At 42.4% G+C, this 144179-nt stretch overlaps 1 protein-coding gene across 4 annotated transcripts; it reads right to left on the bottom strand.

Moving 5' to 3' along the window:
• Positions 1-66685: 66685 nt before the first annotated feature.
• Positions 66686-127561, bottom strand: LOC121593256 (tyrosine-protein kinase Drl). Of its 4 annotated transcripts, none has more exons than XM_041915473.1 (13): positions 127476-127561; positions 125764-126418; positions 112376-112503; positions 105016-105253; positions 101719-101887; positions 99427-99575; positions 98828-98985; positions 88347-88548; positions 87432-87591; positions 85605-85754; positions 83791-84007; positions 81274-81353; positions 66686-69067 (listed from the first exon to the last, which is right to left on the bottom strand). In XM_041915473.1, the coding sequence occupies exons 2-13, from the start codon at positions 125909-125911 to the stop codon at positions 68956-68958; spliced, it is 1911 nt and encodes a 636-aa protein (XP_041771407.1). In that variant the 5' UTR covers positions 125912-126418; positions 127476-127561; the 3' UTR covers positions 66686-68955. The 4 variants fall into 4 exon arrangements, with proteins under 4 accessions (XP_041771407.1, XP_041771408.1, XP_041771409.1 ...); XM_041915474.1 differs by having other exon boundaries at positions 126729-127555; XM_041915475.1 differs by having other exon boundaries at positions 127495-127555.
• Positions 127562-144179: the final 16618 nt, after the last annotated feature.

The following is a 144179-nucleotide window of genomic DNA, read 5'->3' as shown; positions in this document are numbered from 1 at the left end:
GGTGGCCTAATAAATGTTAGGTACGGGCGCGAGTTGTGCGACAACAGCAAAAAAAAGAAACACCCCATGAAACCGATCGAACGTGCAAATGGGTTCGAATTCTCGTACTAATTAAGAGCGCGCACATGTGGTCGAGCAAATTGTGACAGGATGTAGGAAGATGGGAGTATGAGATGAGCCTGCTATTTTTTTTTCGGCGGTTTGGATTGTCGTGTTCTACCCAGTCTCATCAAACTGTTGCACAACTATTGCATAAACCAACCTGCACCACGATGTCGCTTGAACGTGACACCACCGTGCCAGAATAATCGACGTATTTGTATCCATCGGGGCTGGGCGACTGGTCGAAAACGGACCGAAAGCTAGGTAGGAACAGTTTTTCCAACGCCACACTGTGCCTGGTAGATAGAAAGTAATTTCAACCGTTTTTTTTTCGCATTTTTTTACCAGTATTGCCAGGTGAGGCCAGGAACAATCGAATAGTAATGCGACCAGGTGGATCGGGTTTCCGACATTCGAGCACGGGCGTTAGCGAGTATCCGGTTTTTAGTGCTGCCTAATTGGTGCTGGGTGTGTGTGTGTGTTTTTTTTTCTTCTTTCTCCCTTTTCACCCCCTTTCAAACCCTTTTTCCATCGATTCTTGTGTGCGTGTGCGCGATTGGTGGACTTGTTTTGTGAACAAATTTGATTTAACTATGCACAGCAAACAGCGTGCCGTATGACTCTCTCGGTGCTGTTTGTGTGTTGGGTGTGTGTCGTTCGCTCTTTATTGAATTTTAGTATGTAACAGGTTGGAATGGTTGTAAAATAGGAGCTGTTGCACATAGTTGCACGTTACTTCCCGGTGGCTGGGTGCAACTGTATATAACATATTGCATGATTTACCTTTTGTTGTGTGTACTTGATTGTAATGGGTGATAGTTCTGGATAAGGCAGAACTCGAGGAAATTCATCAAAAACCCTGCTATGTAACGGTGCCATTGAAAAAAGGTGGAGTTTCCGTACAATATTTAGTTTATTGTCTTTAAGAATCGTAGCAACAAACATATTGCTTCAAAAAAGTTTACCAAGCTAACAAATTTACTCTATTTTGGGATATCCAATGACAGCCACTTAATATATCAGTGCGTTGTTTTTTCACTTCACTCATACGATTGCAACACTGGGCACTATTCTTTAAAACAGTCGGTTCACAGACTAATTATCGTCCTTCAATGTGAAGATAGTAGAAATGTAGTTAAAAAGTACTACAAAATAAGCCTAGGAAAGATAGAGAGTACAGACCAGGAAACATCTTTTTTATACTTGGCGTAACGTCCTACGCGGGCATGACGGCCTAAACAGGCTTTCGAAACTTATTCAGGTAATACGCAGCCTGATAAGTCAGTCCATGTCTGTGATGTCCATGTCCAGTCCATGTCAGGCATGTTGTTAGATCCTTAGGAAACTCCCAAAAAGGGTAAAAAACAAAGCACAACCTAAACTATCAGCAATAAAACCAAGAATTGGGAAAATAAGATTTATGATTTCAATGTCTCAACAACATCTCGAGGCTTTCAAGGGTTAAATTAGGATTGCATTTGGTAGCTTCATAGTAAATTTCAAGAAAGCGAACATTAATGCTCCCATCAAGACAATAATGCGAATAAAGAATCCGACCCAGAGTCTCTATCAGTTAAATAAACCATAACTCAATAATTCACCCTTTAAGATCGTTTTGGGGACATTTAAATCCCAACTGATCGCCTCAACACCCTCTCAGGATATGTGGAAAGCACATATTAGCTATAGAGTCTATGTTGTCTGGTTACATTTTAATGACGAGGTCAACACATCGGAGTGCGTAAACTGGATATTTCAGCTCGGAGATCTTGTAATTATTGCCCTTCAATTATTTTGTGCTTTGACGTAAGAGACTCAAGTGACTGACGGTCTTGAATTGGCCTTCCATAGAAGGCAAGATGTCATCCAGCTCTCCATGGGCCATGAAAGTTCATGCTGTTGTGGAACCTATATGTTGACTTTAAATTGAAATAAATCCTCTGATTTGAATGTAAGCGGAGAGCTTATATTATAGATGTGATTCAAAAACCAAGAAGTCCTGTCCAACCTTTTTTTTGAACATTTTACCTCATTTGTCTGGCAAATAAGCAATGCTCTAAAACATAAAAATTTACCTAAAGATGCGTTTTTGTATTGTTTATTAGGATTCAAACACAGACTTGATGGCATCATCGGGAAGTGGGAGATAATCTCGGCAGCGCAAAAATGTTGTAATAAACCACGCAACATTTTTCAAGCTGTTCTTTCCGTTAAGGAGAGGGTGATTGATCTGCAGAGGAAACGAAAGTGTGGTAAGCTCATCTCCTTTGACCTTTCGCATGCTTTTGATCGCGTCAATAGGAATTTCCTTTTCAAAACCATGCTCTCTTTGGGATTCCATCCGAGGTTGGTAGGGCTTTTGAGAACTATTGGTGAGCGGTCCGCATCCCGCATCCTCATTAATGGTCACCTCTCTCCTTCCTTCCCGATCCAACGTTCTGTCCGACAAGGTGACCCTCTTTCCATGCACCTTTTCATCCTTTACCTTCAACCGCTCATCACAACACTAGAAGGCATTTGCTGCGGCCAGGATGACCTGGTCAACGCTTACGCTGACGACATCTCTGTGGTGACAACCTCTCCTGACAAAATCGAGCGTGTGCGAGAACTATTTGAGGCATTTGGAAGTGTCTCTGGTGCTCGTCTCAACGTGGACAAAACCAACGCACTCGACATAGGAATCGTTAGTGCTTCCACAATAGTATCTGTCCCATGGCTACACACTGTTCAACGGCTTCGACTACTTGGAATTCTATTTTCGAATAACATCCGAGATGACATGGGACAGAATTGGGACGTCGTAATCCAGCACTTTAGATCTCTTGTGTGGCTGCATCGCATGAGAGATTTAAATCTTGTGCAGAAGGTATACCTTCTCAACACCTTCCTGCTACCAAAGCTGTGGTACGTGGCGTCAGTTTGTGGCGCCAGAGCATTGGACATTGCGAAGGTCACTAGTGTCATTGGTTCCTTTCTGTGGCATGGCACTGGAGGAATCCGGATCCCACTTCATCAGCTGGCACTACCACGGAAGCGAGGTGGTCTGAATCTGCACATACCAGCAGTTACAGTTAATGTTCTCTTGACGAACAGGTATGTTGGAGAACGAGAGTGCCTAGCAATCGGTGAGCCACACATCATCAGGGCCGGTAATCCACCGGATCTCTCAACCATTCCAACTAAATATCCCTGCCTGAGAAATGTGATAAAGCAACTTGCGTACGTTCCACCAGAATACGGTCAAAGGCCATCGTCTCGGCTGTTGCGGCGTATGCTTACCAGCAGATTACCAGACGCTAAGATAGTTCGTGAGACACGACAACACAGCTGGAAAAGGATCTGGAGAAACGTCAATTGTCCAGCCTTGTCATCCCTTCAACGTTCCACACTTTTCCTGTTGGTCAATGGAAAAATTCCAACATGCGATCTCCTTTTCCGAAAGGGGCGAATTGTTACCAACTCGTGTTTGTTTTGTCCGTTCGTGGAAACACTGGAGCATAAATTTTCATGTTGCAGAAGAGTTTCTGCGGCATGGGAGCTATTGCAACAGAAAATTACTGTGTTAGCTCCAGGTTGTGCCGGTTCTTTTAACTGTTTGCGATTCCCAGTACTAGCCGGAGTTAGTACTGAACAGAGATTAGGTGTTTTGCGTTTGTTTGCAAACTATATCATCCACATCGTTGGTAACAACGATGTTATGATTGATCTATGCGTACTCAATTGTTATCTAACGATATAAAATATGTTATGTTTTTTTTCCTGCGTCATTCTGTTTTTGTATATAAAGTAGTTCATAAGCATTAGACTTTACTCGCAAATATATATATATGTTTTATAAAAAAAATTAGGCCACAACGAGAAACTTTTCTTTGCTGGATATTCGTCAAAGAAGTTCTGTACATCCTATCGCACAAATAAACAAATTATATTCAGTCCAAAAACTCTGCTCAAATTCTGATGCCGATTTGGCTCATCCACTCTTATGTCATCTACAGTGTAACAACACTCCACCAGCACCAAAGCCGCACACAACCCGCATGTTTGTCCCGTTCCGATACCGAGCCCGCCGGTTTGCAAACCGTGCGGTTAATGTTGCGGTTTCCGCGGATTGATTGTTTCGGTTCGAAACGATGGTGTACGGCAAGGTTTGTTCAAATGGCTTTTTTGTGTGTTGCTGCTGCTGCTGATGCCACGACTCTTGAGATGCCCCCATTCATTTGCCGAAGCTTTACGCGAGCTTAACGCACAGCCACCGAGAAGAGCCGGGCCGGGCTTACGCGTGCGTGACGTTTGCATGTTTGCTCGCTCGGTTGCTGTTTACGAATGCTAGTTTGAATACATTACTCGTTTTTTTTACACCCCGTTTGGCGTCAAGTCGGGGTCAACGAGTGAAACGAGTTGTGTTTCAGCCTGATGGGCCACCCAACGACGTGTTGTGTTTTTTTTTGCTGCGTCTGAACGCGTACGTCGTACCTCAAGTTCACACATTAACCTCGGAGCAATGCGTCACTTTTCGCTAAAAACTCGTGCGAAGTGTTTGTGTTACACCGGGCGTGGGATGGGAGGGGTTTCGCGTTACGTTTGCGTGCGTTATGCCCCGGAGCAAGATCACAATCCACCACCTCGCCTGGTCGAACTCTCCAGTTGAGCCGACTGGTCCGGCTGGCGTGGCGTGGGCTGCATGCTGATAAGCAGTGCGGGAGAAGGAGTGCGAACGGAGCGTGTTTATTCCATTAAAGCTCATCATTTATTAATTTATCATCCAATTCCGATCGGGCCTCTGGTGGTGGTGGTACCGAGTCCAGCCAGTGGACTCTCCGCTGCGCTCCGGCCCCCTTTACGCGCGCGCGTTTGTTTGTTTTGCCGCACCGGGGCCCGGCACGTCCGCGCACGGCGGTCGCGCTTACTCGCGCTTCCATCATTTCAGCAGGTTTCAGGCTCCAGCTTCTCACGGCCGATTGACTTCCCGCACCGCATGGGCCCACCGGCGGCTGTTCAGTTGCTTGTCCGCGGTCAATTCTGTGTCGCTTTTTTTGTTGTTGTTGTTCTGTGTCTCTATTGCTCTGCCCTTACCCAGGCCCCTAACCGGAATGTCCTATCGTTTGTTTTCCGGCGCAGGAAACTCGACACCCCGCCGTGCGACTCAAGGGTTGGGACGCGTTTGTGTGTGCCCGTGCCCTGGATGTGTGTGTGTGTGTGTGTATGCACACGTTGTCTGTTTTATGTTCTATGGGCTATCTCTTCCCTTCTCTCTCTATCTCTCTCTTTCTGCCTCTCTAACGCTTGCTGCTCATGCCTAATTCTCTAATTTCGACGGCGGCCCTTCTATTTCGTTATTCTAATTCAATCGAGATACGGGATCTTATGCAATATAAATTATCGACAACCGGAAGCCGGACCCGCGTCCGATTGTGTGTGTGTGTGTGTGTGTGTGTGTGTGTGTGTGTGTGTGTGTGTGTGTGTGTGTGTGTGTGTGTGAATGTGTGAGTGTTTTAGGAGAGGTTTTTTTACACACAAGCACAAACAAAGCGGGTCCCCGGCTAGTATTCTGGAAGGTTTTTTTTACCTCTTCTTCACGTGCTATCCGATCTGCACGTTTTTGAGGGTCGAGTACTCCCGAACTCCCCACAGGATTAGGCCAATGGCCAGTGGTGGTGGTGTTGGTGGAGATGGTGTGGAGTCTTCCTAACTGCCCCACACCGGTAGTGAGGCTTTAAATAATTTAATCCGCAACTAGAACCAATGCAAAATGCAAACGGAACTAGTGTGCCTCGTTTATCATACATTTTTGTATTGCGGAGCATAACATTTGTAGCCACCGTGTAGTAGAGCTGTATGGTGCTGTGCGAGTATGGTGCTGTGTACAAGCATGAACCACAATGCGCGTTACAATAGCCAACAAAAAAGGGGTAATAAAAAGGAACGACTACGGGATGATTACGTTCGCTAGCTGGTGCTGCTGCTGCTGCTGCTGCTGCTGCTCCTGCAGCAGCATGCTTATCCCTCAGTTCTAATCTCAGGTGAAGGTAAGTCCTCTACGTGGCTCTCAAGATTTATTGCTGTTTTCTCTTTGTGTGTTTTATGGCTGTGTTTGTGTGTGGCTTTTTGTTGGTGAGTGCAAATTTATGCAGTTAGGAACAAAAACACAGCACATAGAATAGGAATAGGAGGAGCATATGAGCTCATGGGTTTTTGGAATTATGTAAAATATATAGATGCCCCTGTGATGGTATGTGAAGGTATGTACGCTGTTTGGAAATAGATACACTTCAATTGAATTTCATTTGAATGATTTACATACAATATTTATTTTATTGTGCATTGGTTTGCATACCTGGTATTTTAAAGGAAGGCACCTACCTATATTGGGTTGTATCGTTTTTTTCATGACGATAAGATAAAACGTTAAGATTTTAGTATTTTTGGATGCATTCATTAACCTTTGTATGTTACTGACAATTGACAGACTGAAATTATGAAAATGTTTTTAAATTATTTATTATATCATTTTAAATTTGATAAGTTTTAGTTTGTAATAGTCGAAAAATGTGAAGAAGACAAGGACATACACAGATTTGTAATTTATGTACATGGTAATTTAGATGAACTGAACATATCTTTGACATTTCATAACAAAATTAGCTTCTCCTATAGCACAATATCCTTTTATTGTGCTATAGTTAGGCCTGTTCTAGAGTTTGCTTCAATAATATGGATACCAACTCAAAAATACAGAATTGAACGGATAGAATAAATCCAAAGAAAATTCACACGCGTCCTCTGGTACCGTCTGAATTGGTCTCGAGACGCTACTTATCCCTGCTACCGTACCAGGTGCCTACTTTTTGGACTGGAATCCCTCGAACACAGGCGAATGACGGCTCAGTGCGCTTTCTTACATAAGCTCATTAGCGGATTCATTGACGCCTCGTCCATTCCCAAAAAAAAAAAAATCATTTTCAGGCCCCTAGCAGGAGTTACAGGGCATGAGCTCTATTTAGCACGTACTTCAGGACGACGGAATTTGGCTCCAAAGACCCTTTACTTCTAATGTTTAATGCATATAGCTCTTTATACAATACTGTCGATCTTAACGTAATTGACGATCAGAAGCATTAAGTTATTTATTTATATACTTATTTACCGTATTCACTGTTTGTAATTCGTTATCTCCATGTTTTGTGTGATGTTACTTTCAGTTAGGTTCATTGTTAGCCAGTGTATTGAAAAATCGAGAATAGTTATGTAGGCCCGTCTAGGCTAGATGACGTAATTAAATGAATATAAATAAATTCAAATTACGATAAAAATAATTGAATTGAAGTTTTCTTGTTTCCGAATTTGTGAGTTCCTGAGCCTATGAATAACATTTTACGGAATACACTATTTAGATGTTCTCTAGAATAATACAGTATCTATTTTACTGAAGAATTTGAAAGACTTTACATTGTTAATTTGAGTGCAATGCATGGAAAGGTTTATAAGTTCTTTTTGCCAGTTTATCTTAATAGATTCTATCAAGGGCGTAGATATGGCAGTATGAGAAATAACGTTTCAAAACTCGAGACACTCAACGTTGCTTACTTTTGAAGTCTTTCGCTTTAATGCATTCTTCAAATGTAAAGACCTTCAAGATGAAAGAATAACGCAAAAATTAAAATAATCTAATTGACTATTTTACATCACAAGAAATGTTATTCTTCTGCAATATTCTTCTCGTGCTCAGCAGAAATCATTTCCAACCACAATCTCACCGTTCCCATGATTTACGTACACGCCTCATTATGCGATCATTTTTAAGCCATAAAAAAGGCGCAGCTTCACTTAAATCACGCAACAAGAAGCATCTCAGCAGTTGTACAATCCGAAGCGCGCAAAGATTCGCCAAATTTGGAGACTCGTTAATTGAATTTCCTGACAATTTCCGGCACGCTTTGCATCCAACACCGCTCAACCGTTGCGTTCTGTTTGGGGACTGGCTGTGAAGGACACTTGAAAGTGCCGTAATAAATTTCATAAATAGAACGAATGTCCCGAATTCTTTGCCGCATCAAAACTCTCTCCCTCTCTCTCTCTTCTTCTCTCCTTCTCCCACTCACACAATGTTATGCTACCTTTTTATTTATTCCAATGAAAAGTATTTTCTGCCGTAACGAGCATCTTTCCAACCAGCCAGCCAGCCATCCAGCCAGCCGACTGTGATGCTTGTCCGCCGTCCATCATCGTCAGCCGGGGATTGGGACGGATTTGGACGCTGAGCATACCCATCCCAACCGAACCACTGCCGAAAAGATGGGGTTGTGTGTTTTTTTTTTTGCAGGCATAACAAGATGGAAAAACGTGGCCGTGTACTGCCGTGGTTGTAGTAAGGTGGAGCAGCGGTAGAATTCAACAAACCCCAACCGGTAGGTTCGGCTGTAAACTGTGTTCTTCCCGCGCTTAATTGAGTTATGAAGGCTGCGAGCAGTAAATCTCCGACACCGCTCTCCCTGCACCAAATTCCCGCTTCTATTGCGGACGCTTCCGGGTTGGAGGGAGCTGCTGATGGGGTTTTCTCGGCTGGGAGCAAAACTTTTTCCCATCTACACACACACACACAAACCACCACCGAACACCGACGCGTTCCAATTTCACCTTGAATTGCCACGCTCCAGACGACCAGTGAGGATCATTCCAATGTCTGTGAACTCTCGGTGTGGACTCTCGGCGTGGAGCAGGATGAGACTAGCAAGTTTAAAGCCATCCTCTGTTAAACCGATGCCGTGGCGTAGAACGAGATGCAACGTGCCGGAGCTGCATTGGAAAGAGAGAAAGAAAAGCGTAAAGCACGGAGCCCGGGCATCCTTTGCAACTTTCTAACCTCGAACGACCTTTCTTCTTGGTGAAACCGTAATGGACGCTCACACATCGCCGAGCCACCGGGAAGGGAGTCGAAGCGTGAAACGAAGGCGGAAAAGTTCTGGTAGAAGAAATCTGCCATCTTTCCCACCGCCACCAACACCACCACCTACGAAGGCTGTATGGTTTAGGGGCTGCTGTCCAGAGCCCGGTGGTTCGGCCAGTCCAGTTGGAATGCTGGCAGCGTAGAAGGGATTAATTTTGCTGGTGTTCAAATCTTCCGACACGGTTCCACGATTTCTTCGGAGCGGTTTTTGGCTGGAATGCGCCAGCGCTGCCAGAAGGTGACAGAAGGCGTAAGAAATTATGTGCCAAAGTGTGCCCGAAGCAAACAGTCCAGATAAAGGTTTATTTTATTTGTGTTTCTTTAGCAGCTCTTTAACCCCGGGCAGGAGTGAAAAGACGGGATGGATGGAGCAGTGGGCTAGCAAACTTTTTTTTCTCTCCCACAGTTACTGCGCTGTGAGGGAGAACGAGCGTAAAAGTTTGGTTTTATATTGGCGGTGTAGCTTAAGCCGAAGCGATAGAATTTTTAACGAGCAAAAAGGGTAAATAGACGCCTACGATAGGGATTGAACGGTTCAAGGCAACATTGTAACAGTCGTTACGATGAATATTAACGCTGTTTTGGGTAATTAATTTACCGCGTCAAAACGAATTTCCAGCATTATGTGTCCAGTCTTGTATAAATTTGTTTTTAGTGTATTTTTTAATTGCTCGGGAAAGTAATTGCGATTAATAGATCAATAAATTAGCATTCATAGAAGTCTCCGGTTTGATGGTAAATATAATTCACTGATAATCTGTTGTCTAGTGGTTATAGTGCTACATTCACTTAGCAATCAAAAGTCAACTATAATTATGAGTTTAAATCAATCTCTTTACCTTTATTGGATATTTGATTGAATCCTATCATCATCATGGGTCCTTATTTCAAAGCTGTTTTATAATTGTTTTAAACATTTTTGTACATGTTTTTAGTTTATTGAGGCTTTAAGCTCTCCCTACGTACTATATATCATAATTGAAAGCTTTTTCTCTTTTTTTCAATAATTTCTCTGTTTTAAATATTTTCAGATAGAACCAACGTTCTATCGGGCTCGGTATTCAATGACTTATTTATTACCACAGCGGGATAATCAGTCATAGGTATGGGGACACGGTCCATTCGGGGCTCCAACTCATGACGGGCCTGTACGGCTCAAACGAGTTGACGATTGTACCACCAAACCGGCCTTAAAAATTGATATTCTGGTGCCCTTTTTTGAAGATGTTATTGAATTTAAATCACACAACAAAACCTCATCAATTTCCCAGAAAAAAGTACACAAAATGTTAATTTGTCATGCGTAACATTTCTTTTTGTGATTTTAGATTATGTTCTATAATACTTTGGTGCAAAAAACTAGTCTCTGATTTAATTGAAGACATGGAAAGACTTAACCAAATAGCGTTAGTTTGGAACAAGTTTCACATCGGTCGCTACAACTCACAACATCTTGTTGTCGTTTAACATTTTAGTCACACATAATCCCATCATTCGGTGGGAGATTCAAATCTAATCTTATCCAACTGCCTTAACTAATTTTACCAAAATGCTGACCTAAACCAGTTATCTAAGCTCATCAAAAATATGTCACATTTACCAAAAACCACTATGCTTATGCAATGATAATAATGTAAAAATCATTCAAAAAAAAAAAACAAGAGTCAATCTGATTTCAAACAAACAAATTCAACTCTACACTGCCATTTTGACTTACCACAACAAAAACTTAAATCCTACCCACATCATTCGTCAAATGCTAATCATTAGCGCTGCGGCATCAAAAAGCTTTCACTGTTAACTTAAGAAACTCTTTGCTCTTCTCAACGGCAAAGGATGCTAAATTTCATTAACTGACAAGGAATCCTTTGCCCACCACGAGGAGTTAGTTGCAGATAGAGGAAGAAAACCCGCAGAAATTCGTGCTTTGTACATCTTTCACCAAGAGGTAAACTCGATCAGCTTAAAACTTTTGTTTCCCGTGCACTGTTTCAATGCGATTCGTTTGTTTACTTGACTTGTTTTTTGTACATTGCATAGGAGAGAAGAAGAAAAAAAAATGCAAACTTTCCCTTCCGGTTGTACCTGTCATTGCTTTTCCTCCTCAGACGAGTAGTACAAAAGCCAGAAATAAATGTTCTCTGTAAGTAAGACTAAACAAATCGAACAAACTTGTACCTGCCATTTAATCCTTCCACGGGAAACATCGCGTCAAAATTAGCTTTCTTTGTGCTTTGGTTTGGCGTAAGTTCTCTCCCTTCTGGCAGCCGGAAGTTCAGACCACCCTGTGTCACCGTCCAACCAAAAAGGGCAGGAAAGCTTTACTCACACACCGAGCAAAAAAAAAAAAAAAACGACCAAACAATCAAACACTGCGCAGTGTGCAAACACAAAACCCTGTGTGTACACGGTTCTGGCACCGCTTTTCGCGGTGTACAGAATGTTGCCTGCCTCTGCCTGCCTGACGGGATAAAAGTTGCAAAACTGGCGCAAAAAGGGGCGCTTCTGTGGGTGAGCTCAGCTCACCGTCGTGCTTATCGTGCTGGTGCATTACCACCACACCACGGTGGAAGCATTTATCAGCGCACTTTATTTGCACCTGTAACGAGGAAAAAGCCACCGCGTTTGTACCGCGTTTCGTAAAAGGAAAAACCTCACCACTATGGCGCTGGGGATGAACTTTCCCACCCGACCGTGGGTGAAACCGACGAAATATCGAACGAAATAATGTGATTGAAAAGTTTCGCATCAGGTAATCGCGGGTCCGGGGACGGGTGAAAAAAGAAAGGATACATGGAGCATTCACCGCGCTGGGTGGCGTCAGTTCTGGTACTGGTACTTTAAACTTTTGCGTTGTTACGACACATTAGCCGAGCCGTGGTCTTTTTCCCCGTGACGCTGTAGCCATACAATTACGGCCAACGCTTCCCAACCCAGCTTTCCCCCGTTTGGTCGTGGTTTTATTCTATATCGCTAAAAAAAAACAAAAAACGCACACATTGAGAGTGATTATTTTGTGCACTCTGGAGAGAGACAGAGTTATGCTTTTTGTGCCCTTTTTCCATCATCCTTCACATTGACGCATCGCGTACATTTTCTAACGACAGGAGACGTGTTTTACCGACAAACTAGTTAATTAACTTCTGCACCCAGAGCATTATAGAATGTACGTGTGTGTGTGTGTGTCTATGTACCAGTATGAACTTTCCCATCGGGACGCTTTTTCTCCCGATTTGCCACGCCACATGTGTGCCGGCAGCCGGTGTATAAATTTCAATTTTCTATGCATTGCCTTTTTATTTGAATTATCTTGTTCTCTTTAACTGCTAACAAAAAACAACGATAAAGTCCCACTTTTATGCTCATTTTACACCCCTTTTTTTTGTTCTTGCAGCATTTTTTTTCTTCACATCCACTCACTTCATGCTCGCTTAGCTCGCTCGCGGGAGCGGGCGTTACGGATGACAACATTTTTGCCGAATGATTGCTGATGTGGTTTAATTTAATTTCGCCACGATTAAGCGGTAAACGGCTGGCCACGATGGGGCGTGTGAGGCGATGGAGAGGATGGAAAAGTAGTTTGATACCAAAACTGGGCTGGCTGGTTAATGTTTCAACGCACGATGCACGCAGGTACAATCGGATGTGTAACGTAAAGTGGAGAGTGGAAAATGATTAATTAGTTTCATTTACTTTTTTTCTCTGTATCGTTGAGGGGTTTGTTTGTTTGTTTGTTTATTTTTGTTTCTTTTATTTCGTATCCTACCAGCCTGACTTTAACCTCTACAATTTATCATATTGATATATTGTTGATAGATCTTTCACGAATTTACAAACAAATCATCCTGCGGTATGATTCCATTGCGGGATGAATGATTTATGGCTTTGGTGTGGCATTCTTTTCAAATGCACGTAAAGTGCTACAAATTTCATTCTATTAACAATACTGCGATGACCCAAAACTTAACGCATCTGCTACCAATGATTTATATTTGTTTTATGTAGTAATTAGTAACAATGGAACAAAGTCATCCTTTAATCAGTTTTTTTATTTAAATAGGTTTTATAGGAGAAGCAATAGCAAGTTATTAAGGTTAGCAACTCTAATGATGATCTTGGACCTAAAAATGTCTTCATGTACAAACCACTTCATTAAGGTAGTTAAGTGTATAAGAATCTTGTTAACATTTCATGTAAGGCCTTTAGAATTTCAGAGGAGAAGATCTTCTTCTTGGCTTGTAGAGACCAATAGAGATTTCCAACACTCATTCATAGCACGCTGCCGAAAAAGCAAGTTTTTCCTTGGATACGATGATCCGATTGGGTGACAATTCTGTTCTGACTTTTAAGAGCCATGCAATAGTCCACTGAACCCATGCTCAGGACCAGCAGCGGATCAACACGAGTCGAGGTCCAAAGCGCCACACTAATGTAAGTCCTGTTCAAGTGTCTAGGTTCATAAAAAGTTTCGCAACCTATAAGAATCAACATTAACAATTCCTGGTGACCACAGTGTGAATCTTACTTTCGAAGCCCTCAGACAACCACGGACCGCTTAGTTTTGGTATTGCTTGATCCACCACTGCTCAGGTCATTCTGTTAATGGTTAGTATCTTTTGAAAAGAATAGTCTGCTCAGAAGCTCTCTACGCATTCCTGGAGATGTATCATCAGTAAATCATTTCCTATTTTCCTGAAGATTCTGGAGCACTGAACGGGAGCACATACAAGATGGAACTTGTTTCACATGAATGACCTTTCCCTTTTGTAACAATGAAAGAGGTCAAGTTCCTGAATGTAGAATGAATTTAAAAACTCAAAAGCAAAAAAAGATAACAACCGTAATTTGTGTTTGAATTAACCTCATTTACCATTGACAAGCGACAGCGGGACGAAGAACCTTGTACGTCGTTACGGCAAGCGGACTTGAGGCTCTTGACAACTGCTTTGAAGTTCTTTATGTAAGACACTTTTTAAGCAAGTTTCGTAATACTTTCTTCAGTCCCTTTCCATAATCTATTATGATAGCATTTAAAGTTTCCCATCAACTCAACAGAAACCGCAACATCACTGCTACTCGTGGCCATTTTGACTAATCGTTCCCTTCCCCAACAATTAGCTTCCCCAAAAACATTCTTCCAAACCAGATTGCCTTCAATTTAAAAACACATTTATCTACAACATTAAACAGCAATAGCCTGTCGTAGTAGGGAGCGCGCCATAATTTCTTCAAAATTTCCGTTATTAATCACTCCGCAAACCGAGATCAATTGAAAGTATAAATGCATTACACTCCTTCTCCCGCTCGCTCGCTGCGGTGGGCACCAGAATCACTTAACACCATTGAAAATCCCCCCTCAGTGCAAAAGTGCCCCACCGATGATGTGATTAAGATGCTCTTAAATCTTCATCCCGCGGGAATCGTAAAAACAAAAATAGGAAACAACCACACTCGAACGATGATTGTTTGAATCGCGCTGCGCTGTGCCAAAAACCGTCTACCAACAAAGCGATCGATCTTTGCCCATCTTTCATCGCACCGGGTTTGATAGGGTGGCAAATCATTCCCGTGCAGGGCGCCACCCGAGTCGGCCGAGCAAACCTAATGGCAAATCGCGGATAAAGCAGGTATGTACCGGAGGAGAGGAAAAAAAACACAAAAACAACCTCCATCAAATGAAAAATCGCGATACAGCACACCCACGTAGAGTGGAAGATGAGGCAAAATAAATCTGCTTCCTAATGCAATAAATCTTCCCCCAATCCCTCTCTGCCCGCCGGAGGGACGAACACATATCGCCCAGCAGGCACTTTCCAGCAGCCGCAATGCCTCTCTCTACCTCGTTCGCTAGGCACGAAACAGCAACAAACAGATTCGAGATGCTCTTTCATGTCTTGATTTAATGATTTGTCTTAATTATTACCTTCCCTGCACAGGCGCCTGCCCTTTGGGTTGGTAGAAAAATGCCGTTCCATAGTTTTTCACTCCGGACGCTTCCATGGGAACGTTCGCTTCGATCGTTCGTTACCAATCATCGGCTTAGAGTGGAGTTGTGTTTTCCAATTTCCATACCATTCCGTGCCAGTATTTGCCACTTTGTATTGGCATGAAGCGAATGTGTGTTTTTATATCAAAAACGTTGAAGTAGGATCAAACTCGCGAACATCCACTCCAACGAAACGAAACTGATCAATTTCAATCAAACCGCGGGACATTCGGGCCACACCCGGGACACCGCCCGGTGCAGGAAGCGACGGCAAAACGGGAAGGGCAGGCAACACTCGTGCAACAACCGGAACGACCGGAAAAGTAATAGCTTCAACCGGAAGCTTTATCCGACCGGTTCCAACCGCTGCGGTGTATGTCCTTTACACACCGTGTTTCGATGAGTTCTTTGAAGATGGATGCCACCGGTGGATAGACCGGGGTTCGTTGCTGGCGCAATATCAAGCGCACCGGGTTCCATCAGGGTTCATATCGTCCGTGCCTGGCGGAGACGGAGACCATGTGAGAAAGAGGGTCATATAGTTCTGACGGTGGGTTTATTTTTTCGTTCCTTCTTGCTTTATTCATCCTGTACACTGATGGACTCGAGCCCGTACACTATCTGCGCGTGACTGTATAAAGAGAGACAGAGAGACAGAGAGAGTGAGTGAGTGAGTGAGTGAAGGATTCCGTGCAGCGTGCAGCTCACTTGGCCGTGTTGTCTGAGCTGCTGAATTTTCCAGGGGGTTTCGGCAAAAATGAAGGAGTTTTCTTTTCCCAACACGCAGACACCACGTGTGCACTTGTTTTCTTTCGGTCTCTTTAATGCATCTTGTTTCACACGCGGGAACATTTGGGAAGCCCGGGCAGAGGAAGCAAAATAACACCGTACGATGTTGCTGGCCGTGCTGCTGCCGTTGGTGCTTGTTTGGTGAAAGTTTTCCCACCCGATTCCCCTGCTGCTGGCTTCTGCCGACCCGAGTTCGATCGATCTATTGGAAAAAGGAACTTCGAAATTCAGACTTTGCTTTCCGCTTTCCAAATGGTGGCATTAGTTCCTTCCCTTTCCGCTCTCTCCGCTCTCCCCCACAGAAAAGTCCTATTTCTAGTTAGCACACACACACACACGAACGGAAAAGCAGCACAACGAAATCCCACTCGAAATCAAAAATTCCTCTTCCTTTTTACAACTTAATCTCCGTTACCGTACCGGCTCGTTCTGCTTGGTGTGTGAAGAAAACTTCTTCTTCTCTTTTCATGTGTAAGCTCTTTTTTTTTGCTCATCACGACCTGGACATACATACGTTCATGCTACGCCTTAACCGTAGCTTTTCCCCCCACATTCCAGCATTGAGTTCGGTGAAAATAACAGATTGGAAGCGAATTGGCAAAAGGCGTACATCTCCTTGGTGCGAATGCTCCACACCCGGGACCCACCCGGACGGGGCGAAGAGTTTGGTAAGGATTGCCACAGTCCTTTTTCCTGGCTCTTCCCGCGTTGGTGGCTTCTGGCTGTGTGTGTATGTGCTTTTTTTATTACACTCCTCGTTCGGGAAAAAGCATTTTCTCGGTGATAAATCTAACATGTCACTAGCCGTGATTGCCGTGAGCACGTCGCCGTCGTAGTACATCGCCACCTCCCTACCCGGCCGGCGGGTGGAACACGTCAAAAGGCCGGGGTTCGGGGGGATCTGTTTGGGGCCGAACTTTAGACGAATATCGGCCCAGTTAGGCGATGAAAATATATTGTGAAAGAGTGGAGCAAGTGTTGGGAAAAAAGGGAGAGAAAGTGGGGCGGGCAATGGAGGCGAATAAAAAAGAATTTGCCAACGCTGGAATTGCGGAGAAGCTGTAGGTGTGCAGGGGGCAAAATGGCTACGTAGGAACATTTTATGTGATTTTAAAGATGCGCTTCTTATTTAATGTTTTTGGTGCTTTTCGGTGTGAAAAAGCAATCATGAGATAGCAGATGTAGGATTTAATCGGTTTAAAAAATTTAGCAAATTTGATTTCTTAGAGTAAAAATTATAGTTTTTGGAAATAACTTCAACTTCCTCATTGGTTGTATGGTAACAATGTTTGTAATATTAAAGATATGCATCCTTCTGTGAGTAGAAATAAGGCATAGAGAACGAAAAGTTCAAATAAGGCATTATACAGGCCAAGGAAAGATGGAAAGATGATAGTTAAAATTAGTTTATTTTTAATATTTTCAACATATTATCTTTCTCTCTGTGAGATTTTGCTCACTTTGCTGAATAAATCAACAATCAAATTATCATTTTTAGGAGGAACTACAGTATCCTTGGCGCATGGCGTAGAATCTCGTGGTACAGCCGTCAACTCGTACGACTTAACAACATGGGTTCGCCCCCTAATGGACCGTACCAAGTAGTATACGTAGGATTGACCCCTAGAACAATGCTGAACAGCTTCGACTCCCATCTAAAAAGCCTCCTCTGTGGCATGATTGCCTTCAAGCATGACTGCATAGGTCGTTAAGTAAAGAAGAAAAAGATAAGGAAAAAAATACCATGTTCCATGTATCTTACTGTAAAAATACTTTTAATAATACTATATGGATGATCCATCTTCCTCTCTCGCAGAACTTTTATATCTAATTTAGTTTAATAGTTTAGTTTAGTAGTTTAGAATAAAAGTTTCCCAATTTACAGTTTATAACTCCATCATTGGCATCCATTTCACTACATCAGCTGACCATCTTGCCCTGCTATTCCTTTTTTTTTTGCTGCGAAATTGGAATTAGAAAATCCCCCATTTTAAATCCTCGATAGGCATGGCCGGGAAGGAACAAAAGGACGCTCCACCGGTGAGTGATTTCTGATGTCGTCTGTCTGCGAGAGGGTGTATGTGTGTGTAAGTGATGGCTATGTGTCCCTAAACACAAACACACACACACATACAGACACTGTGCGATCGCGTAGGACACGTGATGGACGTATCTTTCGTCGGTGAAATGACGTTGTTCGGTGCTGTCGGTTAAAGTTTGATTTTTAAAGCCACCGCCACCGGTCGATGTCGTTTCGGTGTCAGTCACTTTTTTGCTCGCCCGCGCCTCTAAACATCCATCCATCCAATCCCTTCATGTTCATTCGAAAAAAAAAAACATAAAATACAACAACCCTTCCCCGATGTGCATCCTCCCGTCCGCGGAGGCCGTGGATGGAGTTATTTTATTTTATAACGCTAACGCACGGCTGCACTCGACAAATATGACGATGCTCGGTGCTCGCTGCAGGCAAGCTCGGTATCGGAGCTTTTCCAAGCTGGAGATGTCAGCCTGCCTTTCCCCAGACGTGGGACGACATCCGATGCACTTTGATGGTGTGTCGGTCTCATCTCCATCGTCTCCAGCCAGTTGCCAGAACTGATCGACGTTTGCCAGCTGGTGGAAATCGATGGCACTGACACGCAAAGGACACGCGGACAAGACCATCGGCGGAAGTGCACGGGAAGCGCAATGGAATGTTATATCTTGTTATGTTACTTTAATCTCCGGCCAAATCCGAGTGTACGAGTGACATTTTGCTTGCGAGATTCGTTTTTTCGCTCCCTCTTTTTTTTCGTGGGGCGAGGAGTACTCTCCATCTTGCAAGCATTCTCAACACTCTGTGATGGGAAAGCGGTTCCGCATCGTTCGGAACCATGTGCCTGTAAAATGTATTTGCGTACCATTTCGGAGTCTTTCTTGCAGTTTCGGTGAGCATTTGCTTACCATCCTCTTGCGCACACTGTTCCCCACACGTCGGCGGCAATTGATCACGTCTTCAATAGGGCGTGGAAAATGTGGAAAAAAAGACGCCGATGTGAGAGCGTTCCCTTTCGTGCGATCGATTTTCTTCACGCGAATGCACCTTTCACCAAACGACGCGCCTTGATGTGAGCTTCACATACACAGAGACACACTTTTTGGCACAAGGCAGTGAGAAGGAGTGCCTGTTTCAACGGACGGCCTCTGTCGAGCGCAAGAGGGGAGACGTTTGGAAAAGTGCAATTATACGGTTGACAAATTGATACCGAGCGGCAGACGGCTGATGGATGCAAATATTTACCCATTCATGGCGCAATTGTTGCATGGTGTAGGGTAATTAGGGGAATCTTTTCTTCCCGTTCTATGTTTCCCGTGCGTACGTGTGGCCCAATCAAGCAGTGCAATTTGATTGCCTATAAGAAGCTAGGGTGATGTATCGATTATTTGTCTGGTAATGTGCGTTCGGGGTTTTTTTTTCCTTTACCCGCCAGACATTATTATGATTGATGATGTAAAAACAGTAATGATATCGTTATCATGGTTCCGTTTTTTCTTCTTCTTTTTCTCCAAGGAGTTTCTCTCGATGTGTGTTTGGGTGTGTTTCAGACATTTTAGCTTCAAGAAATAAGCACTTTATCAAACGCTGCCTTCACCATTAAACTGCGATTAAATTAGGGTAGAGCATAACGTTTTGCAAGGTATGGTACATCCTCAGAGATTGAATTTAGATTGCGCATTATTGTGCTTTGTTTGGTGTGTTGCCTATGAAAAGACACATCAACTGGCAAAGAGTGTTTATATATCATTTTTTAGGTTGACAAGTAGGGTAAATGTACCAATAGTGGTGCAATTTGTAGTGGTACCGATGTATTTTAATGGATTTAAAGTGTCCGGAGAGACAATTACTGTATATTTTAACACATAACAGTTGAAATATGTTTTATCTTCGCAATCACAACCATTTCTACCATAAAACTCATACCTCAAAACTCAAATTTACGAAAAAATACATATTTTTGTGACTGCTTCGTTGTACCTATAATGGTGGTATGGTTCCTATAGGCGTCGTATTGTGTTCCTATAGTGGTGGTAAACAAAGATGCATCAAAAACGGTGTATACTATCAATGAAACTTAGTTTCGAAGCTGTTTTCGTATGAATATCAAGGATTACTGCCATAATATAGGTTTCTTGTGTAATTTTATCGTAAAAAAATGTATAAATTTGATCAATGAAACTATTGACAAAAGTACTGCATCACACCTGTCGTCAACCTACACCCGGAAGAGTGTGCTTGATTTGAAGTTGATTTTCACTCAGCTAAATAAGCGAATTTTAGCCTTTGTTTGGTAAACTACTTACAGAAAACTCATTTTTGTTGCTTATTTCAATGAAAACAGTACGACATATCAAAAATGTCGTCGAAAAAAATCTAAAATGACCTGTTTTTTATTGATTTTAGAGCTAGGACCACTATAGGAACCCCCTGTATAGAACCCTGGAATGCCTGTTTGGTGTACCTTAAATGGCACTATCGTAAAAAACACTGAAAAATACGTAAATATGGTCAAACGCCAATGAATTTGAATAAAACATTTGCTAACAATGATGTTAAAAAACTAATAATTGCGTTGTTATGTGGTCATTTAGAACGTTAACAACAATATGAGTATCGTTATGAAATCCTAAGCATTTTGGAAAAATGTTGATACCTTTCACAAAATAATGGAATTTTCGGTCACTAAGAAACGGAATGGCTCCATTTCACTTTTTAAATCCTTTATGAAAGGCTAGAGAACATTTCACACTATCGTAGATAACTTAACTACCGTTAATTTATCGTATGAGACGCATTTTAGTGCAATACCATCACTGTTGGTACTAGCACCACTATAGGTACGTTTACCCTATGAAACATTTAAAGTCGCAATTTTTCATAAAATCTGTGTAGCAGTTGTCTGTTTGAACAGTTTGAAAATTAAAAAGAAAACACACATGCCACATGATTCCTGACTGTTTGGGATATGAATCTGTAATATTTCATTTAAAAAACAAGGCGCATAGGATCCAGAAATAACGTCAAAACTGTCATTGCGACGTTGTGTTATATGATGTGGTTAATCGAATTATCTTTTCATTTAAGATGTTAAATTACCTAAAATATAGTGTACAAGCATGTGTAACAAATATCGTATACAAACATGTATACCTTAGCATGTACATGTAAACGACCAAATATTGACATCACAAGTGTCAGAAGAGCCTAAGTGCAATAGATCTTACTCCCAGCTCACTTGTTCTTCTTTCAAAGTTTCTCATATTTTGTACCAATGACGTTTAATACACATTAAACAACATCACATTCTATTGCAAAGATAATAGCGCATCACGCATGCTTTCGTTCCGGCCGTTTGTTACAATTATTTGAATCAAAATTCAGCAGCACAATAATACTCCGAAAAGCCATCATCTCCACCTCCAAACGCTGTCGAGATTTAAATGATACCAATTTAAAATAGGGCCCCGGCGTGCACTCTTAAATCTTCAGCCGGAACGCTATCAGGCCGGTCCGATCATTGAATCGATTTTTCATTGCCCTTTCCATAAGGAGAGGGAAAGGCGTGCCAATACGCCATTTTTCCCCCTTTGGCAGCATTCAAATCAGTCCGGGGGCTTCAATTTTCTAGCCTGCAACTAATGATGGACTTCACTTCACATTTATCTTTTAATCGAATGCCCTCCCCCCACCCCCCCCCCCCCTACTCCGTTGGGCCAACACCGGGTATTTCACACCCGACTCACTCAGCTGCACTTTATCATTCGCAACCGAAGGGATGGTCGGATGCTCTGCCGGATTCGATTTCTGGTATGAATATTCAAGATTATTTTATTTAAATCAACCCATTTGCTGCTCGCTCACTGCTCCTGTTTTAGTGTGAATATATGAGCGGGAGTGTGTGTTTGTGTATGTGTGTGTGTGTTTGTGTGGAAGCTGAATTAGTAGCAGAGACGATATGTTGCTTTCAATTTAATGGTAGACAGCATTTCTTTTCCTTACCCCCTTAAGAGGAACGTCCCCGTCGGAAGCTCCTGGAGCGCTCCGGAAGAAAAATCCCGAACCGAAGCTTCAGAATGAACTGCACCAGAATCTTCTTCCTGTACGGTGTGGCGTGGCTGACCATTTGTTGGTTTGTTATCTATACCCGGTCATGCTTGAAGACGAGCTGGCTAAAAGTCAACAAGCAGAAAACATCGTACAATATGAATATAAATGAATATACATTTAAATCGGTAAACCTCATTCGGCCGTTGCGGTGATCGAGGGGAAGGTAGCAAAGGGCGTGTGGAATAAAAATAAGAAAAACCTCCCATCTTCCTCCCACTGTCCTGCAAAGAGAGAGACAGAGAGAGACTGAGACAGAAACTCATAAAGAGGTGGTGAACATTCCTGTCCGAGCTTGGGAGTCCCATCCACCGGTCGGAAATTACCCCGACGAAATAATTGCTTGAAATTGCTTAAAACACATTCAATCATTGGCAGTAACGATTGCGAAAGGTCCATCGTGTGTTACCACCCCCCAACGTGTGCTCGACCCCTTAAGCAAGAATGGGTTCATTTATGCTGTGTCCTCCAGCTCGTCCAGCGGCCCCGTCCAAGCTCTCGGCAACCCAGCGAGACGACGTTCGGCACAGACACACAAGCAGCACAGTTTGGCCGTGCCCCCCCCCCCTCCTCCCCCGAAACGTGCCGGATTCCATTATCACCGGGAAAATGGCATTGTTCCTTACATACAACATTTATGTATACAGTACGGTTTCGGTACGGTATCGTCGTGCCTCGTGCATCGGACCGGACTGGACCGGCAGACGGACGGCGAGGTACAACTACAACACCAGAAAACCGGTGTTGGTCATGTCTCCGGTCACATCTAGGGGCTGGGTCACATACACTCACACGGGTGCACTTGAGCGTGTGCCCCATCGTTGTCGTGCTTTTTTCTCCCCCCCCCCCATCTGCGGAGGAGCATTCCAGGGCCGGGAAGATGATGGTGGGAAGATTCGAGAGCGCACTTCAACTATTAGTTCTTGCACGTCTTCTATGCTGCCACTACCCAAATGTGCCGTGCGGTGGCTGGCGCTTGCACGAGACCGTTGCAAGCAAGCCCCGAACATGCTCCAGGATGTGCTCCGGTGGTACTTTCATTCTTTCTTTTATAACTCAACCCCATCCCTTCCTAAAACTGCACCACCCAAAACGGGATGGCTCTGGGTGAATGTGTCGAAGCAGAGAGTATGGAGCGGATTGAGGGGTTGCGAACTCCCGCTAAAGAACTCCGGAGCAAACCAGCTGGGAATGTATGAACGACTTTGCTTTCATCTCCGCGTGTGTGTGTGTGTGTGGGTACCGTCGGTTCCTCCTCCAACTGCACTTATTCCTGGGAGGAATCTGTCAACTGGCGTTTCAATCAAGCCAACCAGGAAGCAGCCCCGGCTCGAGCAGTGTTTCGAGATGCGGTCAAAAAGAAGCATGCGAAGGCGGGCGGGTCGAATAGCATTCATCTCGCCGAACAGAAGCACCGAACACAATTGGGAAATGAAAATGAGGGAATTGCCGCTCGCTCGCACTAATGATATGATAATGTGTGTTGTGGGGAGGGAGGAGACCGAAGAGAAGGAGTCTTTTTCTTTCGGTGTAAGGAAAAAACTCCCAACAGAGCGAAGCGGAAGAAGAGGCAGCAATATTAATGACATATAATAAGCACACCCCTCGGCGCTAAATCTCGGACTAAATTCATCACCAGTCGAAATTAAATACCAGAAACACGGGTGGGCAAAGTGTGCCGTGGTAACATCTGCCATATGCGGGGTAGAAGCTTGCGTTCGTATACGCAACCGTACACACAAGCGCAAGTGATTATTGAGGTTTGGGAGCAGCTTGGATCAGACGGTTTTATGTAAGGAAAGAACCGCGAAAACTAATCCTTTCGCTGGGGAAAAGCAATAAAGAACGGTTTATTTCGAGGAGTTTTCAAGCAAGTTCAATGGCGTATTGTGAGATCTCAATTTTTATTGCTCTTTGCTTATAGAACGTAAAATACTTAAACGAGAGAATTTAAAATGCCTGCAAACAAAATTGGCAGTTATTCAAAACACCAAGGACAGGGACCAAAATCACCTAAATCTATTTCTACAACAAACAACTGAAATGTTACAAGCTAAATTTTAAGTTAGCCTTATAGAAACGGAATAAGGAGGAAAGGTCTTACAAAGGAGAGTGTATTAGATATAAAGATCCAGATTAAAGACATGTTCAAGGGATAAATGAAGCCACTCGGTCTAATGTTGCTATAAAAATAGACACAGAGGAGCGATGTTGATGCAGGCTCAACGGGATTAGACATTACCCCGATTCTCAGATTACTTAGGTAATTGATCCAAGGGTTGTTTTATTGTAGGTCGTTTGGGGTTTTTTTTAGCTACATTAGCTTTTAGAATCCTTTTTTTTATTATATATATTTTAATGGAATATATCAACAAATTGTTGAGAATTTTATTGGTTTTCATCGTGACGTTATTGTGTGATAACAGTTTCGCCTTTCAAACCACTTCTTCAGTACAACATACTACTTTCCAATTGAATTGTTATTTAGAAATGATAAAGACAACTAGAAGCCACGATAAATGACATTTAACTGCAGAAATCAATAACCAAATTTTCTAAAGAGATTTTGAAATTCGAAGTGAGAATCGTTTGAAGAATCGGAGAATCGATTAATATGTGTTTAAAGTCTTCAAAGAGGCGTATTTTACAGGTAATTTTAAGTGTATTTTAGACTTTGGAATAGTTCTGGGCTCTGAAGATAAGTAACAGTATCTATTTTTAAGCCTTTTTTAAAGAGAATAAATTAAGTTATCATTAAGATGTCATAGAAACTTACATATTTAAATTGGTTTGTATATATTTTATCAGTCAATCAATCAGTAGTTTCTCCAGAAGATCTTAGTAGAGCGTCTAGCGCATGGCAAACATTTCCAGAAAATCATTAAATCAATGCATAATAACATTCTAAACGAACTGGAAGTTGTTGTTTATCGAATAATAGCATCTATTAAGCTATGGACCCTACTTTTTACATTGAACAACCTGTCTTTCAAGTGTAGAAACTAAAAACAAACCCCTACTGAAAGCCTCAAGCTACGAGTTTCTAGAACATAATCCCCTTTTTATATGATTAAGTATTTAGTTTCCCATCATTTAGCACTTAAATCAACTTCAACCAAAATTTTGATGCCCTTTTTTTGCATGCCATATCCATCAACCGTCTTTGGTGCTGACGGGTTGATGGGTCGCTTTTGCATACACGGGCGAGCGTATCAGGGCATAGCGAGCACACGCCACACAAAAGCCTGGCTGGCTGGCGAAGGCTATCCGAGATAAGGCACTCCACAAACTGAGTTGGCTGTTCGGTCTATCCGGTTTTTCGGAAGAGCCCATATATGTTTGCTTTGAAGTGATGCTGCGTGTGCCGTGCCGCTGTGGTGAGTACATAAAACAGATATCCTTTAATATAGTTTCAAATTTTGGAATGGGAGTCACGGGGTGAAGCGGGATGACTCGAAGGGAAATGGACAAGAGGTAGGGAAGCGATTCCAGTTTTTGCTGTGTACGGTCGGCTTTACCATCGACGAATTTGTTTAAATGATTTCAACTTCCAACCCTCCCACCAGCGTGCCTTTGCGCGAGTGTGTGAGTTACGGGTGAGAGGCGACTCACATAAAAGGACTCATCCCCCCGTTTTGGGTGAGTGTCCTGCTGGCGATGGAAAAAGGTTATGCTTGCTGCTGTTTCAGCTGTGTAAAGCAGTTTCTAACGCAGTTGAGCAAGGGCCGGTGGTGTGTACCGGGGGGGGGGTGGAAACCCAGCAGGCGAGGTGAGTGGTTGAGCGATGAAAGAAAAAGTAAATAGAAGGAGCAAAAAAACACGCCACCGAGCGCGCGCGCTCTCATTTTTTATGTTTCTTTTCTCTGCTTTGGAGTTGGGGTGAGTTCTCGCTACACCGCCCGGTTCGATTCCGGGGAACGTTCACCCGCATGGAAACGATAATGGGAGTAATCGGGAAAAGGGAATGAGGAGCACACACACACACACACACACACAATCGCAGCAGGGGAAAGAGAGAGGGCGTAAGGGGGTAGAAGTGAAAGAAGAAAAAAGAAACACAAGCGTAGCGAAATGAACTGTGAACTGAGGCTGAATGTTGCTGCGAGCTGCTTAGTTGATGCTTTCTATGTTGCACTCAGCGCCCCGTACAACATTACATGCTGCTGCTGCTGCTGCTGGCTTGCATACACTCTCACAAATACGCGCGCTCGTTCGTTCGCTCTCTTTCGCACTATCGCCGTTCCCATCGTAGCCGATCCTTGAGGAGCGCATCTACCGCTGGAGGGTGTTTGGGGCACGTTTTTGAATAAGAAATGCTAGGGAAACACGAAGACGGTGAGTGCCGGAGGGGGTGTTGTAGGCAGGGGGTAGCGCATTGGTACCGATATGGGTGAGAAAAAAAGACTGAAAACTGATGGTTGGCATGAGGGTTGCGGCAGCGAGAGAGAGAGAGAGAGAGAGAGAGAGAGAGAGAGAGAGAGAGAGAGAGAAAGGGACCCGAGGGTGCATGGCAATAGAGCTGGCGGCACGAACAGCTGAACAGCATTTGTAAGCTATTGTAGTGTGGATGTGTATACGGTACATCTAATGGTGTGTCTGTGTGTAAGCGGGAGAGAATGTGCACGGTTCGAGCGTTAGAGCAAGCGTGCGCAAGCGAGAGAGAGAACGAATGAATGAGATTTGTAAATTGTATGTGCAAGCGATGGAGGGTTGAAGACGGTTAAATGGGATTGTAGAAGAACGCACGGTGGTGTTGGTGCTGATGATGGTGGTGGTAGTGGAAGCACACTACTTGAAATAGCATAATATGACGATCACGAAGCGAGCTGCGAGTGAAAATATTTCAACAAATTCAAATGCTTGCCAGAGCGTCAGAGCGAACCCGAACCTCCCTAGCGGCGGCAGGGATGCCGACGAGTTTGAAGAATAGGCATATTATGTGTATTTTAAGCATTCTATTATGTTTCATAAACGCGATGAAGTATGTAGGAAAGGAAATAAATAAAAAGAGCGATACAAAAATGAACAATAATTATAAAATATGAGCTCTACAATGAATTTTACAGATACTAATAAGAGTTGTTTAACATTAGTTTCAAATTATTTCACAACAACTCAAACAACTGCATTAAGCTTATGCATTGATTGCCTTTATTATAAAAAAGGGATAAAAAGGAATTTGTGGCAAATTATAATTTTTTAACGTAGAGGTCCACACAACATTAGTAGTTGTTTTAACATTTGTTTACTATATTGGATATCACAGATTCCTTAAGCAAAATATGAAAATACGGTTTGAATAGACTTACGAATATTGAAATGATAAGTTGAAATTATAACTGATAAATAAGAAAAACCGAAAGAAAAGATACGATAAAGCAATATTTAATTACACTCCAAACTAGGACAATTGTTTCAAATATTTTTCATTATTTTTATTACGTTAATTTGAATGTAAATTAATAACATCTACTCATCACTCATACGTTGTACTATTATTACTTTATTTATTATCTATCTTCTTTAAACTGCTAATCGCTGGATTATTTAAAAAAAAAATACAAAACTCAAATGAGTTCCCAACACTTCTTACATGTTTCCCAAAGCAAATTTCCCATACAATTCTTAAATACACAGCTCAAAATTAAAGTTCAGATTCCAATACTTTTCCACAAATAGCCTGTTCTCATAAGCACGGTAAGAAGGCTTTGCTTCAATGTGCTGCTAAATCCCGCAGCTTTCAAACGGCAACTCTGGGTACGAAAACTGTAAGCAAACGCTGCCTACCACCGCTGCCCAAAAACCCGGTCACATCCACACTTATCCGCACGCACCCGTGAAACCCCTTACGCTCTGCACCCTGCTGCATGCTGCCCATGCTACCGCGCGGTTTTCTATGCGAGCCGCTCAGCAACGGTGCTCTGCAGTGTATGTATGTGTGTGCGTGCGTGTATGTAAAAGAGAGATGTAAAATGTAAAAGACAAGAAGGAGAAAGAGAGCGAGAGAGAGAGCGATACGGAGAGCCAAGCGAAGGCTCCGGAGGGCTCAATACTACTACACCGTCCGGTTTTATGGGCACAAGTGACCGCGCGGACGTTCGTTAGTTGCACGATCATCATCATCATCAACAGCAGCAGCAGCAGCAAGACTACGTCATGGGTATCGTCAGCGGCATCATCGTCATCATCTGGTTCGATGCTACTATGCAAACGTAGCATCATCCCGCCGTAACACAGAGAGCCGTAAATGTGTGCCGCTTATGTATCCCAGCACACCGCCGCGCTTCCTGGCATTGCGGAGAGCGCACACGGTGGCACACGGTGGCGTAAATACCAATTATATTTTGCTTCGGAATATGCGTTCCCCATTCCACGTCCCGTCCTTCTGGCATGAGAGGTACTCTGCCTCAAAAAGGAAGGAGGAGTACATAAGCGAAGGCACCCGATATTAATCGCTACGAGGCTTCGGACGCGCACATATGGGACCGGCTTTTCTGGCCGGCTTTGGCCGCTGGAGCTACTGGGGGAAGGGAACGAGGGGAAAGGGGAAACGCACGCAACCAAACGCAGCAGAACATAATAACGCACATTTTCTTCTCCAGTTCGCTTGTGGGGTTCTCCCCGGCTTCCTATTTCACCGCAAATAGCGAGGACGACCGCTCCTGTTGTTTTCGTTCGCCGGGAACCGAGCAAGGGTATGGCGGGTGTGCCACAGGAGAATGTGTACAACATTGTTCGCGAAGCTGAGCGAGGGGTTGAAAGGATTCGTCCCAGCCGGCAAATGACTCGCTGGCAGGCGCAGCGGCCTGCTTCCAAACGCTCGTACTCACGAAGCGTGTTTGGAAAGCAAATTGCTCACGGTGCTTGGCAAGGGGGAAAAGAGGCATTAAGATAATGAGGAAGCAAAGGGAGGGCGAGGCATTGGAAACCTCACAACTGCTGAGGAAAAATACATAATCAAAGAAATGGGTTTCGTGCAAGTAGTGTTGCTTTGCCCCGAGGGGTTGAGTTAAGGAAGTTAGTTAAAATAAGTGTTTTGATATAAGAGGAAAAATGAATTAGATTTGTTTTTAAATATATGTATGTTTAACAGTATCTCCCATAGAACTATCCTAATAGAGGCATTAAAAAGACGCGCCAAAAACCGTCCAACAAACGAGTTTTACTGGGTTCGGGCGTGTATGTGTTGCGGAAAAAGCTGTTGCGCGTCTGCGTTTTGCGTAGAGTGAGGCGAAACGGTCGCGACAACGTGGTGTCAATGGAGAAGCAGAGACAGAGAGAGAGTGAGAGAGCGGGTTGCAATGATGGAATGGGAAAAGAGGGTGAAAAACGGAAGGGATGGAAAAGGAAAACGACGGGAGAATGAAAGAACATAAAAGAAATAGAGTGGAAGCACATAAACACGCAGCGAGCGCAGGAGCTCACTGCTGCGTTCATGCTACGGCGGTGAGTGGTGAGTGCCAGTCCGGCGTATAGTGAGAGCCCGTTCACATCCAGCGGAGTATCCTGTAGCAACTGAGCTCCAGTGGAGTTGAAGTTTTTGGGGGAATTTAAAATCACTTCCCAATTCTAACCCGCGCTCAGGCGGGCAACGAAAACCCCGGAAGCCTGTAGAGACCGTGGGAGCATTATTTATGATTTCAAAAAGCCTTTAAACACACACACACACATGCACAAGGCTATAATATCACAAAACGCGTCTGGAAGAGCCCCGAGAAATGCCGGCGTTCGGGTCGGGTGTTGGAAATGAAGGTAATAAATAACAGATAAATTAAATCATGCGATCGAGGCATTGAAGTGGATTCTTTCCAGCCAACTGCCGCCACGGTCGTCTGCCAGAAAAACGATCAACAGGATCTGGAGTTACGGCTTGGGCTAGCTGGGGATCCAGGGGACAGTACACATGGGGTAAAGGATTATGATTATTGGTGCCATTATATGCTCTCGGCGGCCTGTACAGCGTTGGTGCGTTTTATGTTGGTGTGCCATTCCCATTCGACGGAACGGAATAAAATAAGCTTTTGTGTGCTGGTTTCCTTCATCGAGTTTGGAGGAGCCATGCCCGGGTGGCTTTTTAATTTATGTCTTGCGAAAAAATGACTGCATCCGTTCTTGTGGTTCGCCACAAACGTTCTCACACACGGGCCCCTGATATCCATCTGTTTACATACAGAAGGTACGGTAAATAAGCCCATTCCCTCTCTCTCCCTTGGAGCCCTGTGCATTCGCCAATCGATTCCCGGAACGAATCGTGACTGATCGTAGGCTATTTGGCTAAATTTTATTAGCTCACTTTGGTTGCAAATTTCGATTCGATTTTCTTCGAACGGCCTAGAGAGTGGCAGCATAACAACGGGAAGCAAAAAACGCACTCGAAGCAACATAAAACAGGATCGTCCGCTCCATTCGGCGCCCTGCAAAACAGGCCTCATTTGAACGAAAGCCATCAACCGACGGATCGATGCCCATCCGAAAGGTGGGCCACAGTGTGTGTGTTTGTGATATTAATCTTTTACTGTTACCGCACCAAGGTTCCCCCCTCTGATTTATGGGGGCCATAATTTGCGTTAGGCTGACAGTCGAATTGCTGATTGTCCGAACGGGATTGCTCCTCCGGCGGTGGGTGAGTTGGAAGGATTTCAACCCAAAACCCGAGTTTATGCTCGGGCGGGCGAGTCGTAAATATTAAGATTTGTGGTGCCAAGTGTTATCTCACTCACTGTGATCGGGGAACGATTGACAGTGGATGTCGTAGGGAGGTGTTGTGTTGCACTGGAGATACACTTCGACGTGTCGACAAAAGGCGTTCGATGGAAGATCGTTCATCAGATCGGATCACAAAGGGATCGATCTAAAAATGAACATTTACTACGGAATATCCAGTATTTTATTTGAAATTTCAGATTGAGTAGCTTTGAAATCTTCTCAAAATCGTTTCGTTGAAATGCCTTCCTTTTTTAAATAAATACCAGTTGCGCTTACTTATTCTTCTCCTCTTCCTACTCCAGTCCAGTTCACTCGGCGAAACCTTATCGTATGCTAGCTAGGCAGCCAGTTATGGAAATGACATCAACCAGCAGCTGCGAGCGATGGTTAATCATCATCGTCATCAGATTGTGTGTCGATGCCTCAGAATGCCCGTTCTCACGTCAGCATGACTCATACGACTGGGCTTTAAATTAGCAAAAGCATGCCAAGTGAAACGATTGCGGTGAGTCATGGGTTTGCAAATTGTGAGACCAGGCAGGAGCAGACTATACAACTGCTCTTTGTCCAACGCAGAATCACGTCTGAATGCAGCAATAACTTTGAGTTTGAGAAGAAATGCATGTTGCATACATGAATCATCTTATTCGATTGCCATTTCGAGTATTTTCGTTATATTTTGTAAATATTTCTCTTTTTTCAATCATTTACCCTCATACAGGCTTCATAGATATTTTGTACCATTTATATGTCGGTGGGAACCGATCCAGTTCCAATATTGTAAAAGCCAATATATCATTCCAGTGCCAAAAAAGCCACTCTTCGTATCATTAATTTATTTGTCTGCTTAGTATTATTTTATTTCATATCTACTGAAAGGCGTAAAATATACTACTCAATCTTGCATACTAAATTTTGCATTTATTAGAGTGTAATTAAGTCACAACAGATCATTATGATAAGGATTTAGTTGTGCACGTTAGAATTGCCAACGGTCATTGTTTGTGCAATTTACTTCGAAGGACGAAGTAACGAAGGAGAATATTTATTCAGGAGAGTCAGATACATACAATCTGTTCAAAGCGTTTAGGGCAAATTTCTTGTCACCAATATAACTAATAGACGAAAAATATAACTTTTCACATGCAAGACTATCTTTCTACGTCACACATCATACATCACTAAAAGCAGAAAGGTCAGTCGAGTCCATTTTAATAGAATTGAGGTAGAATCAGTTTCTCTAGACTCAATATTCGAACTATCATGCGTCATTTTCTTCGTCTTGCTCAAGTTGAACGCTAATGGGTATTATGTTTGTAATCTAATAACGTGTAAACGCCCAATACTTCATATTAGAGCAACTGACACAGCGTAAGATGATACGTACTATTTTGTATGAATGAACGATATTTTCGACAAAGATGACCATTACCATTCCCCCATTTTAGCTTGTTTGATGCCCAGTCATATTTATTTCTTCTGCCGGGAAGAAAATATTTGAGTCATGATCAGAAGCTGAAGCTATATCGATTTGGATTAAGGAGTCATTTCAGGAGAAATAACTAGCAATACCCGACAAATTTGAGTAACAGCTCAGTTTCATGACATATTCGTCTGTATGAAGATGTATTATTACAGAAGAATAATCTAGATCTTACCCAAGCTCTCAGATTGTACGCTCTCAGATGTAGAACTCTGTTATGAATCACCGATGAATGTAAGTATAATGATAAAAATATCGAAAATATCGAGCATCTAACCAAATATTACAGTTTATTAAAATATGTTAAAAATCTTCAAAGCGGACCATGTACATGTTTGCCAACAGTGCTAAACTCACGCTGCCAATTCATACCAATGTTTACGATTCGATAGTTTTCAATTACACTCATTCCGTGGCAAACTATTTGTTGAATTACTTATGCCTCGCGCAAAGCACCCGCGTCCCACCATGGCGGGGAAGCGTGTTTGGTTGCGGAGTTGTTTGCACGCGGCAATCACGGTGCAATTTGAAAAGATAAACATCTAACTAGCAAAAGCTTGGCGTATTTTCGCCATTTCCAAAACTCCCCCACCCCCCCCCCCCCCCCCCCCCGGTGGTGCAGCAACTATACGCCATGTACGCTTTATTTTCTAGACAAATATCAAAACACTACGCTCTAACTACCAGTAGGTGATTTCCACCGGCACGTATGTGTGTGTGTGTGAATTTGAATATTCGCTTGTTTACTCACAAAACTGTATCGCTCATCCTCCGTGCCTCTTTCACCACCACGCACTGTGGATCCACTGCAAACCTACCCGAAATGGGATTGCGGATTAATTTTTAACCAAAACACCGAACCCGTACCCGAACCGACCCGGTTTCCATTCTGTAATACATCATCCAGCAATGGGAGGTACCTGCCACTACAGCAGCACCAGGTGAGTACTGTCGTCTACCCCCCCCCCCCCCCCCCCCCTTTGTCACGTGGCGTGTAACCGTAGAAATCAACTGGTGTTTTGAATATTTAACGACTTGTTGATTGCATCCATCCTGTACCACCGGTACACTGGGCCGGTCGAAATCGTACCGCAAAAGCGATCACCCGGCCAACCCGGCGCGGCTTTTGCGCCATTTTGCCAAACCGGCCCGAAAAAGTTCGGCGTTACTTTCATTTTTATGCCACAGCTTTAGGACCCTCCGTGTAAACAAAACATGCATGAGCACTATTTTCTTGCTAGCTTTTGTGTTTGTCTCACCTTCGCATTTTTGCTTATGAAATACATTCTGTCCAGGGCGGCGTAATGCATCGCACGGTTACTTTACCACGCGCCATGCACCGTCAGCAGCCAATGTTTTCCCACGCTCACAGTGCAGTCAGTTGGAGCGCCGGACGGAAGGGACGGGGTGGTTTGTGGGGGACAGTTTTGCTGTGTTTCGGGTCAGGTTGTTAGGCCAGGTTGTTGAACCGGGGAGCTTGGCTGTGTGAAGTAACCACCGTACACGAAACCACCAACCGCTCAGGGACTCGCTGCGTACAGGCTTTTTTCGGGAGGCTTTTCCCATTACTGTAACATGAAGTTTGCGCTGGATGGATGCTGATGTGCGTGGTGCAGCTAACTGTCGGAATATATTGCACACGGTTACAGATGTAGACGAATTTTATCTGCAGCTATTGTGGATCTAAAGATGTTGGGTTGTTGTATTTTCCTGCCGAAAGATCAATCCCATAGACTGTGTGTGTTGTTTTCTGATCACAGGTACAGCTATGTTTATTAGCGTTAAAGTATGTTCAAACTCAATTGAGCGAACAGTGAGATTCATGCCTGATTATTCTTTTATAATCTCAACTACTCATAGATTAACCGACCCTATTAGACTAAAAATCAGTAGTTTATTTTACTCCTATTTTGAAACTATAGGGCATTTGCACTGAAAAAATTATAATTCGACCTAGATTTTATAATGATTTATAACTGTAATGAAGGAGTATATCTTCAAAATTCAACATTGGCGTAATTGAAAGACCTGAAATCTTTCAAATACTATCCTTTAAAGGTAAAAAAATATTCCAAAAAATACATCTTATCAGTCTGCTAAAACCATCATAAAAGTAAGGTGCCTATAGTCGATACATTGGCGGTATTATTGAATCCGTTCGTAGCGGCGGCGTACGTCCCGACACTCATTTTCCTAACGTACTAGATGGTTGCTACAGTTATTCACCGCGGCGTTGTAGGAGCGGGCTCAAGAAATGTGTTGTAAGCGCCGCTACGTTCCCGCTACGAACGGATTCAATAATACCAGCCATTGTGTTCTTATACCAACACCATCACTCAAAAAGTCTTAATTTGAAGCAAAAACACAGTTTTTTTTTATTTGTGTTTCTCAGAGACTTGATCCTTTTGGTCTCATTCCGTTCTTAGCATTGAATTTTTTTTTTGTCAAAAAGTATTGTGTACATTTTTTTAAAATTAGTGTAAATCAACTACGATTTCTATGTTACTCATTAGTATCGAAATAGCTTTTCTTACATTTCCTATGAATCATTTTTCATGTTGCATATTGCATGCTGCAATATATAATATAATAGTATTGTTGCTACGGATGTAGCTATCTATTTATTTTGAGTAGCTTGATAGACGTTTTGAACTGGCTTTGTGTGTTTTATATTTATTGCGCAGTTTCGTCTGTCCTTTCTGGCTAAACTTTTGCTACTGCCCCGGTTTGCAATTGCGCCTATCATTCCTCAGCTGATTAGCCCTGCCGTTGCCTGACCACGCTTAGTGAACTTAGCCGAACTTTTATCCAATTGGCCCTATTTATGATCAGCTAGTTGTCACATATCTTGGCGCATCTTTCCGTCCTTATCTCTCTCAACAGCGCCATTTGGGGTAACCTTTAACAATTGTTCGAGCCGTCCTTCGAGTTGTCCACAGTTCGTTGTTTTGATTTGCTATTTGTTTGGCTAATCCACACGAGGTCGATATCGTGCCAACAAGTATAATCTGTCAAAATGGAAGCTTTCAACGTTAAGTCAAATTGAATAAGGAAGAAAACTTCTTATGTTGTTATAAATAATGTAATTTATCTAAATTTGACACATGGAATACATCTGTGCAATGCAACCACTGTTCGCATGGTTATCCTATCTGTTAAACAATTTATTTTATTTGCATTTGATCTTGTATCCTTTTCTGGTAATAATCCTTCAAATCATACAAAAACGAAAGCAAAAAACCGAAAATTTTAGTGTTTTTCCGGAATAAACTTTAATCTCACGTAAGCGCTCTTCTCAATTTGCTTGTATTTTGCCAATTTTGCGACTGATTCTTTTAAAGCGCTTTGAAAATATGCCCCCCTCTACCCACACTTTTCGACTGCTGCTGACCCAACGGACCGAAAGCGATAAGCGCGTTTAATTTTCCACCCTACTTAACATTTAATGCGTCTTATCTGATTCGCTAAAATTCGGGCCCGCACTGTAAGCGGCAGCATGCAGCAGCACCGGGCACCATGCCAAACACACATCAAAAGATCGCCATCGCTAGCACGCACACAGCCGTCCCACTTCAAAACCTCCCACTTCTGCCTCAGCAAAAGGGACATTTTTCCTCCCAAATGTTCATCCCCCTTTTGCTGTTTGTAATTTAAATATGTATATTTTGCTGAACAGGGCCACAGAGTGCGGGCAGAGCGATGGACAAGAATGGAAAAAATAGGGCGTGAATATTGTGACAGATTCCGTCCGTCCGGGCACGGCCATCCACGGGATTTTAAGCCACCACTTTGCCCTCTATTCTCCTCCTCCGCACATTACCCGGTACGATGGAGAATGGCTATTTACGCGGCCAGCCTTTGGTCCTGGAGGGTCCTGGGAAAGGAAAAAAGCAGAAAGAGAGCCAAAAAACACATCTCTCACTATCAGGTGTACCTTGTTGCCATCTCGTGATGGTACAAAATCCGGTACGATTGTGACATTTCTACTTCCGGGCTAACGGCTGTGTGTGCACGAGAGTGTCCTGTGGGTGTGAACATTAATCTGTTCATATGCAAATTGTAGTCTATTGAATTTTCGGTCGAGATATTTTGCGCTCACACCACACGACGCGGCGCCCCGGGGGGAACTAAAGTCTGATTCCAGCAACTTCCAGCAACTTCCAGAGTGGAAAAGAGTTTTGATGGTTACCAATAGATGATGGGAATGTGGGAAGGAAGGAAGGCAAGAGTTGGCGGGTAGTCGTTTTTGGCATGTCTCCAGCCCGCCCCGGGATCAGTTCATCGTTTCCAGCTGACCGATTCTTGACGTTTTGTCTGATGGGCAAAATAAGTTGCCACTGAACCACGGTCCGCAAGGGTCGTATCCCTCGTCGGCGGCACTGTGTGTCCCGGTCCGGACCACGACGAGGAAGCCTGCTTCCCATCCCTCCCGACAGCAGGATGTGTCACCATTTGCGCATCACACGTGGGAGGACGCCGTTGCACTTGGGCGCAGATGGAATTACAAATTGAACAACCGGGAGCTTCTTTGCCGCGCAACTCCTGGCGGAACGCGTTTCGGTTCACACTAACCAGTTGTGACCGAGAGGTTTATGTTTCATTCATAGTGTGTTTGTTGGAGGGTGCAGTGTACGAAATCGGGCGATGTACTAGGGAGACGCAAGCGGGGAAGTCCAATTGGAGAATAAATCACTCCCGGGGAAAACGATTGGACAGGGCCAAGCGACACAGATTGAACAGTTTCGGTTTCGTGTCGGGCGGCAGCCGTTCGAAAGCAGTTTGAGCAGTTTTGCAATTTCTCTCCCTCTCTCAGGGGTGTCCTTTGCAGTACCTCAACCCACAGGAACCTCCCCCTTGCGACTGGGTGGACAAAAGTCGTAACGGCCAGGCTTAGTCGTTGCGGTTTCGGTCTTCATTTCCATAACCAAATACCCAAATACCACTGTGCGCCTTTTGGGAAAGGGTACAATGAATGTAAATGCAATGCATATTTCAGTACACATACACACACTCGCACACACTCACACACGGTGCGGGAGTTTTCGGAGTGCAGTTTAGTGCAGCAGTGCATTGGTTCGACCTGTTTGCTCCACCAACGCTACGCCTTGTCCTTGTTCAGTGCCACCGTGTGGTCGCTGTCAGTTGCAACGACTAGCTGACGGTTTGGAGGGAAAGGGGAAGGTTTGAGTTGGGTGCCTCTCACTCTCTTTTCAAAACGAAAAACCACAATCAATATCCAGCCGTACAGCCCCCGAATGTGCAATCGATCGATGGAAGGTTTTATTGTTATGCTTTGCAGGTGCACCACGATGTCCCGCATGTGTGTACCTTGAACCTCTGCCGTGCTGCTCTCCCACGGTCAGCCGCCAGCTTCGTACCGATTAGAGCAAATAGTGCACCGCTGACATTGAGCCGAGATGACCTCAGCAATGAAAATATTCCATTACAAAACCCTCTGTGTGTCCCTCTCACACACACACAGTCCCGATTTGATATTAAGCAAGCATATTTCGGCTACCAATGCCGGCTAATGGGATGGAAAAATATTTGAGTTCTGTTATACAGTCCCCTCCTTCCCCATGCACTGGGAGAGAGAGACAGGGAGGGTTTGAGTTTTCGCATCGGTATTCATTTGAACCTCCTCCAACCTCCCCGTCCCATCACCGAGCCATCTCTTCCAATTTCAGACAGTAGTAACTCAATTAATGCGGACAATTTGATGATGCGTTGAGTCGTGCACTATTCGAATGCAATTTTGCACGACTTCTCTCCAGTCCCCCTCCAGCCTGTTTTGGTGCGTTCCACCACTGCAGCAGTGTTGTGTTGATTGAATCAGTCGAATTAAGCTGCAAAGCAGGGCGAGTACAGCAGGGCAGCGATATTCAGGCGATTGGTTTCAGATTAGACTGGAAGTGCTTTGCATCTCGTCTATTTTTTTAGACTTTTTGCTGGTTCATGACTTCTTTTCGTGTGGTTTTGTGCTGCAAGATGCAACTCGGCACACCATCACCACCTTTCCGATCGTTGCTCACCCTGCTCGTCCTCATCGTCGTCGTCATCGTCTGTTTGCTTTTCATTTGCAGATGTTTGCCAAGACGAGAGCTTTCGATTTGCAAAAGCAACATGAGAACTGCTTTTGCTGTTCTTTCCCATCAAGCAATTAGAGTGGATCGTCGTTCGTCTTAGCAGCAGTTTTTTTTTTTTGCTTTTGCTTTTGCTTTTGATGTTGGCTTCGGTTTGTTACGTTTCTTTATTTTTCTACCTGTGCGCAAATGAAGCTATCGATTGCAGGGCGGTGTGGGTGTGTGTGTTTTGGGAAGTAAATTTCATTTCAGGGTTCTTCATAAGATCCGACCTTGTTGAGGAAGAACTTATTCAATTTGTACTGCCTGTACTTGGTGTAGTCTCTCTGTATAATGAGCTTATCGGGTGCGGGGCGTGTGTGTTTAATTAATGTTTACTTAACATAGCTTAACGTGGAATAAGTGTGAGATTCATAGTTGGTGTCGTTTGATAAAGAGTTGCGGAGCCTGCTGTCTCTGTTATGCTGTTTTTACTTGACAAATAGCTTCAAGCTGATTATCGTGTGTGAAGTTTGGGTGTGGTTTTAGAAATACATCTCAATGGTTCTTCCGAGATACTCAATTCTTGCGTACACTTAATATATTTTCACTTGACTCAATTTTATGTGAATATTCCTCAAATAATCTATTTTCATACTTAATACTAACGCATTAAGCCATTTAACCAATAGTAAGGAAAAAACATATCACTAACACTTTTACATTCATTAGAAATGTGTTATGTGCAGGTTTTATCTTGAGTTTATTGGCTACACACCATCTTTTGTGCATTATTAGAACCATTCTTCTATTATTTAATTTAATATGTTAAAATAAACTCATTGATATCAATATTTTCATTCAGTTACTGCAGATTACCTGATCTATATTTATCACGAAGGCTCATAAAAACCTCATCCACAGAAGCTTCAAAATAAATAAAACTTTTCCACCTCTGAGCCCGGGGCTTGTTGTTGATGGGACGACTGTTCCATGGTCGCCATCGGTATTACGAGAGACTACAAGATGATCTTCAGGGGACATGCTGAATCCATCTTAGAAAGAGGACTACTTCTTTTGAAATGCCTTTACTTGATCAGTCGTAGGTCTCATTTATCGCAATTAAATAAATTGACAGATAATCATACCAGTCACAACATATGCAGCCCCAGGATGGAGTACATGTGCGGAAACTTACCTCTGTAGGCTACAAATCATGCTTAACAAATTGTTACGTATGATAACTGACACAAGCCGCTTCACAAGGAATGCAGATTTATACACCATTGCTGGTGTTCTTCCCTTCAAAGAAGAAATCCAAAACCAGTCGGAAAAACTCTTCAATCGCTGTTGGTCTTAATGTAAATCAAACTTGTAAGTGGTACACCGCCGAAAAACATAAAAATAAATTTATATATATAAATAAAACTAACAGTATTTCAAGTTAAGCGAGACTACTAAAAGTGAGGGATCTGAATGAGCTAGATTTTGAATGATGACTTGAACATGACTTAATGACTTGAACGTTTAGTAGAATAAAAAGCACTCTTACTACGCAATTATCAGTGTAAAAGTCGAATTTATTTATTTATTCATTTATTTCAAAATAACTTCAAAGATTCATGTAGGGATAGACTAAGGCAACACTAGGTATACTGTTGCTGATGGAACCTCACTAGGAGGAAATATAAGAGGAAATGTGTAAAAGAACTATACAAACATAAGTCAATAAGTAGCAACAGTTAAGACCTTGACGACATATAAATAAAGCATTCTATTTTTCTTCAACCAACCATTTTAACCAATATTCCTATTCACCACAAAAATGTTGTTAATTTCTATAAAACAAGCATTTGTTCTTCGTGTCAAACGTTCAAAAAAGCATCAGTCGTTCGTATCGAAAGCTAATGACAGAAACCACCACTTGACTGAAATTGGAAAACAGTATACACTCCATCCACTGCTGTCACCCCGAAAAGCTACAAACACCATCAATTCAAAAACCCTTTCCCACACGGGCGGCGCACTATTCACATTCGAGAATATTATTAACTAATTCCTCATTTCTCAATTTCAACTTGAGCAACAGCTGAAATCGAGTTCACTTTTTTGACACTCGAAAAACTATCCCAGCAACAGCAGCGCACATCCACTAAAAACGTCTAAAACTCCCAAACACCGGGTCCGACCCGGTGCCGTTGCCACTCTCGCCCACATTCGAGTTAATGATTGCACTCGAAGCTGACGAGTGATCAATTAAGGATGCATATCATTTATCACTATCACTGTCCGGGAGGGGGTACGGAAGAAGGTGAAAGGACAGGAGGGGGAAACTACCAGTTCCATGTGCAGGCTCGGTGACAGTTTGGAAATCAAAGGCTGGGTAGAATCGACGGAGTTTGAGTTTGGATCGTTTTTCAAAATCTGGTCGCGCGTTTTGCTGCTGCCAAGGTAGAGACGGGCCGTCACACCGCCACACTGTCATGTTTCGGTGAAATGCGTTTGAGTGGTAAGGATTTTGATAAATTATCCTTTTCGGGTTGGGTGTTTGTGTGTGTGTGTGGCGATGGTTAGTTCATATTTGGTTGAAGTTTGGTTTTTTTCTTAAAGCCTTCAAGAATGGGAATAAGCAAGAAGCATTTGATGGTAATGAATGAAACCCACCCGATACGTGATTGAATGGCTTTAATCCTACACTGGAGTTGCAGCAATGCGGCTAACAAGCTGCACAATAATCTGGCATAAGGTAAACGAGGTAAATTAAATATGAATGAATTAAATGCTTCATCTTGTGCTGGTCGAATTGAATTAAGAATGTGGCGATCTTGGAAATAAATTACCCTGAAGTAGAGGGCGCCATCTGGACAACGGACCAACGGCTAGTTGTCTGACCGGTCAGACACTGGTCCGGCTTTTGCAGACAGTGGCAGGAAAATTAGAACCGTAATAATATATGTAGAATAATTAGTAAAATAAATAATCGCACTGCAACCCGTTGCATCCCTGGGACGCGGTGCACTGCACGCCGTCGGGCGGGCTCTTTTGCGCACGGTTCTTCAAAAGAGAGATAAATTAATACGCATTTGTAGCAGGGGCTTTCGATTGAATTCGTTCGCAGTTTGCACACGGAAACGAATGCATGTCTTCCCATTTTCCACATTAAAGAACCCCGTCTACGTGCTGCGTGTGGAGCGTTGGTAGCAGGAGGAGAGGCTGAACACGACTCAAACCGGGCTTGTATCTTGTTCGCTCGGCAGGTCCATCTCCGGGACCGAAACCGAAAGGAAAGTCTACCGCCTGCAAAGCCGGCTTCCTTCGCCTCCTAAAGATGGATAGTACAAATTGAACTTGCGGTTGTCTCCTCGAACATCGTTGGGTGCGTCGTACTACCCAGTCCAGACGAATAGATAATGTGTGCCTGCTGGTTAGGAAGCGCACGCCGCCCGGTCCACTAGCTCGGGACGGCTACAAACTAACTGGAAGCTCGTCCATCGGAGACAGAACAAATTTGAACTTTGGAGGTTTTGGACTCCGGGCCCGGCAGCCGAATACAACGGCACCACTTGCATCTCGCAGTCGTAGTACATGCTCTGTGGACATTGGAGCCAGGGCCCTGCGGATTGATTGTGACAACAAATTCCGATGCGACATAGAGCGTACAAAGTGTGCACGGTGCAGCATACGGGGGAAGCATGATTCACGACGACGGATGCGTTGCAGTTGCGATAAGATGTGGCCTCCCCACTGATGGGTGTATGGGTGGCCGTGCCCCCCCCCCCCCCCCCCCCTGTACCACCCAGTTCTATTTACTTTTGATGCCGAACGTCGCCGGCCGGCATGTGTGTGCAGTAGCGTCCGTTGCACTATTGCATTATTGAGAGTAAAATTGATGAGTGTGTCAAACGACGATTCGTGTGAGGGAAATGGGAAAAATGGCCATGCGGGTAGTTTGGGATTGGGTTTCGGTTCGGGGGCAGGGACAGGACACAGGGTTGGTAGGTCAGGCTGATAAGGAAGGCGATAAATGGGATGATTTTGAGAACGATGGTTGGAAGAGCAGCGGTGTTTGTGAAACTTTAAAGCTTTCTCGATGGAATGGGGGGGGGGGGGGGGGGGGGGGGGGGTTTTCATTCAAGCATCGGACTAAAGTTTCCCAGTGGACAGCAAGAAAAGAGGCCTTTGATGTTGTGTTTCATCAAAGAGGCTGGCTGAATGTATGGATTCAAGGGGAATAGATTGAGCGATGCTGCAAATGATAATGTGCATTGCTTCAATTAGGTGACCATGACTCATTTTTGAGTGGATTTTGTTTCTCTTAAAGCATCGGATTCTCTATAGCCGGTCTCATGGTACAGTCGTCAACTCGTACGACTTAACAACATGCCCGTCATGGGTTCAAGCCCCAAATAGACCGTGCCGCCATACGTAGGACTGACTATCCTGCTATGGGGGGAAATCAATAAGTCACTGAAAGCCAACCCCACAAGTGTGTTGGCAGGCCTTGACCGGCATCGGTTGTTGAGCCAAAGAAGAAGAAGAAGAAGAAGAAAGCATCGGACGGCTTAGGATTTAAGGAATTCTTTAATATGAAGCACACAGTTTTGGTGAGGATATTATGTAGGCTTTAACACTGCAGTTTGCATATTTCATATTTTCTCGGTAGGTTTCAAACGACGTGTTAAATTGTATTAAAATCAGCACACAGTTTCTAGTAAAACAGGGCAGTCGTGGCTAGGTAGTGTTCAATAAAACTCTCTGTTTAATGTTTAATGCTACCAATATCTTATACTAATTAAATGGAAAACTATTGTTTCAGTTTCAGTTGTTTTTTAGCTTCTTTTTCTTCTTCTTCTTCTTCTTCTTCTTCTTCTTCTTCTTCTTCTTTTTTCTTTTTCTTCTTCTTCTTCTTCTTCTTCTTCAACCGTTGTCGGTCAAAGGCCTGCCTGTTCTACGTAGTTCTACGTATGGCGGCACGGTTCATTTGGGGATTCAACCCATGACGGGCATGTTGTTAAGTCGTACTAGTTGACGACTGTACTACAAAACCGGCTTTTTTAGCTAGTTTTTAGAAATAAATATGTTACTAAACCAGTATTCCAATAAAATTTTCGGAGTAAACTGCCAAACCTTTGGCCGTTAAATTGATTTTGCATTTGTTACCATTTAATAAATTCTTTCCTCTAGATATTAGAAGTTATTGATTGTATGCGTAAACTATAAGAAGTTATAGGTTCCATTAATATTATGACATTTTAGTAGTCCGGCAATGCATTAAATTTATTCAATTATGGCAATTCCAATGAAAAGGCTTGCTATTTTATACTTCTGACTAGCTTCCATTGTTGTTATCAAGAGCAGCAACGGACGGGCGCCTTGGTAGTGTATTCGATAAACACACAGAATTCTACTAGACAAAATGTTATCGATTCTCACCCAGAATGTGTCTCAATAGCATCAAGGACTGGATAACCGGTTGCGTCGTAAAGCTAGTGAAGAAATAGGCATAATCGTGTAGGTCCAGTCCAAGGTTATTCCAAGAATGCAGAAGAAGCTGCAACTGCATAGCAAATGCGCCCCAAGCGTGTCGCAATACATTCTTTGCAAACATAACAAGAACTAGACAAATACGTTTAAGTTCAATCTGATGATCTGAGATGCATGAGAGAATATATCAACCAGTAATGTGGAGTGTTCACTGCGGAACCTTTCAGTAAACCTATTCTAGGTTCTTAACCTTTTAATGGCAGACGTTTGAAAATATATCTAGATCTGAATAAAGCCTAAGTTCCATGTTTTTTTTAGGACGCTTCAACAATTAAATAAAAAGCGGTTATTATAAAAATTAAGTGCCTGTATTTTGAATTCTGTCCTCTAAGCCTAAATGATCAACACAATAAACGGTTCAATCATTCCAGTTGAATTCTGTCAATATGATTGCCGCTCAACCATTCCAATCAATAATCAGCAGCATCGATTGGTGCTTCAATGTTTCCTACAGCATGTAAAACATCATCCAATTTAGCTTATCCCGGAAACTCAGCGTTAGCGTACCTTTGTTTTGAAATCGGTTTCCAACTCATTTAATCCATTTCATTTTGACACATCCGCTTCGTCTCTACATCATTATTGCACACTATTTTTAGAGCCGTCACCCCCCAAAAACAGAACCATTCATTTGACAAATGATGCCAGCGCACGGCTTTGGCGCTCGATCACCAGTTACGAGATTTCAATCAGCCCATTTGCATTTGACGCCCCGCTAATCGCTCCTTAATTGCAGCCGGCCGTAATCCAAAAATCAAAATAAATAACTATCAAACAGCCGCGTCACCCGCGGGTCGAGGGTGTCTATCGGCACAACTATGAAAAGAATTGAGGCATACGGAATACAACAAAGTAAGAAAAAAAACATGAACACAACATATGTCCGAAGTGCCCCACTCGTCGCCAAACCTCAACTATCGAAACACATCAAAATCCGTGATAATCCAAATCAAAATGTTTGTTCTCGTCAGCATTCTGTGTTCGCTGCGTAAGCGGGTGTTTCTTTTTATCTTCTTCCTTCATTGCTCTCCCATCCCGTTTTAGGTTTCATATTGAACCATCAAGAGGGGCAGCACACAAACGCCCACTCGGGTCCCAGCACGGGGACACACAAGCTTCGGCCGAACAGGGGCCAATAATATTCAAATTCTATTCCGCCCACCTGGGACGCCTCGGATCGTTAGGCGTTCTAATGTTTGAAGAGTGTAAGCGCGCTAGCGTAGCGTAGCTGCGGCTGACTTCTAATCCTCGGCGAGGGTGAGCAGAGCACCATAAAAAAAGCCAATAAAAAAGACTAAATAAGCTGCTGATCAAGGCAAACTCCGGGAAGTAGTCGACGGACGCACAACACACGGAGCACAACGAACGAACGAACGAAACGAACTGAACGGTTGAATGAAGTCCATACGTGTCATGTCAAATTGGACGTTTTTTGGATGCTGCATACCCCTCTCGCTCTCGCTGGGCACTACTCGCTTACCGGAAAGTGAAGTTCCCATTGGGAGACGGTGCGTTTGAAGGATGCTTCCAACGCCGAGCAACCGGCGAGTTGCCCGACGAAAAGGTGGAGTTTTAAAAAAAGAAACAGAGTAAAACAAGAAAAATATACGTAACGTACGTACGTACGTACGTCGGCACACAGAAGATAAACACACTCATAACGAAGACCACTGATTAAGTCGCACTCTGGCCGTACGCGCCGGTACGGCCTTATCTGCCGTGTCGAAGTTCTTTCCTGCTGCGGCAAGGCATGAGCGCGCGTGCCCGTGTAGAAGCTTCAGGCAGTAATCATCTCATCAACATAATAATTGAATCGTTCATCTCTCACTCGGCAGTGCTGTCGGCTTTTATTTTTTCGGAAACCGCGTGAAGAAGACGATACAAACCAAGTTAAAAAAAAGACGCGGTCGGGAAATAGCCACATGGTTTGGTTGGTGTTACGAAAAAAACGGCGCGCGCTGTCTCCTAAGTAAAACACCAAAATGAAGCCACTGAAAGCGAGCGAGAGAACGGAAGGTCTCCCCTTGGGAGTATGTGTGGGTTGAAATGATGAAGAAGACTCCAAACACTTGCCAAGCCGAGGGCAGAATGTGTCTCGTCATCGCTCATCGTCACCCGAGCGAGTTGGCTGGGGTTTGGTAGAGGACAGGTCCCTTAGTACATAGGCCGGTAGTGTGTAAGCTTGGTAGAGCGATTACGTTTATACCTTTCCGTTCCAGACTTTGTGTACTTCCTTCTCACACTCTCTCCTTCTCTCTCCACTTTGCCACTTTTATCGTCATTTATTTCCTTTCTATTGGTCTTACTTCTGGCGCGGCCGTACTTTCCCAACGCCTTTGACTTCCTGACGGCCTGAGGTTTTGCTGGTCCACCGCTGCACTGGGAAAGGGACTTGAATCAATGAGAGGATTTTTTTTGCTTCTCCCCTACACTCCCCCCTCTCTCTTTTCAACCTTTTTATTCCTTCACATTTCTCACCGTACATTTCCTGTCCGTCAAGGATGGATGTTCGATGTGGAAGGATGCTGTTGCCTACCCCATTGCCCCAAGGGGCTATCCCAGGAACGGGGGAAATTTCATCAAACTCTCCCATCCACTTCTTTGGGAGTTTTTGTGTGTAATTTTTCTTCGCCAAAAAAAAAAAACTAACCAGCCTCCCCTTGGTAGAAAGCAAGAGGCACACCAACAACCACACGCACACGAGGGACTTCCTGCCTGGCAGCAGTATCTACCATCCCGCGTTCTTCCGCATTTTACATCGTATCACATTGAAGCTTCACTGCCAAGTGACTGATGTTAGCAACAATTGCACAACGAACCGTACCGGGCGAATGGCAAAAGTATTGAAACGCGTACGGTACCTACGAACTAACCTGAATGGCCGGTAACCCGGAGAACATGACACGACTGACTCTGGCTCTGGCGGCTTCTGGCCGGAGCTGACGCGAAGCGTGCAGGAAAATGGGCCGCGAAAAGTAATTTCCTGTCCCAAGAGGTGCGAAACATGGGAAGGCAAAAGGGGGGATGATAATAGGGAGGAGTAGGGCGGTAGATCAAAAGTTCCAATCGATTGGGATAGTAGAACGAGGGGAGGTTGTTTTTTCCTGTCTCTGGTTTTTTTTTTTTACATTCTTTTGGAGTGGTGTTTTTGCCTAGCGTTTTCATTTTTCCCGCTGGAAAAATGGAATAGTTCATAATTTTGCTTCTCTTTGGTTACGTTGAAGCATTTGGGGCAAGGACCTCATGAAAGGAGAAATTAATTTTGATAAGTGATAGTGAAGTGTTGCAGCGAAATTGATTAAAGTGAAGAGTTTTCGTACCGTTTTGATGGCTTCAATAAGTAAGGAATTGTTGAAACCGTTTAAGATCGATGTTACAGATACATTAAACCATTATTAAACTAAGGATATTGCATATTTAGTGCACGTCATAGAGGAAAAGAGAAGCAAAAGATTTACTGAACGATAGCTGTGCCAGGTTCCAACAATAAATCAAATCAAACTTGCTCAGCGGTTGATGCTTCTCCAAAAGCTCAAAAAAGATTCTGAAGCTTACCAGCAACGGCTAGATATCGTAGCAAACTTGAGCGAAACAAACTTTGGGAAGACAATTTTTCATCATTTTCTCCTCCCTTCCCTCCTTAATGATGCAATATGGTTTCCAAATTGTGGTCGCAGCGAAGCTCTTCACGTCTGTCGCTTGATCCTTCACGGTTTACTGTAACCCACCCACAGACTCGCGATGCCACAAAATGAAGTCTCGGAGCTGAGATCCCAGGCACCGATGATCCGAGAGATAATCCGCTAGCGAAATTTGCTTGCTCCTCGTGTAGAGTCAAGCAGTGTCGAGCGGAACACCGCAAAAAACAGCGAAACATACTGCTTACTACAACTCAAAAATAGCCCAAAAAGGTGCTCTTCTTTTGTTATTCTCTTTTTTTTCAAGCTACCAAAACCTTACAAAACCCGAGAAGCTGCTGCTACACTCCAAAAGTCTTGTCATCGTGTGGCCGTGGCGGTCCACCCTGCGGTGGATGGGCCACCTAATAAAAACAGCAGTTTGCTAAAAAAACACATTGCGTCTGCAGAGAGCTGCGATGCTACATTACGATACTTACTGGTGCTGCACACACTCGTACCACATTATTCAATCACTCTCGCACTTGCCCCATGGCACTGTCGTACTGGGGCAGGTTCAACCCCGTTGTCGCAAGAAGGAGAGGTGGGTGCGGCAATGATCATCGTTCGGATCAGAATGCTGACGTTTGGAGCAATGTTGCAGAGTTTCGCGAAAACCCCCGTGCGCAGGGCTAACAATTGCACAGTGAACAAGTGAGCTGGCGGTGCGTAACTTTGGTATTGGTGAAAAATAAAGAAGGTTAAGAAGTTTTGCGATGTCATGAACTTTTGTGTAAAAAATGAATGTATAAAGAAAGACAAAGAGGTATTCCACCAACTATTGACCTAATATAATGGCAATTATTTTGAAATTAAGCTGCATTTTGAGCTGAGTAAAAGCCTAAGGTGAGCTAAATATTTCTGCGAAAAGTCCAAGGTCTAGTAGAGCAATTACTTCAATCTATTCATATCTCAATAGCTATTTATAATATGAAATTACATGAAGTAGATTAAACTATTAAAATAAAAACTTACTAAAAAGGTTGCAACCATCATCTAAGGTTGATATCACAAACAAGAAAAAGGAAGTTTATAAAACCATAGCTTAACTCTAATCATTACAATTGCCATGAAATAAGTTACACATTAATTAAAAACATTAAATTCAAAGATAAATATCAACATTACCATGACCTAAATAGAGCCTAACGTACTTCATATAACTTCATACTTGTCTTTCGTTTAAAATATTGGGAAAATATTGCATCAGCTATTCCTGGAAATCATAATTATTTTAAATTCTTCGAAATATTAAGAGAGTAGACTATTGATACGATAAGATAGCCAAGATATCCTGGACATTGACAATTGCCTTTATTAAAGAGTTATTTAAATTATTGTTTATTAGTGTCAAGAGTGTTATTTTCTCTTAAGATTCGTATGACTTATCAATGGACCCATGGAACTTACAACACTCCACTAACTTCGGGAACAATTTGCGGTATTTGGGATGAAATATCCTTTCAAATTTCAACCCTTGAGGGACTTCTTGAGAAGTCTGACCGTTCAAACCCTATCCATATACGATCAATGCCGAATTATTTTTCTATGAAACAATAGTTAAGTAAAATATACTTTAAATATTGTTGCTTATTTCAGAGCAAATTTTTGATCATGTCCCTTTTTCCCCATCAGAACTGCCCAGTGTTCTCTTGGACCGATATAAAGAAACGTCATCTATTTACAAGTTTTGTTGCAATTGCTGCGGTGGCTGAGGTGCTTTCGCAACAACCTTGCCGATTCTTCCCAGCTCGTTCGCACTACTATCCCTTCCACCCATTTTGCATCCACTAGCATGCAAGCGCGCTGTGGAGTCATCACTTTCTCACTGCCCAGCGTGAACCGTTCCTTATGCTACGCCGCATACAGCTCCGTTGGCACCCCGGCGGCTATCTAGCGCTATTGCAAGGGATGGCTCCCTAAAAAAAGCTCCAAAGTATGGCTCGGTAGCTAGGGAAAGGCTACATAGTGAACACACAAAAAAACACATACACAAGCGTAATACAAAATAGCTACAGAAGAGTTGTAGCCTCAAACAACAAGACCACATGGCGAAGATCGTTAGGTAGGGAGGACCTCGGAACCGAACCCAAAAAAACAGACTGAGAACCCTGGGCTATTCCCTGGGTTCCCAGGTGGGATAGGGCCGGGGCGGTAATAACGGGTACGACGGAGACCGATGGAGACACACCGCAACAGTGCGGTGTGCCGAAAGGAATTGAGAGAAAATTAAAAGAAAACTTGGCCGGGCTTTGGAGCCCGAAAAACCCGATACAACGCGGCAAACGTCGTCTACGATGGAGGTGGGAGTGCGATGGGAGCAGCATAGCTGTAGGAATTCATTTGTTGGCGGTTTATGATGCTATAAAGCGTGTGTTTTGGTCGACGGATGCGTCGCAACCGATAGCCTAAAGCCTTTTTTTGTTTGTTCGTACAGCGAGTAAGCGAAAAAAGCGGAAATCGCTTGTGAAGCTGCTGCTATGTTTTTTTGCTGCCAGTGCTGCTGCTGCTGCTGCTGAGCTACTGGTCATGTAGACCGGACCGGATAGAGCGGATGCCAGTGGAGCTAGATTTATGAGGAGTAAACAGAACGTAAAACAATATAAAAAGGATAACGTATTTGATGAGGCGGGGGCTACAAGGATGGCCGCCGGGAGCAGGGAGATGGAATAAAAATGCTTTTCTACCCTTTTGTTATCGGTAAATTTAATTTCTTTTTTTTTGTATCTGTATGTATGTGTACAACACACTCCACAAGAAGGTTTGCAAAACGGGGGGAGCATTTCAGGGCTTTGTTTTACTCTCCTGTTTTCCCAACCCCATCAAACTGCTCCTTAAAGGTTCGCCCGTCGTCTAGGGCTGTGCAGTGCTGTGGAGTGCTCCGTGCCGCATCGGAATGCGGACAAAGTATTGCAAAAATGTTTAATATTCCACGAACGGGTTTGAGTGGAGAGTATTGATTTTTTATCACAGTATCATATCATGTCGCCAGCGTCGTTGTCGTTGTCTTGTGAAGGCTGCAGTTCTTGTTGGTTCGCTTTCCGCTTTATTAGAGCTTTCGTGCTTTCGCTGCGCTGCCACCGCCACAACAGGGCGCGCTCTTCTATTTGATTAAGATCATTGTTCGTTACGGTAGAGACCCGACCCCGAACCCCGTTGATGCGCTGGACGTAGTGGCGCAAACGGCATAATAAATTGAATAAACTCCAGCGAATTAATCTAAATTTCATCGGGGTTTGTAAAAGTTTTGTTTCGATGGTAGAAGAAACCTGAAGGGTCGTTGGGACGAGCAAAGCGCAGGTTCCCACCAGCTACGTTGCTTTGTTCTGGGCTAAAACAAAGCACATAAAGCAGTGGAAAGCAATAAACCAATCGCGCTGACCGGTTGATTCAATTGATTTTTGAAAAGTAAATTGTAACTTTTTATGAGGAGTTGTGCTGTTATTAGAAGATTAACTGTAAGCCGGAAGCAATTGAGTGTTGTAAATATGAATCAACATCGATTGTTCTTGCTTAGATTTTGAATTTTAAAGCGTTGCTTAACATTTTTCTCTTCGCTGACATGCAAAATCTTTGAGGAACATGCTGTACAAGTGCCATTTTCCAAGTATCTCAAAATTTGACTCTAATTTTGCAGAACTTCAAGATGTTCTATGCTTGTTGTTTAATATCGTTCAATTTATTCATATATCGTTGTTGTTGGCACTGGAGACAAGTTCACTGGTCATCTACATTTGACATCTATTCAAGTAACATGAGGTTTCCGGTGTTGTGGGTTACCTATCGAACGATATTGCGTTGCAGGCTCACCTACAGTCACCAGGGCACAACTGAGGTATACAGTTGCAACACAGCACTCCACTACTTTCCATAGTTATGCGTACAGTTTAATGGTTCAAGGTCCCGAAACGAGAATCTCTTGCAACAAAAGACATAAATTAGATACGGACACTCACAGAACACAGTTCCTATGAAGGAATTTCTGGAAAAGAAGATATCTAACACCATTATAAGTCATTAATTAAGATGAATGCTGTCCTTTAGCAGGTTGAAATTACAATGTTTTTTGAAGTCTACAACATAAATGCACGTGTGAATAACATGTTCATACGGCGTTCTATCCTGAAATCCGCAATAGGCTTCTCTTGCTATGGAAAAATTCAGAGTTAGAAAGCAGTATGACTCTGGAAAGTTTTATATTTATTCAGTTTCTTGTAATACTGCTTGCTGTATCCTCTACATACTTTAAGCTATATTCTTCGATGATACATATGGGATACAGTAAGCAAGATAAATCACATCAAAATCAATTTCAATTCAAATTCATCATCGTCAGCCAAAGCACACGCGACCAACTACAAGATACTTGTGCTCGATGCTCGCGCACGCCAAGGGCCCGCCGACTTCGCCGCATACGCCTACTTTGATATCGATACGCACGGAGGCCTTGGGCGTTGAGTGATGCGAAGCGCGAGCATTGAACTGGCACATGTGGATCGATTCGAACCGGAGAGTTCACTACCGGCGATCATCCGGAACGTTTCCACTCACTCGCGGACTGTGTGCGCTAGCCTAGGCAACAACAAAAACAACTAAAAACACAACAACGTGCAAAAATAGACGCGCGTACCAGCGGAGCGATTCTATTAGTTTCCAGAAATAGTTCGCCGCTCGATTGATGGATGAATTCAACCTCCAAACGCCGAGAGTGTTTGTATCTAATCGAACTTCCTTCTTGCAAATCGCCATCGCTCATGTGAGCCGGCGGCATGAGTCAGCAGCAGACGCTCAGCGTTTATTTTCATTCCACATTCAATGAAATCCTCCTTCACTCTCTCTCTCTCTCTCACTCTATTCTAAAGCTAGCTGTTTACACTAAATTATGCATCAACGCCTTCTGCTGATTGCGACAAACAGCATCACCACAAACAATTCAAAACTTATTCTTACAAAAAAAAAATGCACCACGAAAGGAATAGATTGTTTGTGTTAAGTGTGACGACAACAATTAATCGTACTATTTTGATGGTGATGGTGGTGTGGAGAAAACTTCGTCCGCTGCAACAACAACAAAAACTGCAGCATCCGGCTGGATATTAATTATCGTTTAAATTTACTTTCTTGCCGTTTGTCCGTGGCACTGATAAGCTTTTTTTCCACTTTTCCATCCACGCTTCTTCCTCCCTAGGTAGGTGGTAGATTGTAGGCATTGTTTTCGTACCATCCAGAGAGGTCGTCCCTTCGCTACGCTTCGATAATGAGAAAAGTTTATGACAGTTTTGTTATTGCCCTTCGTTCCTTTAGCTATACCGTCACCTTCTTGAAAGTGAAAAGAAGTTAAAAAAGAACTTGCTCAGAATAAAATAGACTGTGGAAACCCCTAGAACAACCTTGCCGAAATTGAAAACAAACGATAACGATGGTCAAGTAAAAACCATCAACCTCCCCAAACCGAGCCACTGAGGCTGAATCGTTTGAAACGCGAAGCACGTTAAAGAACTGGCCAGCTGGCCGAAAAAATAAAGGAACAGTGAACGGTAAGGTGAGAGCAGGGAGCTCACACATTCGTTGAGGAAATGTGAGGAGAAGAAAAAGAAGATGAAGAAGGAAAAAACACATCGTGGAATAATTAAATGACTTGGCAGGTTTTTGAGGCGGAATTAAAATTGATCGTTTGTTAGAACCGTTCGAAAGCCCGCGCGCGCACCGCGCGTTGCTTTGGAGGATGTTATTTTCATCCTCTTACACATTAAAATAGATAGCAAATAGGTGGGTGGGGGAGGGGGGGGGAGGGCAGTGTTGATGTAAGTGGGGGAGATTGCAAAGAGGATGTGAGATCGTGTCGATTCGTGTGATTTTTCCCATGGGAGTTGTTATTTGTGGCCTGAGGGGCTTGGATCATTGGTGAAAATTCTGGGAATGTAAACCTACAGCATGCGATGTACATGCGATGAGAGATTTCCAGCACTTGTAAAAGTAGGTAACAGTAAACTCAAGAAGCGGAGTTTTTTTGTCTGAATTTTATTCTCTTGCATTTGCTTTTGTTTTCTGCTCTTTTGAAGTAGTTGTTATTTTAACGTCACTCCAGGCAGTTCAAGGCATAACATTTCGGCGAGTAGATACAGTCGATGCTTCATTTCGATGTACCAGTGAAACATCTAGTCAAGAGCAAAACATGTCTTTTTATTTGAAATGTTTTGCTCTTACTGATCCTTTTTCAATTATATATTCTCTTAGTTTCGAGATTTAGAAACGAAAAACTTAGAAACGAGCAACGTTTTAGGTTTGGTTAACATCCGTTTTGTTTCAAGCCAATGTAATAATTAAACGTATCTTGTTAATATTTGTGATTAATTTCAATCAATTCAACACCTACATTTAGTGAAGTAAAACCAATATCTTATCGTTGCTGATTGTCTCCAGTTGTTCTATGGTGTATTTATAACCTTTTAACCGTATTGCTTTGTTCGGGTTTAAATTTCAACTTTCGTTACTTCCTATTTACAATTCCATTTTATGTAAATGATACTCTTATTGTATTTTTTATACGATATATGTTTTATTGTTTGCGATAGAGAAGGTCAAACCCATTTCTGAGTTCTCATTCAAAACTTAATTCCATTTCCTGATCATCAAAATCATTCAAACGCAATAAATCATCTCACAAAACCATGAATACATAATTCACGCTAAGCGCGGTCGAAAAACCGTCCACAGCAAACTTGAACGCTCAACCAACGAAGCAATAAAACTTTCCTTCCACCGTCCATCCGTCCACCCAAAAGGGTAAACAACACGGCCAACAATCGACGCGCGAAATCCATCAATCAGATCATGAGGCGCGCGATCATGATCAGCAGCGTGCGTGTGCGCTCGAGAGCGCGCTCGCCTAGCCGGCCTTCGAATATTAAAACAGGCAATCTTAAAAGGCTGTACGAGTGAACGTGCCAGTGTCAATAGGTAGGAAAGAGATGGAGCAGTACGCAAAAGGCCACCAGCTTGGAGTCTGGCGACATCCAGTCGCGCTCCGGGGCGACGACGCCGCAGTGACAATTTTTCCTCTGTCCGCTCTATGGGGGTACAACCTCGCCAATGGATTGAGACAATCGAAATTCAATCCAGCTTCAGGTTTGATTTTTTTCTTTAATCAAATGCTTCAGGTTTGATTTTTTTCTTTATTTTAGAAAATGCGGACCCTTCACATTAGGGTGTATAGAAAATATGAATTATTCAACAAGTGGTTAGTACTTGTCTTCTTGTTTTAAGCTCCCTCTATCCTTTAAAGCCTAAGAAATACTCATTTTTCGTTCTCTTACTCGTGTCGATCTTCATACCAAGTATCAAATTACGCACCATAAACCTCCGCCGTGCGCTGAAGCATTTTTGTACGCAGCAAACTGTGATGGTATTGGTGGGTCTGTACTGACGGTGTACAACACCACAAAAAATGCGTGCACACGATTGGTGCTCAGGGACGCGAACGGATGCGCTGTTGCCGTTGTTTCGATGTGCAAGTCGCTTTGTTATTGGAAGTGTGGGTCTTTTCGAGGAAATCGTCTCAAATTGGTTTGTTCTATTTAACAACAGATAAGCAATTCATAAGATAAGAGAAAAGGTATTATCTTGCAATGTATCAAGGTTTATGAGGAGGGTTTTTGAACGATTTATTCGTAAAAATGTTTATCTAGGCAGCATTTGGTATGAACTTTGCGGAACTTACAAAAATGATGTGTAGAGCAAAAAGCGTTACAACAAAATTTAAAAGTATTGGAAAAGGTATTGCTTATTGTTAATGAAATGTTGAAGAGAATAAACATGCCATACGATAGTTTAAGTATATTTGAGTTGTTATTTTTTCAAGTGAAATTATCATGCCCTTCGTCGTCCGTATGAACTCATCGGTACTCACGCTGAAATGATTTTTTTTATTGTGCATGCGCGTATATGCTTAGGAATAAGAAAATGTATGGTTTTACATAGTTAGATTTTAAAAATAATATCGTTAGCATATTAAAGAAGTTACAGGAATTTCTGTTTCATTTTTATGTACTCTGATCGCTATACCAAGGAAACGTATAATATCTCATGCGTTATTTTAGTAATTTCTATAGCCAATACTATATGATGCAAGAAGGTTTAATACAACCCAGATGACTTAATAAAATAAATATGACTACGAAGTACGAATACTATCAGAAGAGTACGACAATTTAAAAAATGAAGTCCTGCTTGTTTATAAGAATTGCTACCCAAAATATCTCTGTTCGACTAAAGTAGACAAAAAGTCTCCAGTGAACAGTGATATTGGTTAAAAGATAATCTTATTTTAATCTAAAGTTTATCTCAATTCGATTTGAATCTAGCTTAAACTTAAGCAAAACAGCGATGTAATTAACAAGTAGTGACAAAATAATGCTGATTGATATATTTTGTTCTACAGATGTCGCATCTAATATTTAAAAAAACTATTATAATAAATTTAAAATGGAGTCAACCCTATAGAATATTTGTCCGAGCCAAACACCATAGAACATTGTAGTCCCAAAGGGCATGTTGTTGTATTTACCACAACGGCAACGTTGTAATAATAACCTATTTGATGTTCGATTTTTCTCAATTTTTTAACTAATTCGTCAAGAATTCTCAAATCCAGCATGAGATTAAGTTTCTGTTGTTCTTTTGTCATAAGATTTCATCAACAGATTATTGAAAACGGGTTGAAAAAAGGTTAAAATAATGCAATTTTGCGTCTATTTCTTCTGAAAAGACGCACCCAGCTTAGTTCAATTAAAGGTTTCTGCCGCTTGAGGGCGATCAACGCACACTGCCACAAGATTGCGCCCACGGTGTGAGTGTGTGAGGAGATGAGCGTGAATCAGCTTTCGCTGTGTTGGTTCGTCAAAATAGGCCCGTTTTAAGGCCAGAGTTGAAAGGTTCAGTTTGTTCGGTGCCTTAAGTATTCGTAACAAAGTTTTGAGTTTAATTTTATCAATTTTTTTCAAGACTTGCAGTAAACGTGAGGTAAAATCATGTTATGCTTTTAAATTTAGCAGCGCATAATACGTTTATTTGAGATGTTGAGCGTTTGTCAGCCTGTACTACAGCTCAGTTGGTATGAACTCATCGGTACTCATCTATGTAGGGAAGCGAATAATAAACCATAAAAATATTAAAACGGTATGATTGCTCCAAGCAAGGTATGCCCATTGATTAGTATTTCTTTGTATTATTGTTAAATACCACAAACTCAAACCATGAGTAATAATTTTTAAGCCAACCAAACTACGTGTACGATTCATCTGTATGAACTCATCGGAACTCAACCTTCCAACTGGTGGAAGGTCTTGTAATTGATAAAATCAATACTTTATAATGGACTGCTTAGAATTAAATCGAAACCTAACGCGAGCATATTTCGTGTGATATTAGATTACTTTATTTTCTATGTAAATCTGTTTATATGAAAATAGATAGTTCAGACCATCTCAAATGCATTCTGGTGTATCGTAACGACGAAGGTTTCAAAGAGCTTATTGTAAATTGATACAAAAAGCTGGCCGCACAATTGGGCCAATCCGATTTGACGCTGTTGTATTCAAACATTTAGATATGCCACTTGACTTCCGCCAGATTTCGGCTTGATATCAGGCTAGATAACGTATCGATTTCCATATAAACCGTCTTACTTATGCCCATCTTCCAATGTGATGCTGTAAGCATTTAAGGTGTTGACAACTTAGTTACTTCAAATAAGGGTTAGACGACGACGGCAAGTAGAAAATTGAAGACAGTTTTGGTCCCATAGAAAAATAACCACACGGATTTTTTCAAAAAAAATGTAGAAATAAAATAACTTATGGTGCTCATACACTTGGTTTAATATTCATAGATTGTATGGATCTGTTTTTCTTCGAACGTGTCAACGAATGGATTGTTAGATTATGCAAATATTTCAGAAATCAAATATATATCTTCTAATATTAAAATATTTATGTCATATATACAGGGTTGTCGTAGCCAATTCAATATTGTAAACTAGTTATCGGTTTTTGTCAAGTGTGACTTTGGCGCCGTAAACCGTCTATCGGACGCAGTCAACTCTATTCTGATGTTTTAAAGTATGAAACTGTCATTGTCAAGTTTGAATCCGGCATAATCGGTATTTTCTAGGGCTTTATTGTTTCGGCACCAAATAGCTAAAGAAGAATTGTTTGCGTGTTGTGTAGTAGAATCAAGTAGAATAATATAATTTTATTAGTAATTTTTGAGTTACTTGAAATATATAAATTAAAAACCAATGTTCACGGCAATCATACAAGCAGGAAAACGATACATACATGAAAAAAAATTAAAAAAATTGCCAAAATTTTATTCATTTAGCTTATGTACAACATATTTTTAATTTGTAATAGCTTTTTCGTATTTACATTCTTAAAAATAAGTATCGGACATATTTTTTAATATTTGTATTGCTTTGATGATTGTATATTCTACACCGGAAAAGAAAATAGAATAAAAATAATAATCAAACTATGTTATTTTACTCAATTACAGTAATTTATTTAACACCCAAACAAATCCTTGGTAGGTTTAAGGTTCCCAAACAATAAAACCCTATAAAATACCGATTACGCCGGATTTAAACTTGTCAACGACAGTTTCATACTTTTCAACATCCGAATAGAGTTGACTGCATCCAATCAAGGGTTTACGAAGTCACATTTGACGAAAACTGATAACTAGTTTACAATATCGAATTGGCTATAAAAACACGTCTAATCAACACTAAGAGTCACATATTTTTCAATAAAGAAATCTTGCATAGATGGTTCTCATCGTAATTTTGGCATAATGAAGCAAACAGACCTACGCCACACAAACAACCATTTGGAGTGTAAAATAATATGAGCTAATTTGCTTAATTTTAATACGATATAAAAAATAAAATTGGGCGTCATATTATTATGAATCTATACACACTTTTTTCCTACTTCCTGTCTTCCGTTACAGCAATAAGAATTACAATTTGTCGAATGCAAAGCGAACGTATGAACTTTGCGGAACTCGGCTACAGAAGAGTTTTATAATTTCGGAGAAAACAAAAACATGTTAAGGTTTAAAATGTTACTACAATCTTAAGACAAACGTCTGCAACACACATAGAAGAAATAAATGTTGCTTGAAGATCTATATTTTTCACAATGCTTTAATTTTTGGATTGTTTGCTGCTAGCGACGTATGAACTTTGCGGTACTCACGTTCAGTCACATGTATGCCGTACAGTAAAACGCGTATAAAATGTAGTTGATTATTTGTGTAAAGATGATTAAGACTGAAATGTAACTAGGGTTTTTTTTTGTAGTTTTCAAGTTTACAAAGTATTCATTGGAATCAGATTTTCAACACTACTATGTGCACCATGCTCACCATAGAAAGCAGCATGATTAAAAACTAGACACTCAACTAAATTTATTGTTAAAGTTATATGAATTCACACTCTTTCATCATATGGCTAAAAAACATACTAAATTTATGTACTAATCTTCAAGCTTTTAGGTTAAGTAGGTGATAGTTGTCAGTTACTGCGATATATACCAAGAACCAAGAAGATACCAAAAATCGTTTTATTAAATAATATTTTCTCATTTGCTCAAGTATGGCAAAGATTATTTATATCATAAATCGATATTTGTTAATCGAAAAACATTGTGATTGAAAATACCGAAATTGATACTAAAAATTTGCCGTCGGTTGATTTTTCAAAAATATAAACATTATATTTTCTTTAACAAAACATGAAAAGAACGAATCTACGAAACATTTTTAGAACAATAAACTGACTCATTTTACATACAAGTGATAAGTTTAACAAACATTGGCATGAACATAACCTTGAGTTGAAGAGGTATGCTATTTCATTATTTAAGTTAAGAAGATAGTACTTCAGAAGTATTTTTATTTTAATACGCCTGTATTATTATAAAAATTAAAATAAATTGCACAAGAAACTACCCTGCGACGTGCTCAAATACCATACCAAATAATGAGTGTTTAAATCATTTGGAACATTGACACATTGCACAAAATGTTTAATGTTTTCTAATTGTTAACTAAAAATTGTAATAACAGCAAACAAAACATTGGATTCTTAATAGATGTTACAAAATGTTTTATTTCGATGCTCTTTGTAAAAATGACATCTTAATTTTTTTTTATCATTGTCTCTTTTTCGTTTTTATTTTTGTTACGCTCTTAACATTCGGTTTTTTATCTTCCTTTTTCGATCTCATGCTCGTTTATCTTTTCCTTCTCCTCTTGCTCATCAGCATGCTCGCCATCATGTTCTCCTTCTGATTCTTATTTCTTTTTTGTGCTCCTCTTCGTCATCATTAGCTTCTTCTTCTTCTTCTTTTGGCTCAACAACCGTTGTCGGTCAAGGCCTGCCTGTACCACTTGTGGGGTTGGCTTTCAGTGACTTTTGGATTACCCCCCCCATAGCAGGATAGTCAGTCCCACGTATGGCGGCACGGTCTAGTTGGGGCTTGAACCCATGACGGGCATGTTGTTAAGTCGTACGAGTTGACGACTGTACAATGAGACCGTCATCATTAGCACCATTATATATTTTTGTATAGTTGTGCAGCTTAGTTTTCTTGGATTTCTTACTTCTTCTTTACATTAAGTTTCACTATTTCATAGATATTTCTATTTGATGTGTTGGGATAAATTGCGTTATTATATGTGTGCTTTACGAGTGTAAAGTCAATTTGTCCAGTTAATTGCTATTTTTAATTTTTAAACCCCAATAGTTCAGATTCAATAGATTTCAGTACATTTTTTGACACTGAGTTCAATCGATTCATAATAATATGCCTGGCTTCTTGTGTATTGTCTATATTTTTCAAAACAGTTCTTGCTACAAATTCGCATTCGATGACGATGAGAGAAATCTGAAGTCATTTTGTGGATTCTTTCTTACCTTTACCGCTAAGTCCTTTTCTGAACAAGAAAAAAAAACCTGCGATACATGAAAAGTTGCTTAACACGTTCCGCCCAATAGCAGTCCCCAGGGACCGGCGGAACGGAATTGTTCCTTGCCTTCAAATGTTGAAATATTTGAAATGTTATGACTTCTCCAACGCACGGATATTATTAAATTCATTATTTATTATTTAAACTATGAACAATAATTGTTGAATGGTTCGGGTTACAATTATGAAGTATTCGACCGACAACCTCACCTAGAACCACCCGGAATCGTCCAAAATTGTCGAAGCCCGTCGGGATCGACTGGAATCTTCTGGAATTGTCCGGAATCATCGAAGAAACAGAATTGTTATTGTGCAAGCTCGCTCTGCTGTTTTACGGCTTGTACTTTACGTGTACGTATGGTAACAAGGTCAGCTGCTTGAATTGCTTCGGATCAATGACAATAGAAATGTTTCTGATAATTTCAGTCTAGTCTGACAATTCCACACGGATTCAAACTATTTCCTTTTTTAGCTTCCTTCAGAAATTGATTTCAAACAATGTTCACATCCAACCGATCCGTCCCATCCGGTGAAACCGATATAGAAAATATTATAGAAAAGTAGCAAGTCGATGAAAGGTAAAGTATTACCAGCCCTGCATTATGATGCATCGATCCCATCCTAGTGTAGCGAATGTTTAAGCTCAGTTCATTTGACGCATTATTAATATCAAATAGCTAAAGAGGGAAATTAAATGTATTAAAGTAAAAGTCTCGTAGTACAATCGTCAACTCGTAAGACTTAACAACATGCCCGTCATTGGTTCAATCCTCAAATGGACCGTGCCGCCATACGTAGGATTGACTATCCTGCTATGGGGGGAAATCAATTAGTCACTGAAAGCCAACCCCACAAGTGGTACAGGCAGGCCTTGACCGACAACGGTTGTTGAGCCAAAAAGAAGAAGAAATTAGGAGTAAAGGAAATTAAAAACAATGCAATCGTAGTAAAATAAACATGTTTTTTCTGTATTATGTCATTATATTTTGATTAGACTATTACCAGTACAATTCCCGTCCATTTCTTTTTATTTTAGTTTAAATCTAGTGATTTCTTCAATTTCTTATAGTGTCCTTCTACCCTAGCCACAAAAGCTCACTTTCACCGCGATTTTCGACCAAGCGAAAATAAAAAATATGCCATTTGTATGGGGCGAACACACACACACGAATTATGGTTGTTGATTATGGGTGGGAAGATTATGGTTATGACTTCTGTTTCACTCTCGCTCACAGACGATGATGTCCCGTCGCATTCTCGCCGTGTTATCGGCTTAACGGTATGGTTGTTGCTGCTCTTTCTCGCACGTGAGGGAGTTTTCTTTGTCCTTGTTTTTCCCGTGTGTGACATTGGCTGCGAATCCTCTTGATGCACTAAAGCGTTTTGTGACTAACACAACCACAAACACAGTATTATGATGTTTGTAGATTTGGGACATATTTTGGTAAACTTTTTATGCGGTCGAGCAACAATTAAATGCCGCATGTTGTATACCCTTTAAACCAAATGGCAATCAGTTGCAATCTTTTCATCGTCACTCTGGTGCTCTCGTCGACCAGCGCCCCGACTCACTGAACGCATGCTGTGATGAGACCGGTTCCTACGAGGCCAGACGAGATCGATTCTTATCCGGACCATTTCCCGGATAGAAAGAACCGACTATTCGATAGCGTGATTTGAGTAAGGTTAAGAAGTCGTTTCAGCCCTGTCTACAGCATTGTTCGTTATGTCAAAGAAGAAGAAGGAAATGTGTACGGGAGGCTATGAGCTTGCAATGATGTACGCGGCCTCGGTACGTGAGGGATGTCGAAATAACCTGTGCAACAAAGAGAGCAGGGAGATGGCAGGGAGCTGTGGGGTCTTATCGGCCACGGGCTGCAATCGACCAAGTGGTTCCATGAAGCGCTAGTATGTGGTCAGCGAGTGCGCTAGGTAGTTCGGCCGGCGCCAATCCGACTCGTGGGTGCAACGAGTTCGAGCCGACACGAATGAACTGGATCGTTTACGGATGGTTCCGACAGAGAAAGATTACGAAGGATCCTTTCCTCGGGGCCCCACGCGGGCGCTTAGTTTGGTTTGGCCTCTGGTTAATCCGCCTCTGCCCGCTCATCACTATTGTTTGCCTTAAGGCTTATGGCAAATACAGTTTACATTTGTTATTCTAAACTATGTTAGCATTATTGAACACCAATAAGAAAGAAAAGGAATGGGAAGGAAAGAGGGAGAAATGGAGTAAATAAATGGGGAACTAACCAGAGCGGAAGGGAGCGGAGGAGCAGGAAGGGTGATAGTCGAAGAGGTGAGATGAGAAGATGAAAGCGGGCATTGCGTGTAGTAGCGTTCACTGTTCCGAAGCGACGATGGGTTCTAAACAATAGGGGACGAGAGCGAAGCGAACTGAATGGAGCATACAGGAACGGGGAGGACATACAGGAATAGGATAAACATGCATTTTTTGAAAATCGATGTTCTTATTTCTGTATTGTCCACATTGTCCACATCAATCTTATGAGCTGCGGATCGTGCAAAGCTTCTTCATCTTTTTCTTATTTGACACAGTAACCATTGCTTTTCTGCCTGCCTCAGCCACTTCTTCTTCTTCTTGGCGCAACGACCTACGCGGCCATGCCGGATAGTTAACCGTTGCTACGATAGACGGTCCATATGAGGCTTGAACCCATGGCGAGCATGTTGCTAAGTCGTGTGAGTTGACGTGACCTCTTACTAATAGGTTTACCTCTAGCGAGATAGGCACTCCTGGGCCACTAGGATCATACGGTGCTTGAACGCAGGACGGTCATGTTGTTGTGTTGTGTCCGGGTAGTACGACAACGAGGGGCAGCCAAATCTAGCCAAGCCATTCATAAAATACGGGGACGCGTGGAGCAGCTTTGCGCGTGAAAGGACCGGCTGCATCACCGGCATTTGAGGCTCCCGGGGGCCGGTCGCCACAGCTAATCTTCGAGCGCATCCGCAGCGCTATCGACTATGCATGCAGCATACACGCCACTTACGCATCCTGCGTCAATCGCCAGGACAGCGACGGGCTAGAACACAACTTTCTATGCCATCCTTCGGGCAGCGACATGGCCGCGCAGCACCATCCGCAACGATGATGCGTCTCCAAAAAAGGCGAGAAAAGGAGCAAGCCAGGCAACGCGAGTGATGCATGCGTCAGCCAAGCCGGGGCGGGTCGCTCCTCGCTTACAGCATCGAGCGAGAGGCGGGGGAGACGTTCATTTTTCTCTTCCGAACAGTAGACCCCGGTAATATGATTAAAAGGGTACACCATGGTGGTTAAAACCTAACCTTCAATCCGGTGGGCGGGAGAGAGGAAGGGAGGGAGGGGTGGGAGAAGATTGGAGGGTTTGTACGTTATCAAAGAAAAAATAATGGAAAGACAATAGGTGTTCAATGAAATCCCTCATTTTAATATTTGACCTTCCGTTGACATTAACTAAGCGTTGGTTGGCTTAATATGTGCGGACAAGTACATTGAATAATCTTTTGTTTGAATTGTTTTTTTTTTTGCACAAGCGCAACTAACTGCACTAACAAATAACATAAAACCAGTACGAAGCATGCATTCAATCGATCCGGCAAATAGCTCGAACGGTAAATCGATTCCATCCACACGACAACTTGCGCGTTGATCAAATCCAGATTCGAACGACGGCGCTCTAGTCAACGCGCAATACATCAGCAGCCAAAAAAAACGGGAAGGAAAAAAACAATAACCCCAAGTCAAGCGCGCTCACACGAGGTCAAGCATTCGCCAATAACTGCTGGGAAAACGAAGGAGATGGGGAAGGACGTCGCTGAAAACGCGTATGATGATCTGGTAGAACGGATGAAGAAGACAGCAGATAAGCGATATCACTCCCACCACCATCATATGAACAGCTGGTGTGATCGCAACTACCGACCAGGAAGGAGTAAGGGGGAGGGCAAGATTTTTTTTCTAGCCATCCATAAAATTTATTTTTGTGTGGCTGCTATTCGATACAACAACCCTGGGCAATCCGCCACAATTTTTGCCATAAAAACCCGTCTAAAAAAATTTGCTTGGTCGAGTAACCTCTTACAGGGTTTCCCACGATTTATTGGTCGGTTCCCATCAATTTTTGGTGGGTTCCCATATTTTGTTGATGCGTTCCCACGATTTTTTGGTCGTTTCCCAGAATTTTTTGGTCCAATTGTATTGATATCCAATCGGAAAATACCAATAAATTATGGGAACGAACCAAAAATCTATGGGATACGACCAAAAAATCGTGGGAACGCACCAAAAAATCATGGGAACTGACCAATAAATCGTGGGAAACCCTGTAAACCGGACGTCGTGTGGACGTCGTGTGGACGTTCACCCGACGGCCACACGACGTCCGAAATCTTCAATTTTGCGGCTAGGGTGGCGTTGGCAGCTGTAGTTACCAACTTTCAAAAACAGAGGGCGCGTTAGCGGAGAAACGGATAGATGGCGCTAATATTTGAATTGAACGTTAAACTGGTATAAAATGGCAAATCGAAAAGGAATTGAACTTTCACAATAGCTTTTAGCTGAAATCTTTTAAAATGAATGTAACGCATGTAACAAACAACTGATTTCAATTAAAATAAATAATGCTTTCGGATAATATAGACAAAAAATTGCCGATGTTCGGTACAATCAACATTTGAGTTGATAAAGATTTTGTTTCTTTATTCGTCACATTTCATGGTACGGCTTCTGGTGAAGCGCTCTGCCTTCAACATACAGCAAACGGATATTTGCATAGCATCGTTTAACATCCTCGCTCGTGGTAACTTTCCTTGTGTATCTTGTGTTTTCCCCTTCAACTTAATGGCTTTTGGGCAGCGCAAGCCCTATACCCCTTACTGGCGGTGCAAACGTGGTTGAGCTACTATAACCAAAGTGGTTTCATGCATCTCCTGCCCTTCTTCTTACTTCAATGAATGCAGATGAAACAACGATTAGATCCTAGGTGTAGATGTAGATGTAGCCTACCTTATAGCAGATACGAGAAGAAAATCGACACGAAAGGGGTGACACATTTTGGGCACGACAAACATCGATTTTAAGTAGTTTAAAAAGTGGTTCGTTTTTTTTTGTTTGCTTGTTTGTTAGTTTCCCGTTCAATTATGCTACCGAGGCTGTAGTACACCCTTTTCTGCTGTTACATTTGATTTCTATACCCGCGCAGAGTAGTTTAGTGTTTTGATTGGGTGCGTGTGCGAGGTGGCTATGGTTAGTGCTTGCCAATGTGCGTAAGACATGTAAGAAGAAACGTGTTTTTTCCCAGATGGACTCTATGGATCATTTGTATGAGGGTTAGTTTTGCGCTGTATTGTTAGCTAAGGTAATATGTTCTGTTACTGCTCAATGTGTTTTACGATGTTATTTGTATGGAACAGGTTGGTATCGAAAATGTTCAAAACAAAGGCATTGGATTAGGTTTTCCTTTTAAAAAAATGCAAATTCTAGTATAATGCATACCGATCAGAAACGAAAAGAAAGGTACGTACACAACAACAAAAATGTATGACAAACTATAAAAAGAAACTAGAATAATAGACATGATAATATTTTACAAAAGAAAAGAACAAATACAATGATAATTGATTAAAATAATATTAAAGAAAATAAATGCAATAATGCAAAGCTCACTGTAGACAGACTTATATTGTGTTACCAAAGTAAACAAGACATCAAAAACAGCAAGCAAGGCATAGACCAACGAAAGAAAAAAAAAACAAATTTAAAATTGACGAACAAACAAAAAAACACGAACAAATAATAGTCCAGAGGAAATAGTAGCAAAAGAAATATTAATAAACTAGAAAACAAGCAAACATTTTCAAAAACAAGAGAATAATTAAAGAAAATCAACTTCAATATTTACCTCCATAACAATATCAGAGAGAAACACATTAAATGCTATTTGAAATGAAAGAACAAACCACAAACAAGTCAACTTGAGCAAACAAACATTCAAAATAGAATGTGCTTTTTTAAATTCGGTTTTGTTTGGTTTTGCAGCCCAAATGGCCATACGCACGTGAAAATGGTTTTTATATCACAAAATCATTATTTCCAGTAAAAGAAAAACAAAAACCATCCACTACATTCGCATCATTACATGCCATTGGTATATGATAGTGTAACATCTAGAGAGGCTTGAAAAGGTTTCAAATTCGTTTTACGTACATCTTTTCTTTTGTTAGAGTGTATTTTCCATTACATTGGGACATTGGGTTTGGTCAGAGGAGGAGGAGGTTAGGAGTCATATTAGGGCGCATTATAGCAATATAGATTTAAGTAAGTGAGTGCTAGAAAGAGACAGAGTGGCTTAAACGCTTAAACGTGTGTAGGTTTTGATTTGCCCTTTTCGGTTGCGATGCATTAACTATCTTTAACATACACAGCGAAATAGTTGGGCGCGGTACATTTTAGTGTTTTTTTTTCCTCGTTTTTTCCCCCACTTTGAATGAGAAAATGGCTCATTACAACATGCTCAATTTTATGTTCAGTAAACAGTGAAACAGATAAGCTTTCTTCGTTTTGTTTGTTTGTTATAGAACTACTACCCTGTTTGGCTCCAATATTGTGGTTTGATTTATCTTCTTTTTTCAATGTGTCAATTGATGTCAATTAAATTTAGTTTCGAAGCAGTGAAAATGGAAATGTAAAGCGACGAAGCAGTGAGATGAGAAGCGTGGAAGAGGAGAACCTGCCATGCCATTGTGTTGTGTTGCGTTCTTTGCTTGCCTGATCTTAACTGGCATCATTATGTGGCGGTTTGTTTGTTGGCATACAACTTCATTTGAAAATTGTGTGTTAGCTCACAGTGGAAAAGTTTATTAGCGGTTTAAAGTTGCAGTGCTGTTGCTTGCTGCTGAATGCTGAAACACGGTATTACAGAGTAGAAGGGAACTGGTCACGGAAAAGTGAGTCGCTAAGGCGAAAAATCGGTTAACGTAAAACAACAAAGCAAGAGTGAACACGTAAACGAGCGAAGGTTTTGGTTAGTTTGATGAAAATAAATTACATCCCACAGTGTGCAGTGCGCGTGTGGCAGGAAAGGAACGAAGCAAAACTAACGCCACGAACGTAAATGTAGCGCGGAAAAGCTCACCAGCACCAGCAGGTTCTGCACATTTGTCACCTGGATTTTCCTGGTTTGGTTTAGTTTTTTGGAGGTTTTACTTTGCTTTGCTTTGTGTGTGTTTGTGTTTGGCTAGTTAGGCTAGTTACTCTTGTTTGAAACATTTTTTCTTTTATGCTCCACTACCGCTGCTACTGCTACAGCTTTTGTAGCTTTTCCTGATTCGCGCTCTGTACGTATTTGCGTGTGACGCTTGGCTACGCGTGTTTATACATGTAAAAAACTTACTAACGTAACAAAATATGTGTACATCTTAGTGTAAACATGTGTATATTTATTCGATCTTTAGGGGCAATTGGGTTGTATTTTTACTGTTGTTTTCTGTGTGTTTGTTTTTGTCTTCTTTACACCGTTTTGATGTTGTTGCTGTTTGTTGTTACTTTAGTTTTTCGATTTTGATTTTACCGCTTTTAAACATCCAACTTGCTACCGCTTTGTTTTATTTGATTTTTGTTGTCGTCGCTTATTTTGATTTATCACTCATTCTCTCGGATATTCTCATAGTCGCTTCGTTTTGTTTTTTTGTTTTGTTTTTTTGTTTTCATTTTCACTGCTTCATTTTTTTGTTCGTTTTACACCACTTTATTTTTTCTTTAACGACATATATAACGATTTTTTGTTACGTTAACTTAACTGCTATTTCTCAATCGAGATACGATCGATACACTCAAGCGTACCCCTAACTACGTACGTACTGTGTGTGTGTGTGTGCTTTTTTAACTGGACAATGTTGCTTCCGGTGCAACATGTGCTACACGACCACCACCACCACCACCGTCATTTCACTCGAGTTTAGTTATACGTTCTAGTTTCTGACGAAGGTTTGGGCCGGTTTTTTTTCTTGTCTAACCCTTCCATTTTTACCATTAATTGAGGAACATTCTCTTGGTGCTGCGTTGGCCTGAGTGTACACGGGTTCGCCTCCTCCATATTGCATCAATTCCGATGCCACTTCTTTGTGCATTCCCCTCAGCAGCTGCGTTCGCAGCCGACATGTTGCGCATTTTTCTGTTTTTTTTTGCGAATCGATCGGCGGCTACCATTTTGTCACGTTTTGCCGTCGATTGCTGTGCTGTGTGGCAATGTGGTAAAACTCTTCTCATCGCGGCAGCGGCGGACGTCGCGTTGATGTGCTGAAGTGTCTTCCGTATGTATGGCATCCGCCACAGACGTGATGTGGAGTTTCCCGGACGACTCCAGCCAAAACGGGACGGCCATTTGTTTTGTGCCACTGCTGCTCCCTGGTTGTCTCAATCGAACGCTCCGGGGGCTGATCGAAACCTGGCTAGCCCTGGCGAGGTGTGGGGCAGCAGCCACACCCTAGATGTACTTGCCCAGGTCGTCATGGAAGTCGTGCAAATAGGCAATTAGCTGGGGGAACGATGGCCGCTGCTTGTAGTCCGCAAGCCAGCAACAGGACATTACCGTGTAGCTGCCGAAAGAGACGGGGAAAGGCATTAGTGTTAGCGGTTTGTGGTTGGAGGGTGAAAGAAGAAGCAAACGAGAAGCATAAAAGAAGAAAAACGCGATCGTTAGAATTCTTTCCCCTTCCCGGTTTCGATTCCTGGCTGGCCTTTTTTTTTTGGAGGAGCTGAAAATGGAAATGTTTTAAGCTTCAAAGTAATTTGCATAGTACACCATCGGCAGCCAGTGGAACCGGGGAGGCTCGGCTGGTAATGCAATTTAATAACGAAATGACATTTAAACGATTTTTTTCTTCCTATCTTTCTCCCTCTTTCTATTGGTTCGCTCGAGCTGCAGTTTCCGGGCGATAATTTATTCAGGTGTTGCACATGTGCAGCGCAAAGAGGGAAGGTTTCAAATTTAAATAAATTAATGAGTGAATGAGGGGAGAATCTCGGAACAGGGAGAGAAAGCAATAGCGGAAAGCGAAATGCTGACATTCAATTAAAAGAAAGGTTTAGGTATGGATTGCGCTTCAATTGCGACAACAAAATGGTGCGCATCATCATCTCATCGGTTTGGTTGGAGAGGGGTACATTGATTTTGAAAACTATTTGAGTCAAAAGTTTAGCTTTTATGCAGGTATAAGCAACTTTAAAACTATCCTGTACTATTCTGAGCTATCACTAACTATCTTATCAAGAGCGGGCGTCAAGTTGATAAAAAAGGGTTAGTATGTGTTTGTTAAAATAATCAATCGAGCGAAAAAATCAGAATACACATAGGATAGGCTAAACCTTCGAGACATGGACAACAAAGTGCTTACTAACCCAGTCGCATAGGGACATCAAATAATTGAACAATAAAGATCAAATTTTCCTCAAGTCACTTTATTGTTCTTTATTTAGATCAACGTTCAAATACGCTTCAGTGCTAGTTGATCCTGTCTGTTCTGGATGGATCCAATTCATCGGACGCATGCTCAATGGTCATATCGATGCTCCCACTCTCCTTGAGCAGATCGGCTTATACGCCCCCTCTCTAAATTTAAGGACACGTAGCGAACTAAACGTAGTTCCTCATCGCATTTCATTTGTTTCCAACGAGCCTTTTCTCCTGTGTGTTCGCGCTTTTAACATTATCCTCCCTGTTTTCCCCTCCCCCGTTTATAATCCTTTTTCCTGATACTCTTCCCTATCTTCATCATTTCCTCATCCTCTTTTTACTGCAATCATTTCTATTCTTATTTTCTCTTTTATTAAGTTTCTATTTCAATCTAATATCTATTTTAATGTGCTCAGAAATTCTCTTTATTATTAGGAATTAAGATAGGTTAAGTTAGGAATCAGTTAGATTTAGGATTTGTTGAACCATTAGGCTGACAATTTGAATAAACTTGAATCGAAATGAATTGAATTGAATAATCAAGTACAGACCAGACAAATGATAAGAAGAGGGTATTTAGACAATGATAAACGGATATGGTAGCTGAGTGACGGTTAATGCATCCTAGCATTCTCTGAGCTTTGTTGATAAGTGTCTCATATTCAACACAAAAATATAATTTACTGTCTTACTCGACTCCTAAGTCGCGCTATACATGCAAGCGTTCGAGTGTAGCACCTAGTAGCTTGTAGTCTAATACCACAGGGCGTTTTAAACGATCAACGGACATCACGGTATATTTCTCGAGTGAGATCGTCAGGCAGTTTTTACGACACCAAACACTACATCTGTCTATTAGTTTCTGTGGTGCAATGCAGTCAGAAGTTTAGGTTGGGAAAGTTTGGATAGCATTTAATTTTAGAAGTCTGCACTGTTGAATGCTCAGCCTTTAATGTTTTTCGATTAATTGACTGATACTCACAAGATATTAGCTATGCAGCAAAAGATTATGCAATATTGGTTCAAATAATGGGGCCCTTTCCGTTTTAAGTTGGCAGGCTGAAATTTCAGCCAGTCAGTTGTATGCATTGTACAGCAGTTTTCGAGAAGCTATCTAAGTAGGTATAATATACAGGTGGGCTTATCCCAAGGTGTATGTATTTAGAAGGCTATTTTTTATCGTTTCTACTTCTAGATGAAGAGTGTTAAGAGTGTTTTGAGTATTCGTCAAGCCTCAAAAAAGCTTGTTTGAACAACAGTTTTCACCCATTCTGTCAAAAAGTGATATTCAAATTTAGTTATAAAAAACATACTATGAGACCACCTGGACTGCATACACTTTGATTCTAGATTCCACCACCTGATCTCTTTAATGCACCTTGGGGTAAATGTAAACAACACCGTGTTTTCGAGCAGGTACTCGAATCTAATTTTAGCTTTGAGGCTAGAATAATCTAGACTGAAAATCGCAGGCTAGTTTTGTGTGTGGTTTTGTATGGAGTGTTTACATGATTTCAGCCTTAAACTGTCAAACTCCGTATAAAAATCTGACTAGAATCGTGAAGGGCCCCAATATTTGATAAATCCTTATAATGTAGGACCAGAATTTGGAATTTTGACTAAAAATAGCCAAAGAACGTCCGCAGCAATAAGGGTTTGGGAAACAATGATCACTTGTACATAGTTTCAAGCAAGGAAATAAGGTACCCAAATTTTCCACGAAAAAAGGCAATGCTCTTAGAATATCCTGTCTCAATAAATGCAGATGAACTACGTTGCACTGGATCTATGATGCCTAGCTAGACAGTAAGGCTTGCAAAGCTACTAGAAAAAGAATAAGTTTATTTCAAAATTGGACACCATGACGGACATGTTATTATTTCATACAACTCGTCGACAGCACCACGGGGACAGCTTATGATCATAATGAGATCTACAATAAATTAAGCGCTCTAAAACGACAATCTTTTTGACGTAAACGTCCTATAAACGAGAGCTACAATACAGCCCTTAAATTGCTAAACAAAAGCCTTATGCGATTATCTTAGCATATAGACCTCATTCTTTTACGGCTTACACCAAGCTTAGCATTGTATGAACAGCGACACAGCGCCACTGTCAGACGGATAGTAAAACCCCAAAATTATGTCCAAATAAACCGTTCTCGCGAAGATGACAATCATTCGTCCACTCCAACCCTCCAGCCAGCTGGGACAATTTTATGCGTCACTCAACGTCCCAAAGCTGGCAAACGCAATGGACTCGACTCGTCGGTGAGATGAGATAAAATTTATTAGCACAGACATATACAGTGGAAACTGTCCGAAAACGCTCTTCGTAAAGTGTGCAAGTGTTCTCCCCTCACGAGAAGGCGCGAATCGGAACGGATGCCACGATAATTGAATTAATAAATCTAAAGTGATTAATTTGTCTTTCAATTAGCTTGCGGGCGACATACACTTTGCGTTGGTTTTTTTCTTCTTGTGTGGTTCTTTCCTTGAAATGGAAGATAGTTTTGTGTGGTTGTGAGGTTTTCTTGCCGCTTTCTGTGAGGGGAGTTTATTTATCTCAATTACTTCCCCTACAACTCGTTGTAATGACCAAATTGTGGCTGCTTCTGTATCCCCGACGGCCCCGGAAGCCTACACTCGATTCAATTGAGTTGAAATGATCTACGACACAAACACACGTACCCAACCAAAAGCAGAACCATCATCAGCCAGCTAGTTTGTTGGTGAAGGATACGGATGTCGTCCAGCGGCACAAAGCGCAAGGACAAGATCAAAAACCATCTTCCACCCGTCAGTGCAACTGTTGTGTTCTCCGTTAGTGCTGTTCATTTTTCTTCGATCCCGTTGGACAGAGGGACAGATTATAATTTGTACGCCATTTGGCTTATCCTTTTCTTGGGCTGGTCCGGAGCTGGGGCACACCATCCGTTCCGCTAATGTTACGGCGCATGGAGCGGGAGGGATGGCCCGAAAATATGACGCAAGTGCTTAAGCATTCATTATTCAGTTGACTCTGCTTTGCATAAAGCTGTAAACAATGGTCAAGTGCTTAAGTGGCCTCTTGGTAAGGCGAAGGAACAGATACGCGATGGTTGAGGGGACACTGCCTAAAAGCCGTTCCGTTGGTTTGGGCCAAAACACAACGACCAAAAAGGATTGGCGTGTTGTTTGCTTTGCTGTTGTCAGCTCGTGTTTTTGGCTGCTGCTGGTGAGCATTGTTTCGTTTCGGTGGCGTGAAGCATCTGCAGCGTTCTAATGGAGCAGTTCGCGTTTCATGCAGCTTACAAAAAAGAAACTGTGAACATTCAAAGAGTCAGCGAGTGGCGGCATGGGGCGAATTATTGCAGCTTAAACTTTTGTTAATTTTATGCTACATATTTGCACAATGGCACCAGCAGGGTAAGGCTTAAGCGGTAGAACAACATTTGCATTACAATAGCGGAGATTGGCGGTGCGACAGTGGACAAAGACAATGGTTCGTTCGACAAAGCGGCGAACAGTGTTCGCTGGGTGACATATGTACTTTGTTTTATGAAGTGAATAAGAAATGCATGTAAGAGATACATGTAGGATGCATGTAGGATACTTATTTTGTATTAAAAAATACGGTGATTTTATATTGTCTTATTTGTTTTGAATTTGTGTTGTAATATTCCCTTTATTTTGCCAATTGCATAGAAACGAACTAAATATGAGCCATGTTCTAGCTATGTAATATTTTCTCCTTCTGCTTTGACATAGCTATAGTTGGTCACAAGTCCTCTGTGATTTAGTTTGAAGCCTCATTAGTAGAATTTTTTATTCTTGTAAATGAGAGGCCGGGCCGGACGAGACTAGAACCAAATCTGACTATGAATGTAGCTGAGACCTTCCAAGGTGGCAGAGAACCTCACAATGCAAATAAACGACACAAAGACCAAACTGATGGATCACCAGCAAATCCTTCGAAGGAATGACGTACGGATAGCCTCTTTGAGGTTGTCCAAGATTTTATATATCTCGGGTCAAAGGTCAGCACCGATAGCTGCATGGAAACTAAGCATGGTACAGTTCAATTCAATGTTCTTGTCAAAACTGATGATGCTATGGCACATCTACATAGTACCAGTACGCAGAAAGACCTCTGGGATATGGATTCGGTCCAAATCTGACGTAAGCCAGTCCTAGCCGTGTTCTGGATGAAGATGATGAGAGGCATTTTTGTCCCTTTTTAGAAATGTACCTTATGGAACTGATCGACCAGTCCTGTAAAGTCGTTTTAGGGCATCTCCAAGGAACGAGAGAGTCCAAGTTAAGGGAGCAAGATGGTTGAGATAACGGATATCGCGAAACCGTGAGCAGTTTTGAATATTCTTACAGCAGGCCCAGTCCTCAATGTACAAAACTTAAATTCTCTAAAGTGGAGGGGTTGAAAGGCTGGTCACAGATTATTCTAAAATACTGATATTTCTTCGAACCCCACAGAAACATATTTATAGAGTGTCTGTAAGTTTAATGTTATTCTCAGCTGTAGGCACCTTCGCGGTTCACCGTAGAAAGAATTAACTGTAAGTAATGTTGTAAAGAAATAATGAAATTGAACGAAGTTAATCTTCTTCTTCTTCTTCTTCTTCTTCTTCTTCTTCTTCTTCTTATTCTTCTTTGGCACAACAACCGCTGTCGGTCAAGGCCTGCCAGTACCCACTAGTGAAGTGAGCTTGGCTTTCAGTGACTTATTGTTGTTACCATAGCAGGATAGTCAGTCCTACGTATGGGGGCACGGTCTATTCGGGACTTGAACCCATGACGGGCATATTGTTACGTCGTACGAGTTGACAACTGTACAACCAGACCGGCCCGAACGAAGTTAATACCAAACAAGAAAACGATGCTCAGAAATGCTACTACTTCTAAGCGCAATGCTCTATAAAACATATAGACCAGAGAGGTTCGTTTTTCCAAGAAACAAGGTAAATTTACCAATAAAAAGCAAGCAAACAAACAATAACAACAGCTAAAAACAAGCAAGAAATACTGAAAATCAACAATAAAAACAAGATAATGCAATAACTTGTTCACAACGATCGAATCAAGGAAAAAAGTATATTCCGGCATGACGCATGTAAATCAATGCTTACAAATGGCTAACCAAACATGACACCCACAGCAAACAAACAATCCAACTTCAAACAAAGTGCAATAAAACGCCATCGATATAAAAACAAAATTAGTGTCGCCCAAAAAAAAAGTACTCCACAGCTCTCAAAACCAATAAATCAAAACAGCAACGCACATCAAACCGTACGCAGGAAAAAAACATTCCGCAACCAATCTCAACGCCAACTCCCTCCCATCCCATCACCTCCCATAATATGCATCCCTTGTCCGTAAAGTTGTCGTAAAATGAGGTTCATTCGCGGGCGACAAGCAAGAACCAAAAAAAAAAAAACAATCCGAACAACTTTTCCCTTAGTTTATGCTTCACTTTCCGTCGCGTTTGTGCGCTCTCGCAGACACGGTGAAGGCTTTTATTTGCACTTTATGATCCCGAACACTGCGGAAGCGGGCGACACTTTTTGGCCATACTTTAGTGGAAACTTTTCCCATCGAACGTGTGCCACTCGAGCGAGAGAGCGGAGAGAGCTTGGGGCGGGATGTAAAACGGACCAACTTGGTGATGCTGTGCGATTTTTTTCTTCTTTTTCTGCTCAATGTCTGTTTGTTTGTTTGTTGTGGTTGTGTCCCTGTGTTCCCTGTGTTTCCTTCTCAAAAGCGCTATCGGAAGGAAATAAAGATTGGCGACATCGTTACATCGCAACGGCAGCCGCGCGTCCTTTTCGTCGTGTTCGTGTTTTGCATGCAGGCTAGCACTGCCCTTGTGTGGTAGTGGTGTCTTTATTTAAAAAAGTTGAATTATTCAACTCCATTAGCCTGCAGTGCACGCTTACAGAGGGAGGGAGCATTCCTGTCGGATTTATGCTTGCCTGTGCAACGCTCGCGTTTTTGCCTTGCGCGAGAGAGCGCTTGTCGCGACATGAAACCGTTTCATCCGCTCTACAGTGCGAGAGGTGAGAGGTTGGTTCCCGGGAAAGGAAATGGGGAGCGCTTTTGGGTAGAATCGCTTACAGCTTTTTCCTTACAGCTAATGGCATTTGGTTCTTGCATCCAACGGGATGGGAGGGGTGTTTTGTTTTGCCATTTCCGAGCTAGTGATGAGGCGTTGCGAGCGGTTACTTGGAATTGAACCACGCGGTGCACAGCGGCACCAAAAGGACGTGAAGCGTCTTGGGCGGTGCATCAGGGGGGGGGGGGGGGAACTGTTTTGGCGAGATGGCGTTTCCCAGAATCACCGATAATGGGCGTAGCTGTGCGGAATAAATGAGCATTAAATTCCAGCCCAGTGATGGTTGGAACTTCCTTCCCAGAATCGTGCGATACGATAGTGGTGAACTGTCCTGGCGATAAGGGTATATAGACAGATGCAAGTACGATCTTTTGATAGTGTTTTCCCGCGTGGAAGATGCGTTGCATTGCGATGCTTCGATGGGTAAGGGGACGATGCGGCGGAACGATGGGGCAATTGTAAGAGGAGCTGGCAAATCGTTTGGGCTGAATGTTTTGACAGCAACAACACGAGCCGTGAATGTCGGTCGTTATTTTAAGCACCCGCCATTCGGTTTGCTGGCGAGGCGTAACGGTATGTAAATGATTTTTTGTGCAAGGAAAAACAAAAACATCGAGCAGAGCGGAAGTGCAGAATGGATGAGTCGGAATAGCGATGTGCCGGCGGGCACAAGCACAATAATAACGCGAGAAGGACACTTGCCTAAGGGCTGTTTGTGGAGTGGTTTGTTTGTGAAGGGTAAATGTTTGGTTTAGGGTTATGCTGGCAATCGTTGTGGGCGAAACTGCAAGTTACTAACTTGGCTAATAGTGATGCAGCTTTACTACGTTTAGTTAGTGGTTGATACTACTATTGATGTCCTAATGTTGCTGAGTTCTGTTCGAAAATCTGTTTGCTTTATCGCTTCAACAATAATAGCTTTACGTCATTCTGTGCACTTTTTTCCCTAATAAGCTGTAGTTTTATGAGAAACATTTCTTATCAATCAATTTTTACAATCAGCTCGTTTACATTTTGTTAGATTATTGATCTTGAAATGATCATCAGTTCGTTCGGATTTAAGAGGACAACCTGTTAGGCTTATAGGATCACATTTATGTTGAACCGAGCTGGCCTAAAATATGAAACAATATTTTTAAATAGGATCTCTAAACGTACTGATAACCATTTCTTCCAATTGTCCTATTCCAATTCCAAGATCAATATACACATTCTAGTACATTCCGAGGGTAATGCTCATTACATTCATCAGACATTGCTATTACATTACGCATCTCATTCGTCAGGTTCGGGAAGAGTTTAAAGGCTAGTCTGGGAGCCTGGGAGGATCAGTGGTGCAAAATGTCACTATCAATGTCATAAAAAAATCCGACTGAAACAAAATCGATATCAGCGTCACATACTCAATTGTGATAATCAGAGGTGATACTCAGAACGGTTGGTGTGACTAATATATGCTCATGACATGTTTGCGACCATCGCTTGGTCAGTCACTATGTCACGACTTGTGACTTGTGCTGTGATCAGTTTTGCAAAATGTCACTAACATAGTCATGACAAATTCTGGCTCAAACAAAATCAGCTCAGCGTCACGAGCTCTACTGTAATGATCAGAGGCGAGCCTCAAACAGTTGGTGCGACCGTCACATGCTTAGTGACATTGTGTGCAACCAACTCGTGTTCAATCACTTGGTCGCGACATTTTCAGTCGGTGATCATCATGGAGGGAGAAAGCATGCTAATTTTGTTGCTAGAGCCCACGCGCAAAGTATATCGCGATTATCGCCGACAACAATGTCATGACCAAGTAAGTGACCAAGAGTTGGGAGTTAATTAAAATGTCACCAAGCATGTGATTGATCCTCCAACTGTTTGAGTATAGTCACTGATCATCTCAGTTGTGTACGTGATCTGATTTGAGCTTCGTTTCGATCATGAGCGTTGATGACTGAAACAGTGGTATTTGGCAGCACTGATCACAGCCAGAAAAAAATCATGATTATGCTTGCGCCGGCATTAAGTTAAGCTTGTCAGTCAGAGTATCGCGTTAGACTCAAATATTCACATGTCGTGTTCTGCATGTCATAACGCACTTTTATTGACTATCAGCAATGAGCATCAAGCTACCACGGATATTTTCATTGTTTTCGTTGGTGAAAATCTCGTGATACTCATGACATTTTGCAGCACTGGGGAGGATATGTTCCAGAAGATACAAAATAGGATTATTTCCGAATGGATGTAGGATCGGTTCCTAGACTAGGTTAGGTTCAGGAGTAGCTCCAAACACCGTGATTGATTCAGGAGTAGCTCCAAGATCCAAGTTATGAATAAAGGATTCAGGGCTGGTATGGCTTTGATGGGATCAGTCCTAATATCAATAATTGTCGAAAACATGTCCTACTTCTGGAAACAGCGTTTTAAAGCTCTATTACCTGGTAAAAATTCTAGAATTATAAATTTACAACATTAACACATGTTTGATGCAACAAACAATGAAGGTTGAGTATCATTATCCTTATTCACATGTTATTTGGAATTTCAAGAGTAAAAAATACTGGATTACAATGTACTACAGATGCGGTGTGAATTAATATAGTAGGTTGGACAGCATAGCTTATACTAAAACTAAGAGCCGCAAAAAAAAACGACCAAAAACAAAACACAAACTCATGAACTGTTCAAATAAAACATGATGAAATTGTTAAATTTTCCACAATTCAACTACAACGTATCCTCCACAGTTTCATATACATTTTCAACTACAAAACCATACCTTTTCCGTTTTGTTTTACTTTTATCAAAACCCAAACCCGCAGCTTCCAAAAAATCCACAGTCGCTTATTAGCCCTACCATACTCGGCCCATACCCGGTACCGGTAGCCATTTTCAGCCGGAGGTAATTTTATTCATAAACACCTCGAGGGCTCTTCGGTCGTTCCCGGCACCCACCTCATCTGCCTGCCGCACCGTGTGCATGTGTGGCAGCTTCTTTACGATCGTGCTAAGATACGTTTTTATGGGTCGACATAAAGTGCAACTTTACAACCGTTACGGGAAGCACAATCGTGCTTACTGTGAGGTGAGTTTTGTGGCCATTTTTCGCCCTCTCTATCTCTTCAGTGAAGCGTGCGTGTTTGTGCTGACTCTGATGTACCATGACCATGCGGTACCAAACGCGCAAGGTGGATGATCTTTTTCGCTAGTGTTTAACAACCTGCAATTTGATCATTTACGCCACGTTCTGTTGATGTTGCTGTACATTGTTTCACGCAAAGTCATTCCTTCGCCAAATCGTCTGTAGCAAAAGCATATTTTGCGAGGTACAGCCTGCTATCAGCGTGTTTAAAAGATTCGTATCCGCGCTTTTTCGCCCCGGAAGTGCCACGATTAGGGAAGGCTCATGCAGATGAATCAAATAATCTGAGTCGTGGGAATGGTTAGGACAGATAGGAGAAGGACGAAAAAAAGAATAACAAGATCATCGTTCCAATTTCCTTCACATGTCGGCAATGGCTGCGGCGTGGTTGCGTGCGAACCTGAACTCTGCGCCCCGATGATGAAGGATAAACATTTTACGATGTGTTGTTAGCGATTTTATTAGGGCAGCAACATGGCGACAGCAAATTGATGGTTCACTGTGCTTTTGAACAGAGGCGCCTATACGCAAACACACACACACATGAGCAAACGAGTAGCGGAATTAATTTTTCGGCAAATTCTGCTGATGAGAGCAGTTATTTTGCGGGGCCGGCAGTCGCTCGTTTAGAAATGGTATTGAATTTTTACGACCGAAACCATCAGAACGTGACGCATAAGATTAACATGGGAGAGAGAATATGATTCAGGATGCAACTGGGAAGTGGTGCTGAAACGGTTCGTTAATTATGAGGATAAAATGGGAAATGTTCTTTTTTTACTTATCTGTTTTATAATTAAAACGCTAGTAAACTAGCGGGTTCACATAATTAATAATGAAAAGCTACAATGAGGTAGCAAAGGATGGATTTGGTCGTCGTTTGTGATTCATTGCATTTGGGTTTTATTTCGAGGTGAATTTGTTGTATTTGGAGCATTTCCACATGGTCGGAAATGGATCGTTTCTCATTCAAACAGTCAATCCCTACCTAACTGTTAGTGGTGGACAGTCGAGACTACTTGGTTCTACAAACAATCCTGGAGCCGATTCCGGAATCAATTCTGACACCAACAGCTCAATTTTTTTTTTCATTCAACAACCAACAGCGCTGATTTTGGTGTTGATTCCGGATCCAATACCGATTATTTATTAGAATGAAATAAAATATATTATTTTTAGATTAAAGAAGAGGAAGATCTCTTAGTACAAATTTCACAAAATCGTTGAAAATTAACCAAATTTAAAAATCTACGCTTAGCATTGACACTAAGTTAAATACTGGAACGGATACTGAATCCGGAACTGATTTTCAATTAAAATTTCAGATCAGATGTAAATTTAGGAAACTAACTCCGGATCTACTCTCCCGAAACGTTTACAGACTCCATTTTTTCCATAACTAAAGCGGCCGGTCTCGTGATCGTCAACTCTTATGGCCTAATAACATGCCCGTCATGGATTCAAGCCTCGATTGGACCGTGCCACCATACGTACGGCTGAGTATCCTGCTATGTGTAGCCAGTGGTACTAGTGGTACAGGCATAACTTGGCCGACCACGGTCGTTGTGCCAAAGAAGGAGAAGAAGAAGTAACTATTAATATACACATGGAATTCTAATCAATAACCTCACTGCTGCTTTAGAAATTCATAATTTATACTTATTTTTCATCTGGTTTGAGTAAAAAGTTGTAGAGTAAATTACTACCATGTTTACGGTAGTGGAAGTTAAAAATCACCATGAAGCAAATTTTAGTCAAAAACCATTTGAAGCAGTTCACAAGATTATAGCTCGAAAGAGGCACCCATAAACCCCCCATCATTCAATTATTATATTCCTTTACGACACAAACAAACCATCTTCAATTTAGTGTACTCCATGGAATTGCTCAATTTAGTGTGAAAACGTACCCCCCCAAACCGTGTTGAGCTAGGTCATCCATATAATCAAGATCAAGCAAAGTGTCGCTTGTCCAATACTTCCATAATTTAATCAGTTTACCCTTCCTCCTCACACACCCAAAACCAGCCTTAGTCGTGGAATCGAAACAGCCGTGTAAAAAGAAGAAAAAAAGAATAATCAAGGGCAGATACTTACAACTCATCCGGACAGTTGACGGGCTGTGCTAACCGATAGCCATCCCGTAGGTAAGCCGATAATTCGAAACAGTCCACCTCCTGCGAAAGAGAGAGAAGAAGAAGAGAATAAAATGTCGCATCAGTACAGTAATGCAGAACGACACTAAGGAGTAATCCTTTGCAATGCCAGCTATTAAAACGACGATGGGCAGCCAGCCAGCAAGCAAGGACAAATCTCCTTGCGCGCAAACGGGACGGCACAACGGAAAGAAGAGCGCGAAGTGGACAAAACATTAAGGACAATCCATCCATAGCGGGGATGCGTTAAGTGAGTGTGAAAAGCAAATAAAACTCTCGTGTAAGGGACTTATCGGGACGCAACGGCGGACAGACCTTCCCTGACAACGGCAGAAAGGGGTGAACATTATAGGGATGAAACGGAGCAAAACTGTGAGCGCACGGGACAAACCAGAAAGGAAGGAAGGGATCAAAGACAATGAAATAATTTAGTCCCCAGGCCACCGTACCCTCCACCGTTCATTGTGCGGCAAAACAAGGCGATAGGGGAAGAAATCTAATATCTTTGCAACAGTGCGAATGGGGAGGAAAAACAACATTCAAAAAGGAGGGAAGCGTGTGCGTCCACATTTGCTTTGCCTTCACTCGCTATCTCCCTTTCAGGGGGTAGGGCGCATCCCGTCCGCTTCCCATTCCCATGGCCCATGATCAAAGCAAGGAGTGACCATCGGGGAAGGGAAGTTCTGGAGGATGGAAGAAAAGAAAAAAATCCCGGAAAATGGGATGTGTTTCGCAATTATGCTGCTCCCAGCGCCCGGGAAACTCTCATAAGAGTGGGAAAAAACGATGCTCATAATGGCAGGCAGACTGTCGGGGTGAACAAAACATTATTGCCTGGGCCTAAATATTTCGCCTGACCACCCCTCGGAAGGGAATGAAAATGGTACGAATTCTTTCCTGTAATGAGCTGCGTAATGGGCAATGTAAGGAACCATTTTGAGGGATAGAATGAGAAAGAGAAGGAAGCGAGAGAGTTCCTTCAAGCTGTGAGTTTGTTGTAAAATTTGTTTTGCTGCATTGTTTTCCTTGCCACAATGTAACGGAAAGCAAGGATGAGAAGTGAACAAAAAAGCAGCAGCAAAAAGTATTCCCTTTTGCCCATTACTGCCCATTTCAGCTTGGATCCCGAGTTTTGAGGCATGAGTATCGAAGCTGGAAGACAATATTCTACCGATGAGGCAAGTAAATAAAACCGAACCGGCCAGCTTATATAAAACCCGGATCTGGCAAAAGGACCGCTTCCAGCCCAGTGCACATGAAGAATTGAAAACGATTAGCCGGATTTATGAGCCGCGCGGGTTGCCAGCGACACAATCACGCTGATGCCATCGGAAGCGAACGGGAAGCAAGCGCGAAATGATTATGATTATTGTTGCGCTTAAAGTGTTATTACCACGCTGCCTCTCGGGACCGTCCACTGACCCGTCCGCTGGGGGTTAGGATCTGCACGGGAGAAGAAATCCCACAAGGCAAAATCCGCCGAAGCTATTCGAATCCTGCAGGCGTATTTTCGTTTCGCGTCTGTTTGGGTTTTCGCTGAGGGTTTGGTGCGCGGGACGCGAAGAACCGCGGAAAGAATCAATTTAATTAATTGACTGTTATTTATTATTAATTCATAATCAATGTAATGGCTACACACAACCGCAGCCTAATGCCCATGATGGGCTTTTCGGAAAATGGCTAACCGAAAGCCTATAAAACACACACACACAGAGAGACGCATATGCGACGCAGCTGTGGTGGAATTGAAATTGGAACTTGAAGGCAGAGACGGTAACACATTACCAGGGAGCGAAAAAAAACACCCCCAAATGTCCTTACTGACTGGCTCCTCGGGGGAAATTTATCGCTCAAACCAGACTGCTGAAGACTGCTGTTTATTTTGTCCAATATTTCCAAACGATGCGGTTTTGTGGTCTTTGGCCAAAACCGGTCAGTTTCGATGATTTGGTCACTGGTATGTGTGTGTGTTTAGTATGTGTGAGAGAGACAGGACCCATCAAAATTACAGCACTCGACAGTGTGGAGGTACGACAAGTATGGCGCCGACGATGAGTGCACGATCGGAAATAGGTCAACGCCATCGCCATTATCGCTAATGGGGCAGACTTGAAGGGTGTCCCGTGGGTGACTATCGGACTACTCCACCACCGCTCTGGTGTGTCATTTCATGCCGTTGAAGTACGTTGCGTTGGGTTCGTTCCGGTGTTTCGAGTGCCCGATCCGGGCGGGTGTTTGGCAAGTGACGAAATCATAAATAAACAGACAAGCCTGTAGCCATTAGTGGGGCGTACGCTTCGAGTCCCCGTCCGGGTAAGAGTAAATATAATATTTTAATGCACCGCAACCGTTCACGCCAACTCGAGCAGGGGGGGTGGGATTCTGATTGTGATTGATGTAATGTTAGCATAAACGGTGAAGTGGTCACTGTACCCTATCGTCTAACCTAGGGACTTACCTCGAACGGCATCGCGGCTAGCGTGGCGAGCTCCCAGAGCAGCACCCCCAGGCTCCAGATGTCGCTCGATGCGGTGAAGAACTTCTTCTCGAGCGTTTCCAGCGCCATCCACTTGATCGGCCGGTTCTCGTTGTCCCCCAGACAGTGGTAGTCGCTCGGGAAGACGTCCCGGGACAGGGCGTTATCACAAACACGAACGTTCAGCTCGACGTCTAGGCTGTGGGGCGCGGTTTTTTTTGTGGTTGTGGTTGTTGTGGGAATGGGAAGGAAAGACAAAAAATGGATCAGATTTTTTGTTGTTGTTGCGCTTGTTCTTTTGGGGCGAAACTCGAGGTGGCTGGTTCAATTCCCAATGGAGTCGTTTTCGGGCGAGATGAATTGTGGTTTCTTGTTAGTGTGCGTATACTTTGGAAGCCGACTTACGGGCCCATTATCTGCACAATGTGGGATGCGGCAAATCGGTTTAGAGTCGTTTTGTTTGACAAATGAAGCAAAATCCCGGAGCAATTTTGATTGAAACAATTCTTAAATAAGCTTAAAAATTGGATTGACAAGGAATGTGTGTAAACCATTCCAAGAATTACAAGGTATTTGGAAACGCATAACATAAATATTAAACTTCTTCAATATTAAGCTGTTGTTCGTTGCGTGAGAAGCAAAATTTAAGTCTTTTACAAACAAAGTAAATCGAATGTCTAAATTAAAGTGAATGAGTGTCTATAAAGCACACGCACGCGTACTAAAGAATCAAAAACAGTACGTGCATGATTTTTGTAGTCTTTGGCCTGGTAAATTAAACAGAATTAAAGTGATCGAAAACACCCAGGTCAGCGATAATGAGAAAATTCCACCGTTTGAACTGTAGAATCGGATCACTTTTCTTTCAGTTAATTTAGTAACAATTTGTGGAAAAATGTACTCGAAATATTTCACAAATTTTGTTATTACATCTCACACTTTCTAATTTGTAATTTCGCTAAAATGATATCAGTCATTTCTGTCTGAAAATTTCATTTCATCAATGACGTTGATGTACTTAACATAAAACATAAAAAGTCTTACAAAATAGAAAAAAAAATAATAATAAAATAGTCGAATAAAAATAGGTTTGCTTGATAAAGGTTACTCATGTCATGAAGCTTTGAGATGTTTTTCCTAATTTATATTGATATTTTGTAAAATACGCTGGTTGTATTCATCATATGTTTCATGTATAACAAATGCAATTCAGGAAGATACAGGCTCAGGGATACAGCTAAGATGTTTTTAGTTATTAGTACGTTAACTATTCAAACTATTTCATCCATTCTACAACAAAATCCGTCATAAAAATCATTTGACAAACAAGACAGCAATAAACTGCAACTGAACTTCGTCTCCATCCATTCTGTCAAACGTTAATGAAATGCGTAGGACGTTTTTGCTATTCCATCGAACATTATTTGCACCATTGCCTTGCCCACTCAGTCCATCCTCCAAGTAACGCTGTGGCGCCACCGAAACCCATCCAGAAGCTTTCAAACGCAGCCTCCACCGACAGCGACAGAAACAGAAACACAACCGAAAGCCCAAAACAAACCCAGCACCCATCATTCTCCACCGCCTAGGGCGGTGGTTGGAGATTCGCCCCAAAATGTTGTTATGTTGTTTTGGGACCAGCGCTCCAGTTTTCAAGCCCGCCGGCAAGAGATTTGATTTCCCACCGCTGCACATCAGTTACAGATGATGGTGATGTTTATGTGACTTGCTTTTATTTCCCCCCTCTATTAACCCCCCCTCCCACCAAACCTCCCCTCTCCCCCCGTATTACTTACACACAGTTCCGGGTAGCGATGTCCTTGTGCAGTACGCCGAGCGAGTGTAGGTGCGAGATGCCACGGGCTACTTGCAGTCCAAACTCCACCAGCTGTCGGGTGCTGAGCTGCGAATTTTGAATACCGATCTCCCGGCAGCTTTGCAGGTAGCTGGATGGAAAAAAACAGAAACAGAAAGAAGCAGAAGAACCGAACGGCAAAGCGTGGTTCGCGGTCAGTCAGGATGGTAGATTGGCAGAAGATTGGTTTTAAATTTATGGTGATTTGCTTTCTGAGGTTTTGCGCCCGGGACAAACATACGCTGGTGGAGGTTTGTTTTCTCTGCTTACTTTTGACGAGTTGGCAGGGGGAGATAATCTCGCACTCGAACATGGAGCAGACCAAAACTGTGAGGTTAAATATTGACAGAGAAAAATTGGGAAGTACTTGTACGGGGGGGGGTGTATCATCGTGCATATCATCGTGTGAGACCGAAAGGTTTTTCGTTACACAAAACGATTTATCAGAAAAGTAACTGTTTGTTTGGCTTGGTGGAGCAGGGTCCGGAACCTTGGCAGTGAACACGATATTCTGCCATCTCGGTTCAATGTAATCGTTTCATGTGCTCTCAATAATCACTCAGAATTCATTCCACCCGCTACACCAAAGGCATTGCTACACCAAAGGCAGGGAGGTCCCTTTTTCTTGGAGCTCCGCCATGTGTTCTTTGAAAGCGGGCCTACATCAAACCGCGTCATTCAGCGCGTTTAAGGACGGCATATCGGTTACTCTTAAGATGCTGCAACCCCTAACCGAGAAGGCAGAACATGAAAAGTGAAGTAAAAACAAAGCTGAAAGTGAAACGTGTTATCCCTAACCCCGAACATCGGTTGCCAACATTACGTGGCATGTGGCTGGTAAAAGGATACCGAAACCGGTAGAAAACATTCCAGCGCAAAGGATGGCGCATACCACCGTTTGCCACGTGGAAAATGTAAGATTTCTTTTCCAGCGTGCGCTGCTCGTGTTTGAGCCCTTTTTCCTCCGAAACCTTACCATTCTGCCAGTGGCCTTTTATCCCACATCGACAAAAGGTTCTTGCCACTTTGATTTCTCCCAACGCTGACGGTTCGGTTTGGCTTGCTAATGTCTATTTGATAAATGTAGCGCCGTTCGATCGGGTCGACAATGACGGGGGACAAATCGGACGCTGGCAAAGAAACGGCAGGGCAGAGGTTGGAGCAGCCTTATTGGAGGACGCTTTTGCAACCTGGCAAGTGAATACATTTCCTGTGCCTGGTTGGAGCAATAAAAGAGGAGAAAAAAGGCCCGCTGTGAAAAAGAATCCAACCGAATGACGTTTTGTTTGTTGCTTTTCAGACGGCAGGCGGCTAACACAAAAAGAGTGACGGAAAAGCTTTGCAGAAAGCTGGGTGGCTCGTGTGCCGAGGGTTTCGGAGCCATTCGAGCGAGGCACCGTCTTGGGACAGACAGCTCGGTGCGGTGCGGCAGAGTCTGAAATCGAGCCCAACCGAAAAACACAGGTCGTGTAATGTTTATTCAGGAACTGATGCGAGGTTGTTTCGTCGTGTCTTTTCGTTTTTAAAAAGAAACTTGAAACTTGTCTTGGCACCAAACGAAAAAAAAAGCCACGCTCATGATGTGTTTTGCAAACAAACCAATGGATGCGGAGCGTAGAAGCAATGAACAACTAAAGATTGGACGTAGTAGTAGTATATAAATCTTGTTTTTACATTTGCTGTGCTATTGGTGCACGTTTTGGGGGGTGACGTTTGGGGGCGGTAGTAGAGCAGGGCAGGCAGGGCTCAAGCAGAAGACATTACTTACAGTTTGAGGTTTCCTTTGGCCGCCAGTGGGTAGGCGACTTTCGGTGGCCCCGACAGCTCGGTAACGGCCGCCACCGGGAACAGGATGTTGGGATGGGAGATGCCACACAGGGTCGATCCTTCCGACAGCAGATAAGCCACCTGGCTCAGCGAGGCACCGTCTGGGTGGGAGAGAAAACCACAGATGAGAAGAAAAGTCATTGGATCATTTAATTGGAGAGCGAAGCTCTGGGCATAGTTTGAGCAATAAGTTACGTTTCGATAGTGGTGGAAATAGTAATACAACTGTTTGAATTAAAATGAAGAATTGATAACTAGGAAAATGTAAATTTAAGGCATCAGCGCTAAAACAGTTAATATAGTTGACAAGAATTTGTAACGTTTGCTTCTATTTTTGCCTCAAACGCCTCAAATGTCTCCAAATCACAATCGTGTAATTCTTAGTACCTTGAGAAGCGCAAAACTGTTTAAAGTTTTCAAGATTGACGCAAAAATAATAAAATTTTATTCGTGAAATACTTTTTTTGTCACTAAACATAAAAGAAACAACGTATAAACACATTAAAAGGATGATTTATTGTTGCAATAAGTGTCTTACTGACAAACCTTAATAACCATAACGCAAAACTAGAGAACTTAAAAGCAAAAACTAAGATCCCCTGTTAGAAATAGGTGCTTCAAAAGCGAAAATGTGTTACTTAGAGGCAAAAGTTAGCATAAACGACTGTAAAAATACAATTACTTTCCCCTTTAGGGACCATCTCATCTCTAAAGTTTATGTTCAAACTGCGCTCCTTTGTGTGCCTAACTGCCCAAAGCTGCCCGCGGTGTATTAACCTTTCCCCAGCGCAAACGATGGTGTTCCACGTGCACCGTTCCTGCCCATGCATGCCCAAGCACCACCCTCGGTACTTACCGACCACGGTTTTGATCAGCACGTCACGCGTTTCACCGAGCGGATGGTGCAGGATGCCGCTGTAGATCCGGCCGTACGTGCCCTCCTGGACGAGCTGCTGGCAGAGGATGGTACCCGGGGACACGGCAATCCGTCGCAGCTTGTCCTTCGGGTTCGAGCCGTTGCTGTGGATGCTTCGCGCTGGCGTCGATAGGCTGTAGACCTGCGAAAACAGCAACAGCGGAAAGCTCCATTAACGGTCTAGCGTCTAACGTGGGCCACCGACGTACGATGGGGTTTCGGATTGGGTTTGGGAAGTAGCGTTAGTGCAGCGACAAACAGCACCACCGAACGAGGGATTTGTGGAAAATCTCAACCAAATGAACAATAACACCGTCTAACACTAAAAGATCTCACACGCGCTGGTGCCTCTTCTCGTTCTCTCGTACTATTCTCAAACTGACGTTTCGGGATTTTGGGGTTTTCCGGGTGGTACGGGCCCTAGAACCAAGAACAGGCATCGGGCACATCCGACACCGAGCCAAGGCGGACAAAAAGCATAACCTGCCCAAAAGCATTCCGAGTTCTATCACGCAGAGCCTACGCAATTACCCACACGTCAAGTCGTTTCGCCCGGGCTTCGGGTTCACCTTCCCGATTTCCGAGCCACACCAGCCTCGGACACAAAGACAATCCTTTTCTCGTTTTGGAAGGTGCCTCTTTGCGTTGTCTTTTTTTGCTTATATGCCTATTTGCGTCAACGACTGTCATTGCTTATTATGGGGACATTTGCTTGCTGCTTTCGGAAGCTCCGGTGACTTGAGTCACCAGCGTGAAGATTGCGTGTCGAAGAGCCATTTCACGCCTGTTCTGACCGACACAGGGCTATCCTTTTGTCTTTTGGTGGGCGGAGGTGGAAAATGAAATTTCAGGCCCGACTGCACAAGAAAGCCCTACGCAACGAGCTGTCCCACTATATTGTCCTACCGGAGGAGTTGATTCTTTATTTGTTAAGCTCGAACGGATTCGAACGGACCACAAGATTTGGACGTAGGGCCCAAGAGAATTGGTATTTGTCCGGGGTCTTGAAATTGGACATTGGCACGGTTGGAGCATTGGGGGTTCCATGTTTATGGCGCTTCATTGATGATTAGAGAAATTTGATAAGCCAACGTAAAGCTCCGCTAACAGAATCGATACGGCCGCTTTGGAAGGGGTGTTGGTTGGGGCTGTTGTGAAGGTATATGAGCGTGTTTATCTCGTCGGCAAATCGGGCGACGGTCGTTGCTGTCGAGTTAATATCGAGGTTGGGCGGTAGGCGTACGCTTTACTTTCATTAAGCTTCGGATTAGGTTAGCACTTTGAAAGGATTGGCGAAGGCATCAACGAGCGGTAGGTGATAAAGATTTAGGACAGATTTAAGGGATTAATTTCAATCGGGGACGGGTTCGGTTCTAGGGCAAAATCGTGCAACATATCAGAAGCTAATCGATCGCTTGGTAACGTATTGATGTCAGTAAGAGATTCAGAACATGTTGGAGAAAGATGGGTTCATCAAGAAGAATATTTAAGAGCTCTTTTGGGGCATTTTTGTGTGCTAATGAAAATGAAACAAAGAATTCGCTGAGTTAAAGATGCACCCTAATGAACCATCGATTTAGTGCGCTATCATTCCCACTCCCGTTAAACTCCAGAACTAATCGCCCCCCACTCAATCGATAGCATCTCGATAATTGAGAGCTTTTTCGTTAGCGAAAAATTGCGATTGCATTGCATAAAGCCGACCGGGCCAGCTTTCTTACCCTGCGCTTGTGGATCCCCTAAAGCCTGCTGAGGGACTCACACCTCCTTGCTCATGTATAAAAATCGTGGTTCGTTAGCAACGCGCCCCCGTGCATTTGCGCAAATATTGAACAGAATGCGGGAGAATGCGGAAGGTGCCGACTGAGTTTGGTCGTAGTGCTTCTGGTCTGTTTCTGCCTGCTGAATAAAACATGGACCCTGAGCATCCAATGAACGTCGTTGTTGGGTGGTATTCATGTGAAAAAGGCGTGCAGAAACAGCAGCAGAAGGAGTACGAGCAGCATCTCGAATCGCAACCGGTTAATGGGTGGGACGGGGAGATGCGGCACAGGGAGCCCCGGGTTGATAAATGGATGGCAGAAGCCGCTGGTCAAAAGGATGCACTCGCGCAACCGGGGGAAACTCTATTGTCAGTTTGAACTCCGGTTTCCATCCATCAACACCCGGGCGTTTGTTGAAATCGGCGAGAGAAAAATTGTACCTCACCAGCATTTGCACCGGTGCTGGAGCGTTGGGTGGATGGAAAAGTTGTGCGAAACTCTTTTTTACTCCCTAGTTGTGTCATCAGATGACTCATGTTTTGTTACAGTTTTAGTTCAATGCACTGACTCCATAAATTGAGTGGATCACTGTACTACACTGTACCGGATAATCATTTTCAGACAATTTTAAACAAATAATAGGGCCCTTTCTTAGGCTGAAATTTCAGCCTGTCAACTGTTTGCATTGTATAGCAGTTTTCGAGCAGCTAGCTAAGTAGGTATAATATACAGGTGGGCTTATCCCAAGGTGTATGAATTTAGAAGGCTGATTTTTATCGCTTCTGCTTCTAGATGAAGATTTTAAGAGTGTTTTGAGTATTCGTCAAGCCTCAAAAAAGCTTGTTTAAACAAAAGTTTTCACCTATTCTGTCATAAAATGATATTCAAATTTGATTTTAAAAAACATACTATGAGAACACCTGGACTACATAAACTTTGATTCTAGATTCCACAACCCGATCTCCTGCACCTTGGGGTAAATGTAAACAACACCGTGTTTTCGAGCAGGTACTCGAATCTAGACTGAACTAGACTAGACTGAAAATTGCAGGCTAGTTTTTTGGGTGGTTTTGTATGGAGTGTTTACATGATTTCAGTCTTCAACTGTCAAACTCCATATAAAAAACTGACTAGAATCGTGAAGGGCCCCAATATTAGTAATTGGACGACGCATAGAACACAAATCAAGAGAGTTCAAATTGTGTTCATATTATCTGCCATTGGGGTGCTTTACGATTTTAGACATTTTTTTGTATTGAGTTTGACATTGGTAGGCTCAAATGACGTTATCGGCTAAGCTCAAATGACGTATTTACTTACTAGATCCTTTACATAGTTAGAGCGCGGTCTATCTAACAAGACATAAAACTCCAACACTCGTTTATAATTCGACAAATTGGCGGACGCCTTTATTCAGGACATTTTAGCGGACGCTTCCACGCCTTCTAGTCACATCAACTTAGGCCTACCACGTTCCCTCTGTCCTTGTAGACTTCCTAAACGACATACTAGCTTAAGGATTTTGGCATGAATCATTACAGCTCAGGCAAACAAACTTTTAGTTCTTACCAGATAAGATTAACATGAAATAGGTTAAAGATACTTGGTCTATCTAAGGAAGGATCATCCCTTGAACTGAGCTTGAACTCACGACGGGTGTTTTATAAAGCACATATTTTGTTTGGTACCACAATAGCACAACACTTTTCGACATACCCAACAGTGCTCGCGACACACCAAAGGCAGTGCAATGAATTGCTGTTTCGAAATTCTTTCAGGACCAGGATACTCTACTCAACGGGCAAGCACCATCAGCAGCAGCAACGGGCATGGTCAGACGCAAAAAAAGAGAAAGAAAATGCTCCACACAGTAAAACGAACTCAAAGCTCAGCAGCTGAACATTACGGCAGCGGCAGCACGTTGGTAGACGGAGATGAAAATATTGCAAGACACTGCAGAGAAATGGTCGCAGTGTAGTTCGTACGTCACCGGATACGGATTCAGCGACAGTGAAGGGAGATGATTGATACAATGAAGCGGTTGGAAGGTTGGGATTTTTCCTTCACTGCTCACTGCCGCTTGTTACAGTTTATGGGAAAGCTCTTTGTTTTGTGGATTACACTGTGAAAGGGTTGTATGTGTTCACAGAAAAATATTTGACAAAAAACTGTAAAAAATATCATGATGTTGAAGATTTATTGGGACTAGAAACGACCTCGTTCTACGTGTAACCTTTAATCGATTTTAAACTGACCAGTTCAAGTGAGCAAGTGTATCAAAGGCAGCAGCACTGAAAGCACAAACAAGCACTCTCGCTGGAATGCAATAAATCGAAAGCAAACGTTCCGCAAGTGACCAGCTGGGTTCGTAGCTTGGAGCTTGGTGAAAAACGTGCCACACCAGTGTGGCCAGTTACGTTACGGTAAAGATCAAACGCTAACCAGTGCTCCTGTGTGCATGTGCCTCCACTCGGGGATTGTGTAAAACGTCAACGATTACAAATGTCGTACCGAAACCGTACTCAACAAGTCCCGGTTTGGCCGGTTGCCAGCGAAGTGGAATGCGAAATGGGCAGCTGGAAAAGAACAACTATTCGCAAGGATTTTACAAGCGGTGGCGTTGACAGCGGAGAGTGGGCCGGCAAAAGGCGTGAACGATAAAACGCTTGATGATTAATTGCATCAATAGTTCACCGTGGCCGTGGCGCGTTACAATCAATTACAATCCTAGCAGCGGATGAACGAACAGAACGGTTTAAGAGTTGCTGCAGGGTTTGTCCCAGTCGATCCCACCGCTAGAGGGAGCTATTAGCCGCCATATTGTGCTATTTAGACAATTATCCGTACCCAATGAAGTCCGTTTGATCATTTATTTAAACAGAAATTTCTTTGATCTATGAACGATACCGTGCTCGTTAGGGTGGAAAAGGATTCGTGAAGAAATTTATTAACAAACTCTTCGGTTTCTAAGGTGTTCCTCTCTTTCGTTCCCCATGCGTCGTATGCTCTAAAGGCACATCATTTAACCATGAAGCATTTCATTTTTAGAGCACAAGTTTACCGCAGCATATTTTTCACGTTTTTGCTTCAACCAGCGGAACACCTTCCCTCGCTTTCCGGGAGAGAACGTTTAGAGGGAGATATTTTTGGTTTCGCAAACCAAACCACACCATGACTTTCCGTCGCTCACAGCAACACAACACAACACAGAAACAAAAACGAAAAAAAAAGTACAACGAAGGTTGTCACCTTCCGGGGCGCCGGCAGCCGGGATCTCATTTCCCGTAAAAAGGGTTGGGGCTGAGTTTGCCCCTTTGTGCTGTACTGCTCATTTCTTCCAACAGCCCCGCGCCACGAAATATTGTCTCGTTCACTGTCTTTCGGCCCGGTGCGAAGCTGAAGCCGGTCAACCGATAAGGGACCACACGGGTGCTGCAAACGATGAAAGGAGGTGCTGAACGGTTTGCTTCTTTCCACCGGTGGAACGTGTCAGCCAGGAAGGATTAAAAGACGGAGTGCTTCATTGTCGTAGGTGTGCGTAAAGGGGCGGCATGGTTTGCAGCTATTCAAAATTAATGATGAAAATGTCATTAAAACACACACACACACTCCCGACAGGCAGGAGAGTAGTGCTGCAGGGTACTGTACTCTACTTGTCAACTCGGTTAGGTGCTGATGCCTTTTGTGTCCTGCAGGACACGGGAAAACTTCATCGTCTGAGCATAAACAAAACTTTCCCCGCCGCCTGGGTGTCGGGCTGTCATTAGCGAAAGAGTAGGTGGCAAATGGAATGTGAAGTATGGGTGTGTGGTGTATGTGTTGCAAATGGTTCGAGTTAATGGTTTCATGTGTCAAAAACTGTAAACTTCTCTCGGAAGTGTGACATTCCACCGTGATGATGAGCGTGAAAAGGCACAGGAAGCTGATATGCGAGAGAAGAGCATTGGGGTCAGAATGAGGTAGTTTCTTTCGAATGTTGCAAATTCAGGCGTAGTTTCACTTCAAAATGATTGTTTTGGGTTGGATCGTTACTTAAAAATAAAATTATTTTTATCTTTAGTAAAAATCCATCAACTCATAAGCAAAGGACATTGCAGAAAAAGGGGTTTTGTATGGATAAAAGTAGTGAGAATTGAATTGAGAACGCTCTGGAACTAGTGTATTTTCCAGTAGTTCCATTGTATTTCATATAACGTTTGTTTAACTACAACATAGAGATGAGGACTCCATGTAGCTCTGTACGGTCAATGTAAGTCAGCGTGAAGTATGAAACTCCACAAAATCGATGCCTTCTCAGTGCAACTTCACACTCTAACGAATGCGTTTACGCACACTCAATGTAACTCCAAATGCAAAATGGATCCTTGAACTCTCCATGTGCGCAACACAGCTCCACACTCTTCTGTAGCTCCGCAGAGTAAATGTAGCTCAACACGAAGTATGTCACTTCTCACTCTAAATAGATTTACGTTCCTTAAAGTAACTCTGCGCTATTGCAACCGCTATGCACTCTTAATGTATCGCCATACGTTCCATGAGTCCGTGAACTCTTCTTGAGCTCAATGTAGCTCCACACTCTTTTGTAGCTCCGTACGTACCTATGCAAGCTCTGAACACGTACAAAATGTTGTTTTTGCATGTCAATCAAAACTATTACATGCGTTTTCAATGAGACTCTTCATACAAAATCCAATTTTAATCATAATTTGAATTTAATATTCTCGCATTCTATCGCATTCTTCTACATAACTAAATATAAAACCATTAAGCAAGCTCTGAGCATTCTTTTTGTACAGGAGAGAGTCGTGATTCTTGTATTCCTTACATCTGTATTCCTGTCAAACCCGCAAGCGCTGCAAATTTGAGCACAAAATAGTGAGCAAGAATAGCATGGTCGTTTGCAGACGTACCGGTTTGGTAGTAGAACTGTTCTACTATTAAGCTACTATAAGGCAGACGGAATTCCAATAGCTCTTTTGGCGTGTTTGTGGTATAACAAATCTTCCTTCAAGCTCATGTTTGCTTAATTTTTTAGGACTCATCCTGTAAGTCTACTTGAACCGTCCCCTAAACCCATCATTAGTGCAGATAACTTTATCTCACATATCGTTTCGCCCCACGCTCCCATAAGTTATGATAAATGATCATTTGCTAACGATTTGCAGGCATGACTATCACATTACTCCATCGTCATCGTCAACGAAGCGGGGCATCAACATCAGCACACATCCAGCTAATGCTCCTAATTTAATTATTGCTGTATTTAAACAACTACAGATAATTGATCGCAAACCGGTACCGACCAGGTATGCAGGTGCGAAAAGTAAACATAATCACTCGGAAATGCTCCAAATTTAGCACTATGCGAGTGAAATGCCACAGCTTAAGCCCGCTCTTTGCCACGAAGCGAAATGCGCGCCGCACCGCAGTGCCCGGGATTAGGGCGAAGAGACTTATGTATCATTTTCTCACCTTCCGTCACGCGCCACGCTTTTGTTTTAGGGCTCGCTGGGTAGGTTCAAGCAAAACAAAGCAAAAAAATGGAACTCCCTTACTACGCCCTTCCTTTGCCGCATCGCTCTGGCGCACGGTGAAATATCTGGTTACAAATTGTGTGCCCAAGCTTATGTTTTTGCCGCAAGTACGCTTGTCGGTGGCCGCAACCTTTTTCGCTGTGGCCCCAGAGCCGGTGGCAGTGGCTTCCTGAAGCCCGAAAAGTGTCACCGTGTCTTTTTTTTTCTTTCTTTTCTGCTTTGTTTTGCCTCCTGCTCGCCCCCAGTTTGTGTCTCTTGGTGGACGTTAGTATTTGCTGATAAAAGCTAAAACCGAACACTGCAGTGTGCCGCGACTGGCTGCGCCCGGTATCAAGGGGATCATTTTCCCATCCATTTCCTCTCCCATGCCTTTGGGCCTGGACGCAAGAGGACGTCGTAGAAATGGAGAGTAAATTTTGAAAAGGATAAAGACTAAGGAACCGATCTGCCACGATGCGCACACGGACACGCAACGGGAAGGTAGCAACGGTGGGGAAATTTCTTGTGAAAAATGGCTGGTCTCATCTTTCCGGCGCTGCGACAAAAGAGTCTCATTATTGTTATTAATTTTTAACTAACACCTCTGGCACCGGGCACAAACGGGGCGGTAAAATCGAGGGCTCGGTGTACCATTCACTCAATTTATGTGTCCGCCGGTGCGGTCGGCGGGCACGGTGTGCGATGATGGAAATGGGGTACATTTTCACCTCAGGGATGAGTTCGTGACCGGGGTGGCGTAGTTTTGTGCACGCTCTTCATTAAAGGAAGGTTTCACAAGTTATGATGCTTTTTGAAAATTTTTGGTGTGTGTATTAGGTTGTTTTTATGTCTGTTTGTTTCTTAATTGTGATAATAGTGTAGAAATTATAACGCCGTTTTAGATACATGTCACAATAATGCGTTTTATTAATTGCTGCCTTTGGAAGAAGTTCTGAACATCAAAGCTTTTCCATTCTTTTATCCTCTAAATCGTCCAACGAACACCTTCAAATTCGATTCATTAACTCATCCCTGCCCGATTGCTTTAAAATTCAATCTCCAGCAACTCCAACCCAACCAACCAACGCTGCCCCAGCTGCCCCAATATCGACCTGGTGTCCCAGACAATGGTGCACGCTTTTTCCAACCTGCGGTAGCCTGCTGATTGACACTTTTCTCCGGCACGATATTGACGAGAGGAGTGGAGTGAAAATTCACCATTTTTGCGCCGGGGTGATCGGGATCGAAATTCACCTTCACGATACGCTTTCTCGAACTTTAAGCGGAGCGGATGAAAATGGAAATTTCTACTTTCCTATTCAAATTGCTTAATTTTCAATTCGGTGACAAATTTTCGATACGCTGTTCACGTTACGCTCGAGGTGTTTGAGTTTGGGAGTCCCTCCCGGTCGCTTTATTGGGGGGTGATTTGGGAGAAAGAAAAACGCCCCTCCGTTTTGGCCTTTATCTTTCAGACACGGTAGATTACAAAGGAGAAAGGAGCTTTGGAGTTTTCCTGTTTTTCTTGTTTTTTTTTCTTTCTTTTCGGTACGGTATCATTATTTAGGCGCATAAGCGAAACTCATTGTTGTGCGGAATGGTTGGGATGAAAATGAAAATTATGTTTTTTTTTTGCTGCTTTTGCTTTGAATAATGCTACGGTCATTATTGATTTTTAAAGGAAAATTATGTCCTGCCTGCCGAACGAAAAATAACAGATGGGAAGGTTCTTTTGTCCCCGCTTTGATCTGGGTTTTGAGGTGTTCCAGCAATGGTGTCGGCAGCTAACGCAGAAACATTTTGATGCACTGTGATGTTTCGTTTTAGAGGGTAATGTTGGATATTAAAAAAATCATATATTAGACATTAAAAAATTTATGCAAATATTACAAACCAAAAAACATAAAAATAAACATGAAGTAAATGAACCAACAATTCCTCTATGTATTAAAATATACTTCTACGCATTATTACGAATGTTTAAGGTAGAAGCAGTGATCTGAAATGTATTTAATAATTATTGAAGGTTTCAAGGAATGATTTTTTACTGTTCTTGATGCTTAATTCCTTCAAAGTGATGAAGTAACGAGTTTCCTCATCGTTCTTTGTAAGCGATTCCAAATAAGTCTGCTCTTTCGATGTATGTTACTAAGGCAAAAAAAAAACGAAAACTGTCGTCTCCTTTGTGGCTGATCCTTGAAAAATGATAGCATTTCTAACTTCTATGCAATTCGTTACAAATCCAATGCACTATGAATTTACAATATTTTATTGTATTTAAAGGCAAACTGAAAACGATGTTAGAATAATTAATCTCACGGGCTGTTTTGATATGAAACCTTATTACATTTTACATTTAATTTACCTTTCAAAGCTGTACTTATATGTTTATTAAAGTAAGCGCTATTACATATTCAGAATTGAAAGCTCACTTGAAAAACCTTGCATGACGTAACGCATCTGTCAATTGGGTATGGAAAATAAAACCCAGATTATGCATAGAGCTAAACTGGCTGGCTGAAATTTCAGCTTTCTAAATTAAATCATGAAATGATCCAAAATTGCTGGCTAATAAAGTATACCATAAGGAAAAATATGTGTCAATGACATTTATTTAAAAATTATACAAATGCTTTCTTCAATGCGTTTAATTTCGTTTTATTGCATTAAAGAAAATAAATATTTTGACTCAATTTGAATCAATGCAAGAAGTATTAATACGCTCGGTTAGAATTCCTTTCTGTGTAAATAATGCATATTTTGCGCCCCTTGCAAACACGAGGCCCATCCGTACTTTATGGCTGCACGATAAAAGATATCAACTGGGCCTGGTAGTAAATCAAAAAAGAATGAATAGACCGTCCTGTACAAACGCTCCTGAGTGAGGAGTAAAAGGAGCGTACAAGAGAAAGGGAGAAAGTGTAAGGAGAGCTCCCAACACCTCCTGTACATCCTGCACTTGGCCTGCGCCCTGCTCGAAAATCAGCGCTCGTATACCCTTGTCAGACAATTTCAACAAACCATCGTGGTGGTAGTAGCCGTAGTCGGAGTAGTAGTAGTAGTAGTAGCTCCACAAACGCTCTGCAGTAGGGCGCTGCACAGGCACAGGGTGGATTGTTTGTCGAGTGAAATGGACAGCGCTTACCTGAGTTAGCTGGGATGAAGCGTAGTAGGACACCCGGGATGGACAGACCGATTCCGGTTTGGCGTAGACCGACTCCGTCCCCGTTCCGGCGGTCCCGTTCTGCCCGAGGGGCAGCAGCGCTGTCGCGTACGGCGACGGTGAAGGGGTGCTGCGAAACCCTGCAAGTGAACGTGAACGCCCGGAAGCGCAATGCGAGAAACACAGCGATTGGTGTCGTTTGTGTGGTGTGGGATGTCCATTTAGATACGGTTCATGTTTATATTCGCACAAGGGGGAAAAAACGGGGAAAGTGATGTAGAGCCATACATGCCGGGTTCGCTTTTTTTGTTTTGTTTTGGGAGGGTGGGATGACGTCGACAGGACAAACAAAGCGACCAATACGGAAATAAGGTGTGCGATGGGGTGGCAGAAGGGAAAGCAGAAATCAATTTGAAACTTAGAAACATTTAATTAAAGTAAATTTAGCAGGAAGCACAAATTGGGCGCTGAAAAAGGATCGCACCATTTTCCGAAAACTGGAAACGTGTTGAGCGGACATCGATAGAAAATAAAGGAAGGAAGTGGTGGAGGGAAATTCACTCCCCAAGAGTGACACTTACACGACTTTTTCGACTCACTGATGGGATATTTGTTGAGGCTCGCTATCGTTGCGTAGGAACCGCTGTTCGCGCTGGGCGGCCGTCCCAAGGGATCCAGCCGGATGAACACATTCTGGTGGCTGCCGTACGCCGCGGTGGTGAAGCTGGTGCTGGTGGAAGGGAGAAGGAAAGGGACGAAAAAATAAAAGCATTAATAATACACCGTACATCGAACCCACTCGGGTTTTAGAGTGGAAATATTTACAAACTGTGGATGCCAACGAATCCATTGCATCCTGGGAAAGGACCGGGAGAAGGAGAAGGAGATTGTCACGACAAGGCACAACGGTTGCATCGACTGCACGGCAGGCAGGGTGGACATGAGACATGAGCACAAAAAATAACACGAATATCGATGAAGCATAAATTCCCTGTCATCCTGCGTCCCTCCCGTAGCTACCAGAACGTCCTCCACCGGCCGGCCGGCAGGGAGTGGAGCGTCGGCGGAAGCTTCGGAGCAGATCGGAGAACAGAAAAGGGATTATCTGCCCGTGTGTCCCGTGTGTCTTGCGTTTCAAAAATCTGTTCTGGGCGCCTGGGTTTGGGGTTTGGCTCGGTTCGTTAACAAGACGGTACTGTTTTTCCGAACAGAACGGAGGTACCGGGCGTTCTTCTTCGGCGCTCCACGTCGAGTTGTTCCGTTGCCACAGATGGGTCTGAAATGAACATGTTCGGACATGTGTTACCAGCCCGGCGGATGGTTCGCATGGGGAGGGCGAGTGGACGGCCGGTGCAACGCGACAACGCTGCTGAACGATGGTGCATGTTTTCTGCTCCGAGAAACAAGACCGATATTAGCACGTTGGTCGGATGAGATTGCAAAACACTGGCATTAAAAGTAAAGGGGACATGGTGGTGAACGGGGGAGAGGGGAGGACGGGGTACATGGGTTGGAAAGTATTACAACGTGCCAGAAAACCGAAGAAAGGCAGGTTATTGTAACTGCCGGCGTAAAGTGTATGCACTTGTGGGCTGTTGAATCGTGTTCATCTCCTGCGAGGTGGATTATATGCTTTTGATTTATTAAATATTTGATATGTTTGGTAGCAACTAAGCGTTTGATGGACTCTCTCTCTCTCTCTCTCTCTGCCTTTGATTACCTGATTTCTAGCAAAGAAGTATTTGTTGATCGTAAGAGCTTTGCAGCAATTATCGTAAATTTTATTCAACTTATTTTTCTAAAGTCATATAGTTTTTTTTGTATTTCAATTAAGTTCAATCTAATCCAACTAGTCTAGACTAAGTAAGTAACAATGCTGCATTAATTAAGAAGCTGTTTTGCTATGGCAGCTAACCAAACATATTGACAAATGAAGGTATGTGTAATACTCATCCTGATACATTTTTAAACTTCAATCTACTTTAAATTAATTTACTTTTGAACGTTGTATGAAGAAACAAATTATATCCTTTCCTTGAAGACCAGTGTCTGTGCAAAAAAGTCTAGGCCAGAGGGTCTAAGAAGGTCCAAGGCACGAACTAATGAAAGGCAGTACAAAGGACAAACTGACGATCCAATTGACATTTAGAGCATGAATAACCGGGAATTAGAGCAAATTCCCTTAAACTGGAGCCTTAAACTTCCCTTAAGCTGCACCAGTTTAAGGGAATTTAGAAAAAGTCCTGTAAAATCAACTGTGATGCCTCTTTGTCGTTGCTTTCTTCTAGATTCTATCGGAAATGATGTGTCCTATCGTTATAGTTGGTCGTGTAGCCATTTCATACTTAAATAATATCGATTTTTTTATAAAATAATATCACACAAAATTCGATTTTGATTTTCATAAAAAAAAAACAAAGCTACGAATGTAAAATGAGCTCGACGGCATCGTCAATCGATACAAAAAAGTCTAATTTACGAGCTCACCCAATCTTAGCGCTTTCAACACACTTGATCACACGTAAATCCACAATTTCAGGTGTATTGAGTACTAATCGAGCAGATATGGGAAAACAATTTCGAGCAAATGTCACTTGGGGAAGATTATACCAGCTGACTTAAATTCAAAAGTTTAGTTCAAAATGTGTAATGGCAGCTCCAAAAAGTTGTTTTTTGATATTTGCTGTACGTTCCCAGCTACCAACAACGTTCTAAGTATGTTGGAACACGAAATTGCTTATTTAATTATTTTGCTACCCTGTGTCGCTTATGTATTTAAAATATGAAAGAAAATTAGGTTCTATAAAATACATCTAAATTCATTTAAAATATAAATACACTCATAATTACGCCTAGATTATCGGGATACGTACTGTAGCGAGTCCTGCCGAATCTGCTTCCGGGCACGCACGTACATCGCACTGGCAATGAGTCCGACGACCAGCACGAGCCCCAGTGCACAGGCCGCCGCTCCCAGTAGAGCCGGTCCTTGCTGTGGTGCTATTTCAGCCGCCGGGAGACGATTCCTCGCCGGATGCATGCCTGAAAGAAAGCAGAAGAAAAACACACACACAGAAACCATAACAGATATGTATGCTTAGTGTAGTGTAGTACCAACGAAGCTTGTTTGTTTAATAGCGCCACCCCGAAACCCCGCTTGACATACATTCCCAACACAATCGAAACGCTTATTGCTTCATAAAGAACCTGTTGTTGGTGAAATTTGTCACCAGCATTATTCACGGTGTGGTTTTCGAATTCTTTGGCATTTTTTTTTCTTCTACAGCATAGTTCCACCGAAACGGCAATGGTAGCTTTTAGAGGTTGTGGAATTTATGCTCTCATTTGCTGCTTGTTTGCCTTGCCGGGAGGTTGCTCCCGACGCCTTATCGCCGATAAGCAGCAAAGAAACAAACATTATTTTTTATCGACAACACGCGAAACCAGGCATTAGAAGGCAGGGCAGGCTTAAGGTTGCCCGCCACATAATAAACTCGCGCGAAAACCTCGATTAATACCCGGCCTAGCTGTGGTTTGCGCGAAATGCGGAAGCGTATTTAATGTTTCACTGCGTCCGCTTTAGCTCGCGAGGGGAAGTTTAAGAATTTCTTTGTTTGTTCACCAACTAGGAAGCAACGGTTTTGTCGGAATTAATTGAAATTTATCACATTCCTACGGTGGGCAAAAGTATCGCGAGGCGAAAATATTTGAACCCGCCGGGTGGGGAGGCGAACTCGCAAACGCAAGAGGGCAGAGCAGAGTTTGCTTAAGACCAGCTCAGTGAACTGAAGCAAATAGTGTTTTGCTCTTCTTTTAGGGCTGATCTCGGATGTATTTTGGTTTGGTGGCTTTTTTAATTAAAATAATATATAGACAGATTTTATGTCAATAATAAAGCAATGGAATGATGCTTGCGGAATCATATCCCGAAATAAGCGGGAATAAATTAGTTTGCCTACCCATTTTGACTGCACAATGAAGCACACGCAAAGCGCAAGCGGGCAATGCAAATCAAACCCCCTTTGGAAAACAGGCGTACAGTGGCTGTGTGGCTTTTTGTGATTGTATGCGTGTGAATATTTTATTCTAAATAATCAGTTCTAAATCGGTTCGGCTCGCTGCCATTCATTGCTGGGTTCCAAAAATTGCGCACACTGCCAGAAAGGAAGGAAGCAAAAAAGGAAGGAAACCAGCAAATCGAAGCCATCAATTTGCATTTTATGCCGCATCGATTTGAAAAGCGATATCAACCGTTTTCGGGCCTCCTCCCAAAAATGGAATTGAAAGGGGGAAAAATAGAAACGGACAGGGAAGATAGGTTGAATGAATATGATGCAATCAACATTCGATAGATTTGGGTCGAGCGTTGGGGTCGTAGAGGACGGTATGGCGTCGTGTGTACGAGTTCGGGGCCGGGAAGTTGCGAAAAACAGGACGATAAGCTATTCAGTAGAGCGAGGTAGGAATGAAGCATTTCCATCCAGGTTGTTGAAAAGCAAACAGGGGAAAAAAAGGATTGCAATAAAATATTTGCCATTTATCTGCATGCATTTTGTGCACACTGTTTTGTGTGTTGATAATCAAATTATGCGAGATATGTTCGTTGGAAATATGTGGCAAATTGCAGTAAAATGTCGTCTTCTAATCAAGAATTTTAGAATACTTATAAGTTTGAAGATAAGATAAGGAAAAGGGACTCCAGAGCGGAGCTTGAGCATATAAAAAATCATTGTTTATAACTATTAATTATGTAACGATCAATCAAGAAATGATTTTAATGCGTAGAAGAACTACAAGAATAGTTATTTCGGAAGTGTTGAATTCTGAAGTTTAATGGTCAATAATCAAAGTAATACTAGGGAAAGAATCCTAAATAAAATAATATTTTTTCCAGGCATACGAATTGCATACCTTCAGGCGTCTTGAGGATACATAGCGAGGTGCCAGAACCAGTGCTGCAAAATGTCATGAGTATCAAGAGATTTTCACCAACGAAAACAATGAACATATTCGTGGTAGCTTGATGCCCATTGCTGATACTCAATAAAAGTGTGTCATGACATGCCGAACGCGACACGCGAATTCTTAAGTCCAACGCGATACTCTGACTGACAATATGAGCTTCAAGCAGGCGCAAGCATAATCATGATCATTTTCTGGCTATGAACAGTGCTGCCAAATGCCACTGTTTCAGTCACCAACACTCATGATCGAAACGAAGCTCAAGTCAGCCCACGTACACAACTGAGTTGAACAGTGACGAGACTCAAACAGTTGGAGGATCAATCTCATGCTTGGTGACATTTTCATTAACTCCTAACTCTGGGTCACTCACTTGGTCACGACATTGTTGACGGCGATAATCGCGACATTCTTGGAATATACTTGGCGCGTGGGCTCTAGCAACAAAATGAGTATGCTTTCTCCCTCTATCTGTTTTGATTATCTGTCGGATCAAACAGAGTGAGAAAACATGCTCATTTTGTTTCTTGGAACCACTCGCATGCACCGTATATCTCCCATGACCATCGCGATGATCACCGACTGAAAATGTCGCGACCAAGTGATTGAACACGAGTTGGTTGCACACAATGTCACCAAGCATGTGATGGTCGCACCAACTGTTTGAGGCTCGCCTCTGATCATCACAGTAGAGGTCGTGACGTCTGGAATGATTTTGTTGCAGCAGGAATTTGTCATGACTATGTCAGTGATATTTTGCAAAACTGACCACAGTAAAAAAAAGTCATGACATAGTGACTGACCCAGCGATAGTCGCAAAAATGTCATGAAGCATGTATTGGTCACACCAACCGTTCTGAGTATCACCTCTGATTATCACAATTGACGTGATACGTGACGCTGATATGGATTTTGTGTCAGTCAGATTTTTGTATGACATTGACAGTGACATTTTGCAGCACTGGTCAGAACTAAGTTTGATAAACATTATTGCCTTTCAAAATTTGAAAAAGCATGAAAATATAATAAGGATAAAGAGAATAAAATGGTCCAGAAACAATAAAAAGTGCCTTATAAGAGCTAAAAATTTAAATATTTTCTTACTATTTCCATTTTAATGCGAAAACCTTCATCTTAAACACTATTGCCTAATGAACGTTTAAAGTCTTGCATAAAGAATGTTCACCCGTCATAAAACGCTTCCTCACCTTTGATGCAAATTTTGTTCCGCTTGATAATCAACTTCGTGTCGTTATGCTTGGGCGGGCCCTCGACGTGCAGATGGATGCCAACCGGCACCTCCTTGGTCACGTTGCCCCAGCAGACGAGATGCACGGTGAAGCTTTCGACCGTCATCGGGATGATGCCGCTGGACGGAATGTCCAGCTCGGGATGCTGCAGCGCTCCCTCGTTGTCATCGTAGTGGACCGATATCGTGTAAGGAAGCTGGCAAAAAAAGAAGGAAAAAAAAAGAGCCATTAGATACAGATAAGAGTGAAAGCTCGGGCGAGAAAAAGAACACACCAGTTCGTTGCTGGAGTGTTCAACTCGAATGGAACATCCTAATTGATGATAATCGAAGCGATGTCTCTCTTCTTGGCCCGGGGACAGTAATCATCGCCGGAACGGACACCCGCTCAAGAGAGTATAAATTAATATTCAATATTTAATCAGCACGCTGTGCTGATCTATGCCCTTTCGCTGGGCATAAATACGTTCGCGATAATGATGTATCGCTTCGGAGCGAAGTGAGGACGGCGCATTTTAATTCCAAGCAGCGCGTTTAATGAAGCGATATTATCGTTTGTGCAATCAACCGGCAGCGAAACTCGACTGGAAACGTTGCTAGATGGATGGAATGATGGACGGTTTGCAAAACTTTCTTTGGCAAAACTTGCTTCTTTTTTCTTCACTTCCAAAGCAAAGTAATTGTGGATGGGCAGAAAGTATGTAACGATGCTTTTAATTAAAATTTTCGTGACCCACTTCGCGTGCACGCTGAGGAGGGTGATTGATCTTTGAAGCACCGTTGATTGAGTTGGTGTAGTTTGTGTTTTAGAGAGTTTTCGGCGGGCGAAAGGTCGCTCTCGGAGACGAGAAGGTTAATGAAGTGAAGCAATTTTGCGATCTACTGAAGCACGAACGAGGCAATTAAAATATTTCACTGTCTGTGCGTTTTTTTCTCTAAAGTTTGGAAGAACCATTCTTCTAATCAATCGATCGAGCGCATCAGAAGCCAAACCGGGGCAAGCCGAACTTCCAACCACTTGTAAAAAGTTGTGAAATAAATTGTGTAAAAATTAACAGCAGACAACTCAATAAACCACTGTATTATTCACATGCGCCTCTCCTACCAAACAACTCGAAACCCCAGGCACGGCCACTCATCGAGCACTGCTACGGGGCGGAGGGAGAGGGCGATAAAACAATCGAGCCCTGTCTGACACTCTCGGAATCTAATTAAAAACAACAAAGAGAACTAATTGATTCCCGTCTGCGAATCCCGCCGGTAATCGCATTACTGGTGCAAGCAACAAATAGCCTCCCAGTCTGCAGCGCTATGGGGGAACGGGGAATCGCTTTTTTGGTCCGAAGTTCGTTTGCGGAAGCTGTGTTGAATGGTCATGCTGGATCAAAACCGTCTGTGTTTTTCATTGGACACAGCAGAGTGTTACATGCTTTGTAGCAGAATAGGTTCTTTTAGGGATCGAAATAGGAAAGTAGTTTGGGGGACTACCATTGTAAAGGACCTGGACAGGCAACACATGTTCTTTGTGATCATGATGTACCTTTACATCGTAGTTTTGAGTGGAAAACATGAAAAATATTTCCTGTTTTAGCTTATTAAATAACATTTATTTTAACACCCTAATTTGATTGACCGTCAATTTTGATGCTCCATTTTGCATACAGGCCAGGACCCATCTCATAACGTCGATGCTAATTTCTCCAACCCAATCAGGATGTATTTTGATTGAATTTTGATTCCCCCGAATGGTCGTATCGTTTGTGCCGCAAATGGAACTCTGCGGGACACTTACTCTTAGTGCTCGAAAAACCAGACATCGGGCCTCGCGCCGAAAAGTCGATTGATTAATAGAGTTTACTTTTGGGCAGATTGGTGCTGACTTCGGCTGAAGACCTTTGGCAATATCTGCTCTCTTTTGCACTGACAAATTAAATCAAAGCCAAAGGATGATTTAAACCCACCCCGAAGGAGGTCATTCAGGGCAAGGACGACACAGGACAGGCACAAGGCGATATCAGTTTGATTGCATTAAGGCAGCGGGGCATGGAAAAACAGTTTCCACCGTTTTCACAAGCTCGCTTTATCTCTCTCTCTCTCTCTTTCTCTCTCTCTCTCTTTCTCTCTCTCTCTCTCTCCCTATCTCTCTTTCTCTCCCTCAGAACGTCATCCAACAAACAGGACGATCGCTCGCTCTTTGCATAACTTTATTAGTTCCCGTCCGTTTACGGAGTTTACTTTCGCTAAAACTGACTGACTCTGTGCCTTTATTTCTGTTTAGCCAAACTCCTCCCTTTACATCTCTGCGGACGAGAGGATGAAAGAGTCGATGCCCGAAAAGATGCCGAGGTTTTCCATTAGCGTGGCGAAAGTTGTAAACCGTGCCCCTAATGGCGTTGCGTGTAATTTTATTACGGCGGTGCGTTGCGAGAACTTTTATTTACCAGCCCAGGACAAATTACAAAGCCCGGATGAGGAAGAGTTGAACCTGACAGCAATCCTTTTATCCAGGAGGGCATGCTAATGGAACGGTGGATGTGATGCAATGATACGGCGGCACCGTTGTGCGTGTACACTTTAAAATTTGAAAGATTGTACATTATCAAGATTTATAAAGGCAATCAAACGGAAGCGGGGAATCTCTCCCCAACATCCTCGCCCTGGCATATACCGCCACTCCCCGTTTTTGTGTGCAATTCCTGAAAAGGGTGGTTTGGGTTTCGGTAGGAAGTAATACCGGTTTCCACCGGCTTGAATGATGTTCGGCAAGCTATTGAGAGATAAATTTTCATTCCATTCGGTGTTCATTCTGCCTCCGATTCCCCAGCGAGGGGGTGCAGATGCTCGGCAAAGCAGACCACACTGACCGGACCGAGCATCTGTTGAATGAAGGGTTACTGTGGTCCAATCGTAAAGTGGGGAATTTGCCCCCTACCCCGCTCTCCGGAAGTCCACCATGCACAGTCAGCACAAAGCAAAAAAGCACCCACACTGAGAGGAAGAAATTCATCGCACAGGATCCGCTTTGCTGCAGTTGGCAGGGATGGCACTGCAAACGGTTTTCTAAATTTCCGTTCGAATACCACCAATCGTGCAAACAAACCGCACTTTGGGGTTTTCACATACACAAAGAAGGGGTATTTTTTGTGTGCTGTCACTTTTTCCCGTTCTTTTTTTTCACTAGAATGGCACTAAAACTGACCACCGGGACCACCCAACGGTCGCGCGTGGTTGTTCGATCCGATCCGTGGTTCGAATGAAATTGAAATTTATGGCCATTTGTTCAAGCGGAACTGTTACTGTATGTTTGGGTGCGTGTGAGTGTGTGTGTGCGTTTCCTTTTTCCCTTTTTGCTACTTGGGGCTTGTGTGTGATTGCGTCTGTTTGCAGTAAAGAATTGGTTCTTGATTTAAATTAATCCACTCCGGGTATTTGAGAGAAGGAAAAAAAGCGTATAGCCATCTTTTCCGGTTAAAGGGGTTTCTTTATGTCCTGTATGTCTGAAAAAAAACGGGCGTAGTTTATTAAAGAGGTGAAAAAGAAATATTTATAAGTATGTGTGAGGTATTCTTCTAGGATTCTTGTCCTTACACTCAAGAACAGTTTGTTCTTATCGCGATTTAAAGTTATTATCGTTTAATTAAAGTTAATTTATTGATGTTACTGTATTTATTTGATTTTTTTGTAATATTTTTAAAATTTTGTAAATGATTTGTTTATTTTCATTAAAAGTTTTTACAAATATTTTTTCACTATTCATGTCATAAATGTATGCCTTTCTTGTGGCAATACCAATGCTTATGAAATGCAATTATTCTTCCTTTTTTGGGCTCACAGTTTCGACAGTAACAAAAGCTAATAATAAAAAAAATCATATTGTGTAATTATCCATAATTGTACAGATTCTGACGTTTACAGGGTTTCCAGGAGTTATCATAGCTGTGGGATAGTTTGTTGACTCTTTCGTACGTGAAATGAACTTAATGTATTGAGAATGGGACTCTATTGCACCCTTGTTAGACAAATCCAATAGGAATTTCCTAGGAGTCTGTGCTAAACGGGTGCCAAAGAGTCCAATTTCCATCATATGCAGTTGACTTCCCATTAGAAAGAGTCAAGGAAGTGTCCCACAACTATGAGAACCCCTGGAAAACCCTGTATCAAGGCCTGTCAAGGAGTAGTCATTAACTACATGCTTTGCCGTACGATCAATGGATGGTTTTACAAAGACCCTACACATGCTTAATATCTCTATTTAGCGTAACAACTGTATGCCTTTCTCTTGCTGATATGGACTTGGTTATATATGACATGATAACTTAACTCGTGTCAAAAAATTCTGTAATGTATACGAGAGGCACACGCCACAAGAGATTAAAACCCTTGACGGGCATGATGATAGATCATAGGATATGATGGCTGTACCACGAGAAGGAATTAATTACTGACCACAATCTTTTAGTTAACGTGACGATTAAGCTTGTGGAGCTCTAAATTCAGACAACCTAAGCTACTCAAATAACTTAACTTATAAAATTAAGCAAAAACTCGAAATTTGTTAACCAATTTCTGCCAAACAGTCTTCAATCGGAATACATTGTGGACTAAATGGAACATAAATCGTACGGCCAAGTGGCTTCGATAGATCATGCAAGTGTGCCGCTCTCATAGATTCTAGTAGCGAACACTCCGGTATCCTTAACATTTTCAAGCATTTAAAATGTTACAGTGCTTTGTGGTCTTGCAATAAATTGCATTCTGACTAATAAATTTTGATCATCGGAGGTTTGACATTAAAAGTGATGAATAAAGATTATGGATATTATCTGGTTAAAACTCGCATTGAACCCACAGTATAAGCCGGTCTCGTAGTACAGTCGTCAACTCGTACGACTTAACAACATGCCCGTGATGGGTTCAAGCACCAATTAGACCGTGCCGCCATACGTAGGACTGACTATCCTGCTATGAGGGGAAATCAATAAGTCACTGAAAGCCAACCCCACAGGCAGGCCTTGACCGACAACGGTTGTTGAGCCCAAAAGAAGAAGAAGAAGAAACCCACAGTATCAGCGGTAAAATGTTAACATTACGAGTAATTTGTTCTAATCTTGACATTTGGTTTCTAAATATGGAGTATTATTTTTAATAAACTTGATACAACATCGTTCAAAGCCCATAGAAACTTCTCGCCTTTCCTTATCTGAGAAAGTTTGCTATCCTCCTGCTCGTCGCTACCGATGCTGCGTGTTCTGCCTTGCTTAGCCCTTTTACGCGAAGGTAAGAAACTACGTTTGTTTTTTTTTTAAACAACAAATGTCTCTATTCATTTGGCGTGTTACTACATTTCCACTGGCGCTAAAAACCCCTACAAAAGAAAGGGCGGAAAGGGCTGGAGCCCCCCCCCCCAAACTCGGCCCACTGGAACTGTCATCGAATAATTTGCATAAACGGAAAACTGCCAACGGCACTAATGGAGCACGCTCGCCACAAACGGCAGCCCGGGAAGAGGTGCACAAAATTAGAATAAAAGAAAGAAAAAAAGTTTCCACCATTTCAACAGTCGCTAAACAAATGCAAAACAAAGTGTTCAAATGAACCGCAGACCGGGTTTTCCTGGCGTTTGGCGAATGTTGAAGTTTTTATTCACCTTCTTCGGCACACAAGAAAAAAAAAACAGGCCCAGTGGAGCGAAGGGTGTTGTAAAAACTCTTGCAATCCCAAGTACCAATCGACATGTAAAATGTGAGTGAAAAAGAAAATAAAAAGAAAGAACCTTCGGTGGGAAAGAAGTTGAGGCGGTAGAAAGTTGTCATTTTCCCACCCTTTCCCACTGTTTTCGCGAAGTTGTTTGCTTATCAGAGGATTGCGAAACGGGGTGGGAGCTGTTGTTGTAGTTCCTTTGCTGTTCCTTAACCAGCACAACGCACGGAACGAACGGTGTGTTCCTTAAGACTCATTCAGCCTTTGTCTCCCAGGTCAGAGCGCGCCCGTGTCTTGGCTTAGTGATGGTGTATTTTGTTAACTTCCTGTCGTTCCGTTCCCACAATCGGCAAGCGGCGGTGCAAATTAAGCTGACCCAGTTTGTCGTTTCCGGTTGAAAGTTTTTGCTCTGTCCGTGAAGGAAGTAAAACGATTTCCCTTTGCTTCCAAGTGCCACCCCGGAACGATTGTCATCTGGTTCAGGTTGTAACAGCTGAAGGATATGGTGATAGTTTGTAGCTTTTTCTGTTTGGGTTTTGCGTTTGTTGCAGTGAAGTATGGAAATTTTATCGATTTAAGGTAGAATAATGTTGGTGTACTTCCATAATCCATTTGAGAGGTATTCATAACTAAACTCCAGACTCTGCTTCATCCAAATCCGTAGGCTTACTGTTGGCAATGGGTCTTAGTGCGGGAAAAAAATGTTCCTTTTATACGCACGGTTGCAAGTTTTTCGCTCATTGTAGCAAAAACACGCTGTACAAGCAAGGAAGAATGAGCCGGGCTCGCCACTATTGCTGGCACTTTCTGCAAATGGTGCTGAAAAACCGCCACCAACACAAAAGATGATGAAGAATGGCAAAGAAGAGCCTGCCAAGCTTTCGCTCAATTTCCAATCCTCTTCATTGTAATGCAATGCGCTACACTTCCTCGTGTGCCGGTTCGTGCAAGCATACGAGCGGCCGAGTAATCCACGCTGCTCGGGATCAGCGCCAAAAGCATGCGAACTAACCACGGCCCTCGGCCCAGACATGATCGGGCATCGGCAGCGTTATCCGCAGTATCTTCTCCGACGGGCTATCGCATGCAGGGAAGGCATTTTTTCACTCTCTTGCGAGCACTCAGCTCCCACCCAGCTCAGTGGATGGCAATACCTGCTTAATGGTGCAGAATCGGTATCCATTGTTTACACTGCGTATACGCTGTTCGTGTTTGCACAAAACCGGGCGCTTTTTTATTTGTAAAAAAAAAACAAGGAGCAAAAACAACCCCGATCAGACATCATAACCGTGATGGAACGCAAAAATTTGCGGTTATCGCACGAACGATTGGGCTTGATTCGGTGTACGGTGGTGAGCGATCTATTGCGAAAGCTCGGCAAAACGTTGTGCTGTGTGCATTCCGATCGCATAACGCACCATTGCACACTGTCGAAGCGAATCGGTGTTATGATGTGTGTGTGTGGAGAAAGATGTAGCGCATGATTGAGTTGATTGTTTAGTATGTTGTGCAGTGCCTTTGCTGAGTGGTTTTGTTTTTCCTCGAAAACTAAAAAAATCTGTTTTTTCTCCATTGTTTGCAAACACTTTTGAGTTTTTTTTTTGCTATCCAATACTTACCGGGTAGGTTGTACGGCTTTGCCAGGAAAAGCGTAAAAAGTCTATGCCGGGCTTCATCGGCACGACGAAGCTCATGGCGTAGTCATTGATCGCACCGTCCCGCACGTAAAACAGATCTGCCTCGATGCCTGAAAGTAAAAGAAATAATTTGAAGTTTAAAAGAATAATCCATTGGCGCTACAAAATGTACTGGAAAGCTGACAAATCTTGGTATGACAATATGGTAACGAAATGCAATTTTACAAAATGCTTCCTTCACCACAACGGAACTCACGAGAGGTAAATTGTCAACCACGGACACCAGCAAAGGGAACTAATGGAGTGCCCCCTTTTGTGTGGGTACACTTCGCTCGCCCAGCTTTCAAATTTGTAATTAAAATAAAATATCTAACCCCTTGTTAGCAGGTAATGAGGTTCGGAAAGCTTTCCGACCCCCATCGCCGGAAATGTTTGCTGACGCGCGGCAGACGTGTCCCGGGCGTTGCGTAATTGTTGTTGCAAAATCCTCGGGAAGGGTTTACGTGCAGCAACAGCTCCGTGATGTCGCATTCGGTCGCTAGAATCAGCACAATGTCAGCCAGCTTTTAGTAAACGTCGGCAATGTTGCGTTACTACACACACGTACACGGTAAAGGGGAGAAGGTTGGTCCATAAAATAGAATGACAAACGACACACGTATGGGAATGTGGCACTGCCAGCACCGTACATGTCTCACTTGATTAAGCAACAAAACGTGGCACTGTGTGTGAGTGTGTGACTGTTCGGTAATGCCTTTGCCGAAGTCGACGAGGTTATTAGGGTACGGTGTTGGTAATTTAGCACGATGGGAAATTCGGAACAACAAGCGCGCCCGGTAGTAAGCTAGTACAAGCACCCTTTTCCCCGCCGCCAAGTCGGTTTAAGCTTACGGGCGCAAGCACGTCACCCACAGCGGCAAGTACAAATGCGACCGTAAGTGCGATGAATCTTGAGTTGAAATTTCTCATTTCCTTATGAAAGGCGCCACCAGGAACCACACCATGGGGATATAGTTGCGAAAGTTCATTACACTGCTCGTGATGGGAGTGGGACGGGGCTTTGGACGGGGAATTGAACAGGCAAATGGAATTGCTCGGTGGTGCGATGGGATTGTATGTTTCTAGAGCGATTTTAAGCGCAACAGCGAATGAAAGTTTAGCTTTTTGGATTAATTTGTAAAGGTAAAGTTAGTAGGCGGTAAATGGAAGGTGAAATGACATGTCTTGAAAGTAATTACATGGAGTACATTAAAGATTAACACTCTTATATCCAAGAATTTGTTGTTATATAAAATAGCTGTGGATATACATCTTCATACATCCAATGTCTCTAGTTACAATTCTATTTCATAGCACAAAACGATTAAGAAATCGTGTAAAATGTGTAAAAAACGAAAAACTAAAAGGGCAGCACAATTAAGACACAATAATCGGTTAACATAAAAGTATATAAGAATCAGACCTTACTTCAAGCTAGGACAAGCATCTTTACTATATGAAACTAGGGATGGATCACTCACATTGATGTTTCTACAAGTATAGTTTGAGATCGTCGTCATTGACCGAAATAAAGGTTCTATGAATGGGAGATTCCTCCCATATGCGTGAAGTAATTCAACGACTGAGATTAGAACACATCAAACGGTTATCAACGGTTAAATGTATCAAACAAGGTCAAACGACCGCAAAAAAATGAAAATAAAAACGTATCTAATGAAGTTAAACAAACACAGGCTTGTGTACAATTTAAAGTATTGTAAATACTTACTTCTTCGTACAACATCCAATACGTAAAAGCATAAAAAATAAAATCTAATTCCTCTGGATTGTAAGAACAGGATTGTGAGGACAGGACCAATTCTTCATATTTCATTTAAGGTCTTTGAGTTTTCTCCCACTGCATAGCTTCAAGGAAAGGCCTCATTGCTTCAAGATACAATTTTAGGACATCTATCTATTCTAAATGTCAAAGGGTTTGCTAACGCATATTGAATGTTTCTCCTAATTCAAGAGATCGAACGTACTGCAAAGGCAGTTCGGAGACATTTTAACATTCCTTTTAACGGGAGGAGGCTCGTGTCCATTGCAATACGTTTGCTTCCAACAGCAACTTCTGATGTTGTGATGTTCAGAAAAACCTTTTAACGAAAACATGGATGGTTGCAATAATTCTTTGTAAAACATGCAACAATATCTCTAAAAGGGAAGACTTTCTAGTTAAACAAGCCTTCTACACGAATCTTCAGAATAATATAATGATTATGTGATGATGTCTAAGGCATTCCAATGAAACGATCAACATCTTGTTCGAATCATTGGCTCCTTTTTCCCAAGGGTCACGCTGTGGTATTTCTACTTGTTCTGATATACAATAAAATGCAATAAAGAATCTTATGTACCCTTAAACAAGGGGTGGATGAAGGATTTTAAAGGTACAATTTGGTGATGTTGCACGGATGGTCCGATCAAAACATTCGGAAATGGCCGGTGATCAGGAGTTATCAAACGCAACACTAGCATTAGTAGACTTATTTCAACAACGCTATCCGGGTGATTAGCTCTTGACATAACGCATTAAGCAATGAGCAATAGACAAACCTTTTCCCACGTTTCGGGAATGTATTTCAGGAAAAATGAATTATCATTAAGCTCTGAATAAATGTATAACAAATTTTAAGTAGTATCTCACTATATTTCAGGTTATGCTGTAGATATAAATCGAAGCGATGTTCCCAAACCACCGCTTCACCGCTAAAGTGTGACGACGCAAAACTTACTTTACAAAATTTCACCCTCGCACCGGTATAATTTCCGGCTAGCACACAAAAGCTCAAAAATGAATCAAGCAAAGTAATGCGGTCGAGATGACGCTCTGCTGCGGAAGCAACCCACACTCAGATACATGGGGAACCAACGACGAGAACGACGATATGATGGAAATTATGTTAAGTGACCAACTTTTGTACCAACTATTACCATATTGATAAAATGTGTTCTCTTGCCATGTGTGCGCACACACAGCGCACTCACACATAAAGTCACACAGTCTGGGTTGGAAGCGCAGCGGAGCAAAACTTTTGAGTGGCACAATGTGAGAAATTGCGAAACATTCGCACCGGAATGCAATTATCATCATACATCCTAAGGGGTAAAAGTTTGCCAGTGGCCGTGCATTCGATGGTATGGGTGAGATATGTGTATGTGCCCGTCACCGGTAGTTTCGTGAAGCCATTCAGTCAGTCAGTTGAGCAGCGAAGGCAGCGAACGCCGCCCAACACTCAGACTCAGCCACTATCAATTTTATTTATCATGAAAATTGAATACAGAACGTCCCGTTTTTGCCGTCTTCTGTGCAGTGCATAACATGTCCGCAAGATCCGAGTCTGCTTCGGGGGCAGAAGATGTTGCAAGTGTGTCCCTATTCTTCGGGATGAGCTGCTTCCGTGAATCCTGAACGCTAACAACTGCGAGGTAGCAAACACAGGCTTAAAGAAGAAGTAGCTAGACTCTCTCTCTCTCTCTCCTATCACCTTCACTTGCATCCAGCCTGGAGGTAACAAATCCCACAAAAACTTATCTGGCGTCTGGCACAAAAACCCCGCCAGGCGTTAACCTTCCGGCAGAGGTACAGAGTTGTGTGTGTGGCTTCCAGGGCGAGATATTTCCAACTGAATACACACGCATTGGAATCAGCCCAAGTACTCGTCCACAATCGTCCACAATCGTTCTATCTGTACAATTGAGCAACCATTCAGAGGAGGTTGAGGGAGAGTGAGGTTGCGTCCTGTGGGAAACAGGGCAGCACGTTGCTGGCGGTTCATCTTATCGCGCGAGAGGGCGCGAAAGAGCATCATCATCGGGAGTGTGATGCGTGCATCCGAGAAATAGGAGTGTAGCATTGGGTTTGAAATTAAACAAAGCTAAAAATGGGGAACCAACCCACTCAGCCACAAAGCGTTCTCGGGAGATAGAGGGAGAGGATGGAAGGGACATTTACAAAGCCAGCCAACGCACTTTGATTTGAGCCGTCTTTTTTCGGTTGTTTGTGACTTGGGTAAGGGAAGGGACAAATCCAGGCACAAGGAGATACATTTACAGCCACTCAGGAACAATTCCAGGCTCCCTTTTTAAAATTTGGCCATCTTCTTCTTTTTTTATTGCAAACGAGTCATGTAGAACGGAAGAGGATTTACCTTCTTTCTTTTCATTACTTGTTTTTATCTTTTCCTACCCAACAGTTCCATGAGAATGTTGGGCAGGGAATTAGCTGCGTACTGCACAGAAAAGGCAAAAGGGGCGAAGTTTTTCAAACGTATCACACAATGGTAGAATGTTGAAAATAATTCCATTCAAGTACTGCCAAACCCAAGGGGTGTGTTGCTATTGGTGACGGAGCGAGGGACTGAATTTGAGACAAAGTAAGTCGCCCGGCAAAAGTAATATGGACCTATGAAACCCCCAAAATTAGCTCCTTATCGGAGCGGGTGGGAAGCGTTTGTTGGATCGAAAAGGGGGCGAATATCTCCCAATTTAAACACAAATTACTTAACCGGAAACTTGCAAAGGAGGATAAATTCCGTGATATAGTACTTAGCAAAAAAAAAGTCCCTCCAAAAGCCCCCCTGTGATGAACTCGTAATGAACTCCAGCATTGCCCGCGTCCCCTTTGCTACACGCGCCCACGGCTAAGACGCTGCCACAACTACCGCCACAAACAATCACATGATGAGTTGGTGGTTGCTGTTTTTATGTTTTATTTTCGGCTGCTGTCAAAAGCATAACCTTCCGCATGGCTCCAAACGCAGAACATCAAAGCCGTTGTTTTCCCACTACTCACATTAAAGAACTCGCGAGCGCCCGTCCGGTCCTAGCCGGCGGCATGTGTCAAGCATCACGGGGGAAGTGGTGAGCCAAACCGTTTATTTACGTTTGATCATTCTTTTAAAATCATTTGTTTTGTTACGCACAAACAACAAAACGGCGCTTGGAATGGAGGATATGCGCAAGCAAAAGCCAGCGCAAAAATGAAACAATCATCATCCTCTGCCAAAATTGGAGAAAAAACGGAAGAGAAACCCCGGCCCAGACGCAGCAGACGGAAAAGCATCAAAAACAACAGCGAAAAACGAACTGCATGGAATATTCAGATTGCGTTTATGATGCGTGGAGACGAAAAATCCTTCCCCCCAACCTCCCCCCCCCCCCTCGACAGTGAAGAACGACGGACGAAGGTTTGAAAAGAAAATGGGCCCAAAACTTTGGGCACTGAGCGCGATAGCGTTCTAGCGAAAGTTCATAAAATTTCATAAAAGGTTTTTCTTCCCTCGCTGTGCTGGGTATTGCTATGGTGAATTGGAGGAAACCAAAAAAAAGAAAGCGAATGAGAAAAAATCCTTCCCTCCTCAGTATGTCCCTTTTGGCGAGCATCGGAAAACTCGCACACATACGAACGCTTCAGTTTGAGGTTTTTTGTGTGTCTGTTGTGACTAGCATTGGCCGGAAAAAAGAGATGTTTTGAAAGAGATGTGTTGAAGCGTTTGTACCGGCATTTACGGGTAGGTGGATTTGGTGTCGTTACTGTTCCTGTTCATAAATTGCATTTAGATAACGTTTAATGGGCTCTCGCTTTCGCTCGAAGGCTGACGTACACGTTTGTAGATGTGCCGCCCGCATTTTTTTATCTTAGTTGGTGCTCTTTAAGATTTACAGAACAGTAAAAAGTAGTTTGATAGTTGTTGCTAGAAACAAGGATAACAACTACGTGTATGTCTGCTGCAGAGATTCGAGACGCTTTTGGGGTTGTTTTTGTTGCCACCCAGCTTGAAATTATGTATTCAATTCGTTCATGTTGGCACGCTGCCTATCGTGAAAAATTTGCATCAAGTTGTGGACGTAAAACCCGGACCATCCCGGAATAGTTAGATACACAATTGGCGCACATAACAAAATAGGCTCTTCGTGTGATAAGACAAGTTGGTACGTAGCCAACGCATCGCTTCACTTAGCTGTCGTTTAAGTAGTTGATAAAATCCAAGTTGTTTGACACTATTAAACAGATTCCAAATTTGCAAAATAACCTTCTCGAATTGTGATCAAACATAAAAGAATAACATGCATGTAATTTCGCAGCGCCAACTCCAACAGTCCAGGTTCCAGCGCTTCGCCAGTATCTTGCAGTGTTGATACCAGTGCAAAGGCACGGTTACGCTTATATGATACCGGTTGCAAGTATCTTCCAAGAATTCATTCATGCCGTCAGGTTCGTTAGTTTGGCACGGGGATGGGGTACATCGGTCGTCACACAGTCCATAGACACTAGACACCACTACTAGGCCAAACTCAGCTCCCAAAACGATCCGGTTGCAGTACCAGAAGCAGCAGCAGCAGCAGCAGCCGCTGCCATGCTTCATAAATTCAAGAACTGTCACGATGGTGCAAGATAAATTTTGGTGCCATCCAACACAAACATCCGCTTTGTGATTTTAGCATGATGACACAGAGCGAAGTACCATCGGAGAATACCCCCACCAATCTTCTTCCTAAACAAACTATTCACATTTGACCGGTTTTGAGCCGCAGGTTGACTGAAAAGCGACCGTCTACAGTGGGCCAAGTTTTCGTGTTTCGGGAGAGTGTACAAACCCTAAACTGATGCAAGATATGGTATGATTTTAGGTGCAGTGATATTATGTAGCCAAACTTTGATTGAAGAGGTTTGTAATAGAACTTGTGATTACATTTTTAAACAAAAATTGTATTCAATAATGAATCAACTATTTTACTTATCAACTCAAACTATGTTTTAAAGACACGGGAAGAATTCTGGAGAGCGCTGTGCATCGCGGTTTGAAGTGACATTTTTGTGATGTCATGTCTAGTGACACGGAACGATGATGATATTTGGGAAAATGGAGAAGAATGGTGATGAGAATGGCATAGTTCGGGCCATTGTCTTGAATATAGACCATATGTGCATTAATGTTCCTGTGTGTCACCTGAATGGTTGGATGTGTTGCACAGGCTTTAAACAGCACAATTTAGCGTGTCTCTAAAGACCTTTAAGCTCTTCATAATTTCGAAGGTAAATTCGATTATCTATAAAGTTTTGCAATTAATTATTATGATTTTTATTACATCCACGCAATCATTGCTCTTTCGTATTCTTAACAATCGTAGGATATCGTAGACCTTGTAAAATATTTCATAAAAAAAATATTTTACTTTTAGAGAAATAATATAATATATGAAGGAACAACAAAAGATCAGTTCTGATTCCAACTAAAACTGTTCAACTAAAGAAATTAAGCAATATTGCAAAATATGATATGTCAATTGCGAGCTTATTAGAACAAGCAAGGCTGCAAAATTACTTTTAGTAAAAGGAAAATAGCTTATATTAAACAAGAAAAACTGATCATCGAAAAATGAATAAGTTACTATAGCGTAGAAGAAAACGTGATGAGAAATAAGAGATAAATATTATACCATTTTACCACATTTGGAGTTATGACAAGTAATTGGATGATGAAATAATGCGTTTGTCTTTAAATAAATGAGAGTAGACTGTATTTATCATCAGTTGTTTCGTTTAAATTTCTAAAGCTTTACTGCACACGTACAATGAATTTGTTTATTGCTTCTGCAATATGCTGCATCCAAGCAAAATGCATTGCAACACCCATCTGTTGTATCTTGTATCTCCAACTGCTTTGCTTCCTCACGATGCACTACACGATGTTTATAAACAAAATTTTCACTAAACAGCAACAGCCAGACCGGTAAATCATTCCGCACGATAAGTTTTAAATTGTCCTGCGAAAACCGTATGGTTTGCACATTATCAATGAGAGAGCAAAGAATGAGAGCAACAAAAACATTCAATTTCTACGAAAATAATTTCCTATTTCTTTCCCATCCACAGTATGTTTTTCCTTTCACTGCACGCAATGTACGTACCAAATACGTACGGAGCAGAAGCGGCAAAAAAAAACTTTACAAAAGATGCTCCGTGACCATTATTAACATCCGTTTTTTTTTTTTTGGTCTATTTTCGTTTACCGATCCTTCCATTTTGCTTCCATCGGCTCGATGTCTCAAGACGGTGGATCACGGTGGATAGGGGAGTAAGGCTCTCGCGTACATGCACTCACACACACAGAAACCCATTGCACTGTAGAGCCAAGCGATGGATGGTTTATGAGACGCTATTTTCGCCCTGCCAATAAATATTGGCGGATAATAAATTGATTTCAAGTGACATTTATGTCGATTTATGGTGAAATAAGATGTATGACGTTTGGTGAAAGCTGTACCCGACGGTTGTGTCGGAGGAAGAGAAGGGCCAACGGGGAAGACGGGAAGACAACAACCGAGACTGGCCGCTCGATGGGTTTTGGGGAGGCTTTCGTGTTTTGCGCGTTCGTGTCCTCGTGGCAGCGGAGAGTCGCATTGCAGTGCGGTTGTCTTGAGTGATATTAAATATGTTTTCATGCTTGCTCTTTTTTCAAGACGCACGATGTGGAGCATACAATTTTTGTCAAATTTATTAAAAAAAGGAGTTCAATGCTAAATTAAATTATTTAAAAAGAAAGATTTCAACAGGCACAGCTAAAGTTTCCCATAGCTTTAGATAGCGAATGATGGTTGGTTTTGTCTTATTGTCTTTGACTTCCGCACCGAGTTCCTCTGCATCCGATCGGCCACTGTCTGCTCGATTGACTTCGTGCAAGCTAGCAAAAAGCAATCATGAAATTATTGAGCTCGTGGAAAAATTTATGAGCCGTGAAATTGATAAATCGCCCAGATAACTGGACATCATCATGACACTCGCTGTCATCATTCCCGGTAGTGGTGCCTTTTGTTTCGCTTTTCGTAACGATTCACAGAAAAAATGTACTGCCAGAAGGTTATCATGTCGTAATGAAGCTATTGCGAAGACGAAAGAATCGACCATATTGAGCTATTTTTCTTCAATTGCACAAAAATGCGTTGAATCCAGCTCTTTCCCTTTTTTGATTCATAACTGCGACAAAAGAACGGTTCCCCGTTGGAGGGTTGGATGAAGCAAGGGGAAAGTATGTATATTCTTCCACAACCCGTCGCACCGGTCACCATGGTGAGTTGCTGCAGTGCATATAACCATCACCGCTGGCGCTGGCTACGGCTCCAGGGCTGCAAACCCACTTTACTGATCTGCAGCGCGGCGTAACGCCATTTCTGGTGGCGATTTGTGTTAACAGCTCACGCATCACCGCCCGGGCACGAATCCGTCCTGCCAAATGGCCATAAAATATGAAAGTGTTTGCGCTAGTTACACACATGACGACGACGACGACGCGTGGTTGTTATGGGAAATCGATAACGATTCGACAAGTATTTCGACGTGTGCTTGTTGTGCGAAGCAGGCTTTTAAGAAAATTGAGACTTTCCAATAGCTCTACTCGCGTAGGATTGTTTAATACAGTCATTTCAATGCGGGCAGTGTTTCGATGGGTGGCATAATTTACGATCCACCCGGCAGGGATTTAGTGTGCGGCAATGTCTGTAATTTACATGACCTTTTTTCCTCACTGAACGCACGATGTTTGCTCTCCCTCAAACAATCCAATCAGCAGAACGACAAGCACAATTGCTCACCCCGTGTGAAATGTTGGGTGTAATTGTTGTCGTAATGTTTTCCCTAATGGTTTGAGACACAGTTTTTTTCAGCTTTCTCGCGCTTCCTTATCGTTCGTTCGCAAACCTTGCTGCGTTCTGGGCTGCAAATCATAAACGACTTTCCACCCGGTTTTGCCGTTTGCGCTTATTTCCCAACAGTCGTTAGCGAGATTGTATCGCTAAACACCTGTTCATTGTTGCGGGATGGTGCAGAGCGATAAAATTATCAACAAATGACTTCCAGGGAAGGAGGAAGTAACATTGTTAGACGGTTTATGGCAGTAACAGTGTGGTGCGAGTGTTTCCGATAACTGGTGCACTGGTGTGGGACGTGCTAATGTCACCATTCAGATGATCGGATCTTTTAAAATTCTTTTCAGTTGGAGAGTGAGAAGAAAGTTATCTTCATTATTTAAACAGAATTTTATGACGAAATATGGTTTTTATCATGTGTTAATGCGCTTTTGGAGTAGGTTTTCATTTTCAACAACGCAAGATGATCAGCTGGTCGAGCCAACTAGCTTTTTCTGAATGGCCGGAGAGTTTACATTTCCACTATGACTTTAAAAATTATTTATTAAAAACGATCTTTGTGGTATTGAATATCGATTGATATTATCACAAATTAAATGAAATAGAATGGATAGAATGAAATAGAACTACCCCTACTTTTTCACTTATATGAATCGGTAGAAATGGGATGAATTCATATTGTAATCGAATTGGAAGACAGAAAATGCAAGGTCATTTATCAAAACCTAGCTAACGTATATCAGATATTAGTCTTTCTTTCAATTTGTATTCAAAGGACGCTTTATTTATATAAGCGTGAAGCTGACGAATGTATTTTATGCAAAGTAGTTTCGTAAACATTTATTTTGATTTTTCTTCTTCTTTGGCGCTATTGTCGGCTAAGGCTTGCCTGCTTATCGGGAACTGAAAGTTGGCTATTAGTGATTGATAGACTACCAATTGCAGGATAATCAACCCAACGTATGAGGAAACATGAGCAATAATGGACTCTTACCAATGACGTGCATGCTTTCAAGTCGTGTAAATTGAAGACTCTATCACGGCGGTCTACCAAGGGTGGTCCCGTGGTACAGTCATCAACTCGAACGACTCAAGAACATGCTCGTCATGGGTTCAAGCCCAGAATGGACCATCCCCCAGTAGCAAGGATTGTGTGACTATCCGGCTGCGTGATAATGATGAATAAAGTCTCAAAAGACTGTTTACGCCGGCATGTTCGCATAGGACGTTACGCCAAATAGAAGAAGAAGAAGAAGAACCACGGGATCGAGCCCTTTTCGAAAATACTAATGATGTAAAAAAATTAAAAATCAAATGGCATAATGGAGCCGCCCAGTGATCTATTCGATGGATACCCTTAGAAGGAATAAACTTTCCTGTTGCGTGGTACTAATAACGCTGATGGCCTGCACAGACCATCCAGAAGAAGACATTGAAAGCAGCATATTTACAGTTTATTACGTAAACTAAAGCATTCAAGCACAATATAACGAATAAAATTCATATTGTGTGGCTTAATAGTTATAACATAAGCTCTAAGGAAGCATGAGCACCTCAGGACATAGATTTAAAGATACGATATTTGCTAATTGATGTTTTGTAAGCTCAGGATACTTTAAAAACGTATCAATTACGTAAGTATCCACTGCAAATTAAATTTTGTATTAAGTTAAGACGCGATGCAATTCAAAATACTGATTTGTCGTGTGGAAAAGTGTTGAAGAAATATATGAAGAGCATTATTAGAAAATAAAGTGCAAGGGTCTCTAAAAGATCTTTCTGGAATAAAGTGCTTTTCAATAGTTTATCTAAGCTGTATTCTGATTTCAACTGAATCTTTTGATGCAATAAACTAAATGAACCCATTGTAGCTTATCTAACCAACACAACAAAACCAAACCTAGTTGCCTCTACTAATTTGATCGAACGCAACGAGACGCACTTTAGCAGTTCCCAGTGCTCTCCGTGTTCGGATTTCGGTAAACGTAAATGCGATGTTATCCTGTGGCTTGTGGCATATACATTAAGTGGCCTCGGGCACATGCACACTCCGTCTGTCTGCTATGGCCCGGGCGAAAAACGAATTTTTGTGTACGAATGCTTTATATTGTCCCCATCCCCCCGTGTGGTGACAGCGAAATGTGTTTTGTGGTAAGGACTATTAGCATCGTAGCTAGTCCTGGGCGCCCAGACTGGGCGCGAGATAAAGGGCACAATGCCGCCGCGGAGTGGCCGGCCGGGTGCGTGCCCGTGTTTGTGCGGTCTGGCCACCGAGCTTCACCGTCGATAATGATGGGAATCGGTTCAGATGGCGTGCTTTGCCAATCCCACAATCGGCGTGGTTTTGGAGGGCCTGATGAATATTGATTAGGGCATAATTTATGCAGCAACGATTCATTTGCCCGGAGTCCGGTGGGAAGAGGGGGAAGGGCAGACGGGCCCCATAAATAATTCCTCACCCGTAACGAGTTATTAAGTGTGAAGTTAAATTTCTGGGAAAGTGTCCTTTTTACTCCTGGTTGGGAATGGATCGAAGTTTACCCGTGGGCAGGTTCGCTGGGCTTGGGGCTGGAGTGGATCGTCCTGTGGGGAGTGTGGGGTAGGTAGGCAAATCGGAAACTTAAACATTCGTCTTAACCTTACCTCGTTCCACAGTGAGGATTAAATTAAAAGCGAAAGAATAAAAACAGGTCTTATCAAAAATCATTTCAGGTCAAGGTTGTTTGAACCATAAGCAAGTTAAATTGTAATGTTTTCTTATGATTCGTAATTTGTACCACATACATATTCATCGTGATCGTGAAGCTCTTTAAGAATAAATGGGAATTTTCCATTACAAGCTTTTCAAATTCTTGTGTAGAGTAAATCAAACCCGCCACAACTGCCACGAAAGCAAACATTCCAGCTCTTTAACTCTTTCACCCCAAATTCCATCAAAAATGTATGTAAACAACTCTATCCGCGACGAAGATTTAACGTTTCCTTGTTTCCATCGGTCGAGCGACGGCTCGTCTAATGCTTTAAACGCCGCTGATGGCCGAAGCTTAAAGTGGGGAGAGGCCCACCTCTGCCACCGTGGATGGACAGGAAATGTCTGTACCCTTTCTATCTCTAGGGAGCCCCCAGCTTAGGGTGGGCTAATACCCGAAAAACCACTTCGTCCCCCCCCCCCCCCCATGCTCTGACGTTCAAAACCAACAGGCACTGACCGGTGGGTTGCGTTCAGCCGTCCCTTTAACATTAATTTCCCTTTCATCTTCCAAAAACGGTCACAAACGAACCCGACCGCCGAGGGACGGTTTACGGGGAGGGGGCAAGAGTGAAGGAAATCAAAGTTATGAAAATGGTTGTACCTTTGGTTGATTGATTTCCATTTAGAGTAAAAGCGGCCGGGGGGGGGGGGGGGAGATGAAACTAGATTTATTTCCCTGCGGTTAAAAGGGCCCAGAGGGCGTGCTTGGGCCACGCAAGCATTTGCTGATTGTTTCGACTGCTGAAAGCTCACGCCCCTCCCCTATTGGGTGGATTAATGTTGAAGGTTAACCGTTACTGTCTGACCCGCTCGTACAAACAAATTGAGGTAATTGTTTGTGAGTGTTGAGAGTGGTTTTTTGTATTTTCCATTTTAAAGCCACCACTTCGCATTGCGACCGGCAACGTTGCTACTGCCAGAAACTTACCCATCAGCTTGATCACTTCCGAGTGGTTGAGAAACAGATCGAAGTAGCCGGTCACTGGCGGGGGTAATCCACAGAGCAGAACCGTCACCAGCAGCAACCGCCAGGCGATGGACGAACCGATGACGCTGCGAAGTGGCCGAAGGGACATGGTGCCGGTCTCGTGGAGCAATATCTAGCAGCAGCACACAACAGCGCGAAAGGCACACTCACACAGCACAGCCGTTGCACCGTACTGCTACTACTACCACCGCTACACACATCGCTTCACCGGCAGGATGCTGCTGCCATGGCAACTCGTACGAGACACGATCCAAATGGGACAAGTGGCGATAAAGAACGAGCGAGCAAGAACGACCAACCGGTGGAGAACGATGCAGAATCTGCTGCTGTACGGTAAGGGTAAGGATCCTGGGAAATGGAACACTTGTCACAACGGCAGCAAAACACGTAAGGAATTCATTTCCTGCCTTATGCACAGATGCCGCCTCCCGCTTGATGAACAATAATATTTGCCGATAAACACACCCGCAAACACAACCGGGATGGGTTTTGCTGCTTTCGCAGATTAGAGAAACAATTGCATTAATTTAAACTGCTGGCATGGTTGCCACTAGACACACCTGCGAGTTATCTACACCGTGCACATAGACTGCCACTAAAATAATAATAAAAATATTATATTAATTTTCACCAAACCACGGACACACTTTGAGCAATTATTTTTGCCTTAAAACCTCACAATTTCACCCACTCAATTCGCGTCAACCAACGACAGCCAACGGGCCTGGATTCGACACTTGAGGCTTTGCGGCCCCTTTTGGCGACAGGCTTTTAAATTGGTCAGCGGAGACCACTTGCCACGGATTTGATGGTGCGCCTAGCCACAACGCAATTGCAATTACGCACCGCCAGCGTGTGATGAATATTCATCGTCGATTGGATTAAAATTTTGAAATTTTAATTACCATCATTTCGTTGCCCCCTGGACCGCGCACACACACTCACATAATCCGAAACGGTCGGCGCCCCCGTTTCCCGTCGAGTCTCGTCCAGCCACACACGGCACACAGATACGATGATATCTCCTGCACGGAATTGCAGCACGCAATGAATTATTTCACTCGCTCACGACACACAGAACGGGGGAAAACCGACCTGGAAGGCACACGTGGAGCTGTGGAGATGCATTTGACGAGTCTCTGTGGGCCATCCCACCGCACACCACCGTTTTTCGTTTGTTTTGCGTCCGTCACCGTTCAATTAGATATTAATGCGTACGCCGCTTTTCCCGCGAAATGATTCATGTGTGTGTAATTTGATTAAAACAGATACTCAGAATGGGAAATTTCGTGGCCGCTTCAGGCAGTACCGCTTTCCACCACAGCGTGTGTGCGTATGTGTGTTGACAAACAAGCGCTTCTAAGTACGCCATCACCACGCCAAGCGCTTCGAGTAATCCGTTTGCCTACGCTTCCCAATCCGGCCGTTGCCTGGGTAACGGGAAAACATCGCCCGTACACCTTTCTTGTGTGCTGCTTTCAACGCGCTCCACTTCACTTTAAAGCCAAACCCGAGCGTATGAAACGCTTGTGCTTTTTTTGCTTCACTTCCTTCCCGTTCCGTAGACGACGCTACGTCTGTCCCGGGTTCGATTGAAAATCAAACACACTCTCACTAAGGGGGAGAGCACAAAAAAACAGAAGCCACTCTACCGGCACCAAAGACACTGACAACCCAACAGCAGCTTGGGCTTGGGCCAACTTGTGCGTGACCCTTCCGTTTTCGCGTGTCGATGCAAACTGACACGAGCGGACATTCCGACCGAGCGGCGGAACCGACCCAGGACGCGAAGGATATGCCGGTCGCGTCTACGCATGTGCTACACTTCCGAGCGCTGCAAACTTTCCCCAGCTGCATTCCCAAGCATTAAGCCACGAAATAGCGGGGTGAGAGAGTGTGTGCGCGTGTGTACAAACTTGTTGATCTTACAGCAGCTTGGGGCAGCAGTTTTCCACCTTTTTAGATCACATTCACCCCAACATTCTGTCGGTGCATGTGGCAAGTGTTGCCGGCCTTATGCTCCCGTCCCCCCCCCCCCCTTGGACTACCCGAAGTAATAAACACCCCCGAGTCGCTGCAGGACTCGTGTTTACATCGTACATTCTTTCTAACCCGTGGACGAAAGGGTACAGGTAAAAGGGAAGAAGGAAAATGCAGAAAAAAAAATCGCACGTGTCAGGTTTCCGGCATTTCGCTCGGTTTGGTGTTAAAACGGCATGGCAAATCGGCACCACCGTGGTGCTGCGGCGCGCTGAGAAGAATGCCGGTGGTACATTAGCATGCCGCTTCATACCGGGCGGCTGCGTTGCAGCGTGGCTGTTGTAAATTGAGTGTGGTGGATCGGTGGGTGTGGGGTTTGATGGTGCACGGTACATATCCCTTTGTGTATTTTTGTTGCGTTTCTTTTTCTTCTTTCGGCTATCGCGTAGAGTGGATAAATAATGCAGCTTTGCAGAGAGAGCGCGAGAGGGAAAAAACCACAACACCAACTACGTGAATCGACAGTTTTTTTTACGTTAGTGGATCTTTTTTTTTTTCAGGAACGATGGAAAGCAAAAAAAACGGAATTGTTTTCATTTAGTTGTTTATTACTCCATCGGTGTGATGGCAATGAAAAATCTGTTCGGAATCTATCCACACAGTACAGCGAGATTGAAACGTGTGTAGCTAATCCTGCGTGTTATGTTGATTAGATTGGGAGGTTTTAAATACATTTTGGTCAATTTAAGTACATAATTACCACAGCTATAGTACAGATAACACAAATTTGGACAAATATTTAATTCAAAAACATGAACAACTAGGAAATTTTTTAGCTTTGTGGTTGATGTTATGATTGATTTTTTATGTTGCCGGATACCGGATAACCAAGCCAAATTGCAAATAAAAACTGTATTAATGACACCTTTCCGATTGGATTTCTATTTTGCTTTTATAGTGGAGCGCCGTTTATACGAGCTTCTCGGGACTAGACCTGTCCGGATAAGCGCATAACACGGATAATGAGTCAAATGATATATTTTATCACCAATCCCTGATTAGGTTTTGGAAAATTGTCTTATTTTTTGATAAAAATAACCCAGTTTTTAGTAACTTCATGTTTTTCCAATGAGAATATTTGAAATTTGCCATGAATTATAGTGTTTTTTTTTGTTATGACAATGTGCTCTTATATACCTTTTTTTTTTCAAATATCCTCCTCATAACGCAATGTCACCTTTGTCTTGAACTGTCATTTCTCAACAGCACGGATAAACGGAAAGCCGGATAAAAGGTACCCGGATGAATGGCACTCCACTGTATTTTATTTTCTAGATATACCTTGCTTACTTATTCTCTTTAATTCTTGTTTTTGTAAATAAAGCGATTTAATCACAATCAAAAATTGATGCTTAAGAGGCAAAAAAAACTGTCAAAAATGTATGCTGTTGAGGCAAAAAATGTAACACGCTGTCAAAAGGTGCTTTTGCAGGTTGGTGTTTTCGAGACAAAAATAAGTGGGTTAGAGTCAAAATTTAGCGGCAATGACTTTATTTACGTGGAGGATATCTCCACCCTTAATTACTACCTCAAGCTGGGCCTGCCACCTGGCGATAGTCGCGTGGAAAATATGTATAAAAAAAAAATTAAACAACACAGCCATTTTGCACCGTACCTATTGAATAAAAAAAATGAACTAAAATTGAATGAATACCATAGGAAAAATGTACAGTTTTAGTAAGTCTTATTAACATGAATGCTTTGGCATAGCCACAGCCAATGAATATGTGCTTTTTTGGTGTTCAATGGCAAAGTAACTTAAAATATTTACTTTGCTATCATCGGCAACAGTCAACTATTTGCTTTTAACTCAGATTTGATCTTATTTCCATAGCTACTGTTACTATTTTGACTAACAGAGAAATACCATCATAATTTTGATAGTTAATTTGCAAAAAGTGAGATCAACCAGAAGAAGATAAATTATATTTTGACTGACTTGAAACGCTTTAGCGGGTCTTTTTGACAAAAGCTTTTTATAAGATAAGGGAGCAATTATGCATAAAAATAACCTTCATGTAGGAACCAAATGCTTCACATAAGTTGAAAAATCCTTTCAAACAAAAAAAACGATACAAAACGTTTTACACGTCTTCGATTGTGTTTAACTACCAAATTTAAATGAAACCCTCAATAGAATTCACAGTTTTGTAAATCTTCCTTTCGTTTTCCTTTCCCCTTTCCAGCATGCTTCTACCTCAGTAGGAAACGTTTAATCGTATGGGTAAATTGGCGAGCGAGTCAGCCGTAAAAGCATTTTGTTTTTAATTCAAATTCTCAGCTTACATCCATTTAGCGAGATGATAGCGCTCCGTCCCCGTCCCTTGCTGCTGAGTCTGGGTTGGGTGTTCGCTATGGAAACCGAAGAAGGCCCCCTAATTTTCCATCCTCGTTGCCAAACAAGCACTTGGCACTAGAGGCACTTGTAAATGCCCGCCATTCCCGCGTTATTCGCTCCTCACCCAGCACCGGTCCATCCATCAATCCGTCATCATCCGTACGGCCCGAATGCGATTGCAGAGAGCACGGGTGGCACACTGGCTGCTTGAGCATAAATTTAATGCTCACTTACTTTGGGCCTCGAGTGGTTGCTTTTTGAACAACACTTCCGAAATTCGACGACGACGACGACGAGAGGGTAAACATTGGCCGTTGGATTACATCGTTCGAGTGTAGTTGCGCGCAACTGGGGGAATCCCGGTGGGGCGATCCACGGGCTTCCTTCCCGGGGCTACATGCTAGTGAGCGTGATAATTGGTTTTTAACATTCGCGTACGTTTGCGTGCGGGGTAGCGTACCGTCCCTGCAAACATCGAACCCTCGTGCAGAACCCTCCAATGCAGAATATCAGAAGATGAGCATTACTTCAATTTCAATCCTTTTTACGTGATTCCGGTCGGTTTGATACCAGCACTGCCGCTCATGAAGAATATTGTGGTGAAGGGTTTTGTGTGTGTGTGTGTGTGTGTCGAATCAAGCACCGATTTGTGAAAAGGGATTGTGTTACATTCGACAAGGGCTGTTGTGGACTTCTATACCATCATGAGTGAAAACAAGTTGCTGCTAGGTGATATGTAAAGAAAAATGAGATGAAGGTTTGTGTTCAGTATCACACAACAGTCAATAGAGGAATCATATTTGTAACATATAACACATATTAGCATTTGTCATTTTAATTGTAAAGAATATTTTAATTGATAATTGTTTGAGAGAATATTACTTTAATTGTCTATATTTTTATGTTAAAAATATACAAAAAAATGCAAAAAAAATTACTAAAAGGGTAACTGTACCAGTATTCAGCACTGTACCTGTTTTCGGCAGGGTAACTAAAAACGTGTAATTACGCAAAAACACGTTTAAAATAGTCTCCACACATATTTTTTTCAATAGAGATATGCTCATTTGTTATTCATATACGAAGTATCACATCATTTCCTGGCATATTTTTCAAAATATCAAACAAAATGTGCAGAGTTCAATATGTTTCGGCAGATTTGCTGTTAGCCAATAGTTCGGCAGGTTTCATTATTAAGAGCAAAGTGTATGAAGACCAGGTGGTCTCGTCCCATATAAATTGACAACTAATTTCGGAAACAAAAAAAGCTCCTTTTGACAGAATGGGTGAAATGAATTTCCATAGGAACGGTTCGCGTTGTTCTTAGCAACACATACGTAGTACACATTGGTGTCCTCATCGACGGCATTATTGTGATCCAAAAGTTGTTTTTAATTAGTTCAGATTTGGTAAAGCTTACAATGAGAAATATTTTGTGTGTTTTTTAAGGTATTTCGGTGCAAATAACGAAGATTCTAAGATTGTTTGTGTATTTGGCAAGTCGCCAGAAAGCTTGTTTGGGGAAAACTTTTCACGCATGCTGTCAAAAAGTGACATTCGAATTTGGTCCTAAAAAAACAGTCTTTGAGACCACCTGATTTTCATACACTTTGATTAAGAGAATCAGAGCACTAACACAATTAAAGTGTGGTTTTTATGAAAGATAGAATCTATTCTATCCCGCTTGGAATTTTAAAATCACTAAAAACAAGTAATTATTCACTTTGAATGCTGCCGACAGTTGGTACACGGTAAATGTTGATTTTTGACAGATCAATGCTGTGGGCGCCTGCCGAAACTTGAAACATAAACACACTTTTAATTTTGCTGAATAATCATTTGAAATTTAACCAGAACACTACAATGCGTGTGTCGAAACATAAAACAATATTTGTTGTATCAATTATCATCAATCTCACTGTAAACAATCCAATAACTTGAGAGGAAAATAATAATTTGTGAGCCAGTACTCTATAGCCGTTAGACTTTCTTCAATGCCTACTTTGTTTGTAACTCACATCAAAGGGACCGTAAAAACTGCCAGCAAAATGACCAAGATGGACAACATAAAATTAATAATATAAGTGCTTTTTAACACCAATTTTAGGAAAGTGAGAGTGTGAAACTGTCTCTAACATTATTGTCTGCCTTGTTGCATTAATTGAAACATTTTCCGACCCGTATTCGCGTAGTCGAAAATAGAAGCACAGCCTGCCGATTATAGGAAAAAAACTGCCCAAAATGGGAACAAAAACGGTGTTTGCATTTTCATGAATATCGCTAGAAAATGCATTTGAAATAAAAAAAAAACAAAACATAATACGATAGTTTATCGCCCATAATAATGGCACATTCAAGAAAAATAATAAACATTGTAATTGTACGAGCTGTTTTAGTGAAACTGCTACACTAACCTGCCCAATAGTGGTACTTTTACCCAATTAGCTCTTCTACTGTTTTGAATTTAAATTTATCATTTTATTGCATTGATGACAAACAAAAAGTACTCTTACATTAGTTAAATAAATGAAAGTATATAACTTATTATTAACAGTGCTTTTAGAACTTGAATAGATTCCATACCTAAAGGTATGCAATACATTTTCGATACTACATTAAAAAAAAAAAAAAACATGTAATCACGGTCATTTCACCTTTTGTGTAAATTGCTTTTCATGCTTCCCCGTACGTAACTTAACCATGTGTTATGATTGTAATATGTCCTTCTCATCCTTTGAAACTGAAATCTTTCTTTCATTAAATTAATAGCTTCACCCTTACCGGATGACAGATACTTGAAGATTAGCATATTAGGTCAATGTTGTTTACTCGCTCATCCCCTTGTAATGAAGAAATAATAAACTGTAAATATAATTCATGATTAGACGGACTTTAGACCGACGGAGTAAAATAGGCAAAACTAAATGTAAAATGTTTTAATCCAGAAATTTAAACTGATGATCACAATGTGTCGCTTAGGCGCTTTAATTTAACTTGTATGAAATAACAATCATACTTGAGCTATTGTCAAATACATGTTTTGGTCCAAAACGTACCCAAGAAATGGTTAATTATTCAAATTCAACTAATTATTGTTCATATAACTCGTTTCTGAAAAAGAAGATAAATGAAACAAGTAACATATTCATTTCATTTACACTGCGTTCTTTATTACCTACTGTTAAAATTTAAACTGAAATTGTTCGATTTGGAAGCTTCTACAGAAATGACATCTTCAAATATCTGAATTCAGCAAACATTCCCAAATTTGACACATGTTCAAACCAACCTACCTGCCTTACAACCATTCAATTTGTTTGCGGTTTCGATCAACAACCTTCTTGATGTTCAACCCATTTCCACCTCAAATTACACTTTCCGATGAGCTTAATTCTCTTACCGTGCCGTATGTACCTCGGATTGAGACAATGGCACATCCACCCCACACCCACCAGCTCGTTTTTCGATGTTTCACCAACAGACAAATTACTACGCAAGCACTCCACTGCCTTGCCGTTCGAGCCTTCTTTTCGGTCGCATGCACCCACCCACGGGACGGTTCCGACCCGAAAAATGATGTAATCGAACACAAAGGATTCATTATCCTTGATCCTTTTCAGATGTTTCGAGCTGTTGATCCTTCACAGGCAGCGTCGGTTCCCACCTAGTGGCGCCAATCCCCCCTGTACATCCCAGCCCAACATCAAAAGCCTTTATTATCTGCCGCTGAGGTTGATTTTAGGCGGTCGATTGAATCTCATCCCCGGCCCGCTGTTCCCAGAGCTGTTTGGCGCTCCCCACGGCCTCCGGGATAACTAATTACATTAGCTGCCAAACCCCTTTTCGCTGGCTAGGCAGGCTGGCGAACTTTGCGTCTAGCTTGAACGGTGAACCGTGATGAACCGCCGCCATCGTGTCCCCACGAATGTCGATTGGCACGACGCAGAGAAATGGTTGCGTTATTATCAGCCTTGTTGCAGCGCCAAGAAACATCAATCAATTGAACATCAGTCATCGGAATCGTGCCGACCGGGCGGGCGGTCGGGCGGGCGTGCGTGCATGGAACCCAGTGGGCCACCCATGTTTGCAGCAGTCTGAATAATGAATATTTTAAGCCATTAATTCCCGATGAAACGTTGAAGGATGTTGTCGCACATGGGTTGTCGCCGTCGGATTACGGACAGGGGTTGAGGTGAGCCTGACGAAGAATAAATACTCTTACTCGCTTAGCATATCATCGAACCGTACCCGAGCGTACTTGCCGAGTTGCGATCCCTGGGGCTGCCGCTGTCGCTCTCGCTCTTTCTTTTCGGTCGGAAGGATGTCGTCTGATTGTAATTTACGGTTTTGAACCCCGTTTTCATTCCGCTAGACGGAGCATGTTTTCCGCTTTGGCTCGGCTGGTGTGATGCAGAATGGTGAGCGTTTGACCTGGAGTGGTGGCCTCCAGAACGCTGGACAGTAAATTTTCATCTCATCTCAACCCGTTTGCCGGTGACAGTGTTCTTTGCGTTGGTCCTGGGCCAGCTCAAACAGAAACGTTAGTTTTGTTGTTGCTCACGGGTGGTGGTGGTGGTGGTGGTGCGACTGCACTGAGCGTCTGTCACACGGGCTTAAGAACCGTTCCCATGCCGTGCTGTTCGTTCGTTCGTTCGTTTGATTAGCTACAGTCTTTCGAGCAACAACTTCCGACATTGGGTGTTTGGGCGAAGCATGAAAGAAAAGCGTGTCTAGACAGCAAGAAGGAACGGTTGGCAAATAAAGTGTTGCGGGCTGAAATGAAACTTTCACTCCAGGTGAGACTGTACTGGGTCAACGTTTTCTTACGTAGTACTGAAGAAGGAAGGTGTTGCTTGGATATATTAGAAGTTTAAAGTTATAGAGAAGCTTTTTGTATTAATTTTCTTTGAGAGAAAAAATGCAGTCCAAGAGACTCCAAGTCTCTATAAACAAAAAACCAACCAACCATTATTTTTTTAAATTTTTTATCAAGCCAACTCACTCAATTTTGAGGTATCAAGTGTGGAAATGGTAGGACATGATAGTTTTTATTCAATTTTTAAAATTTTTTTTTTTCAGTATTTTTTCCTTAATATTCTAAATTCAATTCCTACTAGAAGGCATTAATCTCGAATCATTTGATATACTTAGTTTTTGCTAACAGAAGCTCTAAGTTCTAAATGAAGGTTGATCCACGTACATTTTTGTAGAAACTGCTGCAACTGAAAATAATCGTAGCCTTTTTTTTTTACTTTCGAAATTCAAATCATATTTATAATTTCCCCTTTTCTTTTTAATTATTTGAAACATTACGACTTATTTCATTCAATTGTACTTTCTTATCGTACTGTATTTTTTTTTTATTATAAAATGATATCAACTACAGAACCTAGTTTTACATGATTTTTCATGGAATAAACCCCGTTACATTAGGCTCAAGGTATAAGGTTAAGATATCCTAAAAAGTTTCAACGTGATCTACCTTTCATTTTTTGTGTAAGAAAATAATTGAACCAAATTGCTCGCTTCATTTTCCTTTTTTTTGTGCGAATGCAACAGATGTGTCCGATAAGATAAGAACAGGTATCAGCATGCCCTGCACTGTCACAGCCACAGCCGTCCTGCCTAATTTAATACCGTCCCGACTAGTTGCATGACGACGTACAGGAGGAATAAAAAGCCATAGTGAATCTAATAAGCGTCGAACAAATTTGCATAATTATATTAAATTTCGACGTACTCATGGCATAATCACGTGTCTCCACCGCCGCAAAACACATGATGGAGAACGATACGGGATTCGTTTTAAAATCATCAGCCACTCATTGCATATGGAAGCGCTTGAGGTGGAATAAAAGGGCTAAGATACAGTGGAGTGTTATCGCTTATAACTAAAAATGGAAATACAATAAAACATATTATTGTGTTAAGTGCCTAATTGATGTTTAAAGTAGATAGAAAGAGTATCGTTAAGCACTGAATGATATTATTAACCACTTTTAAAGATATTTTAAAATGCTCTAGAAATTGTCATTCTGAACCTACTTCAACGTTCACTACTGTCAAAAATGCACAACACTCGCAACACGCGCCATATCAACGGCCAACCACGGTAGAGCGAATTACACAAACGCGGATGGAAACTATCGCACCGCGCCATGGGGAATAAATCTTCATAATGCTACGATGCAACGGGTTGGAAAATTTCTTCCTCCGGCTTCCCCCCCCCCCCCCCCCGGGCCCTCTAGCCGCGGTGCCGTTTGCTCGGGGCCGGTGTATCTTATTAAGTATCTTAAGCTTTCATCCGTCAAATTTAGCGTCGGCCCACCACACCACGATCCCCGTGAGGCCCGTCCGTGGCGGCACCCCAGTCCCGTACGACTGGAAAGACTCGACTTCACTCGGAGTTTAAGAATCACACCCACGGCAGCACGGGACCCGGCCTAGGTGGCATAAGTAAGAAGATCATAAATTATGAGTGCCACCACCCGGTGAAGAGATAGTTTTGTGGGTGAGAAATTTGCACGCGCGAACAGAGTAGTGGGTAAGAATTGTAGAGTAAGCAAGCGGTAGAAAAGTTTTGTATTTTGTTTTGTAGAAGTGTGTTGTTTCAGATAGTTTTGGCTCTTTTTTATATAAAAACTGAAACAATGAAATGGCTGATAATTTATGCATAATTAAGAAAAGCAGGGTTAGGTATGATTACCATTTATTTAATATTTAAGTATTATAATCGATAAGGGAATGAGAGAACTTTAATCTAAAACGAGGATTTTTACCTTTTGTTATTGCATTCTTGCTCAATAAAAGCAACCCCGTGTAACTAGTAACCCCGTGTATTAGGCGAGTGTAACTGTTAGCTACCACTGTATTCTTCTTCTCCTTCTACTTCTTTTCTTGAAAGTCATCATCGAAGTCTTCAGAAGGAAGCAAAGTAACAAAAAAAAAAAAAGGAAACACACACCCAAGAGAGCCAACAAACCTTCGCTGCGGGCGGTTATCGAAATACAAACAAGAAATGAATTTCATCTCTTTTGAAGATAAACGTACCGCGTTCTACCATTTACATCCAGCCGGCATCCAGGGGAAATTGGGAGTGGATAGAAGGAACCCTCCTTCGGACGCAAACAACAATATCCGATGCCAAACGGACCGTTCTCTCTCCGACTGTGAGACCGACGTTGGTCCAACAACGCGCTAAGAAAAATACCTTTCCATCTCTGGCACCTGAAGAAGCAGAATCGGGGGCAGCCGACTGTTCCGACTTCCGGTTTCGGAGAAGGGAATTAATATGTGTGGCTAGGGCTGGGCTGGGCTGGGCCCCGTGAGCCCTCAAGCCCTGAAGCTAACGAAACCGACAGCAGCGGCGTTTGCAGCAGCTACGAACGGGGGAAGATATTGCGTTAGCGACCGTTAGCTCAAGATCAAGTAGCAATTTGTAGGCAGATGATATTTCGTCCGTAGTTTTGCCCGGGATAGGTTTGGACGGCTGCCGATAGGGAAATGGGTGGGCAAGATTCGAAAGAAAGTTTCATCTTACAACGGGTAGAAAATTAAATATGATTTGATGGTTTGCGTTCAGATTGAGGAATGGAGTAGAATAGCTCAAAGAAGTTATACTTGGCCAGGTGATTTGTACTGTTTCGTTGATTCTATTCATTTCTAGCAGTGAAATGTATTAAACGAGATACTATTTTATGTATAATTTCTTAAGTAACGCACTAAAATCCTTAGCATTTATATTTATACAAATTAAACGCTCTTTAATATGCCATTTATCCCCTTACACATTATTTCTTATAATACACACATTTCACTTAAAATACCCATCCTATCTAATACCTGCTTGTTGCAATTCCCTTCCCATCTTTCCAGGCAAATCTTCAGCCTAATCAGTAGCAGCACTAGCTCGCCCTAGCGCCTCAACACAATCTAATTGGAAATTGTGCTCATCAAAAATTTTCCGCGCGCCCAAATAAATACGGCCGAATCCGAAACAGGAAGTGTCAGGGAAATGAGTATGAAGCTGGAGGAATGAAATTGGCTCGGCTGGTTAAAGGGACATTGACGTTAGGGTAAATAAAGCTAGCGGTGGAACGCCTTGCGCCGGAAGCGTACAATTCATCGCTGGGTTTGCGGGAGGGCGTTTTTCTTTTTTTTTTTGCAAGGAAATTGGAAGCAGAATCCATAATGTGTTTTTTTTTCGTACTTTCTTCACTGTTTTTGGTGCTTTTTTTTTCTTGGCTTCATTTCCGTCCCGTTAGCTGGCAATTCTCGGGTAAAGATGTTCTTCCTGTTTAGGGAATCCTGGAGTTTTTGAACCATTTTTTTTAAATAGAGGATCCTTGTGCGGAGGAATCCTACTTTTTGCAAGGTTAAGGTAAACATTCCATTTGAATTATGGAAATGGTTCTAGTTACTGTGCCGTATTTAGTTCAGTCATTTTCAGTTTAATAATGGAGTATCGAAAATCATTTAAATTCTTTCCAGACAGCTAAAATATATTTTCTATTTACATAGAAATGTACATAAAATTCTTTTTCTAACTATACAACAATTCTACTAAAACAAAATAAGTGTAAAAAGAACGTCAGAAAATATATTCATCTCATAAGAATTCACGAAACAATAAGCAAAAGAAACCCAAAATCAAATCAACACAATGAAACACACCCAACAACACAACGGCATAAAGGAGAGATTGGAAAAACTTTCCCAAATTAGTCACTAAATCGGAACCAGTCGGCTAATAAAGCAAACTAACCTATAAAAGGCTTTCGACACCTTTCGCCAGTCGGCTCGTCCAAATAAAGGTTGTGAACAACAACAAAAAAACCTAATTTGGATCAGTCCTAGCTTTATGGTCGATAAAAACCACACCCAACAGCTCACCTAGAACTAGACTGTCGACTATGCTGGTGTTGCTGTTGGTGTTTGTTGCCGTGCAAAAAGGCATAAAACCAGGATGATAAATCTCTGGGTGGTATATGCAGCGGGAGAAGAGCAACACAATACCGTCGATGTATGGATGGATGCGTTTGATTTCACGTCGGTCTATTGTTGTAACCTTTCTGAGCCTGTTCTGAATACCCTCTACCGTAAGAAAAAGGAACCACACAATGGTAAAATCGATCGAAGGGAGGTACTTAATTATCCTGAGCATTTCTGATTAGAAGGAAAATGTCATTAAGCAACGCAATTGATCGACAACAAGTATGGCCCGCAGTGCACTTCAGTGACCACTTTCGTGCTTCAAAAACCATGCATGCTTCTTCGATCGTAAACCTTCCTCCAACGAGCGGAGTGACCGGTGTGGAGCTGGTTTGCCGATTTGCTGGAATTGATTTTAATTATCATTGCAGGCAGCGGATAATTGCCGGTCATTTGTGCACTGAACCGATTTTAAAACATTTTAATTGAACTCATTTGCCGCCCAGCAGTCGGCAGGCGGGCAGGGCACTCGGATAATGATGCCCAATGCTGGGTTGAACGGGGGCAAATTCATTTTGGGGAAAGCTGCATTTCCCCTGCGCTGTGGGAGATGGGTGGGTAACGATGACAACCGTTGTCACGGCGAATGGTGGCATGTTCATTAAGCATTCGCATAGACGTCGGGTGCATTTGATTGGGAGGGCTTCAAACGCTTACCTGTAGAGCGCGTCCAGTAACGCACCGATCAGGGGAGATGGGAAAATATGTGTTTGTGATGAATATTTGCCATACCTTAAAGTTTAAGCTGTTCAAAGTGTTATTGTTATCCGCTTTATTTTAACAAAATGTATATAATATTGTAATTTTATGTTGTAATATTCGAACAAAATTTGACTGCTTTGTTCAACCTTTATTAAGGAGTTTTTAAAGAATGCAAGCTAACTGAAATCCACACTTGTTTGCCGATAAGACAAATATTAAAGTTATTTATGTGACATTTATTGATATGAGAAAGAGAGCGTTGAAGACATTGATCGAGATAGATTGGAAGATATATAACTGGTTGAGCTTGTATATTATATCATACAAATAAATGCAATTTTAAGGTGTTATTAAGCTTCTTTACGAACGACTCTCAATTCTATAAAATACTTGAATGTAATGTTTCCTAGTTTTGGAACAATTTATAAATAAAATAAATTATGAAAATACCAAAATTGATCTTAAATCCTTTCATAAGCAAAGTGCAATAAAACAGAAGAAGCATTTGTAAAGATGCTTATGGTTTTTGAGCTTAACACTCTGATAAGTTATTTATAAATAAATAGCTAATACTATTTTCAATTCAAATTTATGATCTAACTCAATCTCAAATTGCCCCTATAAATACAAAAAAAAATCAGCTTAATACACGCAATTCATACTCTCAAATAAAAAATACAACTTCCACTAAAGATACGCTATCGACATGACACACCCTGACAAAGGTCCTTCGAGAGTGTTAAAACCGCTTTACACTCTTGCACCGACTGCACTGTGATAATGTAACACACACACACACACGACACAGCACAGCAACAGCCACGTGCCTGGTCCCGGTCGCACATGTCGATCAAGTGTAGAGCCCAGTTATAAACTTGTCCAGCCCTTTCACTCACTGCCGTTGCATCGATAGGTTCGATTTTATCGCACCCACAACTGTATACACTCGAGAGAAATTACAGTAATGTGCGGTTTGTCAAGCGTGCGGTTAGATTAGTAGTGCAAGCTCCCATTGTGAATGGTGCCATCAGCTTTTTTCTGCCTTTCTCTGTTAGCTCATTTCCTTTTTTCCAATCCCTCTCCAACAGTCCCAGTGGACTTTTCCCACTCCCACGTGTCTCCCGTGAACTGACAAATGTACCCAGCCTTTCACTCACTGTGCACCATTCGGTGCAGAATGCAGGGAAAAAATACACACAAAAATCTCTAGAGCTTTATGTCATGAAATTTATTTGCATTTACCGCCCAGTGCGGATACGTTTCGAGCAGTGCGACGGCTCTACGTGCGTGTATTTTATAGTTCGACTGTTCTGAATAGTCCCCCCTCCTACGAGAACCTGCCAAACGCTGTACATACGTCGGTGAAAGCGTACGCCTTGTATCAAGATTGACCGCGTACATGAAAAAGGAAACACCCTGGATGCTCGTGAAAGCGACTGCTTGGGCGTCCTTAAACGTTTCCCTGACAGTGCTGCCAATCAATCTCGAAACGACCCACCTCCAGTGCGTTGTAACTGAGCAAAGAACCAACCCCTTTCTTTGGGGGAGGGTCCACGAGCCATTCACGATTTGCGTAAAATACGCACGGGATTTTGATGTGTTTTCCCGCTCCTCAAGCCACATTTTGGAGATTTGCAATTTCGCAATTCCGTCCTCGCCCCGGGACGATGATTCGCTCCGGCTGCTCCAGAGGTCAAAGGTTATGCGCATCACACCAGTGCAAAGAAATGTAAGATATTTACCGAACAAGCCGTGTTTACCGTCGATGCTGGGAAGCTGGGGTTCAGTGAGGTAGGCACAATGTAAATCCCATCAATGTTGTCCTCGTCTTCGTCGTCGTTGTAGCCTTTCTTGCTCAGTGCGTGTACTTGGCAAATATCGAAGATTGGTTTCCCGCTCGGGTGCACTTTGATGTGTGGATCTTTCGAAGCAAACACGGCCACGACGGCAGTAAAGATTACAATAAAAGGGGTTGAGAGAGAAATGGAGGGAGTGCACAAAAAAACGCTTCGAAATTTAACCTTCTCCAAGTGGATGCTCCAACGGTTGGTTGAGCATTGAAGATGGAGATGGAGGACCCGGCCGGGGCACATATTGGAATTGTCGATTGAACGATTGAAGCCGCCGCCGCCGACTGGAGAGTGATGAGACAGGGATTATGGATGTAAAATATTGGATGAAAATGGATATTGATGGGTCGGAGAGCAGTTGTAAGCGCACTCGAACCGATTCACCTCGCCAAAGGTTGTTGAACTAGAAAGATTGGAGATTGAGTAGCAAGCCCCTGCACACGCTGTTGGCTGGGTTCTGTAAATAGCGATTGCTGCTGTTGGAAATTGGGTTTTAGCTTACAAGAAATGTAATAATAAACAATTTCTCTTTTGGCTACATAAAATCGCAACCTTCCCTGTGCTGTTTACGGTAAATACTTTTTTTTTTACTTCTAACACAATTACTGCGCCTCGTTTCGCCTGAAGTTTGGCCGGCGTTTTGCCTTTCCTTCTTGGCAGGCGAGGCGTAACTGAAGATGATAATTGTAGCCGGTAGGGGCGTGTACCTACCGGGAGTGCCTGCCTTTCAAGAAAGCATTGGAAGGTTGGGTTGACACGTTCCACCCTTCGGTCAAACAGTGGAAACCATTCCGGAGGGTGCACTTGACACATTTTTTTTTTGCTTCCCGCGGCTGCTGCTGCCTATGTGAAAGGAAAAGCAATTCCAACCACCCCGCACCAAAGTGCGTGTAAATGCGAAGGTGAGTCTGTGAAAATCGTCCCGCTCGGGTTGCTTTGTCCCCCTATGGTCGGTTTGCAATTCGATCCCACCGCTTCGATGGGTGGTGGAGGTGGTTTTATTATGTCGCTGATATGATTTGCACTTCATTTTGGGACACTTTTTTGTTGTTGTTGTCGTGAGCCGCTGGCACGACTGTTGATGTTTACGCACGCCACGACGCTGTCGGATCGATTATTTCCCCATTTACTGCACAGCGTGGCAGACGTTACTTTTGTACTCTTGTGCTTGGGGAAGGGAGTGGTTGAGAGTTGAGGCGACATGATGCCGATGAATCATCGTTTTGGTGTAGCATAATACAAGCGTACGGATTTGCAGGATGCTAAGGACTCGTTTGTGAGGAGGCTATCTCAGCCTTATCTCAATGTTGGCTTTTGGTATTGCGCTGAATGATATGCATTTACAGCAAATTAATATCAATATTTCAGTTTCAGAATGTCATTGTTAGCAGCAAACAAATTGAAATTGGTATGACATATGATGAAATATGAAATAGGTATAGCCTAAAAATGTAAACCACACTGTTAATGCTTAATTTTGGGATGTATCGACGATTTGAAGAATTCGCACAATGTACAAAATTGTAGAATATAAATCTTTGTCGCTGCAACTCTGAGTTGTTCGATCAATCGTTACTTACTTGCTCAAGTAAGTCAACTGTTAGTAGTACTGTTAAACTAGTTGCTGGGCTATCCTTCAGAAATCAGAATCTGAAAATAGCAAGAAGGACCAACGTCAAACTCTAGCAAAAAGGGTAGTTCTGGATGTAGTTGTAGCTTCAAACAAAAGGAGTGCGTAATGGAAATTATTTTAATTTGTTGACTTTTTTTTTCTTCATTTTTATAGAGACTTTGAATTTGTTGAATGAAATGAATGCTTCGTTTATGAAATATGCAATTACGGTGGAGCGCCGTTTATCCGGGTTTCTCGTGACTTGACCTCGCCCGGATATGGGAATAACACGGATAATGAGTCAAATGATATATTTTATCACCAATTCCCGATTAAATTTTGGAAAACTCTCTTATTTCTTAATAAACATAACATTTTTTATTAACTTCATGTTTTACCAATCAGAATATTTCAAAATTTGACATGAATTATAATGTTTTTTGTTATGACAATGTGCTCTTATAACCTTTTTTTTTTCAAATATCCTCCTCATAACGCAATATCACCTTTGTATTGAACTGTCATTTCTCAACAGCACGGATAAACGGAAAGCCGAATAAAAGGTACACGGATAAACGGCGCTCCACTGTACTACATCGAAAATTTTGTTGGTTGCCATAAATCTCTCATAAAAATTGTCATTAGGAGAATAATAAAACATAAATTGCTACAATAAGGCAAAGTAGATAAGGCTCTGAGAACAAAGATCAGTTAATACACGATAAATGGGAAATGTAACCGTAATTACGTTAAATTATATATTACATCTTGATTAATCGTACTATTGTTCAACAAACAACGAATCATGTGAAACAGAAGGACC

This window comes from Anopheles merus, chromosome 2L (genome assembly GCF_017562075.2).
Source record: "Anopheles merus strain MAF chromosome 2L, AmerM5.1, whole genome shotgun sequence".
NCBI classification, from domain to species: domain Eukaryota; kingdom Metazoa; phylum Arthropoda; class Insecta; order Diptera; family Culicidae; genus Anopheles; species Anopheles merus.
The sequence above is the reverse complement of the archived record's forward strand: the minus strand, read 5'-3'. Positions and strand labels throughout refer to the sequence as shown.

What these genes read in the sequence shown, in the direction of transcription:
- LOC121593256 (XM_041915473.1), bottom strand. Translation starts at nt 125,911, where the DNA reads ATGTCCCTTCGGCCACTTCGCAGCGTCATCGGTTCGTCCATCGCCTGG. An exon ending in GGAAGTGATCAAGCTGATGG is followed by an intron (nt 112,504 to 125,763) that starts GTAAGTTTCTGG and finishes TTTTACTTTCAG; the next exon opens with GCATCGAGGCAGATCTGTTT. An exon ending in GAACAAAATTTGCATCAAAG is followed by an intron (nt 101,888 to 105,015) that starts GTGAGGAAGCGT and finishes GCTTTCTTTCAG; the next exon opens with GCATGCATCCGGCGAGGAAT.